Here is a 144179-nt window from a genome sequence, read left to right as displayed (position 1 = left end):
CAAAATTACAGCCATATGATAGGCTCTCCTCCTTTTTTTCAAATGTAATTATGTCAGACTTATTATGTCAAACTTACATCTATCCACTATAATGACCTTAGATTAAATTTGATATTTAATTTCACGTTACTATAATCTTTATATGGTGATTATATAGAAAACCTCTTACAATATGTCTTGTGTAGTTTATCTTTCATATTTTTTATATGTATGTATGTGATATTACATAAGTTTTTCCATCTATTAAAAAATATATTTTAGTTTATTTCTTAATTATTAGTTTATTTACAATAAAATATACAAGTTAATGTAGAATAGAATTTACAATTAAATATTAATATATAATATAATTTATAGAATATTTATTATATTGTAAATATCTCTATCTCTCCCTCCCCCATTCTATCTCATGTCCTCTATCTATCTATCTATCTCTCTTTATTTCTCCCTCTTTCTGCCCCTTCCCTCTCTCTCTTCCTATATATATATATATATATATATATATATATATATATATATATATATATATATATATATATATATATATATATATATATATTTGACTCTTTATCTCTATCTTTTTACATTTCTTTCTCCCTTTGTCTACCTCTTTATGTGTGTCACTTCCTATCTCTCTATCTTTGTATCTATCCAACTCTATCTTTACCTTCATCTCTATATCTCCTAGATCATAATTCCTAACCCCTCTCTTTCTCACTTTTATCCCCTTTGTCTCTCTATCTTTTTATCCCTCTCACTTCTTTAGCTAAATTACCTTCCCAATTTAGTGGTTTTATTTCAATTGTGTTTGGATCTTTCTAATTTGATGCATGTTTGATTTGAAGTTCTTAGCTATCTATTGAAACCTATACTACATAAATATCATTTGGTAAATGGCCTACCGATTGACCTCACTATTGCACAAATGTATGCCAAAATAAATTCAAATTTACACTAATTAAATTTCTACACCTCTTCGGCATACCTATTGCACACCAAGGTGCAATTGCTAGTTTTATATTTACACCGAAGGTGTCTTATTATGCCGAAGGCGTCTTATATGAAATGAACAGCTTGACTTTCATCATCAACGGTCTATAATCTTTCAGAAGGATGCAAGACAATCACGTTGATATGCACCATTCATCATGATATTTTTGTTGTAGTCATTGTTTCCACATGTACGTTCCCCTTTTTAACTCTCCCATTTTATTTTCCGTTGTATGATCACAGTTTCCGGTGTCGTGGCAATGGAAGTCTCTAGCGTCATGTCAACTACTTTCCACATGTTTTATTGGAAGATATCTCTTCCGCTAACGATGTCATGGGACGCGTCCGTACGTCATTCCCTATTTTCTGTGACCTACTACTCTCCAAATTCGTTAATCTAGGGGAAGAGCACAGTAGCTGAGCACCTTAACTTCACGCTTCTCAAAATCTTACGTGGAAATTCCAAATCACTCCCAATTTTTTATGGTAGCTTACTTGGCAAGTCCCCTGCTTATAACTAAGCTTTCAACGCCACATCATCAAGTATGGTGCCACATCAGCATGCTTTTTGCCAAGGTGTCCAAAACAACCCAAAAAAAAAGTGAGACCAATAGGCGTGCAAAAGAGGCCCCAGTAGTTGTGTAGCTGATATGGCATCACCTGATTGGTTACTTTTTATAATATTGGTACATTTCCTAACAAAAAATGATATTTTATGTTGCAAACAATAGGTTTTATTTGTTCAATTTTTGGAACAAAAGGTATCAACAACCCTCACAACAATTGGTACATGCTCAACTATTGGTGCTCTTCCCCTACAAGTTTATTCCAATTGAAGGTCTTGATTTAAAACCTATCTAATTGCACTTTTTTCAAAATAAATAATTACGTGGAAGGCGTATTACACTCACATAATCGATGCACAAGTATGTGTTAAAAAAAATTAGAATCATTAAATTTGATGTGTGCGAATGAGAAGAAAGGGAAAAAAAATTATTTATTTTCTCCTCTCAACTACCACTCACTCAGAGTTTAACTATTAATTAATTCCATCTGTCTCCATCATACTAATAGTTAATTTCGTAATTATGTCAATCTAATATTATAATTATAATATAAAGATATGATAATATAATAATAATAATTAGTCTTAATAGATTTTTTTGCTTGGGTGAAGAATTTAATAGAAATGTAAAAATATAAAAAATATAGTAATATTTTAATAATAATTTAATATTAATTATAATATAATAATTTTTAAGTAGAATAATGAACAAATATGATATCTTTCAGTGTACTTTACTTATATTTCTATAAAAATAGGTATACTAGTTAATAAATATATTAGATCATATTAATAGAGTAGAAGAGAATAGTATGTAACTTGAGGAGAGAATAAAAGTATTTGTAAATTTAATTATATAATAATTATTAATAGTAAAATAGAAAATAGAAATCATTTATACTTAAAAGATTTAATTTTGAAATTTATTAAATTTATTAAAGTATTTTAATGAATTTATAAATAATAATTAAAAAATATTAAAATTAATTTAATTTATTTATTTTATTAAAATTTTATTTATTATGGAATAATTATATTTTGAATGTTATTTGAATTTACATAAAAAAATAAAAATTAATGAATATAAAGGTGTTTTTATAATTAATTGCCTAATAGTTTTTAGTATTAAAATAGAAAACAAAAATTTACTTGTATAATAATTTTAATAATAAATGAAAAATGAAATTTATAAAAATTAAAAAATTATGTTTAAAATTTATTTTATTTAAAAGTTATTATAAAATTTAATTTATAACTATTTATCTCTCTCTATCTATATATTTTCCTCTGTAAGTGTGCAATGGGTACATTGAAGAGGTCTTAAAAGTGAATTATCATATACTCAATCAAATGACTTGTCAAAAGTCAATTTATCTCTCTCCTTTTCTCTTCCCTTGTATCTCTTTTTCTTCCCATATGTTTTTATCTCTCCCTCTTTCTCTCTACTATATCTCCACCTATTTCTCTCTTCCTCTCTGCATCTCTATTTGTCTACTCTCTCTCTCTCTCTCTCTCTCTCTCTCTCTCTCTCTCTCCTTATCTACATATCATTTTCCTTCATCTCCATCACTAACTCCATCTCCTTACCCTCGCCCTCCCTCTCTCTTGCTCTTCTCCCCTCCATTGGATGCATAGTTGATTTGAAGCTATCACTTCTCCATTGAGACTTTTGTTGCACACACAACATCATTTTCTAAATAGCTTACCAATTGACCTCATGTATTGCACCAATGTAGACAAAAAATAGACCAAATTCTTTCCTAATTGACAACCCACACCTTCTCGGCGTACCCATTACACACTAAGGTGTGATTGCTAGTTTAACTTATTTAAAAACCAAGTGCGAAGAGAACTGTCATTTCAAACTTCATTTTGTCTACTGCTACATTTATAGATATAGGTCGTATTTGACTTAATGGTGTTGTATTCATATAGGCAGTATTTTTTAGTTTCAAAGACCACCTGCAAAATGTTTACCTTTCCGTTTTTGTTGCTGCTCCTTTTTTCTAACCACCATAAAACTAATATTTTTTCATGAAACATGTGAAACCCGCTTGCCATTAAATTAATATTTTTCACCTGTAATTGAATTGATATTTTTATTAGCACAACTTTTAAATTTTTTATTTTTAAATATTCAATACCTATATAAACATAAGTTAATGCTACTGTTTTTTTAAGAATAATTTAATTATCAAAATTAAAAATTAAATTTAACATATTATTATATTAATTTAATTTAAATTATTAATTTTTTTGAATTATTTTGAACAAATTTTTCTTATTTTTATGATTTTATTATATGTTTTCCAATAATTGTGATATATTTATTTGGTGTTTCGTATTGTTTGTAAGTTTTTTTTTATTATCTAAATATTATAAAGAAAATATAATTTCACTAAAATATTGTGGGTCATTAAATAATGATAACAATAAACATACAATTAACTTAAATAGTAGAATTGGGTGAATTTGTAACAATGTTAACTTTAAGAAATTAATTGTGAAGAAATAATACATTTAATTCTTGGAACTATTTAAACTTACACTTAGAAATTTTGAATATTATTTTTATTTTAAAGATTTCAATAATTATTGTATTATAAAATATATAATATATGCATTATATACGCATTACACACACACACACACACACACACACACACACATACATCTATATGTATATATATATATATACATATACATATATGTATATGCATATAGATGTACACACACACACACACACACACATATATACATATATGTATATATACATATACATATATGTATATGTATATATACACACACACACACACACACACACATATATCTATATATGTACATATATGTATATATCTATATATATATATATATATATATATATATATATATATATATATATATATGTATATGTATATATATATATATATATATATATGTACATATATATGTACATATATATGTGTGTGTGTGTGTATATATATATATATATATATATATATATACACACATATGTATGTATGTATGTATATATGTACATATGTGTATATATGTATATATGTATGTACATACATACATATATATATACATATATATATATATATATATATATATATATATGTACATATGTGTGTGTATGTATATATGTACATATGTGTGTGTGTGTATATATATATATATGTTTCTCCCTCCCTATCTCTATCTTTATTTCTCACTCTTTCCCCTATCTCTTTCTTCAAAATTCCCCTCTCCCTCTCTATCCATATCTCATTATCTAGATTTCTCTCTTATTTACTCCATCTCTCCCCTATCTCTCTTTCTCTCTCCCTCTCTATGTATATATCTACCCCTCTCTACTTCTCTTTATATATCACCTCCCATATCTTTACCTTTCTATCTCCCCATCCCTCTCTCATTATTTCCCTCTTTCTATCTCTATTTCTCAATATCCCTCTTAATCTCCTCTCCAGGTCATCTTTCCCTTTCTATATATCTATATCTTTCTCTCTCACCTCTTCTATCAATACTATCTCTCACCTCTTCTATCAATACTATTGACATGAACTTGATGCATTGCATCCCTTGTTTGTTTGTTTTTTTGGTTGTTGCAGAGATGCCCATATCGATATGATCCAAACACTTTTATTTTTTTATTTATTGTTAATAGTGAGTTCAAAACCTCCACAAATTAGGGAAGAAAACTTAGTAGTTGAGCACCTTAATGGTGTGCCTCTCAAAATTATATATGATGATTTCAAGTCACCCCAAATATTTTATAACAACTTATTTGAGAAGGTCCTTGTTTAATCTAAAGTTTTAGGTCCACATCATCAAATATGATGTCACATTAGTATGTTTTTTGTTTGAGGTATTTAAATAGACATCCAAAAAAAATTAGATTAGTAGTTGTGCATTAAGTTGCATTTTATTAATGTGTTGTGTAGCATGTCATGATTTGTTGTTTCATAAATCTAAAAAATACTATGAGTATTCATTAAGTCTTACACAGTTTTGAAGTTACAACTACTAGTGCTATACTATTAAAAATATAGAATTGTAAATTAACAAATGCTATCACAACTATTGGAACATGTTCAACTATTGGGTCCTCTCCCTTAATACCATTCAATCTAATTCCTATTAATATTGTTAAATTTTTAATATAATGTTTGTTCCTTTTGTTTAAGTGTCTTTTAACATAGTAATTTTTTTTCTAAATATTTTGCTTGATCAATTCAATATCATTTTTTGTTTTTGATATTTGCTAAAAATGGGTTTCGATAGGGCCTTGGTCCTTGTACAAAAGAGTAAAAGTGGAACAAGTATTATGACATAGGGACAAACCAAACAATCCATTGAAATGAAGTAGAGTGAGATACAACTATAGACAAGTTGTGTGGCATAACCACAAAATAAGAGACAAGGTTCCCAAGAACCAGCTTGAAAAATTTTGGACTTGTTTAAACTCACATCCTCCACTCTATTATGGGATTGAGAAATATATTTTGGAAGACCTTTATTTTGTCTTTGTACAACAATCTAAGAAATATCATCTTTGTCTTTAGAACAAAAAGAAATGGGAGGGGATTTTTAAATAACGTGAGAGGGGATGCTCTTATGATTACATGTGATGGTCTCTTGATGCATGCTATGTTATTTCATGTTGTGTAAGCGTTCCAAGATGATGTCTTATATATATAGACATATAATGTAAACTTTTTGACTCTCATGTTAATGTGTAATGGTCACAACCAAAGATTACTAGTTTTTGAAAGTGAGAATTTAATAAAGTATGGGGAACTATGAATGCAATTATACGCATAGTCCTATTTAAGGATTTGACTTATATATCCAATTTAATTCAAGATAGAAAAAATATTGCTAACTATATCAAATATGTATTAAATAGTGAGATATCATGTGTTAGATTTACATTTAAGTTAGAGAACTTGCAAAATAAATATATTATATACTAGAAGCATGCATTAAGAACGTTTTTAAAAATGATGCACAAAATATAAAAGAGAAAAAATAAAGTACATACTTTCTCTCTTCTACAACACTTTATTCATTTTTATTTAATAATTTAAAAAAAATAAAAAATATCTAATAAGAAAAAAAATATAACATGTATTTTTTTATGGAAACAAGTTGGATTACATCTTAGCATCTCTACCTTTATATAACATATTACAATAATATGATGTAGCATACATATAAACCATAAGTTGTCTTTGTCTAAGTAGCCATGTGCAACGATTCAATCCATCAAATTTATGAGGAAGCTAAGGTAGCAAAACAACTTCTTACAATTTAATCTCGATAGAAGGGTTATGCAAAAAATTTCAATCTTTACAAGAGTTACAAAAATAAGTAGAAATAAACATAAATTACATTCATATCACAACACAATGATTTACGTGAGGAAAACCCTTTCGGGAGAAAAAACTCACTCTGAAAGTCACCAAGTATATCATTTAGAAATCAACAAGAGATTTGGAGGCAACTCACCAACTACTAGATTCTCAAAATACAGTACAAGAAACAATCAAAATACAATGCCCTCATAAAATGGGGTTTCCTTCTAGGGCAAATAAATCCAACATAGTACAATTGTAAAATCTAAGACCTAGTAATGAACATTCTAGATTTATAATAATAAACCATACATAAAATATGGCTTTCAAGGGCATTACCTGCAAACTCTTGTTGGGTACACAACACTTGGACCCCCCACCACGGGAGAGAGGCATCCCCCTCAAACCTTGTAACAACCCCTTGCACTCAACTATCAATATTAACCTTTCATAATTGCAAGACTGAGACTTTTTTCCTTACAAAATTCACCTAAGGTTTGAACCTAGCTTGAACGTGCCTCTAAGGGTTTGAACATTGGTTGATAACTTCATTATCGCATACCATCATCCTCACCAATTATGCTCAACCAATTGAGCTACAATCCTTTGGCTATAATTTGTATGTTAACAAAACTATATTTATCTAATAGGCTATATTTTGTAGTAACTTTCACCTAAAAAGTTGTCTCGTGTATAAATAATAACTTTTAGGCAAATGAAACAATCCTCATCCTTGCCTAAAAATAAATTTTAAGTTGCAACCAATATCTTTTTGAAGGCTACAAAAATCTTGTCTCAACCTTGAGAATCTAATAGCTCTAAAACCCTGATATTATTAGATCTACTTTTTGCTTATTATGAATAGATTGAAGCAATAATTGTAGGGGTAGTAGTTTTGGTTCATCTTTATTTTACAAAAAATATATGCATTGGTAGGGTTTCCTAGTTATTTTCTTGTAAACTTTGCCCATTTTTTGTCATTAGCATCAAGGTCTAGAAAGGAAAAATATGGAAACTTTTAGCTCTTATGTCAATAACTATGGGGATTTGTTTCCCCCCTCAAGTCGAAAGAATTACATAATTCTTTGAGGATATGATGTACTTAATGTAACTACCTAGGATGTTCCCAATATGAAATTTCATGATCTATATGCAATTTTGAGTTTTTGAAATGAATAGAAAGGATGTTGCCCCATGATAGTGCACATGTGCACACACACATATATCCTTGGAAACATTAAAAGAAGAGGTTGATTTTTTTAGACTAATCCCATTATGTTAGAGTAATGCTAAGAGCAATGCAGTACTATCAAGATAATTACGTAGATGCTAAGATGATTACATAGATACTATGACGAATGTTAGAATGGAACTAGTTGAATAAAGTAACATTATAATTAATATTCGTAATGTTATTATTATTTAGAATAATATAATTAGACATTATAATAATGTTATTACTAGTTTAAAAGTAACATTATTTGCCATGAAAAATATAATATTTCTAATGCTATTTTTTGATAAGAACAATATTTAAATTAATAATTAAATTAATTACCTTAAATGTAAATAGTAGTACTTTGTTATTTGTATTGGTAGAATTGTTAATATTATTTTTTTCAAATTCTATTTTTCTTTCGTTTCTTTGTATACTCGATGCAATTATTGGTATGTTGTAATAAAGCCTTGCATATTTGTATCAATTTACTCTATTAATGTGACCAAACCCTTAGTAGAACATGAAAATACAACACCTCGCTTTGTTGTGCCATTTTTCTCTACTGAGCAAGCAATGGTCGAGCTTTTAGGAAATGTTCTACCATTGTCTTATGGTAGAGTCTACTAGGCTGCAAGTGGAACAATCTTCGCCTTCCTACTTGACGAGAGGAGGGACAGATGGAAGCTTGTTTGGTTTAAAAAGATTCTTTGGTTTGCCAATTATTCTTTTAACAAAGACAAATCTTGGCATCTTATTGTTCTTGCATGGGATATGAGGTCCCTATATTATTTCTTTGTCCTGAAACAATTCTGCAATTTTCTTCAAGAGAAGTGGCTTCTTTTGGTGACAATTGAGCTTCCTATTCCTATTCCTTATTCTGGTTGTGACTATTGAGCTTCTTATATTCCCAAACACAATCAATAGTATTCTTTCAATCTTCGGTAGGAACTTTGCTACCTACAAAACTTGCTATACGAAAGCAAGTTCATCACTAGTAATTTGAGACTTACATTGTAAATTTCTTTAAATAAGAGGTTAAGGAGTTTGTGATGTCCATGCATTCTATTACACAAGTTAATATGCTAAAATTTTGATCACTAACCTAATATGATCATTAATCTAATTATTCATTAGTTAAGATGAGTTTAACCTTAGTCACATTTAGATGTTGCTTGGATATTTTGATAAACATTTGGAAGCCCTAACTAAACCATTTTTCCTTATTAGTGAAAAACTTAGTTATTCTAACTAGCTCCTTAGGGTTGTTATCTAAATGGGATACATTTTTATGTCCTTGGGAGCAAAATAAAATCGAGTTAACTATTAAATAATTTTTATTTAATTATAAAGGATAACTAAGTCATTAATAATGAGAGAACCCTAAATTTGTGAATGTTGAGCATAACCCATCCAACTCATTTCAAAGGGAGAATCCTTTAATTTAGAGTTCACTATAATGAAAGCAATGTAATAATGACAAGCACATTCGATGTCCCTTCATGTCAAGCATGATAAATGGTGGAGTTTTAAGCTTTGTCAAAAAAATTGTTGGTTGTGTTTTTGTCCAAGTGAAATTTTGGGCATGACAATTGCTTAGGAAAAGTAATCTTAGCCCCAACTAGTGGTAGGGTACTAAGAGTTTGCAACAACTTCATAAAAGTTAATTAATTTATGTTATTTGTAAAATGCAAGTGTAGTAATTGATATGCACATAAATTTGATATGTGTATTCTCCATTGAACTACAAGGATTAAATCATTTTTTTCAATAGAACTTGATATGTAGGTTGGACGATATATTTTCCTATCTAATTTAATTACTTTATTCTATATTTTTTCAAGTCTTTTGTTTTCTACAGCTGTAAATTAATTAGAGGTTCATGTTATCCCTAAAAGTCAATAATTGTGGGCATGCATAAGAAAAGTAATGTGCTCTTGTATAAAGTTTATTTTTTAGAAAGAAAACAGAGGAACCATAATAGATTACTCTTGAAGTTTGGAAAATGATTGAAGTTGTTAATCTTGATTTGAAGTGGTGGTAAGTTTTACTGATTATTTTAAAGCTATTATTGCTTCCAACCTTACCAAAATTAAAATAATTTGATATGCTTGGAGGAGATTTAGTTATAATACTATTAAAGCACAAATTTGCACCCTACTAAACTATAAGTTTAGCAATCTGGCCTAACATGGGATTCACTTCTGCATGTGGGCAATGCATAACCTGAAATGAAACCTCCAGTTCCTAGGCCGGTTCCTATTGGATAATCAACTGATACTCTCTAGTATTGGACTAACTTTGCAGGGTAAAGGATAAGAAATTACAGAAATGGAACTTAAAACTGAACTAAACTTAACTAGAACCTGGTGATACACCAAAATGTGAGAGATAAATGATAAAAATCGATCTCAGTCTACAATATTCTACTTTAATTGATAAACACTTCTTTCCTGTTATAAGTTTGCATAAGTATTTCATAATAAGGTCTTGAGATGAACCAATGAGGAATAGTAATGTTTCACTCAAAAATTTTGAACTTTTAAACACATACTATGACCTGCAAACATACACACGTTCCTATATTAAGGTACTGATTGAGACAAGTAAGGAAGGAGCAATATAACTCACAAATTTAGCTTCATCAATCATGCTTGTAAACAAAAAATTGGAAGGAAAACAAGGTTTGATTCCATAGAAAATCGCTCCAAAAGATGTTGTCACGTATATAATATCTCTAAATCTGAGTTACAGAATCCGTGCAAAAGAAATGCTAAGGACAAGAAAACTGTCTCTGAAAACACTGTTCTTGCATAAATCTGAACTAACTCCAAATCAAGTGTCTCCAGGCACTAAGTACAAAAATTCTCCAACTGATTGGGTCGGATGCAAGAAAAGGGCCTCAAAAAGAGGAGTCTAGAAGACAACAAAAAGGGCTACAAACATGGAAAAGTCTTCTTCAATCAATAACCAACCCAACAGACCACAAGAAACAACCTTAAAAAGCTCAACCAAGTAATAAAAGCTCCCCAAAATGGTGGAAAAGTCCAACTTCGACCCTTTGCCTAAAAGTGCTCCAACCTCCCTAAATTCACTCCATTTGATTTCAAACAACCTCATGTTCCTATAAAAACGTTCTTGTCTCCAAAATTATCTCAACCCCTTTTGAATATTTCCCAAGTGGTTATGCATGCTCCTATATGCTCTCCTTATGTCTCCAAACCAAAAAGACTTCTTCAATGAGAGCCTTATCTCTCTAAAATTAACTCATCCTTCAAAACTAAGTCAAAAGACTTAGTCTCCTTCTTGCACATGGATACACCTTTTACATTTTAAATAAGAATATTTAATTACAATTTATAATTATATTGTAATTAAATACCTTTAAAAAGAGATACCAGCGTTTGACAAAGAAAGAAAACAAAAATATATAAAAAGAATAAAATAAAACATATTTGATAATATCGATGAAAAATTTAAACATTTATATTATCAAATATGTTTTATTTATTCTTACTTTGTTTTCACAAAGCCCAGCGGACTTGAAGGAAAATATAAAAATTACAAAGGGCTTTTTGTTACCCTAAAAGCTTTACACTCCTATCGCACATTTCCCATTTTGCAAAATGAAAACAATTAAGAAGCTTTTCGAGGGTTTGAGACCCTTTGGTGCCGCCATTGCTGTTCTGATTTTTCCATCGCGTTGTGAAGTCTTTGATGAAGAACATGTGTTTTTACTGGTGTTGCCGCCCAAGATAAATTTGATTGAAGTTTTTTTTGAACAACTCAGGTCGCGACTGTGCATTAGAAGTTAGACTTTTTCTTGAAGGCGTGCTGGGGTTTTCTGAATCTTCTCTTTAAATGCAAATCCCATTTTCTACAGGTATGAAACAGCTCCTTCTTGCTTTATTCTCTGTTAATATGCCGTTGTTGGAAGTATGAAGAGGGTTTTTACTATAATACATCTTCTCTTTTGTTTCTTCGACATCTCAAATCTGTGTAAAGCCTTTAAAAAAAAACCCATTTTGTGTGTAGCCTACAATCATTGCATTTCGTGAGAAGACATCTTTATGAGGAGTATTGTCAAACAATTCACGTGATCTGTCTATTTTTTCCACATTTTTCATACACATCTGCCAGGGAAGTAACGTGCTCTGTCTGTGCTGATCTTAGAAGGAAATAGGCTATCCTCTCTTATCTCTGCACATTTTTCTCACTAAAATCATCTGTTGCAAGCTGCAATTCACGCCATGAAAACCTCTTCAACTGCCCAAAAGAAATCTTTCTGTCATCCTCACCAGAAACATCAACGAAAACCTCTTTCCTGTAGCGCAACCACCAACACTTCCACAAAAGGAAGATAAAGCATGTCAAAACTACAACTGTCCCTCCAATACTTCCAATCAGGATTCCAACTATTGATTTGGAACCACCTGAATTTGAATTGAGAGTAGAAGCACATGGGTGTTGTAAATTTGAACCACAATTAAGTTTATTACCCGAGAAAGTGTATTCAGGTCTTTGAAATAGGGTTTCTGGGATTTGTCCAGTGAGATCATTAAAAGACAAGTCCACTTCTATCAAACTTGAAATCTTTGTTATTGAAGATGGTATCTCTCCTGTGAGATTGTTGTTTTTTAGCACTAAGTACTGAAGATAAGACAGCCGACCCAATGAGCTAGGGATATCTCCAGTGGAATCATTGTTTGACAGATTCAAATTTTGTAGATTTGTCATGTTACCAAGTTTTGGTGGTAGGCTACCAGATATGTGATTATCCTCTAGTCCTAGGATATTGAGGTACGTCAGCTCGCCAATATGAGGGGATAAGGTACCTGAAAATCCCATAGATTCCAAGTGCACAGCTGTAACATGTCCTCCACTGCAGGTGATGTGAGACCAACTAGTGCAGGGTTCCACTAAATTTGGATCCCAAGTTCCAAGTAAGTCTGTAGATTCATTTAGTCCTGCTTTGAGTTCAAGTAATGCTTGACCTTCAACATTTGTTGCAGCTATAAAGCATGGACAGTATAGAAGAATAAGAAATACAAGCCAGTTCGCCATAGAATGCATATTTCAGATAAACCATCAATTTTTCAACAACTATATATAATCTCCAGAATGTTAGATTATTAGCTGATGAAGTATCCACATTCTTTCCTTGAAAGAATTGTACTTTTCCTCATAGCAATTTCCAGAGTTACTTAAGTTCAAAAGGATCATGCTTGCACTGGTTATCAAGCACACATTCTGTGGAACCTTATGATAGTGGGGTGTCCTTGAACTATGAATGCCTTGCTCCTTAGTATACCACTAACATCTAACCTGCAAAAAGCTTTGAAGCTGTGGTTCACCCATCTTTGATATCCTTGATGTTTGGTAATCGTTATAAGCTTTCTCTTTCATTCATTACATCCTCTAAGAACAGTCATTGATATTGCAGCACTTGTATTGTCTAGGCATTTGACTGAACTTTCTTTTCCTTGACTGTCATTGCATTCTTTGATGAGATTGTGTTTTACCCTTGTTAAATTTCCGACTTTGGCACATGCTGGGAGTGTGCTGGCAAATGTGAAATGATTCGTTTGGAGACTTGTTAGTTGCATTTGGTAAAATAATGTGATTGGTTTGTGAAGGTACCCATGTCTTCTGTATGCTGTAATAACTGTATTCATTTTACAAGCTTCTCCCAAACTTCCGCACTTCACATACATGTTGATAAGCTTATTCTGAAAAATTGTGCATGTAGCAAATACAAATATTTTGTGATTGATGAAAACCATTGCTACCTTATGTCTCCTGACTGTGCATTTTGATCTTATGTAGAAATGAAGTTCGAGCACGGGCTCGTGACACTCTTTTCATTACCAGTTGATTCTGATTTCATTGAAGTTTACTGTTTGAACATGCATTAAAATAACTCAGATACTCTGTTTCTATACCAACCTGTTGCATTGAATTGTTTATCTTCATTATGTGGTATTGACCCTTTTAAATACTGTAAGGTTTCACATTGAAATAATATGTCCCTTAAAACAGTTTATCCATTAATGTTTTCTTTTATGTATATCATGAATAGTAAAGTAAAAGGTTTCATATTTAAAACAAACATGTCCCTTTGATACTTCAGTTGGTTTCTTCATCATTCCATTTTGATATTCTGAGATTAGTTACTCTAAAAGGTATGTCGGGCTCATACCCGAAGGGAGCCTCGGTCAGCGGCACATGCCAATTAGAGTAACTAATTATCTGCACATGAAACAAACACATTAGCATAAACATTTCTTTCTCCTGAAGCAGTGATTTGTGTCTTTATCTTTCCCGCCCTTTCAAAACAGAATTAAGATAGGATATGATAAATGATATATTGTAGGATAATCTTTCATTGCTTAGATCTGTTGGATCTAACACCTCTTCTCTTTTGTGCAGGAAAGTAGGGGTTTTTCAAAATTTGAAGATCGAGAAAACAGTCATAAGGGCAACGGGACAGCCAATAACCAGTCAAAGCAACCCAAGGCAATGACTGGTTATCCTTACACTCACTATTTGATTCTATCCTTTTCTGTTTTGGATATGTAGGAAAGATAGAAATGCTAAGCTCACGGCTTGTGTGAGGTTTTAAGAAATTTAGTGCATGTATAAATATGCTTCAAATGCATGAACTCAATTTGTAATCTATCATTGTTCAATACAAATGAAAATACCCTTCTTTTTTTTTTTTTAAAACACTGCAATGTACCTTTTTGTAAATGCAATCATTTGATAAAAATGCATCCTTTGGCTAAAATTACATGGGTAATGAAATTTTAGGTAACATTTTGGCGACTTCTATTGTATGTATGCCTGCTATACAGGAACCTGTAGCCTTAGAAATCCATTGGGCAGTGAGTCTTTTAGGAACAACTCTGGACTAAGGTAAATAGCTAAGATAAAATAGTGTAAGATAGAATTCTGAGTGCAGATTTATGGCTCTGGATAGCTTGGCTCCCCTATCCTGAGGGATAGGTGTATACTCAGAATCTTATAGTGGACTATTTTGTTTGAGCTATCTATCAGATTTGGATATTTACAACAACAACTCGTGTTCAAAACACTTATTGAAAACAGGGAAACTAAAAGTTAGCTAGACATTAGAGATACTAATAATAGGCAAGGTAGTATAAAGTAAGAGGGTTGGGTAATGAGGTTTTTATTATGTATGCATGTTGAGTACACTCCAGCATATATAATGCAGGATTTGATTACACAACCCTCTTAGTTGGTATGAACGTACTATTATTAGTATTCCTACTGCCTAGTCAACTGCTAACTGTGCAACAGCACTTAGGAGCACCAAAACTAAAAGTAAATAGTGCAGCAACACTTTATTCAACCACTAATCTATTACTTATAAAATAGGATAGACCTCAAAACAAGGTTTGAGGTGAATACCGTTTACCGGTAATGGCAAATTTTCCCCTTCCAGCGTGGCCAGTTGAAAAGCATTGTGTTCCTTGCATTCTGTTATGACAAACAGACCTCCCCAAAATGAATCAAACTTGGTGTGCTTGCCTGGTCTGCTCTTGAGCTCATCCCACTTGAGTACAATATCTCCCACATTGAATTCCCTGGCTCTAGCTTTCCTATCAAAACTCTTCTTCACCTGCAACTGTTGAAACTCCATTGTTTGTCCCGCCTTTCTCCTACTTTCCTCCAATTCCATTAACTGTGCATAACGCAATTGCATAGGATCTTCTTCCTCAAATAGCACCATTTGAGCGGCCATATCTAGTGCTGGCAATTCTGTTTCTATTGATAACCTTGCTTCCTTCCCATAAACCAACCGATAAGGTAAGTTTCCAATAATTTGCTTTGGTGTGATTCTGTCCACCCACAAGGCTGCCTTCAGCTTTGAATGCCAATCATGCTGATTCTCTTGCAAAGTTCATTTGATGATTATGATTAAGTTCTTATTCGTGGACTCTGCCAATCCGTTGCCTTGAGGATAATAATTTGAGCTAGTATTGAGATATATGTTGTGTTTGATAGCCCAATCAGTCACCCTTAAGCCTACAAAAGCGAGTGCATTGTCTGACACTATGGAGTCAGGAACTCCAAACCTGTTCACAATATCATCATAAAAATTAAGAACAACCGTCTCATTAGCATCCTTCAGTGCTGCAGCCTCAGTCCATCTAGTAAAATAATCGGTTGCAGTGATTATCCACCGGTGGCCTGTACTTGACGGTGGGTTAATAGGACCAATGAAATCAACACCCCACCTGTCAAAAGGTTGTTCTGCTTTTATAGGATGTAATGGTAATGCTGGCAGCCGTTCTTTCCCTTCAAACATAACACATTTAACACACTTCCTTACATATGCGTGACAGTCCTTGAAAACATCTGGCCAATAGTAACCAACCCTTAGGATTTTATATGCAGTAGTCCTGGGAGAGAAATGACCTCTCGAATGGCCATCATGGAATTCATGCAAGATTTTTGTAATCTGATTTGAATCAATACATCGAAGGAGGACACCATTGTGATCTTTCCTATACAATATATCATTAATCAAGACAAAAGGAACTGATTGTAACCAATAGTACCTTCTTTTTGCCTTATCTAGGTTTGCTGGACACTCACTAGTTTTTAGAAAGTGAACCATATCCTGCAACCAGCTTGATGTACTGTTATCATCAGCTATCAAATCAATCACCAGAGCTGTTTCTACTCCTTCTTCCTTTTTTGAAATTTCATTTGTAATAATCTGTTCACACAAGCCTCTTCCTCTAACCAATTTGGTGACCTGAATGTCTAAGTCGTATTCCATGACCCGTGTTATCCAACCAGCTCTTTTCTCACTGAGATCCTTACTGAGGAGAAACTCTTTTACACTTGGATGAGCAACATTCAGGTGTATCCTGTTATGAGACAACAAGTGCCGAAACTTTTTAAGGCTCTTTACAACAACAAGGACATGCTTTTCAACAAAGCTATACCTCTGCTCATAATCTTCCAACCCTTTGCTAAAAAACGCAATAGGTTGTTCCAATCCTTCTGTGTTTTTCTGGACCAGCATTGCAGAAATAGCCTCATAACCACCATATGCATACAAAATGAAATCTTTGCTAAAGTCTGGATTTACTAGAGCAGGTGCTGCCGCAAGTGACTCCTTGATAGTTTGAAAATTTAGCTTTGCTTCTTTTGTCCAGTGGAAACCATCATTCTTCTTCAGCATGGCTGTAAGTGGTTTCAATAAATCTACAATATTAGGCAAGAAATGCCTAACGAAATTAATCCTCCCAATGAAAGATTGTAATCCCTTCTTATGATGCGGCAGGGGTATCTCCAAGATTGCTGCTATTCTTTCTGGATCCACTGTGACACCTTGCTTAGAAACAACATAACCCAACAAGTTTCCTTCATGAACAACAAACATGCATTTCTTAGGGTTAAGTGAAACACCAAACTCCTTGCAGTGCTAAAAAATCTGCCTTAAGTGCCCAAGATGATCTGTGGCCTTCTTAGAATAAACTATGATATCATCAAGATAAACCAAAACAAATTAGTACATCAGATTACTAAATGCCATATCCATGGCTTTCTGGAATGTTGCCCCTGCATTGGATAAACCAAAGGGCATTCTTTTGTAGGCCATGGTACCCCATTTAGTGGTAAAAGCTGTTTTATACTGATCTTCATTTCTGACCAGAATTTGGTTATATCCCGAATAACCATCTAGAAGTGAGAATCTTTCCGAACCAGCCACGTACTGCAATATTTGTTCCATTGAAGGAAGGGGATGCCTATCCTTCAAGGATGCTCTATTCAGGTCTCTGAAATCGACACATAATCTAAGCTCTCCATTCTTTTCCCTAACAGGTACAAGATTGGACACCCAGCTGGTGTGTTTGATGGGAAAGATAATGCCACTTTCAATCAGCCTAAAAACTTCCTTTTGCATTAATGGCTCTATCTTTGGGTTGATAGGACATTGTCTTTGTCTCACTGGCTTAGCATTTGGTTCTAACTCGATGGTATGCTGTGCTAATTCAGGATTGAAACCTTTCAAATCACCATATTCCCATGCAAAAATGTCTGCAAACTCTTGAAAAAGCCGAACATATGACTCCTTTTCAGTAGGGGAATTCACTTTACCTATCTTTAAGCCTTTCCCGGGTGCAACCTTCAACTCTTCATAATGCTCTTGCGGGACCATCAAACTGGTCTTATTCTTTTTAGCTTGATCATCTGAATTAAAAATTGACTCCAAGGTAACAAGACCCTTGGGCAATTTATTTGACTTCAGTTGAATGACTTGATCCCCATATTGTTGCTAAATTCTGTTTTGATTTGAGGCTGCGAACACATCTTCCTCCAATAGGAATTGTAAAATTTGTTCATCTGATTCAAACACTTGCCAATTAATATTATTATCCGGAATTGAGGGCCGGATAATAATCTTGATATGCTGCTGATCACAGGTCCCTTTTATACTGTTTGGTATATCATATTGGGCTCCAACTGCAGCTAACCGATCAACATGATGATTTCTACTTCTTGGAACAGCTACAATGTTAAATGCATCAAAAACTTCAATGGAATCCCAAACCCTGAGCTTGTATGCTTTTAAAATATCATTTTTTACTGCATTCAAACCTCTAACTTGATTAACAATTAGCTCACTATCACCATGCACCTTCAGGTTTTTAATTCCACGCTTTCTCGCCCACTCTAAACCTTGAATCAGCCCTTCATACTCTGCTGTATTATTGGTACAGGCAAAACCAAACTTGAAAGCTGCATAATATTTCTCACCCTTAGGTGAAACAAGCATAACCCCACCTCCTGAACCATTCCTGCTTCGTGACCCGTCAAAGAACATCTCCCAAACATCATTCCGAGATTCAATATTAGCTTCTTGTCCTTTAACCAGATTAGGCATAATTAAACCAGCTTCTTGAAACATATAGTTTCCCAAACCAGCATCCACAAGGACACTAGTTTCATCCTCCAAAACATTCTTTGCTGCCCATTCATCTAACAGGACATCCGGTATTTCACTGACTTGAGTTACAGGCTCATGAACAACTGTATACTCATCATGCTCAAAAACCATACAATTAGCATTAATGATGTTAGGCGTATAAGGCTCTATATGATTCTTAGACAACAATTCGGATTGGATAGTCACTTTGGTTCCATATCTAGTTCGGAACAGCATGTGTGACCAATCAGATGATAAATATCCTCCTATTTTGGCAGTAAACTCTCTTGACAAACACAGGGCAAAATATGGGGGCAGATCTATGACATAAATATCTTGAGATATAGAGAAATTAGGACAAGCATGTAAGGTTAAACTAGCATCTTTGATAAAGCCTATAGTCCTAACAGCCGAACCATCAAGCTATACTACGCCCTTCTCTAATAAATCATATTTCAGACCAAGTTGGTCAGCTATCTTTTTAGGCATAACAGAGCATGTAGCTCCGCTATCCACCATGCAGTTGTGTACCAAATTATCACCAATAATAAGAGAAACGTAAAACGGGGGAGGTTTCACGCTCTTACCTTGGATTGAAGTTGCTTCTTTATTGTTGTTCCCCTTTTCATCATTCTGGACAATAGTATTAGTCAACACAGCCTCCTTACCAGCATCAGCAAATGTCACCTTAGGAGGAATTTCTTCGTTCAATGCCTTCTTCAAACTATTAACTTGTCCAGGAATAGCCAAAGAATCCCACATGCTCATGGTAACATTCATCTTTTTCATGGTGTCCACAATGCTGTAAGGTACAGCTAAATGTACTTTCTGTTGTATCTTGACAACAGACGTATCTGCATCCTTTTGAAACTACTCTTTAGCTGCTACAACAGGTACTTTCTTCAGAATGCTTGGTATTTGCGTGGATTTGAATGACGATTCTTCGGTTGCAGGTCCTTTACCTCTCTCTGATGTTTGGCCTATATCAAGAGCTCTTTTCTTAGCTCAGGTATTGGCTGCAATCGGTGAATCGCCATTCATGCCATTGAATTCTTCACCTTGCCAGTTAAGAAAACCAGTTTCCATAGTATGCATATCCTGCTGTTGTTCAGGCGCAGCAGGAGGTATATCCGGTTGTGAGCTTGCAGCATTTTGTACCATGAGAGCTTGATTTATCATGCCATTAGAGCATGTAGACTGATTATGAGCTTGGTTGCAGGGATAACACCAGTCTACCTCTGATATTAAATTGTTTTGAGCAGGTACAATGTCTCTTACTGCATTTGCAGCATTCAAAGGTGCTGGATTGTAAGGCTGATAAGACCTTTGATTAATATTTTGCCTCGCACCTTGGTAATTATTCTGATAAGGCTGTCTATTCTGTTGGTACTGCTGATTGTAGCCTTGACTTTGAGTCTGCTGACTATAACCTTGATTTGGTTGCTGAAAAGTTGGACTTGGAGCTTGGTAATGCTTCTTAATACTTGTCAACTCATTTCCCAGAGTCTGCAAAATATTTTCTATCTTTTGCTGGCTGCTCCTTATCTCATGTATTTCATTTGACGTTCTTGCTACCATTGTCTCTTGAGGAGCAGCAATAGGCATTGCTGGTATAAGAGGCAAAGAGGCAAGAGGTGGTATATTAATTGGCATGTCAGCTTGAATGGCCGAAAAATAAGGCATTGGAGGCCTAGGTGCTATCTTACCAGCCTGTATGAGGCTATTCTCTGCTCTAATAGCAATGCCAAAAGCTTGGGGCAGCGAAGTACCACCCATCGATTGAATCATTACTGAGATATCACTATTCAAACTTTTCAGAAAATACAAAAATGCATGTTCTGCACTTGGTCTTACCGCTGCTGGTATTCGTTTCCATGTCTTTTGAAAACGAGAGTTGAAATCTGTCATTTGCTCCTGAGGAGCACGCTTGATAGTTGTGAGCTGTTCCACCAGGGACAAGTGATCAAACTTGTCTTCAAAATACTTGGTTAACAGATCCCCAAGCTCATCCCACGAGTTAAATGACCCCACAACCAAAGTTCTGAACCATTCTAAAGCTTTTCCCTTCAAGGATGCTGCTAACAATTTTACAGCAACATCTTCTTCTGTAATGTGGTGCACATTGCATAAACTTGCCACATCACGGATGTGGTCTACTGCCAGTGTTTGGCCTTCTCCAGTGAAATCTGGTAAGCCTTTTAGTGCCACCAAAGGCACGTCATGATGTTGGGCGAAATTCAATGGGCTTCCTTGATTGAAAGGCACGAAAGCAAAGGCTCTTGGTAAGGCCACAACACCAAGTTGAACTGATGTACTTGCTGCAGCTGAGCTTCCTCCTATAAAAAATGAAAAATTAAAAGGAAGAGGAGCAGCAACTCTACAAGTAGGTGAGGCTGAATGTCTATCTCTTCGATTTCTGTTTACAGCTTTACCTCTTCTTTGATAAACTCTTGTAGGAGGTAATGACTTGCCTCTTTTTGTATATATAGTTCTTTTGGCTGATCTTCTTTGTCTTTTCGGTGAAGAAAGCTGCAAATATTCAAAGTTTGTTGAACTTGTAGTTTCAATTCTTCTCATAAGGCAAAATAATTATGCTCACTTGATCTTTTTACCAGGGAGTCGCCAGATACACCTGAAAATAACCTCTTACAGGTCTTTATTATGCTGACAGCGTATCAAAATCAGCATAAAATATGCAAATGGACTTCCTTTAAGGTCCCACCGAGCGTGCCAAAACTGTTAAAGCACAAATTTGCACCCTACTAAACTATAAGTTTAGCAATCTGGCCTAACATGGGATTCACTTCTGCATGTGGGCAATGCATAACCTGAAATGAAACCTCCGGTTCCTAGGCCGGTTCCTATTGGATAATCACCTGATACTCTCTAGTATTGGACTAACTTTGCAGGGTAAAGGATAAGAAATTACAGAAATGGAACTTAAAACTGAACTAAACTTAACTAGAACCTGGTGATACACCAAAATGTGAGAGATAAATGATAAAAATCGATCTCAGTCTACAATATTCTACTTTAATTGATAAACACTTCTTTCCTGTTATAAGTTTGCATAAGTATTTCATAATAAGGTCTTGAGATGAACCAATGAGGAATAGTAATGTTTCACTCAAAAATTTTGAACTTTTAAACACATACTATGACCTGCAAACATACACACGTTCCTATATTAAGGTACTGACTGAGACAAGTAAACAAGGAGCAATATAACTCACAAATTTAGCTTCATCAATCATGCTTGTACACAAAAAATTGGAAGGAAAACAAGGTTTGATTCCATAGAAAATCGCTCCAAAAGATGTTGTCATGTATATAATATCTCTAAATCTGAGTTACAGAATCCGTGCAAAAGAAATGCTAAGGACAAGAAAACTGTCTCTGAAAACACTGTTCTTGCATAAATCTGAACTAACTCCAAATCAAGTGTCTCCAGGCACTAAGTACAAAAATTCTCCAACTGATTGGGTCGGATGCAAGAAAAGGGCCTCAAAAAGAGGAGTCTAGAAGATAGCAAAAAGGGCTACAAACATGGAAAAGTCTTCTTCAATCAATAACCAACCCAACAGACCACTAGAAACAGCCTTAAAAAGCTCAACCAAGTAATAAAAGCTCCCCAAAATGGTGGAAAAGTCCAACTTCGACCCTTTGCCTAAAAGTGCTCCAACCTCCCTAAATTCACTCCATTTGATTTCAAACAACCTCATGTTCCTATAAAAACGTTCTTGTCTCCAAAATTATCTCAACCCCTTTTGAATATTTCCCAAGTGGTTATGCATGCTCCTATATGCTCTCCTTATGTCTCCAAACCAAAAAGACTTCTTCAATGAGAGCCTTATCTCTCTAAAATTAACTCATCCTTCAAAACTAAGTCAAAAGACTTAGTCTCCTTCTTGCACATGGATACACCTTTTACATTTTAAATAATAATATTTAATTACAATTTATAATTATATTGTAATTAAATACCTTTACAAAGAGATACCAGCTTTTGACAAAGAAAGAAAACAAAAATATATAAAAAGAATAAAATAAAACATATTTGATAATATCGATGAAAAATTTAAACATTTATATTATCAAATATGTTTTATTTATTCTTACTTTGTTTTCACAAAGCCCAGCGGACTTGAAGGAAAACATAAAAATTACAAAGGGCTTTTTGTTACCCTAAAAGCTTTACACTCCTATCGCACATTTCCCATTTTGCAAAATGAAAACAATTAAGAAGCTTTTCGAGGGTTTGAGACCCTTTGGTGCCGCCATTGCTGTTCTGATTTTTCCATCGCGTTGTGAAGTCTTTGATGAAGAACATGTGTTTTTACTGGTGTTGCCGCCCAAGATAAATTTGATTGCAGTTTTTTTTTAACAACTCAGGTCGGGACTGTGCATTAGAAGTTAGACTTTTTCTTGAAGGTGTGCTGGGGTTTTCTGAATCTTCTCTTTAAATGCAAATCCCATTTTCTACAGGTATGAAACGGCTCCTTCTTGCTTTGTTCTCTGTTAATATGCCGTTGTTGGAAGTATGAAGAGGGTTTTTACTATAATACATCTTCTCTTTTGTTTCTTCGACATCTCAAATCTGTGTAAAGCCTTTAAAAAAAAACCCATTTTGTGCGTAGCCTACAATCATTGCATTTCGTGAGAAGACATCTTTATGAGGAGTATTGTCAAACAATTCACGTGATCTGTCTATTTTTTCCACATTTTTCATACACATCTGCCAGGGAAGTAACGTGCTCTGTCTGTGCTGATCTTAGAAGGAAATAGGCTATCCTCTCTTATCTCTGCACATTTTTCTCACTAAAATCATCTGTTGCAAGCTGCAATTCACGCCATGAAAACCTCTTCAACTGCACAAAAGAAATCTTTCTGTCATCCTCACCAGAAACATCAACGAAAACCTCTTTCCTGTAGCGCAACCACCAACACTTCCACAAAAGGAAGATAAAGCATGTCAAAACTACAACTGTCCCTCCAATACTTCCAATCAGGATTCCAACTATTGATTTGGAACCACCTGAATTTGAATTGAGAGTAGAAGCACATGGGTGCTGTAAATTTGAACCACAATTAAGTTTATTACCCGAGAAAGTGTATTCAGGTCCTTGAAATAGGGTTTCTGGGATTTGTCCAGTGAGATCATTAAAAGACAAGTCCACTTCTATCAAAGTTGAAATCTTTGTTATTGAAGATGGTATCTCTCCTGTGAGATTGTTGTTTTTTAGCACTAAGTACTGAAGATAAGACAACCGACCCAATGAGCTAGGGATATCTCCAGTGAAATCATTGTTTGACAGATTCAAATTTTGTAGATTTGTCATGGTACCAAGTTTTGGTGGTAGGCTACTAGATATGTGATTATCCTCTAGTCCTAGGATATTGAGGTACGTCAGCTCGCCAATATGAGGGGATAAGGTACCTGAAAATCCCATAGATTCCAAGTGCACAGCTGTAACATGTCCTCCACTGCAGGTGATGTGAGACCAACTAGTGCAGGGTTCCACTAAATTTGGATCCCAAGTTCCAAGTAAGTCTGTAGATTCATTTAGTCCTGCTTTGAGTTCAAGTAATGCTTGACCTTCAGCATTTGTTGCAGCTATAAAGCATGGACAGTATAGAAGAATAAGAAATACAAGCCAGTTCGCCATAGAATGCATATTTCAGATAAACCATCAATTTTTCAACAGCTATATATAATCTCCATAATGTTAGATTATTAGCTGATGAAGTATCCACATTCTTTCCTTGAAAGAATTGTACTTTTCCTCATAGCAATTTCCAGAGTTACTTAAGTTCAAAAGGATCATGCTTGTACTGGTTATCAAGCACACATTTTGTGGAACCTTATGATAGTGGGGTGTCCTTGAACTATGAATGCCTTGCTCCTTAGTATACCACTAACATCTGACCTGCAAAAAGCTTTGTAAGCTGTGGTTCACCCATCTTTGATATCCTTGATGTTTGGTAATCGTTATAAGCTTTCTCTTTCATTCATTACATCCTCTAAGAACAGTCATTGATATTGCAGCACTTGTATTGTCTAGGCATTTGACTGAACTTTCTTTTCCTTGACTGTCATTGCATTCTTTGATGAGATTGTGTTTTACCCTTGTTAAATTTCTGACTTTGGCACATGCTGGGAGTGCGCTGGCAAATGTGAAATGATTCGTTTGGAGACCTGTTAGTTGCATTTGGTAAAATAATGTGATTGGTTTGTGAAGGTACCCATGTCTTCTGTATGCTGTAATAACTGTATTCATTTTACAAGCTTCTCCCAAACTTCCGCACTTCACATACATGTTGATAAGCTTATTCTGAAAAATTGTGCATGTAGCAAATACAAATATTTTGTGATTGATGAAAACCATTGCTACCTTATGTCTCCTGACTGTGCATTTTGATCTTATGTAGAAATGAAGTTCGAGCACGGGCTCGTGACACTCTTTTCATTACCAGTTGATTCTGATTTCATTGAAGTTTACTGTTTGAACATGCATTAAAATAACTCAGATACTCTGTTTCTATACCAACCTGTTGCATTGAATTGTTTATCTTCATTATGTGGTATTGACCCTTTTAAATACTGTAAGGTTTCACATTGAAATAATATGTCCCTTAAAACAGTTTATCCATTAATGTTTTCTTTTATGTATATCATGAATAGTAAAGTAAAAGGTTTCATATTTAAAACAAACATGTCCCTTTGATACTTCAGTTGGTTTCTTCATCATTCCATTTTGATATTCTGAGATTAGTTACTCTAAAAGGTATGTCGGGCTCATACCCGAAGGGAGCCTCGGTCAGGGGCACATGCCAATTAGAGTAACTAATTATTTGCACATGAAACAAACACATTAGCATAAACATTTCTTTCTCCTGAAGCAGTGATTTGTGTCTTTATCTTTCCCGCCCTTTCAAAACAGAAATAAGATAGGATATGATAAATGATATATTGTAGGATAATCTTTCATTGCTTAGATCTGTTGGATCTAACACCTCTTCTCTTTTGTGCAGGAAAGTAGGGGTTTTTCAGAATTTGAAGATCGAGAAAACAGTCATAAGGGCAACGGGACAGCCAATAACCAGTCAAAGCAACCCAAGGCAATGACTGGTTATCCTTACACTCACTATTTGATTCTATCCTTTTCTGTTTTGGATATGTAGGAAAGATAGAAATGCTAAGCTCACGACTTGTGTGAGGTTTTAAGAAATTCAGTGCATGTATAAATATGCTTCAAATGCATGAACTCAATTTGTAATCTATCATTGTTCAATACAAATGAAAATACCCTTTTTTTTTTTTTTTAAAAACACTGCAATGTACCTTTTTGTAAATGCAATCATTTGATAAAAATGCATCCTTTGGCTAAAATTACATGGGTAATGAAATTTTAGGTAACAAATACACTAGGGAGCTCTACGTTGTTGAGATGGTTATGTTTCTTCTTGTGACAATTCAAGAACTTCTAGTATGGATTTTAGTTGAACAAAGATTTAGGATGTACATACAACTTTATGATACTATATTCATATCTAAAACAGAGGAACTTCCTAGAAACCAGGTGAGAGGATTATATTCTAAGGGATATTTTAATTAGAAACAATGATTACTTAAGTGCAAATTAGTTTGGGTTCTAAGGTTTCTCAAATAGAAAAGGAACATTGAGATGATGCATATTGAATCATTGATAGAACTATTATTTACATAGAGATGATATAGTTTGGTTATGCTTCTTCTTGTGATAGTCAAGGACTTATAGTATGAATTTTAGTTCAACAAAGATTTAAGATGTACATTCAACTTTATTATAGTGTATTCATATTTAAAATAGAGGAACTTCCTAGAAACCAAGTGAGAGAATTCAATTCTAAGGGATCTTTTAATTGGAAATTACGGTTCCCAAAGTGCAAATTAGTTTGGGTTTTTAGGTTTCTCAAATGGAAAAGGAACATGAGATGATGCATATTGAATCATCAATAGTATTATTATTTACATTTTATCTTGTAGAATTATATTAGTTTTGAAATAGTCATGAATTATCTACAATTCAAGAACCAATTTCCCTCTCTTTCTATAGCAGCATTTCACTATTTGTAAAAATATGGGGCATTCACTTTGATTTTGTCAACTTTCCTAGCTTTCTATGGCAACATCTCCAACCACAATAAGTTTCACCATTCTTAAAAATATGGGACATTTGTTTTGCAATGTTCAGTTTAGGCCCCATTGATTTATAGGAGTTGAGAAAATACAACACCACATGAGCCCAAATGATCTCTGCAAGCTGAAAAACCTGTTACAAGGAGAAGCAAAGAAGCAAATCACAGAAGGAACAAAAACACAGGAAAAATATGCTCCAAAAAAGAGAGCTCAATAATCTCCAAAATGTATTGTCAATAATAATCCTTCTTCATACAATGAAAAGAAAGAACTCAACCTTTAATAGGTCAAGAAACCCTAAAAGGGAAAACCCTAGGCTTGCACATAATAATTAATAAAAGAATTAATTATTATGCACCTAAAGTTAGCTTAAGTGTAAAAGAAATAAAGGGAACTTAAATAATTAAACAAATATTGTTTAATTAATCAAGTAAATACCCGAATACTCTAACATGATTCACTCTTTCTCATTAGAGATTTTTTATTAGGGACAAATTTTTTTTTTGTCTCACTTTGCTATATGCTTGTGTAAAATTTTACATTTGAAGACTATGTCAATTTACAATAGAAACCTATATGCTCTTTTGAAAATTTCCATCAATTGATAATTAGTTGAGATTCTATTTAGCTTCAAGAACCTCTAAGTTCTATTGAAAAACAATCTATTAACTTTCAATGATGCATAAATTTTGAAGTATAAATACTATATAGTTTCTAGTGGTTAATCCATCTAAATACACCATTAAAAATTATTTTGATATTTTTAAAATAATATTTATTTCTAAATAATTGTTCAATAATAGCAAACAATATATATTTAAGATTTAACAATATATATATAACTAGTTTTGTGTTTATTTTAAGAGAATATTTTTTTATGTGTATATTTCAATACATAAGTAATGTCCACTCTTTAAATGTTGTATATATATCTTCTTTTAAGTGTTGTCCACTCTTTTTTTCTATATACAAATCAAATTATGCTCTCTAACATATTAATTTATGTATAATTTTTTATATCTTACCTAAATCCCAAATGTAAAATTAAGCTCTCCATAAACCCCTCATCTTAACAATTGAAATTCCCCGCATTTTTGAGAAATTATAATTTTAATAAAAAACAAAACCAAAATAAAACCCATAACATGTCATGAAAACAACGAGAGAAAAAGTTCTCCCATCTCCTCTGTATTTTCGAGGTCAGCCGCAAAATCCTTAAAATGGAAGAAGAATATTAAACATCTTCCACAACTAAAAGGCACTGCAACTTCTCGTGCGGGAGGACCTACAATTGTGAGCTCCAAACAAAGGTAGGCTTCTTCAGCGCGCTCAATCATTTTGCAATATTCTTTCATCACCTTGTAAGATTAAGCAGAAACGGGTTCGATAATTTTGTTCTATTTTGTATTATTGATATATTAGAAATATTCATCAGTGCATTGTAAAGATATGGAGAAAATCTTTGCGTTCTTTATATCAATCAAATTTTCTAATCTCATTATCACTGTAACCATTTGTGCCCCACAGCTAGGAATCATGATTATGAAATTACCTATATAAGGAGCTCCAGTCCGCAATCTATACATATCTTTTCATTTTAGCAAAACCTCTTATATTTAATATATAAAATGCCTAGTTTCTTATATTTATTGAGTTTGTAGCACAATCATCAGGTAGGGCAGAGCACTTATGCCTGGTACGCACAGGCGAGAGTATAGGGCATTTACTATTTGTAGGGCCGAGGCGAGTCCTGCAAATTGGTGTTATCCCCTAGTTGGTGTTATCAGTAGCGAGTTACCCACCTGTATTAAGCTGCTGATCATCTGGGTAAGTAGCAATCGAATGTGTGCCTGTCTGTTGGAGATCTTCTAGGATTGTTGCAATAGAATTTGTGTCAGTTGCAATCAAACAACATACTAATAATGTTAACATAGCTTTGTAAAACTTATATTAAATTTTATCATATATAAACTTTAATGCCTTTTTATAAAAAAAATAATAATGTCAACATAGCTAATGGACAGAAGTTAAAACACATGGAAAAATCCTCTGGTCACTGGTATAGTTAGCGAGTGCACTGTGGTATCCATTTGTTGATTGTCTGGGGTTGAGTCAATCAAGTGCATATCCACTTGCTGGAGATTATCTGGTACCAGAACAATACGTTATATGTCAGTTGCAATTGAATGGCATAATAATAGTACCGGTGCAGATAAAGGATGAAAGTTAAGCAACATTCAGAAAACTATCGTACAAATCTTTAAAAAGAACAAAATATATAACGGCCATAGCCTTGAGTAATTTGAAAATTTAATAATAGAATGCTGACTTTGCATCCTAGATTACAAGAGGACCCTTGTGCTTGAGATTTATGTAGGGAAAAGCGAAGACAATTTACACACTAATCAGACAGATTCAAAATCCATTAAGAGGAACCAAGAATGTATGAACATTAGATTATAAAGGACATAATTCTAGAAATAAAGCACATAATTCTAGAAATATAAGATAAAATAAAGTGTGTCCAACTACTAGAGATAACTTGGGATTTTGTTAACCGATTGCTTGTTTCCAGTAACCAGGCAATGAACTTAGATGGGTTAATGTATATGCCATTGAGCTCTGAGTCTCACTAGGACAAAATCAAAAGTCGTAGCACATGTAGGCATCTTGTGTTTTAGGGCTCATTATGCTCATGGTGTATTATCTTAACATGGTTTGGCTGTGGGTAACTGACATTGCTTAAAATCCATGATAGGAACAATGGCTATGTTTTTTGTATTGGGGGTGATCCAATAGAAGAATTCAAAATGTATCTTTTTAACGAAATGCATCTAATATCACTCAATAGATTAAATGATTTGTATCAACAAAACTTTATGATTACAAGGCATATGTCTTCCTCACATGCAAGGAAAAAGAGCACCTAGGTATGCACTCTAGTGGGCAACAAATTCAGATCTTTGTAGAACCATTCAAGCTTTTCTGGCACAATGAAAGCTAATTCTTATATTGAAACTAGCAATTTTTTCAATCTCAATAGGGAGACATCTTCTTAAATTTAGCTTTTGCATCTTGTCCTTCAAAGGAAACTGACATATCCAACCAATTTGTATGCTGTAGTCTTTAACCAACCAATAATTTTTTCGAAGAGGCCCTTACAAAGGGAGAAGGCCGTAAAGAAGAAGGGGCTATTAATAACAGGTTAATAGGTTTTTGCTTATAATTGCACAAAAATGAAAAATAAGATCCGGTTTCATTCTAGTGGATTTTTATGATTTATCAACAGTAGTAGTGCACGTGTGTGTGTGGATTTTGCTTAATTTTATTTTGGTTTCCTTCTAGACTAGGTTCATTTCATTGTGCATTTGAATCAATAACACTTGAAGACTCATGGGTGATACAGAGATGTGGACCTAAGTTGAAATCGGGGTACTTGACTAAATGGATAAGGTTCTATATAAACACATTTACCAAAAACTGTGGGCATGGGGTTAGGGTTCTTGCTCCTTTGCTAGAGGTTCATGATGGCTCATTTGAGGATGTATGGCAAGTTACAATGCCAAAACTTATAGCATTTGTTGCTATGTCTAATTCATAAGTGTCTACACTTACAGTATAGGGATTGGGGTTTGTAAACATAGTTTCTGCTTTGCTTTCTGATTTTATTCTTATTTATTTGGTTTCTTTAAATGAATATCAGTGTCACATGGGTGCGCAGTTGCAATGTTAAAACATACCCAGTGAAAACAACTTATCATTTGTTCTTCTCATCATGAGCTGTCATATGACTTAAACAAGCAACATTATTCTTTATTTTTGAATTTGGCCAAAGAAGGGAAAAAATGGAATTATATTATCTCCATAGATAGCTAAAACTAGGTCAACACTTCTTGAAATGTGCATTTAGTTATGCTGCAAAATTTTAGGGTCAGAAGAAATTAGGTGGCTGGCCATGGGAAAGGATGGCCAGGACATAACAAATCCCATTGAAGTTGTGGCAAGTTGACTATATGCAAGCCTCAGATACTTTTGCAGAACTCATGAAAGCAACAATATATTAGCAAGAGCTCAAGGAAGTTACTATAAACTAAGGGCTTTTTTTAAATGTTGATCAAGGAAAATATAACTCATAACACAGCTCCCCTCCACAAGCCTTATGTAAGCTCGAAGCGTAATGGAAATCTAAAAAGGTATGCATATAAGTCTTTCAAGCCTTTGTTTGTGTTGTAACATTGTAGAAGAAGAGATCATTTATCTCAATTTTATTGGAAATTTGGAACATTCATCTATGTATGTTTTTGTGATGTCCCCTACCTGATCTATTTCAATATATTAAAATTAATTGATATTCTTCAATTAGTTATTAACAAGTTCTTATTTATTTTCTTCACTAGATGATTAATTTCATTATTCATAGTTTTTAATATAGATATCAAACCCTGCCACTACTTCAGTTTTAAGGGAGAAGGTCTATGCATGTTACCAAAGCGCTTAGAGACCAAATACAATAGGTTCCCTCAAAGTTTACAGATCCAAGCCCTTACCTATCTTGGGTCTATACCCTCAAGGCTTATGGGTCGTTGATCCCCACCCTATCTTGGGACTTAACCTATTGCTTGGATTGAGACTGCCCCACTTTGGATCATCTCATTCCCATCTTCTTAAATACTGACAATAATAACATGATTTAGATTATAGCTATACTAATTTCTTATGTATCATGAATATATATGAAATTAAGTATGACTGTCATACATATTGCAGTCCATATTAATATTACAATTAATTCTACATAAGAACATTATCAGGTTTCATATATTAAACATACATACTCAGCTCATCCCCATGCATACCACGAAGGACGAAGATGTTACTGCCTATAACTTAACAACAGTTCTGATCTTATCAATCCATGGTGATGTTATTGGATGCTTTAGTTCCTTTCCTTTATATCTCTCAATGTGAGGGAGAGGTCACACCTCTTCATCATGCGTGCCCTTTGGCAAGAGGCACACCCTTTCACCATTAGCACCTTTTGAAAGAGTGCAACTCTTCATTATTTCTGCCCTTTGAAAGGGACACAACCTTTCATAATCAGATTTGCACTTCTTATTTAAATCAGATCTGCACTTCTCATTTTTCAAATTCCCCCCCCTGAAATGAGTTTCTCTTCTCCCTTTTATATCTCACGTTTGATAGAGTCACGACTTATCATTTCATGCCTTTTGACTTTTCATTAACTTTAATCAAATTTTAATTATATATATATTTTTTGATAGGTAATAGGCTGTAGCCGCAATATTTTGAATTATTATTATTATTATTATGTTTGATTAGATTGACCCAAGACCTTCCCCATCCTATGGAAGGCCAAGAGTCACAACTTAGAATTCCACTTTAGATGTCCTTATTGGGAATTGAACTTGGGTCTCCATAGTGAGAACCCAGTGTTTTAACTAGTTAAGCTCAACCCCTTGGACAAATTTTAATTATATTTAATTATATTCTTTTATATTTTAATTTTTTTATTATTTATTATTAAATAATATTTCAAAGTAGGGACATTACAGTTTTGTGGGAGGATCAACCATTATATGAAGAGCTGTTGCTAGAGGCATACTAATAGAAAGGAGTCAAAGAAGAGAGCAAGTTGCAAGTTCCATTTATCAAGCTGAGCAATGAAGGAAGTTGTGCAACACAAGAACTATGCTATTTTTTTATTATGAAGAAAGAGAGATGCTTTATAGGAATGACTCCACTGTATGTAGCTATTGCATTATTAATGGTTGTTGGGATGCTAAATGTTGGAATTTTCAGCACAATCATCACACAAAGAAGTTAAGAACTGAAAGGTAGAATAAAGATGATAGGGAAGTTTAGAGAAAAAGGAAAAGAAGTAGAGAAGCATTTTCAATACAAAAGCCTGCAGTTGAGCAAAAATTTTAAACATCCAATGAGAGAGTGAGTAAAGGGAGAAAACACCCCAAGTTTAGCCAGTCCACCATGCAAAATAACAACTTTGAAATATCCCTAGCCAATTTGTAATAGATTTTGTTTGCAAAATTTACAAATTTTGCAGTCAAATTTGAACAATTCCTCAAATCACAAAACTGAACTTATTATAAGTCAAATATCACATTGACCAGTTAAAGTTTCACAGAAACAAATATCATATATCACTGTTCTCAAACCTAATATCAAAGGATTCAAGATTGCAAATTGGCTAACTCAGAATAGGACTTATTACATCTCCTGAGATCTTCGTTCCTTCTAATCCATCTGCCTGCAATATCTCCACTTCTATCAGTCCATCTCTGCCTGTATCAAATTTACTCCCATTCCTTATCACTGCTCTGATCTAGACAGTTTCTTCTTCCTCTCTGCAATTCGGCCCAGTAGTAATGTGATTAGGAACAGTAAAAAGGTTTGCGTTGGAAGGCGCAAATTTTACAGTTGCCAATATCCGTCTGTAACAATGAATACTGTAGCGGCTGCAAATATGAAGAATCCTTTCCCCCTAAATTGTGAGACACACTAATCTGGCCTCTCTTACAAATTCCTCACAACATTCCTCTAGACACAATCGATGCTCAGGTGCTCAGAATAAATACTCATTCTGCCCGTAACAACGAATCACCATCTACCTTTGATGATATATTCATTATTCACGGCTCAGGATGGAGACTGCGTCCAGGCAGGAGACTCCCATGTCCAAATATTTCTTTCGTCCGCCCATAGACTTATCTACTGTAATGTCCCGCTTCAATAATAATAAACTTCCGGCAACTGCAACCTTTTATTGGGTTTAAATGATTACCTTGATTTTTTCCTTTGCCAAGCTATAAATGAAAGCTGCAATGCTTATCAAACCCATGATAAAAAATATTAAGATATCAACTTCTAACGCCAAACATTTGAAATATTAGAAAGCTACTGCTGATAATCAAACCCACAACTTCGCACAATAATCCCAATATTCATTAAGCCACCACCAAGACTTTAAAATTCCTTATGGAGAAAATAAACTCTTTAACCATTCGATCATAAATTGGGACCCATAAACATTATGCTGGTATAATATAGAATTAAATAATTTTTATATGAATCGGCTCATTATAATCATATCCACCCAAATAGAATTCACAACAACCTTATTTCCAATATTCAGAATAACACATCTTTATTTTCAAACATATACAAAATACCTTAGCTCTGCAAATCTATCTCTAACAGAGACTTCACAATTTTGGCTCAGCTGTTAACTCCGTTGTGAATCCCCTTTGGAAGAACTAGATTTTCGTCCAGCCCGTTTGTCAAACTCCTGAAGGTTTTTGTCTCCAAAAATCTTAAATCATTTATCAAATCCAAAAGCATACCCTTGCTACAACCCCAGGACCTCCTTATAAAGCCCTCCAGGAAACATCTAGAAGATTAGGCCGATTGGAGAACTCAATTAAATAAAGTGGCTTTATGATAATATTTTATTATTTTATTGTTATTTAATTAAATTAATTAATATTAAGTCATCGTATGAATATTTTATTTATATTTTGATTAATAAAAATCAATTTATTTAAATGTCTCCTAAAAAATTGGGGACATTACAAACTTCCAGATTTTTACAAGATCCAAATAGAGGAGCATGAAGGTCCACTTGGTTTATACATACTATGAAAGGGGCAGGAAGGGAAAGCATTGAAATGGTTTTAGATGGTGAGCAAATCCAAGTACAGGAACATACTTGAAAAGAACTAGTAAGGTCTAAAAAAGTTTACTTAAACAAAGAGTATGTTGAACATTCTTCTAAACTTCAGGGGGATTGGCGTTCTCCAAGCCAAAGTTAAGAGGAGAGAACTATAGACTGACGCGCATCAAAATAAAGGAAAAAGCCAACTTGAATCATACGACACCACAATTGTAGCATTTGTATCCAAAAATGAATGAGGTTTAAAATTGTACTTGCACATATGAAGCTAGCTCTATCATCAGAATACTTGTACTGTGCATCCATATAACTGATTTGCATATGTCAGCAGCAGTAGCATACATATATATAGTTAATTTGGGCATTACAGAAGTTGTTCCAAGCATATATGAAGACGATTGTTGTACAAAAGCAATACATCAAACATAGTAGGAAGTTTGGAACAATCCATTGTGGGATACCAAGGATAGTTTGACTTTGAGATCTACATCAACACTTCCACCATCCAAATGGATAAGGATGAGATGTCTAAATAGTCCTCAAGGAAAAGTTTCCACGAGCTGGACAAGACTCATTTCATGTGGGAGTCAATAATTGGAGCAAACATTGAGAAGCCTATAACTATAGGCAATTGAAGAGTTGGAATTGGAGTGTTGTATTTACAATCTATCCATATGATAGAGCTGTTTGTGCATTTTTAAGTTGTTGATATATGTTTTGGGCTATATTATATCATTCCCACTTGTAAGAAAGCAAGTTTGGGATCAACCAAGGCTGCCAAACCATTGGAAGGATTAGATGTGCACACCAAAGGTAATGATAGAAAAATCCTGGAAACATAATCCAAGTGCAAGGACATTGTCACACAATGTGACAAAGAGCCAAAACATTAAAAGAGTGCTAGAGTGATCTATTTTGGAGAAAGGATGTGGGCTTCACTTGAGCAAGTGGATAACTTTAAGGTGTTGCAAACCATTAAGGAAGGATCTGTCGAAGTTGCAAAAGCATGTTGGAATCAAAACACATAGGGATCAACTTCCAAAAGAGAGGGAGGTGTGATATCATATAGAGAAGGTATGATAACAATTCTTCATTTTCTCAGTACACAAGATTCTGTGGGACAAAAAACCTTAAGTTGTGGGAGGTGCATGATTACAAATTAATTAGATGATTTGAAGAATTGTTGATGCATCAAAGATGAGATGTTCTACACTAAACAATTAACATTTTAACATTAAAGTTAACAATACCACAATGGTGTTTATGTATTCAATAAGAATGGGAATGAAGAGATGTATTGGAAATAGTACCTAGACATCTAAAGAGTGCTCACTATATACCACACAATGTGATAAAGAGCCAAGATACCAAGAGAGTGCTAGAGGGAATCATGTTGGAGAAAGGATGCAAGCTTTGCTTGAGCAAGTGGATAACTTCAAGAGCTGCAAACCAATATAGAAGGTAGGAAAACAGTTCATTTTCTCAATGTGCAAGATTCTATGTGCAAAAAACCTTCAAATTGTGGGAGATGCATGATTGAAAATTGATTAGATGATTTGAAGGATTGTTTGTACATCAAATATGTGACTTCCCAAACTAAACAATTAACATTAAAACATTAAAATTACCAAAACTATAATTGTGTTTATGTAGTCAATCAGGATGGGAATTAAAAGATCTATTGGAACCTATGTTACCTCGAGTTTCCGGGATGGGGGGACGGGGAAATGGGTTTCCGGGACGTTTTTGTCCCTAGAGCAGGGGATGACTATATATATATAGGAAAATCTGAAATTTATATAACATTGTAACACGATATACATTCATTATAGCAACATAATAACATTTATAAATCAGAATCTAGACTCTAAATCTAAAATCATTGAATCAATGATTTCATCAAAACATCATAGAACTAAGAACATAGCATCGAATGAATCAAATTGAATCATCATAGAATATGATTAAGAACATAGGATAACATCATGATCAAATGAATCAAATGAGAGTTCAAATTTCAATTTCATACATTCATAGATATAATTTATTGAAACAATGAAAAGTATCACTATCAAGTATCATATCATATATCAAAATATTTAATAAGCAAAGGCTGCAAGTTTCAACAAAATGAAAAGTTAAAGACTTAAAATATCATATCATATATCAAGATTCAATTATCATTGTATCAATGTATCATATAATGTTAGAAGACTCAAAGTCTCAAACTTCAAAGTCAAAATGAAAACAAAAATAGTATGTTGCTGCCCCTAATCTTGATCCACATCAAAGTCACTGTCATTGTCAGTTTGAGCCTCAAAGGTTGCATCATCCAATGGAACACCAAGCAATTCTTGCGGTGTGTTGTCCTCGTCAACCTGGGTGGCGTCTTTGAAATTAATATCCCATCGTAAAGCTGGAGTCTGTCAATATTCTAGAGTCTTCAGTCATAGAGCATTATGCACAACCACTAACTTCTTTCGTTTAGAGGTAAGCCTATTCCTCTTTACGGAGTGGATAAATCTATATGTGGACAAAGCTATATGCACACCAAAGGTGAAGATGGATAGAACAATAAAGGCACAGAAAATCCCCGTTGGATGGTGGCAATGGCATGGGTCAGATGCACCAGAGTTGAGTCACCTGCCATTTGTCTCCTCTCACAGGTTGCTAGTTCCTTTGCTGTAGAGAGGAATTGGTCTACATATAGCTTTATCCACTCCGTAAAGAGGACTAGGCTTACCTCTAAACGAGTGGAGAAGTTAGTGGTTGTGCATAGTGCTCTACGACTTGCGGATCGAGAGACTCGGAGCTTTATGGTGGGATATTAATCCCAAAGACACCACTCGGGTTGATGAGGACGATACACTGCAGGGATTGCTTGGCATTCCGTTGGATGATGCAACCTTTGAGGCTTAGGGTGACAGTGATAGTGATTTTGATGTGGATCAAGATTAGGGGCAGCAACATACTATTTTTGTTTTCATTTTGACTTTGAAGTTTGAGACTTTGTGTCTTCTGATATTATATGATACATCGATACATTGATAATTGAATCATGATATATGATATGATACTTTAAGTCTTTAACTTTTCATTTTGTTGAAACTTGCAGCCTTTGCTTATTTAAATATTTTGATATATGATATGATACTTGATAGTGATACTTTTTATTGTTTCAATGAATTATATCTATGAATGTATGAAATTGAAATTTGAATTCTCATTTGATTCATTTGCTCATGATGCTATCCTATGTGCTTAATCTTATTCTATGATGATTCGATTTGATTCGTTTGATGCTATGTTCTTAGTTCAATAATGATTCGATGAATGATCATTGATTCAATGATTTTAGATTTAGAATCTAGGTTCTGATTTACAAATGCTATTATGTTGCTATGATGAATGTTTATTGTGTTACAGTGTTCTATAAATTTCAGATTTCCCTATATATATATATATATCAAAGAAACATTAATCGTTTGGGGAATTAATCCGCAAAACAAAAGTATAAGATTTTTTGAAAAAATCGTGAAAAAATCGGGAAAAAATCGTATGTACAAAAAAACGTAAAAAACTGCAGAAAAACAATCAAAAACTACTTTTTTTTAATATTTAAGGGCATTTCCATAGCATAGAGATATTGTAGGCAAATAAAATAGACACTTCAACACATGAATTGTAGAAAATAGATTAAATTCCACACGGGTAACAATTCGGAAAAAAAAAATCAAATTAAATTCGCAATCAAATTACATTCGCCTTATATAATTTTATCTGTTTTTAAATAAGAGTAATATATCCAGTAAATTATCAAAATAGTTTAACACTACTAAATAGATTTTAAATTTAACATAGATGTTTATAAAATATAATTTAATTTTTTTAGTTTATGAAATGATAATAAAAAGTTATTACAATAAAATAGTAAAATAAAATTGCAATTTAATAATGGCCATTTTAAATCTGTTATTAAATAATAAAAATGCATCATATAATGTTTTATAATTATCTGATTTAACATATTTGTTTATAAAATTTAATTTAATTTAATATAACCGTTTTTCCGGATAATAATATAAAGCTAACTAAGTATAACATTGTAAAATTTATATAATTATATTATTATAAATTTAATATATTAATATTTTAATATATTTGATTTATAATTTATAAATTTTATAAAAAAAGTAGTAATAAATATTGATTATAAACTATATGAAATTCTTAAAAACTTAAGACGTAAAACAACCAAATAAATATATGGTGGAGAAGGAAAGAATCGTGTGTCTGGACATGGCGGGGCAGGGCAGGAGTTGAGAGTGATATGTTAATTGCAGAATCGCCTCTTTAGGACATGGTGACGACGGCAACAGAGAATGATATGAAAGCTGCAGTCTGTAGAGTCGCTTCTCCATGAAATGAACTCGCCTCACCAGGAAAACAAATGACGTTTTTTTCCGTACAATTAAACTTCGTCCCCTGTTCCCTTCCCTTCGACTTCAACTTCGCCTCTATCGCGGGAATTCGAGTTGAGTGAGTAAGCTGAAAATTAGATGGCTATTTATCGTTTTTTCTGGACATTTTAGGGTTTTTGCGGCAGTTTTTTTTTCACGGGCTTTTGAACAGCGCGATTAATTGCGTTTTTTGTCCGATTAAAACCGAAAAAAATCGTTGAAAGTCGGCAAAAAATAGTCAATGATTTTCTCGATTTTTGGGCGAATTAATCGGGAGCACTGCCGATTGCCGAATAATCGGGATTAATCGGGATTTTTTCCTGACTATTGTTTCACTGATATATATAAATAGCCGTCCCCTGCTCCAAGAAAAAAAAAGTCCTAAAAACCTGTTTTCCCATCCCCTCATCCCGGAAACTTGGGGTAACATAGGCCAGAAGTAATCTACATCTTCCTCATCCCCCTCTTAGTGTAACTTAATTTTTTGGGCCTCAAACTAGAAAGTTGGTATCAAAATGTTGATTGATTGTTTCCTCAAAAGCGTTTTCATTTTCCTCCATTGCCTCCAATTCAATTGCTTGCATTGTGGCTCTCTCCAATTCAACAAGATCCTCATTAGTAAGTAGGACATCACTATGTTCTTGGGTGGTCCAATCATCAAAAGGATTGATGCCATTGAAGTTAGTAGCAACATGAGAAGGACCCTCCATCTTTTTGGTTTGCATGCGAAGGTTGTAGCAAATGAAGACAAGGTCATGAGGTGCTCTTGTGTAATGTCCCCTACCTGATCTATTTAAATATACTAAAATTGATAGATTTTCTTCAATAAGTTATTAACAAGTGCTTGTCTATTTTTCTCATTAGCTGATTAATTTCATTATTCACAGTTCTTAATATAGATATCAAACCCTGCTACTACTTCAGTTTTAAGGGAGAAGGGTTTACATATGTTACCGAAGCGCTTAGAGACCAACTACAATAGGTTCCCTCAAAGTTTACAGATCCAAGCCCTTACCTATCTTGGGTCTATACCCTCAAGGCTTATTGGTCGCTGATCCCCACCCTATCTTGGGACTTAACCTATTGCTTGGATTTAGACTACCCCTCTTTGGAACATCTCAATCCCATCTTCTTAAATACGGAAAGTAATAACATGATTTAGACTATAAGTATATATATTTCTTATGTATTATGAATACGTATATGAAATTAAGTATGACTATCATACATATTGCAGTCCATATTAGTATTACTATTAATTCTGCATAAGAACATTATTGGGCTTCATATATTAAGGATACTCATTAAACACATCCCCATGCATACCACCAAGAACAAGGATGTTACTGCCTGTAACTTAATAATAGTTCTGATCTGATCTGATCCATGGTGCTCTTACTAGATGCTTTTGATTCCTTTCCTTTATATCTCTCAATGTGAGGGAGAGGTCACACCTCTTCATCATGTATGCCCTTTGGCAAGAGACACATCCTTTCACCATTCCCTTTGATAGAGTGCAACTCTTCATCATTTCTGCCCTTTGAAAGGGACACAACCTCTCATAATCAGATCTGCACTTTTTATTTAAATTAGATCTGCACTTCTCATTTCCAAATTATCCCCCCTCTCATATGAGGTTCTCTTCTCCCTTTTATATCTCATTGTTGAGGGAGTCACAACTTTTCCTTTCATGTCTTTTGACTTTTCATTAACTTAATTAATTTTTAATTAATCATATTTAATTATATTATTTTATATTTTAATTTAATTTTAAATATTTTAATTTTATTATTATCATTTATTATTAAATTTTATTTCAAAGTGGGGACATTACATCTTGGGTCAACTTGTTTCTTTTTGGTATGAATGCTCTCAAATAGGCTCCAATTGTGTTCACACCTTGAAGCACTACAAGGATAGGAAAAAACACAAATAGCTAGCCTCTGAATATTTGGTGTGCCAACACTATAATTCTCCCACTAGAAATAATTATCCCACTAGAAATCTACCAAGAAAACATTTAAAAAAATATAAGAACCAAATAAAAAATTTAGACCTTGTTTGAACATTCAAATTTATAGTTTCTACTTGTAGTATTAAGCTAAAAATTAAAGAATTGCTTTTTTAATTGCCTGTTATTTTTCCCTCCTATAAATTGTTTCAGCTGAAAAAAAAGCCCCCCTCCACACCATTGTAGATCTCCAACTCATCAAGTGCTTTGTCTCTCATCTCAATTTCGAGCACCATCTAATCAATGCATGAGACAACACCTACCATGATCTCCTCATCGGTCTTAAATGTATTAGAGAATTATAAGTTTTGGTTTGTGTAGTAGGCCAAGGCATGTATTGACTAGTGGAGTTTGCACCAAATGATTTCATATTTTCTTTTGTTTCCATTATAGTAATGCAAATGGCCTCTTTGGCTTTATCCATGTCGTCATAGAGGTAAACCGTCAACATGCTATGCCCATCCACCAAATGAACAGCCTTGACCAAATGTTCTATTACCAAAAACATTGAAAACAAATTTGAAATTATTGCAAAATTAAGCCCTTCCTCCCGCCCTCCCTCCCAAAAACACAGAAAGTAGATAATTATATATGAAGTTTGTGTTTGCATTTGTACCTTCCCTTGATTAACTCTGCATTTTTTATGGATGAGTCATAAAAAAACTATTTGTGTGGCTTTCTCCCTCTTTTTTTTTGTGGAATATGGAGACTCCATCAAGGCATTGGACACAAACATTTTCTTGAGAGAAGGAATTGTGGCAAAAATGCTTTGCAAATTGAGGAAGTGGCTAGAAAAGTGTGTCACTCCCAATTGCACAAGCTTCTTTCCGTTCATGTGCTTTTTCATCAAAGAAAGGACTTGAGTATGATTGTAGATAAATTTGGTAACTTGTCTGGTGTCTTCAACACAGTTTTGATCCATCTAATCTTTCCAATGTCCTCAAGCATCAAATTTAGGCAATGTGCAACATAAGTAGTCCAAGAAATAGTAGGATGCCTCTCCATAACAAGTCTTTCCACATATACATATGTTGTGTTCATGATAATTTGGACAGCATTCTCAACCCCAACCTCCTAGAGCGCTCCATCCAATAGATTGCTCAAAATCACAGCATTTTTGACTTTGTGTGAGGCATCTATGGACTTTAGAAACACTAATATGCTATGAGAAGCCACTAAAAATTTAAGAGAGTCCTATTTTGCCCGTTTGCCCATCCATTTTGATAGGATGCTGCACCTCTTTATCCATCATATTTTCTTTTGATCATCAAACAAAAGTTGTGTATTTTTTACAGCTTCCTTTAGCAATTGCCCACACAAATCCTTGGCTATTGGATTTGTAAAGCCCTTACTGGAAACTATTAATGCATTCACCAACCCTTCCCAATATGGGTTTTTTGCCACCTTGAAGGTTAAAATATGGTAGTACCAAAATTTTGTCGTTGCCATCCTAGTCTGATGTATTTTTCCTGATTCCAAGTGATACCTTTAAGTGAAGGTTGTGCTCCTAGAATAATGTGTGGAATAAAGGAATTGGGTATTGATGAAGAAGGAAGATGGGTAGAAGTAGAACCCTTAGGAGTCTCACAAGTAGAAAAAATTGGATGATGAATATTTGGGGCAGTGTTGACGTGTATTTTGTACACTATCAAACACAGAATAAAATACCCAAGGGTACCTTATCCTCTCTTGAATAAAGCCTCTGATTGCTGAAGATATCGCGAAAAAGGATCAATCAGGATGACTCCAAGGTTCTTCGTTGTAGGATCTCTACGTGTGGATAAGCTCTCTGTGGTATGATGTGATTTGCTGGAATCACAAGGGGACTTACACTTGATGCCTGAACTTCTGATTTGCTTTGAATATTGCTGGAACACAGGCTCTTACTAGCTTTGATTTAAAAAAAGGAAAAAGACGAGGGTGAGGAAAGGATTTAATCCTAACACTAAGAATGTAAGAGCAATGAATGATCTTTGATGAAATTCTAACTAAGTCTTGTTTTGACATCACAGGAACATCTCCACGAGGTTAGTGCGATCTTTGAAGGAAAGCTTTATGATGTTCAAATCATCACTGCAGGCATAGACACCATCAGGTTGATGCATATCAATGAAGAAGCGACAATTGAAGTTAAGCTTAAGCTGAATGATTCCAGTTGACTACACAAGGCAAATCTGCAATCAACAAACTGCTAGTAGTATGGATTACGAATTCCACCATCAATCAAACACATTTCTTCCACTCATCTAATAACATGAAATCAAATACGAGAAGTATAGAGACCATGCAAATTGTCGAATCGACCCATAAATTTCACCATTTCTTCAATGAAGTTACAAGTCTTTTACAACAACATCTTGGCAACAATCTTTGCCTTCTCTCTCTACTCTACTCTAATTGCTATTCTATCAACTAGCTAATCACCTTCTAACTACTCTCTATCTGTCTTCTAACTGCTTCCAACTATTTCTATTCTATATTCTTTTACAAATGAAATGCCGGGGCTTATATAGTGCCCTCAATACAATTCGATGGCTTAGATCAATTCGAGATCAATGGCCAAGATTCAACAATGAAAACCCTAATTAGGGTTTGTTACAACCATTACATAACATTTAATGCTTGACCAATGATAAAATTGTATTGCTTGGACACATGTCCTCTCTAGAAAATTCCACCAATGGATAGCTGGGGTAGATACATAGAAGTTTGTGCCACCTTCCATGAGTTAGGTACATTGAATCTGGACATGCTGAGGTGGACCACACTGACTGGAGAAGTGATGACTAGGATGCCACCTCGTCTGACACTTGTAACTTGGTAAATATTCAACTTGATGTTGTTGAGAAGCTAGCTTTAATTAATTCATCTGGAACTATTTGCTTCTTCAACAAACCCTTTGCTCTGACTTCTTGTGTCCTTCATTTGCAGGATGATTGATGTACCTCGCCTTGGAATACTGGATTGGAGAAGTCGCCCTTGATGATGTTAGTCCAAAGAAGGCCATCCTTGTCGATGCTAGGCTGGAGGAGGTCGCCCTTGTCCTTGCTTGATCGTCCTTGATGAGAACCTGCCGACTTGTAGATCCTCCGGGTTTTGGAGTCGCCATCTTGATACCTACACAACATTTCAAAATTAGTAATATATCTTGAAATCTAAAAATTAAACTTTAAAAGGAAGATTCAAGATTTTAATTAGGAAACTTCATGATAAATCTTGAGTTATCATTTCCTAATTAACCATGCAATACTTAGACTTTTCTAAAAAATGTCTAAAAAAATCAAACCTTGAATAAGGGTGTCAAGATGATTTTGCCATACCTCCTCTTGAGAATTAATTCTAAAAAATGATGCAAAAATAAGGTGAATTTACTAGGCAAAATGTAGATCAAGACTCCCTTTAGCAAAATGCGCCTCCTTTAGTCTTCACAAGCATCAACTCCACCACCTTAAGTCTTCAACACTTGAGGAAAATTTGCTCCAAATAGGCCAGCTTTCGCACTTCTTCTTTGCCCTCCAAATCGCACTTGAAATAATGAGTGAATGATTTGAATAATGAACAAACACACCCAAATATATAGAGCGCTCACCATTTTACCTCCCCATAGGCCGACTTGATAAAATAGGCTCCGAAATAAATAAAATTGAAAAAAAGAAGAGGCCGACTTGATAAAATATAAAAAAAATGATACCTCAAGCGCTCCATCCTTTTTAATTTTAATTTCATAAAAATTAATTTTAAATGCTTTCACAATAATAAAAAAAAATCGATCTTCCAAGGCTTAAAATTAATTATTAAATGCTATGCGCTTTTATTAAATGCCGATTTAATTAATTCTTTTTTCAAATATTTCGAAGTTGATGATTTTGGCATTTCATGCGATTTGAAGGATATTAACGCCCAAGTAGAAAATAGTGAATGCCAATAACTTCGCTCTGGTCCCTTGGAGAGGGACAGGAGCGCCTTTTCACTTTTGTCCTCAATCCTTCATTTTTTAATTGCCAATTCACGTTGTGGGGCTAGCAATGATCCCTTTCGTCCCTTCAGTGCATGTTCAACTCATTTTTTGCAAGGCAAAATTGATGTTCTAGAGATTTTCGCCCTGGTCCTTTAGTGAGGGACAGGAGCGCTTTGCCTTGGTCCCTTGGAGAGGGACAGGAGCGATTTTGCAAATCCAAGCTTATTTGTCCTTTGTTAGGCTTCCAAACTATCTTCAACGGGCTAAAAATGCCTTCTTTCATTCGTTTCAATCACAAAACATGCTTCGTCCTTGCAAGAAAATTGCACTTTTTAGAAAATCGCTTTGGACCTTCAGCAAGGGACAGGAGCGCCTTTTGTCATCTTGGTATATTTCCTTGCTTGCGGACCACTCAAATTATATTCAATGGACAAAACATGCCCTCCTTGATCTCTTCCAATCATAAAATTGTCTTGATCCAGCAAGAACAGTGCAAATTTGAAATTCAAGCTCCGGTCCTTTAGTGAGGGACAGGAGCGAATTTTGTCTTCTAGGCCAAAATGCTTCACTTTTCATCTCGAAATTCCTTTGCTAGGGAAGATTTCACCTTACTTCATGCTATGAATAAAAGTTAATGTCCAAAAAAGGTCTAAAAATTGTGCATATAAAGAAAAGCGCTCTGGTCCTTCAGTGAGGGACAGGAGCAAATTTGACCTTCTAGGCAAAAACTTCATCATTTCATTGTCAAGTCTGGATGCTCTATCATGCTCATTTCGTCCTTCACCATGCCTTTGATGTTCCAATTTGACCAAACAAGGTCAGGAATGACTCAAATAAGCCTTTTCTCCCTGGACCCTTGGTGAGGGACAGGAGCGTTTTGCCTTGGTCCCTTGGAGAGGGACAGGAGCGAATTTCGCTCTAGATCCTCAGTGAAGGACAGGAGCGAAATTTGACTTTTTGAACTCTCTATCAGGATAATTTTTATGGAATATAACATTTAAGTATAAGTTTATACTTTAAGTTATATTCCATATATACTTTCAGGATGTTTGAGAGTGGTTTCAGACCTCCAGGAGTTATATTGCAAAATCTAGTTTTTTGAGGTTTTTCAGTTTCCAGACTTAGTCAAATTTCAGGATCAGGACATTCCAGACTTAGCCAAATTTCAGGATCAGGACTTTCAGACTTAGCCAAATTTTCAAGATCAGGACTTCACTCCAGCAGGACCTGCTATCCTATTGATTTCCCCGACAGCACTCAAAAATGCAAAAGCCAACTGACAAAACCCTAAAAGACCTAAAAAAAACAAACCCTAAAAAGCAAAAAACAGGGGTCCCCATTTGCAATGGGGCGATGTGTGAAAACGTCACAACATCTAGCGCCACCTTGAATAAATGTTCCTGAAACATTTCAGAGATAAAGACTCAATCGACACCTAGAACCTCCGGAAAATTCAACCTAGCTCATCAGGAGATTAGAAAATGTACTCAAAGTGGAAGGAAAATCCTTAACCAAATCCAGACACTTAGTCTTTGATTACCCAGGTGTGTGCAAGTGTATTCATTCTTCTCGACAAGACAATTATAACCTTCAGGTTCCTCTGTGATTAGCTACGTAGTTTATCTGAACTTCAAAAGCATCCTGGATAGAGCCCCGTTGCCAGTCAGATGTCCATAGTCCCGACGAGGTTATCGCCGCAAGCTCACGAACATTGCTCCATTGCCAGCTAGGCGTCTATAGCCCCGATGGAGTTACTCGTATATTCCCCTTAGCCAATTTTGATATTTCATTTCATATCATTTTTTTTTTTTTTTTTCTCATTTTTTCCTTTTGATATTGCTTTTTCACTCTGTCAATTCCTTTGGCTCATAAGCAGTGAAGCTTACTAGGGTTTGAGGATTGCGGTGGCACTGAAGTCAGATTTTGGATTTTTCACCAATCACAGTTTTGCCTGAAAACCATAATGACTCGGAGTCTATTAATGTGTGAAGATATAGTAATCAACAGATGTCGGCATCAAGACACAGAAAATGATTCCCTTCCAAGTCAAATACAGGTCCTGATCAGATGATAAAGCTGAAGAGGAACAACCTCGGATTCCAAGCACTTCATGAATAGATATCTAAGAAATGAGTCTAACATAAGATCCAGGATGTTGCCAGTGTGTGAGCAACAACACAAACATCTTTCTCACAAAATGGAGGCTCCCACTCAAGACACCTAAACTAAAGCAAACCGACTGACAAACCGACTCAAAGCAAACTAAACTAAAAGGCACACCAAAAGCAAACTATCTATAGAAGGCAAACAACTAAACTACCTGAGCCAACACTAGATCATGAGTCAAATGACTCAAGGCAAATTAAGAACAAGGCTCAAAAGACCTCTAACTAAAGACACGAAAAGAAAACGTACTCTAGACCTATATACAAGAGTCCTAGACTCGACATGACTCAAAGAAGCAAAATATATACATGACTTTACATGATTTCTCAGGTTGTGCAACAGGAGCATGGCAAACGTGATGGTTCTCAATTGGGCAAATTCATCCTTAAACACAGAAAGGCAAACTCTCACCATGCATTTCTCATACTCAAGCAAGTTTTCACTCAAAATGATCAACTGAGGTAATTCGTTGGGACCATGATCAATCCAGATGCAAGTTGTTTTCCCAAAATCCCCATAATCAAAATCATAATAACTTTCAAAGCTAGGATTAAGGAAAGAGACAACTTGGTGTATTTCAGGCTCAGACGACACTGCATTGTCGGAAGCGAGGTCACCAATTGCTTCAGGAGGTCGCCATTGGTGATGAACTATTCCACGAGCATTTGCAATATGTTGATCTTGATTAGGAAAGTCCTCTTGAAACAAGCTCAGCGCCCCTTTGAATAACTCAAGATTCTCTGTTTTCACTAAGATATCTTGCATAAACCAGGCATCTTCATGAAATTTTGTTAGCATATCTTCAAAAATGAGAGTCTCCTTGATGGATTGAGCTTTAAACATCTCCTCTAGTGGATCAAAGATAATCTCAGGTGATGTCTCGTCTTCAAGCATAGTCTCGGGAGGTCGGAGGTGATGACGGATCATATCACTCATAGTAACTTGCTTATCTTGAAAAAAATTTGGCAGTGATTCCATTTGTGTTTCTTCTACAAGATCCTTCAATGTTTCCTCAAATAGCATAATGGTGATGAAATCTTCAAGCGCCCCTTTGAATTGTTCTTCATACCTGGGCTCACTTATGATGATTTGTATCTCTTTGTTTAACATCTCAACTTGATTGTCTTCTTCAATGAGGCCATTTGAAAACTCCTGCAATTCAACCTCAAGGATTTCCTTTTGTAGCATAAGTGAGAATTCTTCAAGGAATGAGTCGTCTTCTTTAATTGCTTGTTCAACTCCTAGATCTTCCTTTGTTATTGTTTGAGTATTTTCAACTGATTCTTCAACTTTTGTTTCATGGTATTCTTTTTCAGGTGCAAGGCATGGCGAGCTATCCATTGTAATACATTGTTCCTCAGGTGCATTTGTATCGTCAACGTACAATTGATCCTTCTCACATTCAGATGCTGGAACGATGTCTTGTTCATAGGTTCTCCTGAATTCAGCTGCGAGATGTGCACCCCAAGATCTGTTCATAATTGAGTTTCTATCAATAATTGAATCATTTAAAATACCAATGGTAGAATTATGTTGATGTAGTCCACAAGGATAGAAACAAACAGATGTATTGGAACGAGTACCTAGACATCGAGAGAGTGCGTATTGTATATGGATGGAATCCAGAAGATGTCAACATGATGCTGGAATTGACAGAACTTGAAAATATAACCATTGTTAGTTCATTGCCAAAAGGAGGAAAATATCAAGACATGGGAGTCGGCGCATGAAATTAAGATTGGAAGTCTAGAAAGCATCAAGATTGTGTTCTACGTGGAAAATTTTAGCAATCTGTCATTTGTGACATTTACAATCAAAATAGGGGATCTTGTCAAGGACTAAGTGTATCAAGATGAAGTTGTGCAAGCATGTCTCTTTTGGGTTTCCATGGGTGGTTGATTATTGATTTCAGGGGAAGAGTCATTTCTTTGGTTGGTGAGAAGCTTATTGATGTCATTGAAATGGTCACTAAAAAGCTATAAGCCTACATGAGGATTGTTTTTCACTTCTTTGAGGAAATGAACAAGACAAGATGTGCAGGAGAATATGGGAGTTTAGGAGAGCTTGTAACAGGCTATTTGCAGAGGTTAGAAAGTGTCCCATACTCCATTTGAGCCAAATTTTAATTTCCACTTGGAAATCACCATGATTAATTGAATGAAACAAGTGTGCTATTCTTCCATGATATACATACATGTTGAATTTCAGTAGTATGATATTGAATCACCAACGTAAGATATTTTAAGATCTGAAGGAGTTTTTGGAACAGCTATAGGCTATGCAATTGTGGATCATGTCACATTTGAGGAATTGTGCCTTCTATGCACTGGGCAACCATAAAAGGTTCCTTGTTGAAAAGTCCTTAACACATTATATGCAAGGACTGATGGTTTGACAGAAACAGAGAATGTGCATATGTTGACTGTAGTAGTTGTTTAGTCGTAGCCTTTTGGTTATACCTATTCAAATCCCATCTGCAAAAATAATTAGTGGAATACTCTAAAATGAAAAATTTACTGCTGATATGTATAAACTAAACAGCAATTTGACAAACCAATTGCAATCTCTACACTGTAATGTTAAGCTTGTTGTTGCTGCTTATGTTGGGTAAAGGGCAAATGTGCAGGTAATTTATCAAGTATATAAGTCTCTAAGACTTAGGTTCCTTGAGGCCCTAGGAACAAAAAAATGGTATGTGATGTCCCCATCTAAACAGTCAGAAAAGGGATGCCCGCTTTAAAATAGAGTTTAATAATGCATAATAATACAAATTAAAATATAAAATATATAGATATAATCAAATAAAATGTACTAAATAAAATCTTAATAATAATAATAAACATGATTTAATATATGATTTATATTTATATTAATATTAATATCATATTTATCAAATAATAATATATAAATAAAATCAATAAATAGCTAATAATAGATATAATTTTCGAGACAACTACAATTCCTAAAATAAAGATTATCAAAATAAATCGGATCGTATATATCAGTATATTATAATTAGGGAAATATGAATATCTCCATATTCACATAGGCACATTAATCTTCTGCCACTATGAAGGTCAACCTGAGTACGGGTGCACAAATAGAAGTTTGGAGGCTCCTGGATAGGAATCGATTGAAGAGAGAAGACCATTTAGCGGGATACACGATAATGTCCAAACAGTAAGTTTATGTCATATTCCCGTGTAGACAGCAAGCAATGATTAGAAACAATATAAACAATACATGTACATAAATATATATATTTTCAATACATAAATTATTTTTACTGCTTAAAATACGTTTTATCTTAACTAGTGGGATTGATGAAAGGATGTGTCCATTCCCAAGCCACCTCCGGAATAGACGCCATGTTTCAAGGGGAATTGTGTGGTTTCAAAGAGGTATAAACCCGAACCCCAAGGAAACACGGGAGAGGAGGTGGTGACAAGGAGAGAAGGGCAAGGAGAAGCGTCCAATAGGTAACTTCGTTAGTTAGTAATAATATTTATTTCAGTTTTCATAATTTATGATGCCTAGACAACCATGAGGACTGCCCAAGGAACGCATCAGTCAGCAGACGATGTGTAAGGGCTAGTCGCTGGTTCTTCCCAGCGATGAAGAACCAATGCCTAGTAAGCATCCCTCCCCATCGCCAGCAGGCTGGTACGTCCCCAAGCCAATCCGCTTAAATTTTGAAATGATGAAGTATGTCTCTGTGCAAATTGTATTAAATCTGCTTTCATTCCTCATATAACAGTAATGAATATAATTTAACTAGTGGCCCAGATTAATTGCTAAATCGGTTCCATGCCTAAAAATGTCTTGCCAAATGAACTAAGCACATTTGTAATGTACAAAAGGGTAAAATGAACTTAAGCTTCACGCCAGATAGGTAACCTGCAATATCAGGTTTAGTATGCTGCATTAAAATACACTTTAGTGACAGACAGAATAATAAAAATAATTCATTCATTCTCAGACACAACTAATAAGTAAAGAAAAGGAATACTAATTAATGATAGTCATGTTTTTACAACTAGGCACAAATATAATGAATTAATCCCTACAAATTTATATATAATGGATAAATGTTAACCAAGTAATATAGTCATGAATCTATGTTTTCTGTAGGCTTTATTTATCTTCCTGATATTCTCTGTTTGTTAGTACATTCAAGATAATGAGCGCAAGCCAGGGGTATGCTGGGGGGTGTGCTGGGCCCATCCTCAGGTGGCCCTATTAGCCCTAAGAGATGGGATGGGTCTGGATGGGTAGCCCAGCCAACTTGGAAAGTCCTCAAAATCTAGAATGGGTCGTGTATGTATTTTGTGCTGCAATAATTATGCCACTGATATTTTATTACTGCTGACATATAAAATGAAATATCTAAATGTTGCAGGAAACCATAAATCCTTTTGTGGCCCTTAATCCAACCTTTGGTGGATAGATCAGGCCCTAATTATCAGGAAGGCAAGGCAGGTACAGCAAAGGTTCATTACATTTTATTAATCAATAAGTGGAGATTAATCATAAAAGCTGCCAAAGCATAGAAGGAATCTAATCATATGTTGGGAGAAGGACAAATTAATGGAAATGCAAATACTTACGGAGATATGATAATCGGTAAAGGTATGATCATTCATTGAGCAGCAATTAAGAAGTCTAATTGATAAATCATAATCAGCTTCAAAGGGGTGCGATTAGTATGAGGAATGAACATGACAGTGAAGGGTCACGACCTGTCATTCCAATTGCAAACATATAAGAAGACTTTAGAAATCACTTCAGTAGGGATGAATAAATTTATCCTCTAATTCATCTCCAGTTTGGATCACTCAGACTGAGTATTGCATTTGGCACACATAGCGGTTGCATAAGGAACGATTCCAAATCAGGGAGAGCACCAAATCGTTGCATGTTTCTACAGCTATATCAGGAACAGCATCTTTATACATTGTTGCAAGCATATAAATACTAGACACAACAGCGTACGACAGCAAGTTAATACCAGTAACTACATCTGCACATTTCCATAGATACATCAGACACATTAATCTGCATAGCTTTATAAGGAACTAAACCAAATATAGCATCTTAAAGATACAGTAGATTTATATACTATGGAAATTTTATACCAGTAAACCCAGTGAGACATTAAGATTCTTTGCATGTTTACACCTGTTCAAATCTGTAACAGCGAGTAATCTTATTCTAAAAAACTAAATAGTTGTGCCTATATTTTATAGTTAAATTAGAGATGTCATCTGTATCAGTTATATTTTATATTTAACACCATTTGCAAAGTAATACCAGCATATAGTCAAGATCATTAAGGAAATAAACCTCTTGCAATTTATTATTACAAGTTATATGTCCCTATTTCATGAGTTATCATATCAGGGAACATTACATGGTATTTGTTTGGTATTGCAAACTTTGGGTTTTACAATGTTATTTTATACTTCTTTTTTTATAATCATGTGCAGAAAAATAGCATTGATCTTATACAGGTGCTCTAGTCAGCTAATGAAGCTTTTAGCTGCTTTATTGTGCATCATATGCATTTGTACACCACATTGAATTCAGTAAGAAACTTGAATAAGAATTTTTATTGTAGTCTACATCTGATAAATGTTCAGGTTAAAGCAAGTTGTGCAGCTATGGCACTTAATGGATTATGGCAGCTGAAGAAACTGGTAGTAAGATATTGTGATTGGGGAGGAAGCAGTCGTGGAATGAGGTGTGCATAATCTTGACATAATGTTTCAAAATTTACTGCTGAATTCTCTGCAAAATTCTGTAGTTAGTTTTTCTTGCAATACATGCAACAAAAAGCAATATTACCTATGCTTGGCTTCATAATGAAAGTGGTTATTATACTCAACAGTTTGCAAATTTGTACCCACGCACGATGAACTTACAGGCACGTCCCCAACTATTGTTTGCATTTGGAATGCATTAAAATACCACTTAAGAGTTAAGTATGCTTAGGTCAAGGACAGGCAAGTTAATGATGGCCTCTTGTCCTTGATATGCATAGAATAGTAAGAATGGTGTGCATTACTCTGCTGAGTTTAAATGTGTCAGGAGCTTGGAATATTGCTCTTTAAACAACATTTTGAAAATTGCTATTCAATGCTCTTCCAATTTTCTTTCTTGCATTCAATATTCACTAAGTGGCATGCATTACTCTGCCAGGTTTAAACATGTCAGAAGGTTGAATATTGCTCTTTAAACAAAATTTTCAAATTTGCTATCCAATGCCCTTCCAATTTTCTTTCTTGCATTCCATATGCAGTAAGTCTATGAAATGACATTTATTTTACAATGCTTGCAATTGCGAGAAATACAATGTCATCTCTACAAACATAATAAGACTCTAAATGAGTCATATGTGCACATTTATGCATGTTGAAGCTAAAATCCATGTTCTCAACATTTGTATTGGAACACATTGGAATTACTTTATTACAGGAAGGTATGCGTAGATGATTTACTGCTGTATTATGGAACACATTGGAATTACTTTATTACAGGAAGGTATGCGTAGATGATTGACTTCTGTATTATGGAATGAATAGTGGCTAGCAAAAATCCCCTAAGAGAACTGTCTTTCCAAGGTCAGTAACTGACATATTTCTTTTTCCATATGCCAAAGCCCTAGGAGCGCAATAGGTTTTCCCATAGCGCCTTCAAGCTCTCAGACCACCATGCTTCTAGGACAATAAAAGTATCTACCTGGTGAGTTCAATCCCTCAAAGATTGTGCAATTACAGATCATGGTCCAATGTTGGAGAGACTTTGTTGTGGCCCAGTCATAGAGAGAGCATGTTGCAGTCCAGAAGTAGAGAGACCACACAACTATGCTCGTCTTACTTTCAAGTATTCTTGACTAATAGACCCTTGTCTTGACTGCTGATGGAGAAACCATGTTGTGGTTCAGTGACAGGGAGATGGTGTTGTTGTCTAGTGGCTGTGATACCATATTGAATATCCAATGCTTGGAGAAGACATAACCTTGCTGTAGAAGCTCGGATTTGAGTTTTTTTTTAATTGCATGTAATAGTTTGAGAAGAATGCAATTAGCAATTATATCCATAAGGTGTTTGGTCTAGTGGTCACCAGTGCCATGTTGAAGATCCATCTTGCTGTCTACTCTTGTGATACCATGTTGAAGGCCATGGAGAGGTGCTAACATTTCCATATGTACTTTGATGTAGGTCTCTTTTCAGAATTTGCTTGATTTTTCAAGAGGGACACAATTGCCGTTGGATAGTCATTTGGTTGTGGTCTTGTAGTCACAATTCCATGTTTTGTCCCAATTTTGTGGTTTTGCTGGCCCAATACCATGCAGAACAAATCAGTATCCTCCTATAGTAGACACCATTCCATGGGAGCAACACATCACCTCCTATAGTGGAGATAACACTGCAGAAAGACAAACAAGGAGAAGCAACATTATTGCAATATAAATATCAAGCATTAATTCTGAAAATGTATAAAGAGGTTGTGTTGATGTGTTTTTTATGCACCATGCAACACAAAATAAAATACTAAGTATTCTATCCTCTCTTGAACAAAATCCTCCCAAGTGCTAAACTTCGTGATCATATGGGATGACTCAAGGTTCTGAATGTCAGGTCTTGACATGCTCTTGGATAGACTCAATGTTATGATGTGATTTTGTTAGAATCACAAGGGGACTTACATTGAATCTTGAATGCTGTGGGAACATGGAGATCAACTTGATTTGGAAAAAAGGGAAAAAGGATAAAGGGTTTAGAAAGCTAATCAAATCCTAGGAATGCAAGAGCGATGGACAATATTTGGTGTAACTCAACTAAGCTAAGCTTTGACATGCAAGCAACATCTCCACAAAGCTAGTGCGATCTTCTAAGGTAAGCATAAGATGTTCAAATCACTACCGACTACATAGACACCATCAAGACGACGCACATCAATGAAGAAATAGTAATTGAAGTTAAGCTCGCATAAGAGGTCCAGTTGACTACACATGACACTTTACAATCAGCAAAATGCTAGTAGTATGAATATACAAATTTCACCATTGATCATGCACAAAGTTCTTTCATCCATCTAATTATCACCATCTAAAATGAAAATCCAACAAGAAACCATGCAATTATGTAGAAGAAACAACACATTCCACCATATCTTCAATGAAGAGGATGTTCATTTACATAGCTTGGCAACAATTTTTGCCTTCTCCTACTCTAGTCCTAACTACTGCTTGCTACTTGCTAACTATTTTACTATTCTTGAACTATTGCTGAATGATTAACCTTTACAAAATGAAGAAGTGGAGCCTTATATAGTGCTCTCATTACAATTGAGTGTCTCAAATCGATTCACAATCATTGGCCAAGATTACAAGATGGAAACCCAAATTAGGGTTTGTTACACCCATTACAAAGCATTTAATGCTTGACCGATGATAAAATTACATTTCATAGGACATGTCCTTTGAATTTCGACCAATACATGATGAGGGTAGGTACATTGAAGTTTGTGCCCTCAAGTGGTAGTTATCCTCCTTGATGGATGAGTCAGATGTATTGAATCTGGACGACTCAACTTAGAATGATATGATTGGATAAGTGATGATAGGGTGTCACCTCAGCTAGCTCATTGTAACTCATTGCAAATGTATGTGAATGAGGCATGTCTCTTGATACTCAACATTATCAAGCACCGGCAATGAAGAATGGGATGATGGTGGGAGATATTCCCAAATCGCATCATTTTTGGGACTTGATCACCTTCGTCCTGGAGCTATCTCCCTGATATGCTAGCAATGATTCTTTGATTTCCTGAGGAAATTCAAGATTGTGAAAATTTTCTTCATTTAGCACGTGCACTCTTATGCTTGCTCTTGTGAATCTTGTGCTTTCTTGAACTTGTAACACTTCTATGTGATGAAATCTCTCTCTTCATGAAGCAAGCTGACATCCTCATGTTGCATATACCTCCTTAGCTTGAAGTTTAATGTTGAAAAAGCAAAGTATATGTGTTGAATTCCTTTGATGCTATGCCCTATACTTGCTTTATAGTGTCTTTCTTTGTGATGGAAGTCATCATATCTGCTGCATTGCACGAGCTTTGAGGCTTGGAGTGTTGCAATATCTTGGACCCTCCTTCATCTGCTGAAGTCTCAAACGGTGTGATCTTGATGTTTTATGTGAGCTGATGAGCCTTCATCTTGGAGCTGATTCCTTGCATGTCCTTGTCCTCTTCAAGTGATGAAGCTTATTCTTCCTTGCATTCATAACCTGAAAAGCAAAAAAACCTTGATCAAAATGAAAAAGAGAATTGTATCAATCTTAAAATCTGAAATGAATTCCCTTTACCTGACCCCTGATTTCACATTGCAAAGTCTGATTTTGTGTCTCAGGCCTGAATTTTGTCTGAGACCTCACTTTTATATGTCTGATTCCTAACTGTTTCTGATTTGATGCAGGGTTGGGCTTTTGAGCGGGCAAAGGAAGTGACTTAAAACAGATCGGGGATTTAGGTAGGCAAAGGAAGTTTGTGGTTTTGGGAGGCCAAAGGAAGTGATGTCAAGCTGGTCGGGGTTTTGGGAGAGCAAAGGAATGCCTCAAAGTAGGTTGGGAATTTGAAGGGGCAATGACAATGCCTCAAAAATATCAACTTTGCTCGCCTAAGTTCAAGGCCTTTCAGATCGCTGCAAAAACATCAAACATTCCACCCAACCAAAATTCACAGAGCATCCTACCTTGATCGGGCTTTTAGGGGCTCAAAGGAAATGACTAAGAGCTGGTTGAACTTTCAAGGGGTCTGTTGACGTGTTTTTTTGACAACATCGAACACAGAATAAAGTTACCAACGGTCACCTTATACTCTCTTGATCAAAATTAGTTCGTATGCTAAGATTGCATAAAGTTCAAACAGTTAATTCCAAGGTTCTATTAGAATAATATCTTTCTCTTTGTGTTATTAATGGTCATTTAAGTTGTTTCTAATTTCACCTCTAGTTAACGATTGTTTCTTTTAGAAACATTGTCTTTGTAACTCTATTTAAAGGAGCTTTGTCTCCTTGATTAATTGAACAACATCGATTCTTTGAAATCCATATGCTTTTGCATCTGTATTATGGTATCAGAGCCTTGGTTATTTTCGAAATAATTTTTCAATTAAAAATTCGTCATGAATTTTTAACAGTTTTTTTGAAAAATTTCTTTGTTTATTCAAAATTGCTACTTTGGCAGTTCGTTTTGGTTGCAGCTACTAGGGTTTTCTGGCTATTTTCTGCCCTCTCCCGCAACCCGTCTCTCCTGCATTTCGCGCAACCACGCAATGCAATTTTTTTCTGCCATTTTTGGATGGAAATCTGCATTTTCGATTAGGGTTTTTACCCTTCAGATCAAATCAATTTTTTTTTCCGATTGCAGATTCTTGGTGGGTTTTTCGAGATTTCAATTGGGTCGTTGTCAAAATTTTCTATGTGCCTCGATTTTCGTGCCAGCAGATCATGATTCTGACAGCAGATTCTTTCTGGGTTTTTCGCAAGGATTTTTGGATTGTCTTCGGATTTTTCTGGGTCAGCCAGAAATTTTTTTTCTTGAAATTCGTGCCCAACGTAGCTCATTTTTTGAAGTCTGTACCTGCATCTGTTTTTGCATTGGGATTCGAATTTTTTGAATTCCGTGCCAATGCCTCTTCTCAGTTTTTTCGTTTTCTGTGCATTGGGAAACGTGCAAGATGGCGTCATTGACCAACTTGATGTTGGAAGGCAGTCAGGTTTTCTGCACTTAGCATCTTCTCAGTACCTCGTTTTTCGTGCCTCGAAAAGCGTGAAGATGGCTTATGGCATCGATGTTTGTTTTGGTTTTTAATTTTTTTTTACCTAAAAAAAATTCTGATGGGTTTTAATATTTTTTCCTTTGAAAAAATCTGTGGGTTTTAATAATTTTGTCCTAAAAAATTATCTGTGGGTTTTTAAATATTTTGTCCCTGTAAAAAAAAATAAAAATCATGAGGGTTTATGATTTTTTCCTCAAAAATTGTACTTTGCTGCAGTCTGTTTTTCGTCGCACCTGGAATTGTTGTGCGAACATCTGCACTAGTCTCTTATTTGCAGTCTATTTTCAGGCATCTTGCTCATCTGCAATAGTTTGGAGGGTTTGCCGATTTTTTCCTCAAAATCGTGACAGCTGTTCTTGGTGTCTCTGGTTACAAGGAGGGACAATTCTCCAACATCAGGTTGGACGGTTGGTGTTGTTTTGGGTATCTCCAGAAGTTCTGCAGTTTCTGGGAGGGTTGGTGGCAGACTCATCTCAAGTGGCAGAGTTAGTGGCAGGCTCTTGTCTTCTGTTGCAGCGTGTTCTGAGAAGAAGGGGGCAACCTTCTCTGTTATTTCTCTTGGTAATTAGAACGATGACCATTAAGGGAGGGTATTAGAATAATATCTTTCTCTTTGTGTTATTAATGGTCATTTAAGTTGTTTCTAATTTCACCTCTAGTTAACAATTGTTTCTTTTAGAAACATCGTCTTTGTAACTCTATTTAAAGGAGCTTTGTCTCCTTGATTAATTGAACAACATCGATTCTTTGAAATCCATATGCTTTTGCATGTGTATTAGGTTGCTTCAGTGTGTGGATGTGACTCAGTTGTTTGATGGGTTTGCTATTAACTCAAGGGGCCTTACGTGTGTTCAATTGAAGAAAACTCATGCAAGCTCAAAGATTTCTATACGGATAATTTGCAATGAAAGCCCTAGCTTTAGATTATCGATTTTCGAATTATGCAGAAAGTAAATGAGTGTAAAGTATAGAGAACTATGCTAAAGCTAATCTAATCCTAAGAACATGAGACGAGATCACTCATGCAAAATCAAACCACTCTTCGCTTCGCCAGCAGAGCACAACTGCACGAAGGCGGTGCAATCTTCTAAGGGTGTGTAGAGGTTTTTTAGATCACCAATATGGACCATCGGATCGAACAATCTTCACTTATGATCGAAGTTAAGCGCACACACATAACAAAAGGCTCAGGGTAACTTTGCACGGTATACAACAATCAGCTGCACACCAAAAGTATGAGCTCGGACTCTGCAACAAGTACTCCTATCAAATCCGGTCCTCGTAACAACATGTAAGCAAATCTAATCTAATTGAAGAGAGCAAGACCATGCAGATTGCTAAAATAGAACAAGAATACACCATCAAAATCGAACAATGTATTAAGTTGGCTACTTCAACAATCCCGATGCAACAATCTCAGATAATAATCTCTCCTCTCTTTTACAAATGAGGGGGGTCACCCCATCATATAGGCCTCAGGCCATGCAAACCCTAATTTGGGTTTCACCCCAAAAGATTCTCCACTCAGGATGCAACAAGGTGGGAATCAGCAATAAATACCCCATAAAGCCCATATACAATTATTCAACGAGCCTAAAATAGCGCCCACTAGTGCATTAAATGCACCCCACTATACCAATCATGCCCAAAATATAATAAACATCTCCATGCAAGGAATAAATGCCCATCATTCTTCATGCGACGACGACAAGCATGAAGAATCTGTCATAGAATCATAAATAAGGCGGCTGCATGCAAGAAGATTCCTCATGCAACGACGACATGCATTCATCGGACCCACACAGTCAAAATACCCCCAACAGTAAATACACCAACACTATTCAACTAAAAGATTCTCGTCCAAGAATGGACGACCAATATACTGTTCATTTATGGCCTATGCAATGAATTTGTTGACGACGGCCTCCAGCTCTCCGATGGAGACACCTGGCGCATTTTCAATGTTGAATTCCATCAAGGCAATTTCTTCCTCGCTCTTGGAAAAGAAGCTCTCCCACTCCATCATGATTTCCTATGTCTTCTTCATTATACTGGAAAATGAAGAAACATTTGCAAAATGTTCCTTAGGGAATGAACCTACGAAGAAGAACTTGTGCAACTGAGATTTTAGGGAGTTCACTGTTATTCCATCGTCATTGAGTTTCCTTACGAACAATGCCTCAATTGCACTGATGATTTCCTCTTGCACCCCGTTGATGGAATCTTTCAAAGTAAAGGACTTTACACTGAATTTATCGAAGGTGTTCTTTCCTGAGCAAATGGTGTAGAACCATCGGGGAAAGTCATCAGCGTCATTCTCCTGAATTACTTTCCCATCAATCAAAATTTGCCTTGGAGTCTTTGTTAGAGCTCTGAGCCGCGGAATGTTTAAGACCTGGTATACGTGCACATCCTCCCACAATCCTTCTGTTGTCTCCAATTTGCTCAGGAGGGCCACGAACTTTGAATGAAGCTGAGCCAGGTCCTCGATGAATTTTCCCGCTTCAGTGTAAACATCTTCTATCCATTCCCTGGAATTTTGTGCCATCGCTCTAATAACTTCCGCATCATCAACTACTTCCTTAGGAAGGGAGGAAGGAGGGGTGAATGAAGGACCTGGCTCCCTGAGGGGTCTTTTGAAACTCCTGATGTACTCACATAGGGCTGTATTTTCTTCCCTCAGTCGCTTACATTTCACCTTTGATTTCAACATCTTTTCCCTCATGGCTAAGGAAGATTCTTCAAAGTCTCCCATTACTTGACTTGTGGAAGCATGGCCAAGATTAATCCGTTTGATAACATAATCCTCCTGCCTGATTTCGTTCTTGTCTTTATCTACTGCAAGCTCAGCAATGTGCAGGGTCCTGGATCCAGACTCTTCCCTTACAACGTTGGAGAATTTCCGAGGAGCCTTCCTTTCTGCTAGCTGATCCATCTTTTTCAACAATTCTTCCAACTCCTGGGCTGGATCAATTTCTTTTTATGGTTCCTTTCTCAGCCTTCCTACTAACCAATCTGGAGCGGGGAGCGGGGATGGAGTGACTATGAACCTCTACGTGTTCCTGCTCCTGTGACTCTTCTTCCATTTCGCCAAGGATAACTTCCATGAAGCTATCCTGACGAGCCTCTTCCTGGTGTGAGGGACTTTCTGGTCTTTGACTTCCTAGCTGATGGTGTCCTTTTGAAGCGTTAATGTTGAGTATATTAGGTGCTGGAATGTTCTCTGGAGGTGGACCTGCTGGATGTGAAAACATCTCTACCTCCTGCACACTCGAGGAACTTGCCGGTGAATGATCCCTCTTTGTCCTTGCTCTCTTTTGTGGAGGTTCTTCCTGAAGGACTTCTTGTTGAACCTCTTGTGGAACTTCTTGCTGGATATCCTTCTTCCTTGCTGTCCTTGGTCTCTTTGGGGCATTTTTTCCTTTATCAATCCGGACTTCCCCTCCTGCCTGGGCTTGTGAAGAGCCTTCGGTCGCCTCACTGTGGGAATCTAGACTTCCCATTAGTTGATATGTCAAATGAACATTTCCTTCCGTCAACTTCCTTATCTGCTGGTCAATCCAGTGCTTAGTGAATTTCAGCACTGGTCTAGCCAGGACATTCAAATCATCCATTTTGGGCTCTAATCAATCTGCAAGTGAATGGGCTGATCTTTTACTTTCTCATATTCAGGTTGCACCAAATTTGAATCCTCCTTCACCTGATCCGATGCCTGATAAATTTCACTTAACTTGATGGTGTCAAGGGGCAATCTGGAATGCATTTTCTTCCGGACCTAAAGGTCATCCTCGACACTTGCCCAATAATCTTCTAAGTGAAACTTGTGTATGAATTTGATGCCAACAACCTTCCTGATTTGGCGATAAGGATCATACTGGGCCCTGGATGTATAAAATGGCAGGCGATAGAATGCCAATTCCTCTGCTGCACTCTTAGCGGCCTCCAAGCCTGGGCATATTTCCATGAATTCACCCAAGACAACTGGGAATTCAATTGATTGCTTCTTCTTCTTCTGCAATTGATCATAGGCAGTTAACTGTCTCATGAGCTCCAACAATATGAGCTTGTCTGTTGGATATCTTGGCAATTCGTATGACTGGAATGAGAATCCTTGCGTCCTGATGTAGGTGAATTTAGGAAATTGCAAGAATTTAGCTCCATACTTCTGAACTAGGGCACTTGCTTACGGCGACACCCTTACGTGCAACTTCTTCTGCGTAAGCCGTGTCATGTACATAGTGAAGGTGTCATTCGCCAACCTGTAAGAACTAACATTGTGAAGATGCAACTGGGGATAACACTCATGTACTTTCAGCTGCGTTGGCTCGCAACCCATGATTCCTCTTGTTGGCAGACCATTGAATCCTCCCCTTCGCGCAAGCATATAGAACAGGTAGGAGCTCGTGAAGAAGGACTGGGACCTTTTTTCTCTTAAGTTTTTCAATTGTTCGTGCAGGTAATGATTGATCAATCTAGCCTAGTCAACTAGCCCATTTGCATTCATGATCTCGCCTAGGTAGAAGAACATCCAGGTTTCAAAGTTCACAGAATGTGAACACCCCATTACTTTGCTCAGCATCTTTACCATGTCCACATACTCCTGCTTGAACTCAAATATAGTGAGAGTCTTTGGCATCTTGGAGGCATGCATCCTAGGCTTCAGCAACCACTGTTTATTAATCAAATCAGCATACCTGGCAGGACCTGCTTAATATATTGCCTTAGCTTTGCTGCTGGTCCTGTATGTCATGGAATAGTGCGAAGGAATTCCAAAAGCCTCACCAATTGACTCCGAAGTCAATGTTGCCAGCAACTTGCCATCTGATGTTGAGATTGTCTTCCGCTCCAAATTATAATGTTTTGCACACTCCAGGGTCAAGTCTGGACACTGAATAGCAGGAGGAAAACCAACTACTGCAACAATTCCGCTCTTGACAATTTTGACAGCTGTTGGTGATGGACTATGCCCTACTGTCCCGAACATTTTGATCTTGAATGCAGCCAGATTGAATGTGCCCAAATTAGTATCGCTGATTTCTTCCTATCTGGAATTCATCCGGGAATGAGGAAGGAAACCTTTCATTTCTGCCTTGATCAATGCCTGCCTGGAGAGGGTAGCTGCTTTGCTTGATTCCGCCATCCTGAAAAGCACCTTGGAAATGATGAGAACAAAGACTAAGTATGACCACTCTTCACTTCTCCAATTGTTCTTTCCTGAATCTTGCACATGAGAAATGAAATGCCTCTCCATGCTTATATAGAAACCTTCAAATCACCCTGCTAAGTTAGGAGGCATCAAATTAGCAATTGAATTTATGATGCGTCATACTTTGCCAATCACTGCGCCATGCAAAAGAAACTTACCTTGTGAGTGAGTTCGAAATTAGAAGTTTCATTAAATGCACTAAGCCATGCGTCATACTTGGAAGATTCTCTTCGCCAACTCATTGTTCCACTCTTTCAAATTTTGGAGGGAAATTGAAGGATTTTTTTCAAGATTTGCTTGATGTCATTCTAACTTGTTGCCTTCTACTTCTGAAGGGATTTTCACGCACTTTTCAACAACCCCTATTTTTTAGGGATCCCCCTAAAATTTAGGAGCCAGGTTCATTGGATAGAGAAATTCACCATGATTCCGAATCTATAAAATTTTCCGCATTCTGATAAGATTCAGTGTCTAAAAATAGAAAACTCAAAAATTTGCCTCCACCTGGCTGTTCCTCAAGATCATCTTCAATAAGAATCTCTGTGGAGTTAGGCATCTCTTCCCTCTGCTCAATCTCTGTTGAGCCATGCAGCATCAAAACTTCCTCAACCTTGGGCCTATGGGTACCCAAATCAGTCTCCAAAAACAGGATCTCATGGTCTTCTCCATATTCAATGATTGTCAGGCGCAATTTGGGTGTTCTATCAATTCTGATCTGGTTGGGAACACCCTTCCATGGAAGCCACATGTGGGAAAAGTCAGTATAGATATATCCATTCAACTTCCTTGACCAATCTCTACTTAGCAACATGCCATACCCGTCTGGGATGTCCACGACCGAAATATCAATACAGCTCTGCAACCTTGGGTCGGCAGCCAATTGCATGTGAATGTTATTGAGTTCTCCGACAATGGGTACTTCAGTCTTGTCAAGATGGGTGACCTTCTTGTTTGTATGTAGAGGCATTAATCCCAGTTTCTGACACATCGCCAAAGGCATTACGTTGCTTGAAGTGCCAGAGTCTATCAGGCAATTGTGTAAGAGTTTGCCAAAAATCTTGACAGAGACCAAGAAAGGAGCAGGTTCATCCCTTCCCGAATAACAAATTGTGGGTTTCCGTCTCTGTTCACCATTATTGTTAAATTCCTGACTCCTCGCTTCCTGCTGTGAATCTTGACCCGTAGCCAGTGCTTGAATGATTTTAGTAAAAGTTGGCTTCACAGGTTCACTAACCTCCTGAATTGTTTCTTCTTTCTTTACTACAGGGGTACTTTGCAGAGCTGGTTGAATTGTTGCAGGATTCTGCTCTTGTGGAGCATAGGGAGAATTCTGCACCACTCCGATAAAGCTCGAGGGCTGCTGCGGAGCGTCGAATGCATCGGAAAAGACTTGTGGCACATCCTGAACAACATTTGTGTTTGATGCCAAGTTTAGATTGTTGGGAGCGTTCCTTTGAACATTTGCCACGACTTGCGGGGCACTTCTTGTTACAGGGGCATCGCTCAGGCTTCCCAACAAAGACTCTTTTACTTCAGGAATTTTCATTAGTTCAAACAGAGGCAAGCTTATCTTAATTTTCTTGAATTCTTCTAGAACGTAAGAGCTCAATCTTTTCAATTCCTCCCTGGGAGGATTATCCTGCTGTCTCCTTTCTGCAGGTTGCGCGGATGGTTGGACTCGTTCACTCTGAGGAGCAGTTGCTTGCCTGTACTCTGGTGAATCCCTCAGAGGATCAGGAACATTGCTAGCGTTAGGATTTGGAGGAGTTGAGAAATTATTTGGAGGGATAGATGACGTTAGTGGTTCATGGTTCCAATAATTTCTCTGATACACTCTTGGAGCGGCATTTCCATTTGATTGTTGAAATGCTTGAACCTCGCCAACCACTTCCACTAGAACACTATTATTTAGTGGAGGGAAAATGTATCCATCTTTGCCCAAAGGTTTGTCGGGCGAAACTTTTGATGATTCTTGATATTTTGGCACCTCCACAGGGCCATTCGCTGATGCTGGTGGGAATTTGTAAGATCCCTTTGGTGGCATATAATCTTCCAATTCAGCAGGGAATTTAAAATCCTCCAGAATCAAGGCTTGGTCATATCTTTGTGTCGGGACTATCTCGTATCCCGTCGGAGGAGGATTTTTGGGACCCTAAAAATTCTTCATTTCCTGCTTGAAAATGTCAGCCGCTACTTGGAATTCATGACATTGTAGCTCAGAATGCTGACTTGTATTGTGAAGCCTGCACCAAGTTGACAGGGCGGCCTCTGCAAGGAACACTTTATCTACCAGCCTATTGTCGGAGGGTGGCGGATTGTCTAGCGATGAAGGCACACCCCCATTATTTGGTGCTGTGTTCCATGCTTTCTTATGGAACCCTTGATTATTATTGTTATTTTGAAAACCATGATTGTTATTTTGATGCCCGATACTGTGTCCTTGATGGTTTTCATGATGATTTGGAGGGTTATTCTAATACCCTCTATTGCCTCCTTGGTATGACTGATAATTTCTTTGCATGCTTTGCATTTGGTTATTCTGATTTCTAAGGTAAGTCACCTCAGTGGACAACCTTTTCACTTGTTCTATTAGTTCCTTCATCTCGTCCCTTTCTTCTTGAGTTCTGGATGGAGTGGTTGTGTTTTGTAGGTAGATTGGCTGCGATGGCGGGGCTTGTGACAACGGGGCCCCTGGATGAGGCACTAATTGATTCGCTGGAGCAGGGACTGGATTGATAGCAGGGAGATAATTCGTTACGCCAACTTGTGGATTATAAGGCATTGTTCCTGCAACAGTCAGAGGTGATCGTAGGCCAATCTTGAAAGCTTCATCATAGGCTGCCTTCAGATCATTTGGGTTGGTTTGCTGGACAAACATAGAGGTGAAACAGTCCAAGGCTGCATAGTATATATTTCTAGCTGCTTGATCATTCACATTGTATGGCGAGCGTAGCCTAGAATAAGCTCTCTAGAATTTGTTGTTAAAGGTGCCAATCGGCTCCCGCTCTTGTCTTCTTACTTCAATGAATTGCCGATACACTTCTGCTGGGGAAACAGGCAACCTGAATTTCGACAAGAATGTGTCTTTCATCTGTTGCCAAGTTCCAATGGAGTCCACAGGCAGATTAATGTACCAATAGAACGCCTCTTCGCCCAATGAATACGAAAATAGCCGACAGGCAACATCCTCGTGCTGGATATCTCTATTTTGGAGAGTATCCTCAAATACTTTAATATGCTCCTCAGCAGTACGATTGACATCATTAACATAGAACTTGGTGCAGAAATGCTCCAAACTCTTTGGCATGTCATGATATGCGGCAAAAGACGTGAGCAGTGAAGCATTTATAGGATGCCAAGCCACTCCTGGGGCTTGTTGCTGTTGCTAGTGTGCCATTGCAAGTGCTGGCTGTTGCTGAACAACTGGTGGTGTTGGTGCTTGAACGAGTCCTTGTTGAATACTCACACCGACTACTCTCGATATTAGTCGTTGCGGTGATGGAGTCTGAAACAAACGAGTAAGATCTTTGACACTTGGTGAACCTTGACTTGTGGAGGCGGTTTCCTTCTTCCCACATTTTGGCTTGAATATAAGCTCTTCGAATTCCTTTGCTCCTGGAGTACATCGCAGAATCCTTTGATGTCTTTCTGGTAAGAATGAATTAATACGCTCCAGTTTCTTGGATCACCGGAGGCACGAAGCACGTGGAGCAAGTGGAAACCTTTGGTTGAGCAAATCTCTTTCAATCTCAACATCAATCTCAATAGCCTTCTCTCGTTCTCCTCGTAACACCAATCGAATTTCGTTGTACTGTTCTTCGCTTGTGCTTATTTTCTGAGCAAAATCAGCTATGTCAGCAATGATATCTTCCTGATGATCGCGAAATCCCAAACCAGGCTGCAAAACAGGAGGTGAACTTCTAGTGCCAGGCAACACCATCTTGAGTCATAACTTTTTTGTTCAGTAATAAAGTTTCTCCTTCAATGAAATTCTGCCCTCTTAGCGCCAATTCTGTTGATGTGTTTTTTTGACAGCGTCGAACACAGAATAAAGTTACCAACGGTCACCTTATCCTCTCTTGATCAAAAATTAATCTGTATGCTAAGATTGCATAAAGTTCAAACGACTAATTCCAAGGTTCCTTCAGTGTGTGGATTTGACTCAGTTGTTTGATGGGTTTGCTGTTAACTCAAGGGGCCTTATGTGTGTTCAATTGAAGAAAACTCATGCAAGCTCAAGGATTTCTATACAGATAATTTGCAATGAAAGCCCTAGCTTTAGATTATTGATTTTTGAATTATGCAGAAAGTAAATGAGAGTAAGGTATAGAGAACTATGCTAAAGCTAATCTAATCCTAAGAACAGGAGACCGGATCACTCATGCAAAATCAAACCACGCTTCGCTTCGCCAGCAGAGCACAACTATGCGAAGGGGGTGCAATCTTCAAAGGGTGTGTAGAGGTTTTTCAGATCACCAATATGGACCATCGGATCAAACAATCTTCACTTATGATCGAAGTTAAGCACACACATATAACAAAAGTCTCAGGCTTACTTTGCACAGTATACAACAATCAGCTGCACACCAAAAGTATGAGCTCAGACTCTGCAACAAGTACTCCTATCAAATCCGGTCCTCGTAACAACATGTAAGCAAATCTAATCTAATTGAAGAGAGCAAGACCATGCAGATTGCTAAAATAGAACAAGAATACACCATCAAAATCGAACAATGTATTAAGTTGGCTACTTCAACAAGCCTGATGCAACAATCTCAGATAATAATCTTTCCTCTCTTTTAGAAATGAGGGGGGTCACCCCATCATATAGGCCTCAAGCCATGCAAACCCTAATTTGGGTTTCACCCCAGAAGATTCTCCACTCAAGATGCAACAAGGTGGGGATCAGCAATAAATACCTCATAAAGCCCATATACAATTATTCAACGAGCCTAAAATAGCGCCCACTAGTGCATTAAATGCACCCCACTATACCAATCATGCCCAAAATATAATAAACATCCCCATGCAAGGAATAAATGCCCATCATTCTTCATGTGACGGCGACAAGCACGGAGAATCTGTCATAGAATCATAAATAAGGCGGCTGCATGCAAGAAGATTCCTCATGCGATGACGACATGCATTGACCGGACCCACACATAGTCAAAATACCCCCAATAGTAAATACGCCACCACTATTCAACTAAAAGATCATTATATTGTTCATTTATGGCGTATGCAATGAATTTGTTGACGACGGCTTCCAGCTCTCCGATGGAGACACTTGGCACATTTTCAATGTCGAATTCCATCAAGGCAATTTCTTCCTCGCTCTTGGAAAAGAAGCTCTCCCACTCCATCATGGTTTCCTTGACTTCTTCATTATATTGGAAAATGAAGAAACATTTGCAAAATGTTCCTTAGGGAAAGAACCTACGAAGAAGAATTTGTGCAACTGAGATTTCAGGGAGTTCACTATTATTCCACTGTCATTGAGTTTCGTTACGAACAATGCCTCAATTGCACTGATGATTTCCTCGTGCACCCCTCTGATGGAATCTTTCAAAGTAAAGGACTCTACACTGAATTTATTGAAGGTGTTCTTTCCTGAGCAAATGGCGTAGAACCATCGGGGAAAGTCATCAGCTTCATTCTCTTGAATTACTTTCCCATCAATCAGAATTTGCCTTGGAGTCTTTGTCAGAGCCCTGAGCTGCGGAATGGTTAAGTCCTGGTATACGTGCACATCCTCCCACAATCCTTCTGTTGTCTCCAATTTGCTCAGGAGGGCCACGAACTTTGAATGAAGTTGAGCCAGGTCCTCAACGAATTTTCCCTCTTCAGTGTAAACATCTTCTATCCATTCCTTGGAATTTTGTGCCATGGCTCTAATAACTTCCGCATCATCAACAACTTCCTTAGGAAGGGAGGAAGGCGGGGTGATTGAAGGACCTGGCTCCCTGAGGGGTCTTTTGAAACTCCTGATGTACTCACATAGGGCTGTATTTTCTTACCTCAGTCGCTTACATTTCGCCTTTGATTTCAACATCTTTTCCCTCATGGCTAAGGAAGATTCTTCAAAGTCTCCCATTACTTGACTTGTGGAAGCATGGCCAAGATCAATCTGTATGATAACATAATCCTCCTGCCTGATTTCGTTCCTGTCTTTATCTACTGCAGGCTCAACAATGTGCAGGGTCCTGGATCCAGACTCTTCCCTTACAACCTTGGAGAATTTCCGAGGAGCCTTCCTTTCTACTAGCTGATCCATCTTTTTCAACAATTCTTCCAACTCCCGGGCTGGATCAGTTTCTTTTTATGGTTCCTTTCTCAGCCTTCCTACTAACCAATTTGGAGCAGGGATCGAGTGACTTTGAACCTCTACGTGCTCCTGCTCCTGTGACTCTTCTTCCATTTCGCCAAGGATAACTTCCACGAAGCTATCCTAACGAGCCTCTCCCTGGTGTGAGGGACTTTATGGTCTTTGACTTCTTGGTTGATGGTGCCCTTGTGAAGCGTTAATGCTGAGTATATCTGGTGTTGGAATGTTCTTTGGAGGTGGACCTGCTGGATGTGAATATTTCTGGACTAGGGCACTTGCTCGCGGTGACACCCTTACGTGCTACTTCTTTTGCATAAGCCGTATCATGTACATAGTGAAGGTGTCATACGCCAACCTGTAAGAACTAACATTGTTAAGATGCAGCTGGGGATAACACTTATGTACTTTCAGCTACGCTGGTGCGCAACGCATGATTCCTCTTGCTGGTAGACCATCGAATCCTCTCCTTCGCGCAAGCATATAGAACAGGTAGGAGCTCTTGAAGAAGGACTGGGACCTTTTTTCTTTTAAGTTTTTTAACTGTTCGTGTAGGTAATGACTAATAAATCTGGCCTAGTCAACTAGCCCATTTGCATTCATGATCTTGCCTATGTAGAAGAACATGTAGGTTTCAATGTTCACAGAAATGTGAAGACCCCATTACTCTGCTCAGTATCTTTATCAGGTCCACATACTCCTGCTTGAACGCAAAGATAGTAAGAGTCTTTGGCATCTTGGAGGCATGCATCCTAGGCTTCAGCAACCACTGTTTATTAATCAAATCGGCACACCTGGTAGGACCTGCTTAATATATTGCCTTAGCTTTGCTGCTGGTCTTGTATGTCATGGAATAGTGCAAAGGAATTCCAAAAGCCTCACCAATTGACTCCGGAGTCAATGTTGCCAACAACTTGCCATCTGATGTTGAGATTGTCTTCCGCTCCAAATTATAATGTTCTGCACACTCCAGGATCAAGGTTGGACACTGAATAGCAGGAGGAAAACTAGCTGCTGCAACAATTCTGCTCTTGACAATTTTGACAGCTGTTGGTGATGGACTATGCCCTGTTGTCTGTTGTGACGTTTTCACACATCGCCCCATTTAAATGGGGACCCTCTCTTTTCGCTTTTGTTTTGCTTGTTCTTCTCTCTACTTTTAGGGTTTTGAATGAGTGAGTTGTTTGTCTGGGCTAAGGCTAAACCTTAGGGGTTTCTTTTAGATATTTTTCAAGCTGAGTCCAGTCAAATTTTGAAAGTTATTAAGCGTCCTCCTGAGGGTTGATTATTGAAGTAAGGTAAGTCTGTCAGGAAGTCAGATATGTCTCAGGTTAGGTCTAGTCAGGGTTTTTTGGGGTAAAATTCAAATTTTGTTTAAGTGTTAGCATTTTGAAGATGAAATTGTATATTCTTGCCTAGGTAAATTTTGAACAAATTTTGGAGGCAAGATGATGCTTGAAATAGCAAAAGTGCTCCTGTCCCTTTCCAAGGGACTAGGGCAAATTTCATTCTAAGTGCAATTTCTTATTTTGCGAGGGCTTGCTAACTGATTCCTGACCTTGATGATGACCTAACTCTGCCTTGTGAAATGATTGGAGACCTAAATTTTGAATATTTTAGCCAGAAAGGACAAAAGTGCTCCCGTCCCTCTCCAAGGGACCAGAGCACAAATGTTATTTTATGCATATTTGTCACTGACTTTTCTATTTTGTTTTGTGCAAGGTCTTCCGGAATGATAATTGGACATGACTTGATACTTTTGAAGATTTTGAAGGCACAAAAATGGTGAATTTTGAAGGTTGAAGGAAAAAGTGGTCCTGTCCCTCTCCAAGGGACCAAGGCAAAGTGCTCCCGTCCCTCACTGAAGGACAAAGGCGAAAAGACTTATTGGAGCCATTCCTGACCTTGTTTGGTTAAATTGAGACATCAAAGGCATGGTGGAGGACGAAATGAACATGATAAAGCATCCAGACTTGATTGAAAACAATGAAATGATAAAGTTTTTGCCTGAAGGTAAAAAGTGCTCCCGTCCCTCATTGAAGGACCAGAGCACTTTTCTTTATATGCACAATTTTAGACCTCTTTTGGACATTAACTTTAATTCATAGCGTGAAGTAAGATGAAATCTTCCCTAGCAAAGGAATTTCGAGATGAAAAGTGAGACAATTTGGCTTAGAGGGCAAAAAGTGCTCCCGTCCCTCATTGAAGGACCGGAGCACTGAATTTCAAATTCGCACTATCTTTGCAAGATTAAAGTGATTTTATGGTTTGAAGAAGTTAAGGGAAGCATGTTTTGTCCATTGAATATAATTTAAGCGGTTCACAAAGGAGTAAATCAACCCAAATGACAAAAAGTGCTCCCGTCCCTCACTGAAGGACCATGCCACTTTTTCAAGTTTCTCTTCTTTGTTTGATATTTTATGGCAAAACTTGACTTGGATGGGAAGGACTAATGATGTTTTATGCCTTAGACGCAATTGAGAGGTTTAAAGAACAAAGAAGTATGCCAAGATGTAAAAAGTGCTCCCGTCCCTCTCCAAGGGACCAGAGCGATTTTCCAAAAAGTGCTCCCGTCCCTCTCCAAGGGACCAGAGCGATTTTCCAAAAAGTGTGAATTTCCTACAAGGCCAAGGCAAGTTTGTGATTGAAGTAAATGGAAGAGGACATGATTAGCCCATTGAAGATAATTTGGGAAGCTAGCAATGGACGGATAAGCTTGAAGTTGAAAAAGTGCTCCTGTCCCTCACTGAAGGACTAGAGCACTTAACATGTTATCTAGCCTTTCTCACCAATTTTGGACAAATTGAGGCCAAGGCGCAAAAAGTTTGAAAAAGTGTTTAAAATGCCTTGAAGTGGAATTGAGATGCGAGAGTTGCAAATTTTGACGACAACTGGCAAAAGTGCTCCCGTCCCTCACCAAGGGACCAGGGCGCAATTTCCAAATATGACCATTTACCTTGCATTTTGAAAGGATATTTTTATTACCAAGGCTCAAGATGGAGTGAAATGTGATATTCTACGCCTTGAGGGTAAATTGAAGATTAATGTGATCAAGAATTCATGCAATGGACTCAAAAGTGCTCCTGTCCCTCACCGAAGGACCAGAGTGCTTTTTATGAAAACAATAAATTCCCTCCGAGATTATGCTAAGGCAAAGTTGTGTGAGATAGGAAAGAACTTCTAAAGCATGGTGAACGAAGGTTTGACTTCAAAAAATTGAGAATCCTAGCGTAAAAATGAAAAAGTGCTCCTGTCCCTCTCCAAGGGACCAGAGCGAAGTCATTAGCATTCTTTATTTTTGCCATATCCCAACGTTAATATCCTCCAAATCGCATTAGATGCCAAATTGCCAACTTCGAAATATTTGAAAAAATTAAATTAAATTGGCATTTAATAAATTGATTTTAGGCCTTAAAAAATCGAACTTTTATTGTGAAGGCATTTAAAATTAATTTTTTTTAAAATTAAAAAATTAAATGTGGAGCGCACAAGCCATTATTTGCCTTTATTTGACAAGTCGGCCTACTCCTTTTGGGTTTTTATTTATTATTTCACTTATTTGCTAGGTCGGCCTCATGGGTAAGTGGAAGGTGAGCGCTCTATATATTGGAGGTGTTTTTTCACAATTCAAATCATTCAATCATCCTTTCAAGTGCGAGTTTGGAGAGCTAATTGAAGGTGCGAAATCTAGCTGGAGTGGAGCGAATTTCTACCAAGTGTGGAGACTAAGGAGGGCGAAATTCATCTTGAAGGCCATTGGACAGGCGAATTTCTTGCTAAATTGGAGGATAATTTCTAGATGTTTTGAAGGTATTTGAAGGCAAATTTCCAGATTTTTGAAGAGGCTAGTGGAGTTTATTCTTTTTCAAGCTAGAGGAGGCGTAATTCATCCAAGGGAGGACTATAATCTAAGCTTGTCCATCAAAATCCGGTCTTCTCTCATCATTTTTTTCAAAGTTTTGTACTTAAATACTCAAGGGAAGGTACGAAGAATTACTTTTTTGAAGATCTCATTCAAGACTTATTATGATCCCATTGCAATTTTGTAAAGTCTAAGTCTTGAAAATCCAATTTCATTCATTATTAATTTGAAAATGTATAGTTCTTGATTTATCATGATTTTTTTCAAATTAATATCTTAAGTTTTACCTTTGAAAGGTCTTAAATTTCATGCTTTGAGGTTTGATGCTCAAAAGACTAACTTTAATATTTTGTGTAGGCATCAAATGGAGATCCTGGAGAAGGAAGATCAAGCAAGGACAAGGGCGACCTCCTCCAGCCTAGCATCGACAAGGACGACCTCTTCCAATCCAGCATTCCAAGGCGAGGTACATCAATCATCCTGCACATCAAGGACAAAAGGAGTTAGAACAAGGGTTCATTGAAGAAGCAGATAATTTCAGAAGAGTTAATTAAAGATAGCTTCTCAACAACATCAAATTGAATATCTACCAAGCTACAAGTGTCAGACGAGGTGGCATCCTAGTCATCACTCCTCCAGTCGGATTGGTCCACCTCAACAATGTCCAGATTCAATGTACCTAACTCATGGAAGGTAGCACAAACTTCAATGTACCTACCCCAGCTATCCATTGGTCGAATTTTCCAGAGAGGACATGTGTCCAAGCAATACAATTATTTCATTGGTCAAGCATTAAATGTTATGTAATGGTTGTAACAAACCCTAATTAGGGTTTTCATTATTGAATCTTGGCCATTGATCTCAAATTGATCTTAGCCATCGAATTGTATTGTGGGCACTATATAAGCCCCGACTCTTCATTTTGTAAAAGGGAATAGTTGGAAGCAGTTAGAAGACAGATAGAGAGTAGTTAGAAGGTGATTAGCTAGTTGATAGAATAGCAATTAGAGTAGAGTAGAGAGAGAAGGCAAAGATTGTTGCCAAGATGTTGTTGTAAAAGACTTGTAACTTCATTGAAGAAATGGTGAAATTTATGGGTCGATTCGACAATTTGCATGGTCTCTATACTTCTCATATTTGATTTCGTGTTATTAGATGAGTGGAAGAAATGTGCTTGATTGATGGTGGAATTCGTATATCCATACTACTAGCAGTTTGTTGATTGCAGATTTGCCTTGTGTAGTCAACTGGAATCATTTAGCTTAAGCTTAACTTCAATTGTCGCTTCTTCATTGATATGCATCAACCTGATGGTGTCTATGCCTGCAGTGATGATTTGAACATCATAAAGCTTTCCTTCGAAGATCGCACTAACCTTGTGGAGATGGTCCTGGGATGTCAAAACAAGACTTAGTTAGAATTCCATCAAAGATCATTCATTGCTCTTACATTCTTAGTGTTAGGATTAGATCCTTTCCTCGCCCTCATCTTTTTTCCTTTTTTCAAGTCAAAGCTAGTAAAATCCTGTGTTCCAGCAATATTCAAAGCAAATCAGAAGTTCAGTCATCAAGTGTAAGTCCCCTTGTGATTCCAGCAAATCACATCATACCACAGAGAGCTTTTCCACACGTAGAGACCCTACATACAAGAACCTTGAAGTCATCCCGATTGAACCTTTTCGCGACATCTTCAACATTCAGAGGCTTTATTCAAGAGAGGATAAGGTACCCTTAGGTATTTTATTCTGTGTTTGATAGTGTACAAAATACACGTCAACACTGTCCCGAACATTCTGATCTTGAATGCAGCCAGATTAAATGTGCCCAAATTAGTATTGCTGATTTCTTCCCATTTGGAATTCATCCGGGAATGAGGAAGGAAACCTTTCATTTCTGCCTTGATCAATGCTTGCCTGGAGAGGGTAGCTGCCTTGCTTGATTCCGCCATCTTGAAAAAGCACCTTGGAAATGGTAAGAACAAAGACTAAGTATGACCACTCTTCACTTCTCCAATTCTTCTATCCTGAATCTTGCACGTGAGAAATGAAATGCCTCTCCATGCTTATATAGAAACCTTCAAATTGCCCTGCTAATTTAGGAGGCATCTAATTAGCAATTGAATTTATGATGCGTCATACTTTCCCAATCACTGTGACATGCAAAAGAAACTTCCCTTGTGAGTGAGTTCGAAATTAGAAGTTTCATTAAATGCACTAAGCCATGCGTCATAGTTGGAAGATTCTCTTCGCCAACTCATTAACTTCCACTCTTTCAAATTTCGTAGGGAAATTGAAAGATTTTTTTTCAAGATTTGCTTGATTTCATTCTAACTTGTTGCCTTCTGCTTTTGAAGGGATTTTCACGCCCTTTTCAACAACCCCTATTTTTCAGGGATCCCCCTAAAATTTAGGAGCCAGGTTCATTGGATAGAGAAATTCACCATGATTCTGAATTTATAAAATTTTCCGCATTCTGATAAGATTCAGTGTCTAAAAATAGAAAATTCAAAAATTTGCTCGAGGGGATTTTTAGTTTCAATTCCTCCTTGACCCTTTGACTTTCATGCCTTAGACAAATTTTCAATCATCAGGCTTAAGTATGGAATTCAGCATGTCTTGGAATTTGATCATTTTCCATGCCTCCAAGTCTCCTTTGATTTGGCACTTTCCATTAGCCTACTATTTCCATGAGCAGAGGAATTCATCAATCTTTTGATATCTCCATGACCCCTCTCTTTTGGAGCTTGTCCTTGGCCTAGGGCAGAATTTTGCCGTGGAGGAGGAATTTGGCTAAGTTGTGAATCCTCCATGCCCTGCTCATTTTGGTGCCCAACTGAGGATTTGGGTGAAATTTCTCACTGGTGGAGGATTCATGCATTTTTCATGAATTCCATGCCTTGTGTGTTTGGGCGCCCAGCTGAGGAGTAGGGCGGAATTTCTCACTGGTGGAGGATTCAATGAATTTGTGAATCCTCCACGAGGCCTCCAGTTTGGCGCCTGTCCTTGGCCTGGGGTGGAATTTTGCCATGTTGTGAATCCTCCATGCCCTGCTCATTTTGGCGCCCATCTAAGGATTTGGGTGGAATTTCTTATTGGTGGAGGATTCATGCATTTTTCATGAATTCCATGCCTTGGATGGATTTTGAGCCCCTTCCGGATCAAGCCACCATATAAGAATTTGGGATGATTTTTCCAGACAGAGACAAATTTCCTAAGCTTTGCATTTCAGGAGGGGGCCTCCAACACTCAACCATCTCCTGGCTTTCTTCGTCTGCTTTCTGACTTTCCGGAATTAGAAATAGTTGCAAATGCTTGATCTTCGTCACCTTGGTCGAATGCTCCTGTCAGAACAAACTTTCCAAAAATAGAAATCTTTAAAGTGTCAGCGTTAGACCCTTGGACATGATACAGGAATGACTTACTAAAAATAGAAACTTACTAAAAATAGTAAGTTGGATTTTTAGCAAAATGACAACATTCCGAGACTCAATTAAATCCCTAAAAAATAGGAACTTTCTAAAAATAGAAAGTGGCTCTGTTTTGACTCAAATTTTACTGGGAGGTTCCTTGAAGGGTCCTGATTCTAGTCGTATGTTTAGTTCCTTCAAAACCCTAGCAGAAACCCCTAAAATCTAGGACACAAGGCAAAAACCCTAAAAAAGGACAAAACAGGCCCTAGACTTCACCAAACTCGCTCAAACAAAAAGCAGACCAAATCCAAATGACCCTCGAACACCTGCAAAGTGGAGAGATTGACGAGACTGCCACCAAAAACCACAGAAAAACCAAGACCAAAAGACCACGAGGGCCTACAAGTTAGGGGGGTCCCTATTTGGGATGGGGTGATGTGTGATTAGGTCACAGCAGAGTCAAAGGAAATTTCTATGAGCAGGTTGGGGTTTTAGGGGGTCAATGACAGTGATCCAAAATGTTAACTTTACTCACTCAATCAACTTTGTTTAAGACATCCCATTAGCTATAAAGGAATTTTACTCATCTCAACCACACGGTCTCTCACTACTTGATCATCTTTCCAAGCTTGGCCTCAAGGTGATTGCACTTTTGCTAGGTCAATGACATTGAACACATGCTGATCGGGTTTTGGAGGTAGCACTAACAGTGGCCGGTCAGGCTTTTGAGATCCCATTGACCAAAAATGGTCAGACTTTTACATGGTCATTGACAATAAGTGGTTCAGCCCTTGGTAAAGCTTCTAGCCTCCATCATGTTCATGTCCTCAAATTTCTTTAGTAACCCATCTTGATCTCTCTTTTTCATTGAATTCATCTCACTTAACACATTAAACTCATTTTTTCCTCATCTTTGATATAATCATTGCCTTAGATATTTTCATCTAACCTTGGGCGGAGTTCTTAGCATGCATTGACAGTGCCTTAAGGAGGTCGTGGATTTGAGAGGGCATTGACTGAGCAAGGTTGGGGTTTTGACCCCTCATTGACGGTGAGCAAAGATGTTTAGCTATGCTTGTTTAATCACTTCAATTTCATCAAACATCACCCATTGACCCTTGGAAATGTTTATCTTGCTAAGCAAAAGGCTTCCTATCATGTATCATAAGTTGGAGAGGGCATTGACCTCACTCCAACCCAAAGAGAGAGATTTGACTTGATTACCTCCTAGCCACCTAAGATACTACACCTCTTCCAAGTGAAAGATTAATAGCTAAAGACGCTACAACTATCCTAGAAAGCAAAAAAAGTGGGGGTCCCCATTTGCCATGGGGCGATGGATGAAGATCCCACAACAGGTTGTGCATTTGGAAAAAAGGAATCATCACGAAAAAAAATATTCTTAACCATGTTTTATGGATGGAAACATACATGGGCAAGTTTAAATATCTAGGCGACCATCTTTAAATGACTAGTTGAGGTGGAGGATAAATGTTTAATTCATTAAGCACAAGAAAAATTGGTAAAAAATCTGAAAGTGGACGTTGGCTTAGCTCCGAGTAGATTGTGAAGAATTTTAACGGGATAAGAAGCCATCTACTGAAACGAAGAAAGCCTGCAAATAATGAACAGAATGAGCATGGCAAATGCCTCAAATTCTGTTCGCTCTCAAAGAAACAATTATTCTTCTACTCTGAGGAAGAAAGACTAAAACGAAAATGTCTAAAGAATGACTAAAGGGAGTATGTCAAGTGCCTTGAAACTTTTGATACTTTAATTTAACATGCATGTGATTCATCTAGTCACATTCAAAAGGAATGTTCCTAGATCTTTTAAAGAGAATGGAATGTCAAAGGACTTGGCTAGGAAGTCCAAGGAACTAAGAAGCTTGTTGAGGTCAAAGCAAGACCCAAAGTTATAAGTCTTACATAATTTGGTGCTATCATTATACCATAGATCTTGATGATTGCTCAATAGTCCAAAGTTGTTGCTTCAAACATTCTATTGAGGGGTGTAAATTACCATCACATTGTGAAATGTAAAGAGGAGGTAGCCATACCATACAACTTGCTAAGGAAGAATGACAAACAATTCTATTGGGGAGCCTCTCTATCAATAGAAAGGAAGGTGGATTGTAAATCATCTCAGCCTTATAGGTTATTTGTGAGTTAAACAAAAGATATTGGCAACCATAAGAGAGCCAAAAGGAATGCACACAATCCTTTCAAATTTTCTGCTTTATGCAATTTGTTGAGTTTTTTAGCTCAGCTTGGAACTTCTGCACAAGTTTAGTGTGAATGTGCAGCGAGTTCAATTTATTTCTATTTTGTAATTCACTGAAGTTATAAAGTGAAAATCTTTTATTATGTTAAGTCTGATGGAGTGTGGATAAGCACTAATGATTTAGGCTTATCTTCTAAGTCAGCTCCTATGTGAGATAAGATTGCTGTTTTTTGGAAGATTAGATTTTTATCTGAATGGTATAAAGATAGATGCAAGATAGAAGTTTAATAACTTAGTACAGTGTTATAATTCCATGCAATTATAAGGAACAGTTGTGGATGTTTCATTGTAAGCTTTTAAAGCAATGCAAAGCTGATTTGAAGGTGTAAATTGTTTGTGTGCTTGTATTTGTTTCTACAGTTTGAATTTCAGTTATTGTGTGATTGATTCTATGTTTTCTAACATTATTAAATTATCATCTAGATTGGAGTTTTTACACAACTAATATAGAAAAAGGGGCCATTAATCCTAATAGTGTTTTGGTCTATATCACTTACAACTTGGTGGAAGAAGTAACCAATTTTTATCTATGTTGGAAGAAACGGATCATTAGTTTGTTAGTAAATAGATTTGTCACTGTGATGTTTCACTGAAAAACATTTTGACCCACCCAATGGGCAGCGACAAAGTTTACCACGATTGGAGAAACCACTATTAGATTAATGATTTTTCTCTTGTGTTTGAGAGGGGTAACTTTCATGTATGATAACTTTTTTTTCTGGGGTATTCTTATAATAAAAAAGTAGGAAAGACTCGAAGAACTAAAATTGAAATAAAAGAAGGAAAACCCTAGATAGGCTAATATGAGACCAAAGATCTAGTCTTTCTAGGAATGAAAAAGAATTTTAGAACGAGAGGAACGGCACAATGATTTATTTCTTGTAAAGAGTACTTTTGACAAGAAGTTTGTAACTAGGGGTTGAAAGAGGGAGTATCATCTAACATTAGAAAGATACATCCGCCCAGGGTTTCCGAGATTTGAAAACAACCTGTTATCGCATCTCTGATTGCATGGGGTAAGCATAAATATTGGATGAAACTAATTACAATATCCACATGACAAAATATTTAAAGGAATGGCTGCAAATTTAAAATGAGAAAAATCTACAGCATAAAGAAGTAATACAAAGGCTTATAGACCAGCAATATCATTTTTTATTCCTGTTCCAAAAAATAAAAATTGTTCGTTATTCCATTAAAAAATGAAGAGCTCAAAGGCCTTTTTTGCTCCAATACAAAGTGAGAGAATCAAAAGCCTCCAGGAGAGAACCTTTTACAATCCGTTGCTTTATCAATATATTGGGAAAATAAAGCAGTTCCCTCCCTGTAATGGTCTAATCTGCCCTATGCAAAATTGATAAGACATTTAAAATAATATTATGAAGTCCTTTCAATGAGCGTACATCATTTAACTCATTAAAATGAAGTGAGTTTATATTGTATCAAAAATAAACTTCATAATTAAATACTGAGTCCTTGCTGAAATTGGTAGGTGCATGGTTGTTGTGGCCCTTATCAAACAATTCACATGCATATTGGCTGTAGATGAACATTCCTAAAAGCAACCCATAGTACACCTTATGAACAAGTGTCATAAATAATAATTTTTGAAGATATCTTGTCTCCTCTACAGTTCCAGCTATTCTTATGGTCCTCATCATCATCATTGTCTTACTCTTCACCATTTGCCAAGTTATGCTTCTGATTGTATCGTTCAAGATCTGCTAATGAAAATCCATCATGGGCACATACCAAGTTCACACTATGCTATGGTTTCCTAGCTCTTTCCCAATACAAATCTGGAATCCCACAAGGGTGTCAGGAAAAAGCTTTTGCAGATCCTTTTGTGTCCTCGATAAACTAGCATGTTACGTCCTTATACTGTCCATTCCTTTCTGACCAAATGGCCCAATGCAGAATGCTTCCAACTTGTATGACCACTTGTGCCACATTCTCCAGCTTTAAGCTTGACACCATGAAGGATTGGATCATTGCAAAGCATGTTCCACTACAAAACAACAAACTATGGGATGATTGCATGTTGCCAAAACTAGAATAACTATAGAACTCGCCCCTAGGTTCAAGTATGTAATAGAAACTATTATTTGAGCCTCTAAAAGATAATATTGGATCCATATTATTTCTTTGTATAGTATGGATGAATACCACATCCATGAACACCTCAATCCCATGCTTGTGTGATTCTCTAACTAACGTTTTGAACTTTTTGATTGCATCACATCCACAATTCTTAATGTAGGAGTTGATAGTGAACTCCAAGGAATTGATAGTGAGCTCCTATAGCCCAAGATCACTTGCAAAGCAATAAAATGCCTTCACAAGAGAGTATGGCAAGAATAGAGCTTGCTTGATTATGGATAAAAACTATACAATGATCAATAATGGATAAATATAATATAACCCCTATGAGCTTATGCTGATATGAAGTGTACATGAGAATTTACTATGAGCTTAAGCTGATATGAACTGTACATGAGAATTTACTTATATAGGCAAGGTTTGAGATAGGATTAGACATGATCATGACAAGTGTATTAATCTGATGACACGAGATAACAAACATTAAACGACCTAGGACACAAGAAGTAAATGACATAATATAAGATAAGCTCTAATGACAACTAAGACCTCTAAAAAGATTCCTAGCACCTAAGTAAACTTAATATGTGAATAGGACCTACTAGGTAAACTAATCAGGTAAAATACCTCATTCACACCAACACTCCCCCTTAAGTGCAAGTTAAGAAGTAGTAGACAAATGCAAATGATGCAAGGATTTTGATTATGGGTCTTAACCACTAGTCCATGATAGGTATTCATTTACAAATAATCTTTCACAAACAAAGTAAAGGAGAAAAACTACATGGGAAAAAGCCCTTCTCCACGAGAGAGAATGCAAAAAAAATCATGTACAAGTGATGAATGAAGGACTCCAACATGACCCCCCACCCCCATAAGAGGGAAAGAGAGAGATTATGTACCCCCTCACAATGTGTAATCTCTTGCAAAAATGTTAGATGCTTGGAGACAAAACACAATCCAATGCGTACAAACAATATTCCTCCCCTTGGGAAGAAACAAAACCAAGCATAAATGTAGGAATGGTTCGCATTCTGGATAGGAGTTGATAGGAAGTAGATGTCTCTGAAATCTACTCATGTGTCACCATGTCCATGGAAGATGATGCTACAATCAAATCAGGTACATGTCCAATCAATAAAGGAGGTGACAAACGAGGATCAAGTGGGAACTATTGTGGAACAAAATTTAAAGACAATGATGATTTGCAACAGTTATGTAATGATTGTCATAATAGAGGATGGACAACCCCTCACATGTGTCCTCCAAACAAATTTATCATTTACCTATCAAAGGCTCATCCCACAAAGCTGAATTTGAAAGACAAAGATGGTCCTATTGAACAAGAATGATAGGACCCTCAACCAATGATTATGCACAAGGAATCAATGAAGGTGAAGAATAAAAAACTATCTCTATAGGAGGAGAATTTGGAAGAAACCTCATCATCATCATTATATAAAGACTCAAATCTCGCCAATGTATCAATCTCTTGAATAGTATCATAGTCATATGGTATATTATCTAAAGCATCAAGAGGTACAAGACAATCTAAAACAAGATCATCTAGGAATGGCTATGTATCGCGATCTCCATGTATCTCCCAAATTTTAGTCCAAAGTGCACGAGGACACTAGAACAATAGCATTCAAGGTGTCATCATCAACATATATAGCAATCACTCCTAAGACATGATCCTTTTTGCAACTTCAAGCAAATTTCTTACTATCATTACCTAGAGGGGGAACTATACCATACAAATGTGGCTTCAAATGAAGCCAACGAAGATGTTTTATAATGCCATCTCTCCATTGTTTATAGTTTTTCCGTTTTACGATGATCAGAGAGGGATGAAATATAAAACCCATAATGACCAAGATAAACTCTAAATTTACAAAGATAGCAAGCTTCAACAACAATTACAAACTTCAAAATATGATCAATACCAAAAATGAAGCCCTTCCAAAAAGATAGAACTTCTCCAAGTGTCAGGATGTCCAAGTAATAAGTCAAAATGCAATATTTGCAAAAAATGAATAAAATGTACTTGGAGGTCAGTTTGGAAAAAGCGCATGGATAGAATACAAGAGCTCTTCAATACCTTTCCAACACCGCAAGAATCACAAAGAATAGATAAACAAACAAAAAGTTATGAACTCGAAAGTCCAAATGGGAGATCTGACTTCAAACAGCTATAACTTTTACCGGTAGTAAAATTTGATGATGAGACCTGTTGCATATTTTGTCATTGATGTCAATCGTTGAGCTTCAGGAAAATGTTTTGGATTGTAGTCACAGTTAAGCTACCTGGTTGAGTGCTTGAGCTCCCTACTTGCTTGCTCGAGCTGGCTGTCTACTTGCTTGCTGGAGCTGGCCGTCTACTTGCTTGAGCTGCCTGCTTGGATGGTTGAGGTGCTTGCTTGGTTGGTTCACCTGCTTGCTTGGTTGCTTGAGCTGTGTGGATGTCTACTTAAGTTGCTTATGTGTTTGCTTCATCTGACTGCCTATCTACCTCAGCTGGTTGCTTGTCTACTTGTTTGCTAAGTCAGATTATTTGCCATGTCATCATTCAAAGGGGTCGAATATTATTTAATAGTGGTGGCTTTAGTTTTACGAAGGCGAATATAATTATGGCTCTATTGCATATATATTCCTCTTACTAACAAGTGCCTAGCATTTTCTATTTGGAAACAATTTCATTAATTCGCCCATTCTCTTTTAGTGCGGTGGCTCAAATTCTTGGTAACGTCTTTGTTAATGGGGCGGCTTTGTATCAGAATAATTTTATTTTCATATCCTATTCTTGGTGCGACTGTTATAGAAGCACCTGTGCGTGTGATTGAGGCATGGCAAGTGTCGATTCATGATTATTTTATGTTGAGCTGCGTTAATACTGAGAACATGGTGGCGTAAATTGGTTATGGAAGAAAATCGTGTGTATGTTGCTGTCGCTGTTGAAGAGTAATGGTGTGCTGGTGATTTCAAAAGTTGACTGGGCATTGTTGATTAAGACGGGATTTCTTTTTTGGTCAGTGGGAGAAGAAGATTAGGCAGGTCGTGAAAATGAAGGAGGTGTGGCTGAAGATTTGTATGGAAACAGCATGATAAAGAGTATCGATTGATGTTTCTCTGGAGTTGAACAAATGTTTTGGGTGTGAGTCAAGCATGTATTGAGTGTTCTTGTAAATTGCTAAATGTTTATCTTTGGAAGTAATAGTAAAGTCGAAGTAATATTTAAGTCGAGCATAATATAGAAAACGATATAGCTTTGTTTGACGATGATGGGGTCGGTTTCTGAAGATTATTGTTGAAATGTGCATGAAATTTGTGATGATCGTTGCTAGGCGTTTTGTTTTGGAAGTCGTTTTTTTTTGTGTGGAGTAGTTTGGCAGTCCTTTCTATTGAGCGAGATATTATATATATACTGGTGCAGATTCCTTAATACTTACACACTTCTTTAAGAACACAAGAGTTTCTTAAATGTATGGCTCTGTTGGTGCTACAACAATTATTTGAATTTTGCATTCAGAAAGTGAAGAGCGGTTACTGAGTCGAATAGATTATTGAATGAGTGTGTTGTGTTTTATAAAGAAATCAAGAACAGATCTGCAGAAATAAGATCATTACAGACTGGGAAGGAAGTTTAAAAAGGGGGATTTCTATGGGTTGTGATTTTTGAGTTCTGAGACGAAGTGAGTTAGCATTTTATACCTATTGGGTTGGAACGACTAAGGACTAGTGCTTTGGGGTTTTATCTGCGTGTGATTTCATGGTTTGTGTGGGATTGAAGAAGCTTCTGAATATAAAAAGAATAGACTGGTGTGGTGGTGCTATCTTAGTTTCAATTTTTTTAGTGGATGCTCTAACTGGCATTGGTGCCTCAGCAGTGCAAAGTTGGTGCTCACTTTTGTAATCTAGGTTGGTGCCCATTTTATTTAATGAAAACTATTGTATGCCGTGGTAAAATCAGGTGTTATGTCTTGATGGTTGCTCTTTAAATTTTTATATGGTTTCATGTTGTTAAAAATTTGAAAATTTGAAATACTGATTCACCCCACGCCCCCCTGCCCCAACACACACTCTCGATTTTCCTGTGTGCTCTCAAGACCCACATCACTAGAAAGTGTTGAGAACCAGCTTTCCAACAATATCTCGTTTGTGAAAATCTGATACTCGAGTCAAAAGATATGGCTCTTAGGAAAAACTTGAAGAGCACACAAAAATTATTGAGACAGGTGGGGGGGGGAGCGGGAATTAATTTAAAAAAAAACAAAACATGAAACCTCATAAAAAATAGAGAGAAAACATAAAGACGCAAACACCAATTTTCTCATGGAAAACCCTTTTGTGAAAAAACCACGACACACAATAGCTTTCATTAACAAATGGGCACCAACCCAAATTACAAAAGTGAGCATCAACTCCGATCAGCTAAGGCACCGACCTCAATTTGAGTACCAACTCAAAAACACTGAAACTTGGTAAAATTTTAGAACACACACATCTCCTTCAAAAACTCTTTAACTCAAAACCACATCCTCATTTTCCATCCCCTACTCGATCTCAGACTGAGAAAAACACACCCAGTAGTTGTTGTACCTCTGTATGATATTGTTTTTTTTACAATCTCATGCATCTATCCATTCAATAACATGCTCGACTTAATAGGGATAACATGACACAGTCACAGCAAAAAGAAGATATATTTCTTAGCCACAACCATCACGTTTTCTTCTATCCAAAATTTTCTCACCGCGCATACTCACCTTTTTTGAATTTATGGCAAACACACACCATTTCTGCAATCCTTACATTTTTCTCACACATACTCAACTATACAATAGTGACATTTAGGAAGAATTCCAAAACTGAACTATTCAAAAATGACACCGCCCAACAATTAAAATTATCAATGCACAATAAATTCTTGACAAAAATGGCTTCACACGATCCATTCGATAATATCCTTGCTTCCAACAATATACAGGACTTCAAAAATATGCTCGACACCCATAATGATGAACATTGCACACCTCAATGCATCGACATGTTTCTAAAAGCTCCACCCAGAATATAGTTGCACACATACAAGTCTGAAACCATTAATGAGCCGCACCAACTCATACGTTACAAACGAATCCATCGCACATAAGAAATTTGTTAGAAACGATTATTAATATATGTGATTAACATTTAACTTCGCCACCATATGTAAAATCATAGAAGTCGACTTTTAATAAAAACACCCGATGACATGTCAATTAGTCTGACTTGGCACATGTCAAGAGGTGAAGTAGACAACTAGACAGCTTAAGCAGACACCCAACCAGCTCAAACAAACAACTAAGCAGCTTAACCACGCAACCAAGTAGCTCAATTAGACAACCAAGTAGCTCAACCAAGCAACCAAGTAGCTCAACTAGACAATCAAGTAGCCAAGTAGCTCAACCAAACAAGCAAGTTGCTCAACTAGACAACCAAGTAGTTCAAGCAGGTAGCCAAAATTATTCAACCAAAATCTGATGAATAATGAACAGCTTAACTAATATTTCATTTCAATTCTCTTTTCAGAAACCTTGACAATCATCCTTCGACATCAATGACAAAATATGCAACAAAACTGCCCTATTGGGGCTTGAAGGACAAAAATGAAACTCCTAGGGGCAAGCAGATGGTCGTTGACGTGAGTAAGGGTGTTGGATGGCGGCAACGCTGTCGAGGGAGTTCAAGTAGTGATAATGCCACACATCACTTGACAGTCAGTTGCTTGTCAATTTTAAGACAATTGGATGAAAATTAAGATACAAAAATCTTATTGCTTACTCAAGGTGACATAAACATGCAAGGAATATTTCTTGCAAAATATTTCATTTCTGCATACAATTTTGCGATCTGATTTAACAAGGCTTTTGTACAATTTGTATAGACACCTAACAACAACATTTTGCCAAAACCCTACAAATGCTTCAAAATTTTCTGATGTCCAAAATCAAAGTGTTATATATGAAAATAGGGGTTATTGGGCCTTTTGGACCCAATAATTAGGTCCATTTTGCTCCAATCACCCTCAATTTTGAGGAGTTTGCAGATCTAGAGCTCTAATACCATGTAGGAGTTGATAGTGAGCTTCTATAGCCCAAGATCACTTGCAAAACAAAAGAAATATTTCACAAGAAAGTATGGCAAGATTAGAGCTTGCTTGATTATGGATGCAAACTGTACAATGATCAATAATTAACCAATTTAATACAACCCCAATGATCTTACGATGATACAAAGTGTACATGAGGCCTTGCTTATATAGGCAAGGTCTGAGATAGGATTAGACAAGATCATGATAAGTGTCTTAATCCTATGACATGACATAACAAACATTAAATGACCTAGGACACAAGAAGTAAATGAGATAAGATAAGATAAGATTTAATGACAGCTAAGACTTCTAGAAAGATTCCTAGGACCTAAGTAAACTTAACATGTGAATAGAACCTACTAGGTGAACTAGTTAGGTAAAATACCTTATTCACACCATCACCTCACACCTCCAAGAATTCATCTTCTAATCACCCATAGTAGAGTTATATTGTAGCTCATTAAATTCTAAGGAAGGCATAAGTTCAATGGTGCCTTTAACTACCAATTTGTTCAAGTGGACCAATTTTTTAACTAGATCAAGATATGACCTTGAATGATTAACCTTGCATGATCCATGTTTGTAAAATCACAATCACACATTTCATAAATATAAATGTCTTTTTGAACATGCCAATCAAACTTATTGTCAAGGACATTACCATTTACAAATTTTCGATTTGTGTGTAGGTATGGATGGCATTGGTAAAACTTAAAAGGTCATGGAAGTTCAATATTATACCTACCCAATGCATTTGCTTGCAAGTTCGAAAGCCTTTTTACTTTTTAGTGATTTTGATCCACACAAATTCTGCAATTATTTTAGTCCATGGGAAAACAATTCTAAATAGTTCACATGGCTTGTCTATGCTTCCACGATTTACATACATGTGTACCATGACCCTTGTAACTACAATGTTTGACAAAATCTCTTCTACTGTGTCCACTTTGACGGATATTCCCATTTTGTGCATAGATCGGGAAGAGATTTTGGTAAAGGTAGTCGTGACTATATAGTTTTTATAGCTTTTTTAATGAATCCTTTAACACATGCATCAGAGTTTTGGGAAATACAATAACTATTGAAACCAACATTTCTATATGGGAACTTTTAAAATCTTCTCAATGAATTCATGCACGTGTTGGTGAGTTACAATGTATTCTAATAGTTTCAATCATTGATAGTTTTTAAAAATCTCTTAAGCCTTTCAATTAAAAACAATGTCAAGGATTGAGTGTTTACAAGAACTCGCTACTTTTCAACCGAATTAAATTGGTTTTGGGAATTTCTAAGGTTTGTGAACTTCCCAACCGGTTGATAATATGGTTCGTAGGACCTCTAAGCCTTTGACATGATGTGAGAATGCATTCATTTAATTTTTTTTTTAAGGCTCCTCCAACAAATCTATTTTGTGTAAATCTTGTGTTTGTTGTAGTTTGCACGATGACATTTCTTTAAGGCATTCTATTGAATGTTCACGGCTTGGTCTATGCTTTCACAATTTGCATGTATGTACATATTTGATAACAATCTTCTATCCTTTGTGCCTTGTTAGATACCTGCCTTGTTTATTATTTTGCCTCAATTCATCCAGCCTTGCATAGATTTCCTTTTGTTTGTGGGTGGGATTTGTCTCTTGCAAAAATTGTATCACCTTGTCCTTGACCTCAATTAAGCCATGCCTGTATTCCTTTTTAAGTATGCAAACCTTCATCGAACCTATGTTAGATCTACCAACTCACTTGTTGCAGCATAAATGTTAGAGAGCAACATATATGTTACATCATTTTTTGGTTCAAACTCAGGTGTGCACTTTTGCCGCTCATCTAGTTAGCTCAATATTATTATGGATTCTGCATGCACCAAGAGAAGTTCACCACACAACAATAGTATGATAAATTGCTCTTATTTATTCAAGTACCCATTTCAGCCTAGAGTTCAACCATGCAAGCACAATGCTCAATTGTTAGCATAATGCCATGGTCTTGAATCATGGCCTTAAATAGTTCATGACAGACCTTCACCAAACCAACACGGCTACATGTGACAAGAACACTAACAAAGGTGATTGGATTAGGCTTGATGCCTGTCTTTTTTTTGCATCTTTTCAAACAGTTCAAGGGCTTCTTTTTACAAAAGCATGTTGTGAATATCTTGTAACCATTGTGCTCCACAACATGATATCCAATTCATTTACACTATCAAACACTTTGCTGGCATCCTCCAAAAGATTACATTTTGAATACATGGTAATAAGCCTGCTTCCCACATAAACATCTGCATTCATTTCAATCTTAACAACATAGGAATGAAGTCTATGCCCCATTAACATCTTGTGGCCCTCATCTGCCCCCCTACATTGGTTTACATATTCACTTGCTCCTTGAACATCTTTCCGAACTGAAAAACAATCTCAACTCCAAACACCTTTCTATTTATCAATTGCAGATTCTCTAACATTGGTAGTGCCAAGGAATTTTGTCTACTCAATGTATTTAGCTAAAGTGAAGATTTGTGAAATGGTTTTCTGGAAAGCACGAAAATTATGTAGCATGGCCAATACAAAAATCCGATCCCTTATTAAGAACAAAAGAACCTCCAACATATTATGGTGAATTTTGTAGTTGTGTTTGGACACTATCAGATTGTGAAAGTAGGAAAGACAATCATAAGATAACAGCAAGGTTCTTCAATAAAACCATGTTGCATGCAAGAATATCCAAAAATGGCGTTGACATTGATTTGACAAGTGATTTTGTAAGAACTAATAGCTAGCTTTGATGCCATGTTGGAGTTGATAGTTAATCCCACAACTCCTATCACATCTTTAAAGAAGAAGCTATGATTACTGCTATGCAAACTTGAGAGAGATTGATGCAAGAAAGCATGAGAAATATACCTGTATTGACTTAATAAACCTAAATAAACTTGGATAGATTACAATGAATACAATTAATGCTTATAAAAGCATTAAGATAAAACCTTAGATTTAAACCTAGGTGAGGATTAAATTAGAACATAACAAGTGTCCTCATCTTAGAACTTGAGATAACATGACCTATAATTTGCTCAACCTAAATATAGAAAAGCTCTCCTAAGTTTAGCTTAAATGTAATAAAGTAATAGGGTACCTAAGTGATTAATGATTGATTAATCAATTACTAAGGTAATTACCTAATGACTCTAACAGTCCCTTAAGATCAACTTAAGGAGAAGCTAAAAACCTAATGATGAATGCAAATATTGATGCATGGATGGGTCTCGGCTACAAGGCTTGATGAGGCACCCATGTACAAACAAATGCAATCTCTCATAAACGGAGAAAAAGAGAAAACCGCATAGGAAAAAAATCCTCTCCAAAAGAGAAACGAAATAAATGCACTGGTGAAAGAAGGATAGGAGGACTCTATGTGATCCTCTAAGGACTAATTTTTGTCACACAAGTACAATAGATGCCCCCCTCATAGGAGAGAAAATAAGGATATGAATCCCCCATAAAGAAGTAGCTCCTATGCCAATGATGAACACTTGAAGATAGAACACGGTCCATTGCCTACAAACAACATTTCTCTCCTTAGGAAGAAACAGATCCACTAGTGATTGGAGAAGTCATTCCCATAAAATGGATGAGTTAGGAATCCAATTCCAAATGATGTGTACCTCTAAAAACTGCTCAAATGTTCTTATGTCGATCTAAAAACTTGTGAAGATTGATGTAGAACAAGTTGCAAGGGCGATGAAGATGGTGTGCTAACAATGATGATGTGGCTATTAGCAAAGAGGAGATGAATCTCCTCAAGATAATCCTCCAAATATGTAATTTGTGACACAACACAAACAAGGATGATATGTCTGCAAGGTAGAAATCTCAAGTAGCTATGTTTGGAAGATTATGGATGTCCTATTGCACTGAATCAATGGAGGCCGGGGATGTGGCGATACCAAGATGATAAAAAACAACAGATGATTAATAATGGGTCTCAATGTGAGGAGTAGGAATCGGGAGACAAGCCTCTGATTTATTAGGATGTGCAAAACCTATGATATACTTAAGCTCCTTTAAAGTATCATCATCAAAGGGCATGAAATCTGCATGTTCAAGGGGACCGAGACAATCTGCTGTAAGATCCTTCAGGAATGGAGAGAAATGAGGGTCTCCATACATCTCGCAAAGTCTAGTTCAAAGTGTGTGGGGACAATAAATGTGCCTTACAACAATCATAGTGTCAGGATCAACACTAGAACAAATAATGTCTACAACATGGTCAATGACAATACCCCAAGCTGGTCTACCCCCTTATGTGGTTGGTTTAGGTATCAGTCCATATAGATAAGGCAAACGATCAAGCCACTTGAAATACGTCAAGATGTCATTTCACCAAGACTCATAATTATCCTCTTCTAGGATGATAACAAAAGGATGAACAAAAAAACTCATGATACCTCCTCAAATGAAAATATTAGAGACCAATGACCTCAATGCATGTAAAGAAAATCAAATGAAGTCATCTCATGCAAACAGATCCTTTCCAAATGCCAAAATGTCCAAGTAATTGACCAGAATGTGAAAACACAGAAAGCTGAATAAAATATACTTGGGGCAGATTCTGGAAATAGTGCCATCCTATGGATCTCTTCTCCTTGTGGCATATGGGGAAAAATTGTTTCTTCAACAAGTCTCTGAAATCTTCCCATTTGGAGATTGGTGGAACCCTTTTTGATTTCAAAGAAGTAGTAGGAGCTTTGTACCAATTGACTGAATGACTGGAGAGTTTCAAAAGTTTAAAGGAGATTTGCTATTGTAACTTCATCTTGTGCAAACTAAAATGGACCTCCATTTGTGCAATCCATTGTTCCAATTTCTTCATGGTAACTTCACCATCAACTTTGAAAAGTACATTGTTTCCACCTGAAGATGTCTCCTCTTGTTCAAAATCAGTCTTCTTAAGTGGCTTTTCCTGTTCTTGTTTCTTAGCCATACCAAACTTTTAAGTTATAGCTTGAAGAATGCTTTCTAACATTTCTATTTTTCCCGTAGACCAGGAGAATCTTGAAACACCCTCTTCTAACTTTCTAAACCCTTACCATCAGGTTCAAAGTGTACACCCTTCTTCTCTCCTTTGGACATATTTTTTTTGGTTCTTCCATAATGATATTATTGGCCCTTCTTTTGTTCTGGACTTTGACACAGACTAGAGGCAGCTTTAATCTCTAAAATTGGTCTCCATCAGCTCCCTTTTTGTCTACATTGACATACCTTGCTTTCAAATGGTTATTTATGCTTGTATCATATGGTTTTATGTTTTCCAACTTGTATAGGATTTACCCATTTTAGTTTGAATCCCCAAATCACACATTTTCATTATTTTAGTGTTTGTTGCTTTTTTAGCTCCCATTGTTTCTTTCAGTTCTCTTACTTTTTAACAATAACTCTTACTTTGAGGCTCTTCAACTTACTTTGGTCATTCATGGATGTTAACATGATATCTTTGTTCCTTACACATTGTCACTTGACTCTGGTTCAGTTTGTGCTGGTCAAGGATCAGGCTACTTTAGAATGTTTGAGCCTCAACACCAGCAACAACCTAGGTCAAAGTATTAATTTTCCACCATGTTCAACATTTATAAATCTCCACCTTTCTCCTCTAACTGGCACTTGTCCACCGAACAAATTTTAGAAACATATTTAGCTCTTTCACCTAGTTATAAGCTTTTCTTCTTGACTGGAGATAATATTATACTGGGTCAAGCTGCAATATGGCAATCTGTCAACCTTTCAAGATTGCAATTTATATGTCTTCCAGACATTCTGAGCCTTCTGTTGTAGTTATCTTCTTGTGTCTCCTAGGATGCTTTCTAATTCTTTTGTGCTGGATGGAGTCCTTTTTTATCCTTGAACCTCAATTCGTTATGATGAGTGATGATCACTTCTGATTGTTAGTCTTGTGGTTCCATAAATATCTTTTGCTTGTTTCCAGCAGCATGATAGTTACTGACAGATCACTCCATATTGTTGGGATTCAACGAGATTTTCAAAGTATTCAAACACTTTCCAAGTACAGATGAAGTGAGACCAGAAACTCAACTTGCAAGTTTGGCCAAGTTTAGCAAGTCTTTGTCTGTGAATATAAGTGAGATTAACAAGATTTGTAAAAAAATGTTTAATACTTTCTGATTTTCTGATCTCATGTTAAAGCCAAATATAGGTCTGCAGAGTCCAAGTCTCATTATTTGCTCTGTTCTAAACTTACACATTGGTATGTTCTCTGTAAACCGGTTGCCAAAGCATTGACAGGCCTTTTGATTGTGAGAACTATTCCTGGGAATTCATTAAGATCCATCCTTGGACATTTCTAAAGTCTTGCAACTCAAAAATGCAGTTTGGTGACTGACACTCATCTTCTGCTATTATTCTTCAGTTATTTATTGTCATTTGACAGCAGAGCCATTATTGCAAGGAATCTGCATGGAATTCTTGGCACCCAATGGATCAATTGGAGTCGTTTGACAATTGAAGTTTCAGCAATTGATATTGTGCAGAAACAATTGTTTTCCTGAATATTTTTCAGACAAGATTAGGCTCTAGAGACCATTTGTATTTGTAATAGATGTAGACAAGGTTTCACAGCCAAGGCAGAGTTAGTTGCATCTAACTAATGGATCTAATATCTCTTCATATTCGTGTTGCAGTATCCTCCAGTTAATGCAAGGGTGTGTTTTGAAACCTACATTATTATGAAATTTTAGAAGTAGCTCATTTCAATGAGGACTATGATATTGATTTATTTAGCTTTATAGGACCTTCTGAAGTAAGCCAGTGGTGAGCCCACCACCATATTTCAGCTTTGATCTTTCTACTGAGCGTATTTCATTGAGTTTCTGTCTTTTCTTTAAATGAAGAGATTATGTAGTATTAATGGTAAGAATTATTGTGATCATTTATAGCACTTTCTGAACATGTCTTGTCCTTTTAGTAGATGTTTCGGCATGTTAATATTTCTGGTCCTTACTAACTCCTATTCAGATGCCTCTTCTTGTATTGTTACAAGATAAGATTTAGATTTTCAACCTAATAAATTATAGATGCCATGAGAAGGGTATCACTGATAAATTGCAGATCACTGATGGTGGGCATAGTCTTCATTTTATCCTATCGAGGCAGTGGTTGATGTTAGAAATATGCAAGGTCCTGTTAAGAGATTCAATCATGATAATAAATAACTTAATAAGTAGGGAGCTGGAGGGTCTCCATGCCTGAGCTTGCATGGAAATAGTTGGGTGGCCACACTGGATGCAAAAACCTACTAGTCGGGAATTGCATTGTAGCTATAGCTACAAATCCATAGTGATGGAAATTCAAAATTTAATTACAAGATTTGTAAATGAAACTTAAGTTGCATTTGTCAAAAGGCCTTAGTAATGTCTAGCTTAATGATCAGACAAAGATTTTTCACAGGATTAAAAGCACGGACAGATTCTTCAACTCTCACAAGTTTGTCAAGTATCTCCACCTCTTTCATGAAATTAGATTGTGGTTCTTTAATGATTTTCTAGAATAATGGCTATGGAATTAAATTTTTTACTTTTATTCTCTTGCTTTGCACTTTCTATCAACTAAGGATGAGTCTGGTTCATTTCTTGATTTGTAAACTGCTGTATTTCTGTTGAGTAGGCAAGCAATGTTTGAGAGGAAGCACCATATTGATTACTGTATGCCATGGTGAATTAACCATTGTGATATGATAAACTTCAAATCTCAATTTACTTGTGGAGTTGCTCGTTAGCATTTTGTAATGGAACACCATGAAAATGTTTTCAGGCGCTTATTGTGTAAGACTAATGTTAATATAATAGTGTCTGAGTTTGTTGTCGCATCAATAGTCAAGAAAAATATTTGGAGCTGTTTTTATTTGATGTCTTGCAATTGTTAATGTGCAGAGAGTTCATTGAATCTCAGCTACCCACATTCAAGCAGCAAAATCCTCAATTGGAAGTTGTCCCATTATTGAAGCGGGGAAAGCATCCGCATTTGAGAGGATATTATAGTGAGCTTTGCTATATTTAACCTGCATTTTAGTACTGCATGTAGACTGCAATATCTTAAGAGATCACTGAAGCCAGAAGCTTCTTGTCGTCTGATGTAAACTGTTGATCTAATGTGTAGGGGACAAAACCGTACGAATAGACTGTGTCAAAAATATGGACCCTGAAGATATTTTATTACGAGCGATGAGATTTCGAAATGCCCTAGGAGCAGAAGTGAGGAAACTGAAAAATCGGCACATGACTAAAAATAGGAGTGTTCAAGGAACTTGGACTACAGCTACCAAGATCTAAATCTTGTGATTACAAGTACATGCTCAGTTTGAAATGCTCAAACCTAACTCTTATGTTAAAGGTAGAGTTTATAACTCAGAAATCTTTGACATTTTATGCAAAACTAGCCCTGGAAATCTGTGGCTTAAACATTATTTTCTCTCTTTTGAATGCTAGTCATGAGCATGTAGTTTGATCTGGGAAATCTAACTGTGACTAAATGGTGTTCATTGGCTTCACATGGTATTAAAATCTCATTCTTTTGTTCTTTCTAAGAATATCTATAGTTTCTTAGTGGTGAATCAGGTTAGGATTTTGATATCTTGGATAGAAAATGAATTTGTTCTGTCCAATATGTGCAAAATTGAGCAATTATTTGGGGATGGAAACATTTTACCACATAATTTGGATGGTCTCAGACATATCGTTGGCAAACTATTTATGAATTGGTTTGTCATTATGATATCTAGGCCCGAATATTTGATTTATGAAACATTCATTTTCACACATTGTATTTGAGGATAAGAGGAAAACAATAATAAACATTATGAAAAGATTTTATGATGAGTACTACATGTTTTAGTTTTCAATCTTCCATCGACATTGTGTGATGAACCAAAATTTTGATAGGAAAACATGCCTATAGAGCTTTGTGAGACTATGAAAATCAGCAATGGATTGACTTTTAGTCTTATTTATAAATGCAAAAAAAACAGAAAAAAAAATTGTTGGAGAAAATGTGAGTTGTTTGTGTGAGGGAGAGGTAGAGCAGAGAGAGAATTCAGATTTGGTATTAATTACCCTAATAGTCCATTTTAAAATGGATCTGATGTGTTTGAGAGTTACTTGAAAGACTTTGTCACATCCCTTAGGAACCCTTGTATTTCTTGCTAAATCCCTAATTTGGATTAGGGAATGGAACTTTTATTTGCAAAATGTTATTGGTTCGCATTTGTGTGTGGGGGGGTGTGGGAGAGATGGTTATGAACCCTTAATGCTTAATATTATCTTTGCTATTATAGTTATTTTATTTGTCAAAATTTAATTTACTAATTACATTTTTTATTAACGTGAACTAATATTGGTTTGGTGAAATTGTGCAAGGAATATGGTTTGATTGTAGGTACCTTAGGTCCAAGGTGAGACGGAGCTTGTGGTTCTATAGATAGAGATAGATGGATCGTAATGCCAACTCTAGCCTCAAGACCTTGTCAGTAACTTATGCTCAACTTTAGGTAGGTAGCAAGTATGTAGAGTGTTATTATTCTTACCTATAGTTTTAGTTTGAGCTTGCAAGGATTGTCCAAAACTTGTGTATAACCTTGAGATTACATTGATCTCTCTACTTATTTTATGAAGGCTTGATGCTAATCTCAATTTGAGCCCAAAAACCTAATGTAAGATTAATGCTTAGTCATTATAATACATACATAATATTAAACATGGAAGCAAATATAGAACACAAAGCTAAAGAGAAAATAAAAACAAGGTAAAAGAATTTGGTTAAATAAAAAAAAGAAAAAAAAAAAATGAAAGATAACTATAAAAAGTAAATAATTAAGTAGGGATAGAATGACACCAGTAGAGAATGTAGAGATGAATAGACAAGATCAGTAGAGAATGTAGAGATGAATAGACAAGTAGGAGACTTGTTGAAGAAGGATTGATCAGAGAAAGCTTAAGCCCATGCGTGGTACCTATTGTACTTGCATTGAAGAAAGATAGGATTAATTATAACTCCATCTCTAAGCTTCATCAACTCTTCTTGCATCTTGGGTGCTAGTGTTAGAATTATTAGTCTTTTCTTTTGCTTGAAAGGCTTAGCATCTTGTTTTAAAGGAATCACACGTTGGAAGAGATCTTCTCTATATGCCTTTAAAGTATCATATGATCAAGCAAAGATAGGTTTGAGCTTGCAAGGATTGTCCAAAACTTGTGCATGACATTGAGTACTCTACTTATTTTGTGAAGGCATGATGCTAATGTCAATTTGAACCCAAAAATCTAAGGTAATGACTAATGAAATACATACATAATATTAAACATGGAAGCAAAAAAAGAACACATAAAGGTAAAGAGAAAATAAAAACAAGAGAATTTGGTTAAATAAAAGAAAGAAATAAAAATAAAATGAAAGATAAATATTTAAAATAAATAATTAAGTAGGGATAGACCAAAGAGTTGGGTATTGGCATTTACACCAGTGGTCCAGCAAGGGATTCAGGGGAATTTATTAGGCATCACTTTGTGTAATGTCCCTAAGTAAGTTTAACCATTTAAGACATCACAATTCCAACATTCTCAAAACAAATAGAAATAGAAATAGAAATTAACATCACGATGGAGTTCAACTTAAAACCTTACTACCAATGTAAGTTTGGAAAGGATTATGATCTTGAATAGGTCGCTTTGATACCTCAGCGTGATGACTCCCTCAGGGTTTTTGGATCCAAGCCCAGGCCTAATTTTGGGACGACACCCTCAATGTCTTACATGGGTCGTTGATCTCTACCCATCTTGGGATAGACGCCCGATGGTTTTACACAGGCCTTTCCCTATTCATTCATACAACCTTCTTATTGATAACTGATGCTGCTCTAGCATGCAGCTAGATTAATTTAGTTAATAGTTTTTTTGTTTATTCATGCAAATAAAGAATGTACTCCAACATGCATTAATCCTTAGGACTATTTTTAGTTTTGTTTTTTGCATGAATTTGTTTTTAGTAAATAAAGCATGCTGTGCATGCACTTATTGTATTCTTAATTTAGGGAGTAGTTTGTTTTTTTTAGTTTGAGAGCCTTAATAGCTTTCCATGCAATGCTAGGAATATATTTAGAACTGTAGTTATTAATTCTTTTAGGCTGCAAATTCTTTATATATACAGCCTCTATGTAATTTTTTAATTAAAGCTTCAATAAAGAAATTGGTGTGTGCAATTCCGAAAAACATGGCACTTTGTTTTTTATTCTGAATTGTGATTTCTTTTTGCATTTTATTGTTTTTGTTGTTATTGTTTGTTAATCAGTTGGTTCAGAGAGAATAGGCCAGGTTCAAAATTCTACAAGTGGTATCAGAGCAGGTAAAATTGTTTTGGGTTAAAGTTTTATTGTTGAAATTTCGCCAAAGTTAATCATGTCGAATTCTAAACATATGCCCATTCTAGAATTTGATGGGAACGATTATGATTATTGGTGCATTAAGATGCTGACCTTTTTGATTGGAAAAGATTTGTGGGAGATTATTGAATCAGGTTATGAAGAGCCCGCTGATTGGAATGCCCTTACAGCCAATGACAAAATAGCAAGAAAGGAAGCAAGGAAAAAGAATGCTCAAGCTTTGTTTCACATTCAGATAGCTCTTGATAAGAGCTTATTTCCAAGAATATCAGGAGTAACAACTGCCAAAGATGCTTGGAAGACTCGACAAGAAGCTTACCAGGGTAGTGATCAAATTAAAGTGGTCAAGCTTCAGACATTGAAGCGAGAGTTCGAGAATTTGAAGATGCAAGAAGCCGAAAGTATAAGTGATTATTGTGTAAGAGTCAAAGATGTGGTCAATAAAATGGCTACACTTGGAGAAATTGTAAGCAATGAAGTTTTGATAAAAAAGGTGTTGAGATCTTTGACACCCAGATGGAATCATGTTGCAATAATCATAGAAGAAAGCAAGGATTTGACAAAACTACAATTTGATCAACTGGTTGGATCCCTGATGTTTCATGAAGAAAGATTGAAAGATTCTTTTGAAGGTGTAGAGAAAGCGTTTTCCTCTAAATTGCTAATCACAAAAAATGAAGATGCAAGCAACAGTAGTGCCAAAATCAATCAAGGCCAAGGTAAAGGGCAAAGCCAAAATTCTTCAAGAGGTAGAGGAAGAGGTGGCTCAAGAGGAAGTGGTGGTTTCAAAGGAAGAGGTAGAGGCAGATTTGATAAGAGAAATGTTCAATGTTACCATTGCAATAGGTATGGCCACTTTGAAAGAGAATGCAGATTGAAAGAAGGTAAAAGTGCTAACTATGCTCAAGAAAGTAGTGAGAATCCTCCTGATCACTTATTTTTATCTTATGCAAAGGGTGAAAATACTAGTAAAGATGTTTGGTACCTGGATTCTGGATGCTCTAACCATATGACAAGAAATGAAGTTGTTCTCAACCAAGGATGGAAGTTTCAAATTCAAGATCTAGCTTGGTGATGATAAATCATTGGAGGTTGCTGCCAAAGGAGTTATGGAGGTCCAAACAAAAGAAGGTATAAAGAGTATTCATGATATTTATTATACTCCACAATTGAAGCACAATTTATTAAGTGTTGGGTAGCTATGTGAGAAAAATTATAAAGTAGTCTTTGAGAATAAGACATGTACTATCTATGATAAGAATAAGGGTAATAGGGTGATCACTGTTGTTCCTATGACAAGAAATAGGATGTTCCCCTTGAGGTTTGGTGAACATAACAACAATTTGGCAAATATGGCTTATGAGGATTCAAGTTGGTTATGGCATCTCAGGTATGGGCATTTAAATTTTCATAGTTTGAAGTTTCTTAACCTCACATGCATTAGTTTCTGGTTTGCCCAAGGTTGAGGAACACAAGGAGGTTTGTGAAGGTTGTGCTAAAGGAAAGCATGCAAGGGAAAAGTTTCCAAAGGGCAATGCATGGAGGGCTCATCACCCACTTCAGCATGTTCACTCAGATATATGTGGTCCTATGCAGACTAAGAGTTTGGGTAAGTCATCATATTTCATCACTTTTATTGATGATTACTCACAAAATTGTTGGGTATATTTCTTGAAAGCCAAAGATGAAGCCCTAGATACATTCCAGAAGTTTAAAGCCTTTGTGGAAAATGAGAAAGGGTGCAAGATCAAATGTTTAAGGACTGATCGTGGAGGAGAATTTTGCTCAAAGGCTTTCCAAAGTTATTGTGATTTTAATGACATCAAGAGGCAACTTACTACTGCATACACACCTCAACAAAATGGAGTAGCTGAAAGGAAGAATCGTACTGTGGTTGAAATGGCAAGGTGCATGTTACAAACCAAGGGATTGAGCAATTCTTATTGGGGAGATGTAGTTGCTACAACTGTGTACATCCTCAACCGTAGCCCCACCAGTGCACTAGAAAAGATGACTCCTTATGAAGCTTGGTATGGTAAAAGGCCTAATGTTAATCATTTCAAAGTTTTTGGTTGTTTGGCTTATGTGCATGTACCTGATCAAAATAGACAGAAGTTAGATGCAAAGAGTGAGTCATGTATTTTTATTGGATATAGTGAGAAAAGCAAGGCTTATAGATTGTATAATCCCCTCACTAACAAGCTTATTGTCTCAAGAGATGTGATTTTTGATGAAGGGGGAGTTTATGATCATAAAAAAGGCCATGTTGAGAAGCCAAAATCTATTTTGAATGATGATATAATTGCTGATATTGATCATGATCAGCCAACTAATGTTTCTGTATCTAGTGGTTTAACTCCACCAAACAATCCTTCATCAAGTTCTTTAGTACCAAGTTCAAGTCCAACTTCTTCTCCAAGTTCTACAAGGAAGGTAAGGAGATTGAGTGATATCTACCAGAAGAGTGGAAATCAAGTACATGAAGAAAACCCAATAGGTGAGACAGTGAATTTTGCTTTATTAGCCAAGGCTGATTTTGAAGCATCATGTTTTGAAGATGCATGTACTAATGAGGTTTGGGTGAAAGCCATGGAAGAAGAGATGGATTCCATTCACAGGAATGACACTTGGGAGTTAATAGAATTTCCACATGAGAAAAAAAAGATTGGCACCAAATGGGTCTACAAGACCAAGTTTAACAGTGATGGGAGTGTTGAAAGACACAAAGCAAGATTAGTTGCTAAAGGCTTCACACAAAAATATGGAATTGATTATGAAGAGACATTTGCACCAGTAGCAAGACAAGAGACCATAAGAATGCTGATTTCATTAGTAGCTCAGAAGAAGTGGAGCATACATCATATGGACGTGAAAAGTGCCTTCTTGAAAGGGTACTTAGAAGAGGAAGTATATGTGGAGCAGCCACAAGGTTTTGAAGTGGAAGGAAAAGAGCATCAAGTGTACAGGTTGAAGAAGGCTTGTGTGGCCTCAAGCGAGCACCAAGAGCGTGGTATGCCAGGATTGATGGATACTTTCAGGAGAATGGCTTCCAGAGAAGTAAGAGTGATCCTACCCTATACTACAAACAAGAAGGTACTTATATCCTCATCATAAGTTTGTATGTTGATGATATTTTATATATGGGTAGTAGTTCTAAGATGAAAGATGAATTCAAAGCTTCTATGATGAAAGAATTTGAGATGAAAGATCTTGGTCTGATGAAATATTTTCTAGGAATGGAGGTTTATCAAAGTAAGGATGAGATTTTCATTTGTCAAACAAAGTATGTACAAGATATGCTAAAGAAATTTAATATGACTGATTGTAACCCTGCCTCCACTCCAAGTGCTCATGGAGTTTTGTTATGTAGAGATGATGGTGCTGAATTAGTTGATGAGACAGCTTACAGAAGTATTGTGGGGAGCTTGATGTTTCTAATCCACACGAGGCCTGATATTGCCTATTCAGTTTCACTTGTTTCAAGGTATATGACAAATCCATTTGAAATACATATGAAGGCATCCAAGAGGATTTTGAGGTATGTGAAAGGGAATTTAAGTTTTGGTATTCATTACTACTCTTCTGAAAAGTTCAATCTAGTAGGCTTTAGTGATTCAAATTGGGGAGGTAGTATGGATGACCATAAATCTACATCTGGAAATTGTTTTTCTTTTGGTTATGGTTTGATTACCTAGAGCTTGAAAAAGCAAAGTATTGTTGCTCTCTCATTTACAGAAGCGGATTATGTTGCAATTACCTCAGCAGGTACACAAGCTCTTTGGCTCATAAAAGTTTTAGAAGAAATTGGAGAAAAACAAATTCATCCTACAATTATATATTGTGACAATGTGAGTGCTATCAAGTTAGCTAAGAATCCGGTTCATCACAATAGAACAAAGCATTTTGATTTGAAATATCACTTCATACGAGATTTGGTGCAGAAGAAGGATGTTGAATTGAAGCACATCAACACCCAGGATCAACTAGCAGATATATTCACCAAAGCGGTTGCGAAAGCTCAGTTTATAACACTACGAGATAAGATTGTGAGCCCTCTCAGCATCAAGGGGGAGTATGTTGATAACTGATGCTGCTCTAGCATGCAGCTAGATTAATTTAGTTAATAATTTTTTTGTTTATTCATGCAAATAAAGAATGTACTCCAACATGCATTAATCCTTAGGACTGTTTTTAGTTTTGTTTTTAGTAAATAAAGCATGCTGTGCATGCACTTATTGTATTCTTAATTTAGGGAGTAGTTTTCTTTTTTTAGTTTGAGAGCCTTAGTAGCTTTCCATGCAATGCTAGGAATATATTTAGAACTACAGTTATTATTAATTCTTTTAGGCTGCAAATTCTTTATATATACAACCTCTATGTAATTTTTTAATTAAAGCTTCAATAAAGAAATTGGTGTGTGCAATTCCGAAAAAACAGTGCACTTTGTTTTTTATTCTGAATTGTGATTTCTTTTTGCAATTTATTCTTTTTGTTGTTATTGTTTGCTAATCAGTTGGTTCAGAGAGAATAGGTCAGGTTCAAAATTCTACACGTCTGACTACATTCATATTAAGGATTAACAATTTGTTTATGTCTTGTTTAATTGTTCTAACTTGTTCATATGCTAGTTACGGATAAGAGTTTGTATGATAAAGAATATGCAATGTTCCCTACTGGGTTTAGACTTGTTATAACCATAATTAATCTATTTCTATGTACTTATGACTTGAACTAACTTGATTAAGAGACAAGTCTATTTTAATATGAATCAAATCTGTGATTTTCTTTCTTTCCTTTGTCTATCAAGTACTTGCTCTAATTTAACATACTACATAATTGATCTTATTCTGATTCATTATAAAACATTTACATATTTATTAATAACTATTTATATGAATTATTTTGTATTACTGCATAACAGTTTCTAAAAGATATTATAATAATTATTATATTAATATGTATATTTATAACTATTATATTAATATCTATATTTATATTATTATTGAATTCTGCATATGATCATTATCGAGCTTCCAATCTTACTCATCATATTGAACACATCACCGTGCATGCCACCAATATTGCCAATAACTTAATGACAATTCTGATATGATCTGGAGAATCTTACTGACAATTATTATATAGATAAATCTATTATCCTTTTCAGACCTGAATATAAATAAAGGAATTGGATTATATTATCCAATATTTATGTATCTTCTAATTACCAAATATATTTAAATTATTATATCTAGTGGGGGGTAAGGATAGACAGATCTGACCATGCGTCAGATCTGGCCTGCCACTATTTAAGAAATTAAGAATGATTGTCATACGTGTTGCAGTCTATATTACCAATATTCTGCATTCAATCATTATTAGACCTTCCTATATATTAAGCATACGTATTAAACACATCCCTGTGCATTGCTATTATAAATCTAGTATAACACGTTAATATATACCATGTATTTTATGAAGTTATTGGTGAGGTATATATATATATTCTTGATATAATGTGACTGATTATTATTATTTCTTATGTTTGATTCAATATCATCCTTTTGTGCCATTAATATTTCATTTGGTTAGAGTTTAGCATAACTTACTTGGGCGTTCTATTTCAGAATCTGAATTACTTTTCACTCTTATCTGTGATGACTAGAGTACTCTTGTGCATACAGGTGGACTGAGCCGATATATCATTAGAAATGCTGTGGATACTTATGAAATCGATTGAATTCCTATATTAATGTATTTTCACATAGTGATCGCTTTTCTGGAATACTGTGCTTACGACCATGCATTTGAGCAGTCATGTATTTGATTATAATGTCTGATCGTTCTTCCAGTCTTATCTCCATATAACCATACGATGATTGAAGGAGAGGACATGCCTCAATATGCTTATGTGTCTAATCTTGATCTTTGTGCCCATGCGATATGGGTGGATGTTATTCATGCTTGCTTAATCGTTCTTAAAAGGCCTCGGAGAATGGTGTATAAACCACCCTCGTTCCCCGTCTTAGCACCCCGCTGTGTATCAAATATATTAATCCCCATTCCCTTACATACCCATCGATGGGGCTGTGGTACGAAGAGTTATGCCTTTATCATCACATCTTTTGCAAAAATTAACCAAGCAATCTTAGCCTTAACTAATTAATAATGATTGGATTGCCTCCATAATCTTTAATCGCACCTTTTTTCCTCATTCCTTAGTCCAAGAATCGTATTCAACATGATATTGTGATAACATATCTTGCTTTAAGTATATATTTATATATTTATATTTAGTTTCTATGATTTATTATTAATTTATTTTTATTTGAATATTTCAGGAATATTATTAGTAATAAATATTAATAGATATTAATTAAATAATAACATTTAATAAATAAATAAATTTCAAATAGTAGTTCGCTATTATTATTATATTAATTAATAATAATAATAATTATTTCATTTAGGATATATATAACGATCAAGGAGGGCACATGACACTTTGGTATGCAAGAGAGAGCATGGGTAAGGGAGAAGGGTGTTTGTGTCATTATGGGAGCATGACATCCCTTCTTTTTAAAGAAAAATAATAGGTCATGAGGAAAATGACATGTATAATAGTCTTAAATATCCCCACAACCTCCATGAATCTACACATTGGGCTTAGCCTTGCAAAATAAAACTTGAAAGGAGGGGTGAGATTATAGTGATTGGGAGTAGTGAATTTTGGGAGTAAAAGAGATGTGTGACTATGTAAGGATGGGATTGCTCGTAATTCAAGTGTTGGGATCATTTTTGATGCCCTAGTTCAAGATGGTTACTTCTTGGAGCTGGTTTTCGTTACCATTATTGCATATTTAGGAGTTAAACACTATGCTAGACTTGTTAACACCCCCTCCAACTACTACAACCTAGGATAGGCATTTGAATTGCAATTTGAGCAACAAAATCATACTCTTGTAGGGTTATTTCACCCTCAATTTCACTCAAAAACTTTAAGCTAAAGGTTTACTTATAAATGCCTTGGCCTTGGAGCAAGTGATACTTTGTTAAGAACTACCTTCTTTCCATCAATTTAAAGCATCAAATAGGAAATATGTGATTGTCTCTAACTCCTTTGTTGAACCATGGTGGTCCATGAAATAGATGATGGACATCCAAGACCAAAGTCTCCAAAGCATATAATAAATTCATCCATCATCCTCTAACTAGCGTAAAAGTATTATTGAATAATTTCCACTCAAGTCATTGACCTTGCTTCCTCTCCAAGACTATTATAAATTTCTTGCTAGTAAACAATATTCAATAATAACCTCACAAAACTATGCGATTGGGCTGCAAACTCACTTTACCCACCTTTCATTAGATGCATTGGATGCTTTTTACCAAATTAAATGCTAGCTTGAAAGGACTTGTGGGATGAATAGATTATCATACCCTTTGCATCATACCGATGCTAATGTGTACGATAGTTATAGATGATGTTGAACTTGGGAAATTACTTATTTCAAATTTGGGAATCTTTTTCCCAACTTTAGAGTAAGGCAACACAAGACAACGAGAGTAAGGAGTCTATGAGGGCATAGGTGGAGGGTTGTATACCCCCTAAGACAGACTATTCCTCTCTTTCTGAGGTGATCACCAGTCGATAAATCCAAAGACTTTCTTAGATATCATAACATGATCTAGATGTTTAAGCACTTCGTTCTCTCAATATTTTTTAATAGAGCTTAAACCTCAATCTCTCACTCACTAACACATTGTTAAAATCATCCTCACGCAACTCCACAATAGTAAATTCAATGCAAAAATGCCAGCTAGAGAAAGGTGTGTTGTTAACTCTATAGATCTTTGTGATGCCTATCAAGCCCAACAATCAATGTTGAGTGTAAACCAAATAACACAATAGTTGGGCTCTTCTTTAAATGTAATAATGCTAGAGTTTAATCAAGAGAAGTTAACATGCATGTACTACCACCTCTACCCTCAGGCAAGGTGACGAGTTAAAAGAACTAAGTCCAAATTGGTCTCAAGGTGAATTGAAACAAAAAATGTAACTTTAACATATTATAAGCATATGATAACATCAAGCAATTAACAATCCCATCAAAACAACTCAACCAAAATAACCCACAACATAATAACCCAGTCACATTAACCCAACAAAAAACATCTCAAGGTAATATTATCCCATCTTCACAATAACCTTACGTGAAATTACCTCGGATCCAAAACAACCATGGTGGAAAGGAGAGCCCACATATGACAATCGTTCGCATTTAGTAAGTGTGTGCTATTAATCAGTGTTAATGAAGTCTTTAATTAGTGAGAGTTCTATTTTTTATCGAAATATCAATGGTGATGCCTCTTCAGTTTTTAATAAGCCCAAAAGACAAAAAAATACTTGTTTTAAATGGTACACATTTTTTGCTTCACGAATGAAGCGAAAATAAAATGATTTGGTGTTGTACATATTATTTTACAAACAAATGTTAAAGTCGGTGTCATACTTAGGCAAAAATAGAATCTGATGCTGCGATAAGCAGTTCAAAACATAATCATGCTTCAAAACCTGAGATCGTTGTCAAATGCAAATTGAACGAAATGAAAGACATAGCATGCTCGACTCAAGATTCTACAAGAAATATCATTGTTGCTTCATGTTCTAATATTTCATTACTCGTAGCAGGAGCATTACCATCAATTGGTGCATTGTTTAGAATGATTCAAAGAAAAAGATTAAGGTTTGAAGTACCACCACCAAATCCTCAAACATCAACAGATCTTACCTTAACAGTTGAATATACAATTACTAATAGAGAGAAAAATTTTCTTTTTCATGACAATAATGACGAGAATCGTTTTTTAATATTCACTACCACACAAATTTTGTAATTATTGAAAGAATCTAAAAACTGGATTAGTGACGATACATTCAAAATAGTGCCAAGTATTTTTCAGCATTTGTACACGATCCATGGCTAGACAAATGATGCAATATTTCCACTTGTTTATATTCTTATGACTAACAAAACAAGAACTGCTTATACACAAATACTTGCAGAATTAAAATAATTTCAACCTGATCTAAACCCAAAAAGTATACGGATTGATTTTGAATTAGGTTTTGTGGTACCTATGTCTGAAAATTTTCCAAATGTCGATATCCAGGGATTCTTTTTCCATTTCTCTCAATACTTATGGAGGAAATTTCAAGGAGACCTAGAAACACATTATGATGTTGATGAAGTCTTTGCATTTGAGATCAAGAAACTTGCTCCATTAGCTTTTGTGCCTCATATAGACGTAATTGATGCATTTGAAACACTTCTACAATCTCCCTATTAAACAAAACATGAGAAGAATTTGTAAGGTATGATTGATTTTTTTGAAGACACCTAGATTGGCAAACTAACCAAAAGAGGCAACAAATGATCACCCAAGTTGCCAATCACAATGTGGAATTGCTATTCGTCTATTTAGGATGATCTTCCCAAAACCAATAATACTATTAAGGGATGGCACAGAGGATTTAGTGAATTTCTTCAAGCATCACACAACATGGTTTGGAAATTCATCAAAGCAGTGACAAAAGAATAGGGTCTCCAAGAGAATAAAATAGAGAAATATATGGTTGGATGCACTGAGCAACCAGGCAAGGAAAAATACCATGATCTCAAAGCAAGACTAAAAGGATTGGTTGATGGTTATGACAACCGTAACTTTTTTTTTTTTTTTAAAGGTATCAATCATAATTTGGCATTGTAATTGAAAAATTGAATAATAATTTTTTTTCGGTAACGTACATGTAATTTGTAAATTTTGCTTTCCTTCTATAATCTTACGGGATAATCCTGTCAATGGGTTATTTTTACTTGGGGTTATTTTCGCCTTGGGTCATAATGACGTGGGGTTGTTTCTATATGGGTTATTTCGAATGGGTTATTGTGTGATGGGATATTTTGACTGGGATATTTTGTCATGCAATCATCCAAATGGATTATTTGTAGGAAGTTTATATAAGGCAACATTTCATAAAATAACATTCATGTGGAAATTAGAGAATGGCTCTCCCGCTTCTCTAAAGTTTAGAATGGCTCTCCCGCTTCTCCCCAATGGCTCTCCCGCCTCTCTCCATTTGAACACTGTTGTCGGTGCCTCTAGTTCGATGGTGGTTTGTGCTTCTACGGTGTTATCTGGTGCGGATGTCTTTGGCGTTCCATCGTCTTCGGACTTCCCCCCACTTCTTCCTCGCATGGGGGCTTCTGCTCCTGTGATTCATGGTTTGTTTTATGTTGTTGTTGTTGTTTGGTCAGATGCTCCTTAGGTTGTTGTTAAGGCCCCCCATGTTCCCCATGGGGTTTTGCCTGGTGCAACACCCATGCTCCCTGATTCTTCGGCTATGGGTATTGTTGTTGTCGGCTCTCTGCCTTCTGGGGATGCGGCTTTGTTGACTTCTACTAATGTTGTTGGTTCTTTTCCCAAACCCGTTGGCAAGCGTATCTTTTCTCGTGTGGCTAGATCTCCCACCCAACCCTTGAAGGGGGTCTGTCCTCTTCCCTGTGCCAAATCCTCCCCTGTGGTGGTTTGTGGAGAGGATGTTGTGGACATTGGGTTCTACCAACGCTGTTCTCTTGTGTGTAGATTCTCTGGGCTATGGCTTTCTCTACCGGACCTTCATCGTTGGGTAAGTGACTCTTGGTGGCCTTTGGTTGCTCACAATATTGAGCTTTTCCCTTGTGCTAAAGGATTTTTTATCGCTTCCTTCACATCTTTCGTTGATTGGGATTTGGTTTTGGGCATGTTGTAGGCTTAGGGAGTGCACTCCCTCTCTGTTAAGCCTTGGACAACTTCTTTTAACCCTCTCACTAAACCACTTAATGTGCGTCCAGTTTGGGTCCGACTCATCAATCTCCCTCTTCATTTTTGGGAGCACTCTTGTTATGAGGCTATCGGTAACTCTATTGGCCATTTCTTGAAGGTCGATGAAGCTACGTCCTCAATGGACCACACTACCTTTGCCCACATTCTCGTGGACATTGACATCTCCTCTCCTCTCTCGGGAGATGTGGTTCTTATGGTGGGGGATAGGCCTTGGTCACAACTTCTAGATTTTGAGATCCTCCCCTTCTGCTGTAGGAGATGCTTCTCTACAGGTCATCTTGCTTCAGACTGCTCTATTTCATGCCACAAAGGTGTTTCTTCCTAGTGGAAGAATGCTATTGTTGATCACTTAACTGTCACTGCTCTTGACTTTGCATCTGCTGGCTCCTCTCATGAGGATGATGTCGATGTTGTACCCCTCACGTCTATTGATGCTCCTTCTGCCCCCTTTGTGGCCTCATCTCCTGAGGTCCCCTCTTTTGCTTCTCCTGTTCTACAGCCACAATCCCCTGCTGCTGGATCTGCTTCCGCTGTTGTTGTTTTGTCACAGCCTACTGCTGCTCTACAACAACCTCCTGATGTTCTGTTGCAGCACTCTGTTGACACCTCGGTTTGTAACCTTGCGAGGTCCCTTCCGGTTGATCTCTCTTTTGATGGACCTAATGACAACATCACCTGGACTGTGGTTTCTCACATGTGGAAGGGGAAGTCTTCTCCCCTACCCCAAACACCCCCTCGTTGGGGTTTGGGTGGCTCTCCCCTCCCTTGAGTGGGGTCTTTTTTGTTCTTCAGTTGGATAGGATTCCTTGCCTGTCTGACTGTGTTTGTTTCTAACTACCTTTGGGCTATTGTTCTTTTTGCCAACATCATCTCTCTTGATGTTGCTTGTTGTCTGTTGATGGTTCGACTTTGTTGAGGGTTAGCGCCTTAGTTAACACTGTTTTACTAATAAATAAAAATTCATGTGGAGGGTTCAATTGATCATCATCATCATCTACTAATATAACCAACAAGAAAATACCAATATTGTGTTTCTCATAAACCGATAACTAAAGTAATTGAACATGTTGCAAAAATAACTAAAGATAAATAAGAAACAAAAAATATTGGACAAGTTCCTCAATCGAAACAATATAATTTCATTGGCACTTTGAGGAACTCTTAAGCCAAGAAAACAAAAATTTCCCAAAGAAATAAGACCCACATAATAAAATTATAGCAATCATACCAATTACAAGTAAAACAACATCAGAGTGTGATGAACTACCTTGTCATAAAACTTTGGGATGAATTTTCAATGCTTGCTTAGGAGTCATATTTCTTAAATGTATGAACCAATAGCTACACAAGATATAGGTTTGACTATTTATAGAACCAAAGCTGCCCAAAGAGTGAAATAAATGTGCATACACTCTAACTGCAAAAGTTGCATGACATGGGTGAAGCCAAAACAAAACCTTAATTGTACGCTAAAATAGACCATAAGATGATGAATCAAACCAAGGCACTCTTTGTAATCACCTTGTGGTTCTTTAGATAATCGAAAAGGGTATTTAGATTAAAAAAGTCAAAATTTCTATTCTTTTTAAATTATGTTTGCAGTATAATCTACTTTCTTTTTACTTGTCTACTTAATATGGAAATATTAAGATTACATTTTTTTATTAACAAGTTATTAGTGGGTGTGTGCACCAAGATGGTGTGCAAAAAAGTGGACACACACCAAAAAAAAGTTGAAAAAATAGCAACCGTGTTCGTGGTTTTAAAATTTCAAAATGCCACGTACACGGTTATGTTCGTTGTGTCCGAGCCTAAAGAGACAAAACCGCGTATGTGGTCCTTTAGGAAATAAAACCGTGTACATGGTCCTCTAGGAATTAGGACCCAGACGCAATCTTAGTTCCTAAAGGACCACATACGCGGTCCCTGTTAATAAATTGCTTTTTTTTCACTGTCGACTGTATCATTTTACCTCGCGACTGAGAGCAAGTTTGGATGTGTTTTTTCTTCCAAACCGTGCACAGGCTCCATTTTTTCAAACCTAGACGCCATGGAAAGAGGTTGGTTATACATTTTTTTTTTGTTTTTCTTGCACATTTGATAAATTTTATTTACGTTTTTAATTTAAATTCGTTGATTTCGATTAGTTTTTGTTACCAATATCAGATTTTGAAAATCCAGAACCACAACAAGATGTACCTCAAAATCCACATCAAAACCCACAACAAAACCCTAAGGATACACTTCGAGCTCCTCCTTTAGACCGTACAACAACTACACCGGAGGATTTGCTTAATCAGTTAGGGCAAAACACTGCTAAAATAACTAGACTGATTAATAGATTGAAAACATCTAAGCTTGAGCATCATTTATCCCTTGCCACTAGCCTAGAAACATTAGCTAGTGGTGCCACTGCAGTTTTGAGTTAGATTACAAAATGGGGAAACTATAGGGATAGGTGTCGCACTTATTATGCTGATGGGTTATCATATGATGCAGTGAAAAATAAAAACATAAGTAAAGCAAAAATATGTGCTCTTTTTGTTGATCCTAGAAATAGTGAGTCCTTACCTCTCAATGCAAAGATGTTTCCCATACGTTGGTGTACGAATGTGCAGATGTAGAATCTTTTTTGGAATAGGTGGTGGATGGTCTTTGACGAACCACCTTGTAATATTTTTGAGGTTCCATTATATTTTTTGAGGAAAGTATATTGTGAGTTTTTCCTCAATGAGCGGCCTAATTATTTTGATATAAGAGTTCCATGGTAGAGGTGGTGGCTTTGACCAAGATAGACCTGAAGCCCATAGGGTAATAGACCTGCAGAGTCGTCGCCCTCTAGCACCCAAACCCAAGGTGCATGCGACGATCCTAGTAGCCCTGAAAGAGTCGATGAAGCTACAAACTCTTCAAGCGGCCCCAATATTGACTGATGCGATCATCCAGCATGGGACATAGTTAGCACAACCTCTTGGCCTGGACGATGATCCATTAGATGAGGCAGCTGGCGCTGGTCAGCCCATTGCTCAGGCATATGCACAGGGATGGATGTCGAGGCTAGTGCGGATGGTTCCACGTCCCATCTATGCATGATTTGCGGGAGCAAATGTTAGACCCGCACGACTGAGCATATGACACTGACAGATGAATTGATGGACATGTTGTTTGCTAGTCGGTCGCAGACACAGGTGTGTTGATTTGAATTCATAACATTTTATTTATCAGTCATTTAAAATTTGTAATTGTAAATGAATTTTCATTTATAGATCGATTTAAATTGATAAAAACAATATGCATTTCAAGATGCAACAATGAATGTTAATACACCATCTGATATTCCTCCCGCAGTTATTGCAGCTGCAACTTCAATGCTTGGAGTATAAATTTGGTAACATGTTATAATAGAATAGTACTTTGAATTAAATTTTTTTTTATAAGATATACTAACTCTCTTTAATGCTTGACAATTTTTTGTTTTGTAGGTGTTGATAGGGGACCAAATGTCCCACATTGATGATGTCACTCTCTAAGTGATCGATTTTGGTCTACAAATCTATGCGGTATCATATTTTGTACACCTTATTTTATGTATTCTTTTGATAGAATATGCAAGTCATTTAATTTTAGATTTGTTAAATTATGTTTAATATTACCTACTAATATCTCGTGTTAATTTTGTTTGTTTTAGGGTAGCCCCTCCGTGTCTAGGCCTCGTCCTCAGCGAAAGAAATCCTTGACGATGCCTAAACATGGGAAGAAGGTAATTGAACACATTTTTAATTGTACAATTGTTTGAAAAGGTTGAAATTGTCTTAGTTGGAATTTGTAGATTGATTAGTGTTTTTTGTATGTTTTATATACATCGGTTATTGGGCTTTGTAGATTTGTTGAATGCACCTGATACGCCTGAGGATCGAGAGACGACAGAGGTATGCATCTCTACTTTATTTTCTTGATTTGATGATTATATGCACGTGTACATGAGAGCTTGTGATAAATTATAATCTTATCATTTTTCATACAAGAAATATCCATAGCCGCTTCATCAATGGTGAGCCCTCCTCCGTGTATTGGAGATGCATCTTAGGCTCTGATACACTTTTGTTTTATATATTGCATTAATTGTATTTAACCTACAATACTTATCATTATATTAATTGTATTTAATCTTTAATCATTTTTCGTATAGGTAATAGCCACAACTACTCCATCAATGGTCAGCACTCCTCAGACTACTGGAGAAGCATCTGAGGCTCCGTTACACTTTTCTTCTCTATATTGTAGATTTTTAGTGTTTTGATCTATATATGTTAGTACATAGTATTAATTGTATTTAATCTACAATAGGCCCCTTCGCGGTTCAGCCATAACTTGGATCCTTTCAAGTTTGTGTTCCAAAAAACTCCTAAGACTGACAAGGAGAAGAGAAAGAAGACAATATATCCTAGATCAACAGATGAGGTAATCTACATTTCAATTGCAAAGAAATTATGGTTAAATGCATAGTTATGTTGATAATTGTGAACTATTTTCTACAAAAGGATTCTAACTTGACTTTTGAATTGTGGTTGTGCAACCATCTACAGAGCTGCGTACTGCATCAAAGAGGCTTGATTTTGATGATCCACCACAAGTATAGGATCATATAGTGTTAGTTGTGGTCATTGAATGACCAATACATGTAGACATATTCTACATTTTTATTGTATATCGATTTGGACATGGCATATACCACATTTTTGTAAAACTTGTATTGACTTGACATATATGTCTTTTTTGATATATATAAATGTTGATATTCGATCAAATAAATGTGTATTGTGTTCATTATTGTGCATTTCGTTGATATTGATAGGCATATTTGATACATACAAAATTTGTTCATTGTGTTGATTATTATGCATTTTGATATATACAAATGATTATTTATAAAGAATTGGTTTGGTGTATTTGGTGGCTACCCTTTTATAAAGTTAAATGAATATTTGCCTATGTAATCAACAATATGAATATAAACAACAAAAATCTATGATATAAAGAATTTCAATTGTGGAATATGATCTGATAAGCTTTGTAAAATACTGAATTAACCCTACAAAACTCCTCCTCTCAATCAAAATGAAATTTAATGGTAATGGTCATATTTGATCCGTGGTAATGATCACTGGATGCTTTTGATTTCTTTCATCAAATTTCGGTTTTTGTCTTGTTTTCCATTTGTTTTATCTAAATAAGGTGATTTGGGATCATTAATGATCATTTGAAGTCATTTGTGAAAGTTTGGGGTCATTTGGATAAAAGATGTAAAAGTTGCTCAGTTGTTGTCAAAGTTTTGTCGTGGGCACAAACCATCATGAGCGCATCCGGGTGGGAAGGTTTACGCTAGGAATGCTCCTATTGTGCCTCTCAATGCGTCGGAGTGTCAAGAGCCATACCCTACCGGTGCAATCTCTTAAGTGCACTGAGTCCAAAAAAGTGTCAAATTTTGACGGACTATTTCTTACAATCCTGGACACATATGATCGATCTATTTGAACTTTTAGGGTCACGTGAGACTTTTCTACAATGACCTATCACGGTTTTTGACAATTTGGATCCATTTTCAATTGGTAGCATTTTTTCACTTGCTACAAAAACCGTCAGTGACATGCAATGCAAAATTGCAAGATAGGCTAGATTTGATTCTGTTCATCGTGGGAACAAACCAACATCACGAGCGCGTCCGGGTGGAAATTTTTAAGTTAGGCATGCTCCTTGTATGCCTCCCAACATGTCGAAATGCCGAGAGCCATACCCTACCAACGTGATCTCTCAAGTGCCCTGAGTCCAAAAAATTATCAAAATTTGACAGACAGTTTCTCACAATCCAGGATGCATATGATCAATCTGTTTGAACCTATAGGATCACGTGAGGCTCATCTACAAGACCTATCTTGGTTTTTAACGACATAGAGCCATTTTCAAATGGTAGCATTTTTTTGCCTGCTGCAAAAACTGTCATTGGCATGCGATTCAAAGTTGCAAGATATGCTAGAATTGATTCCGTTCATCGTGGGCACAAACCAAAATTACGAGCATGTCCAGGTGGGCAGGTTTATGCTAGGCATGCTCTTGTTATGCCTCCCAACGCACCAGAACTTCGAGAGCCATACCCTACTGACGCGATCTCTCAAGTGCCCTGAGTCCAAAAAAATGTTAAACTTTGACGAATTGTTTTTCACAATCCAGGATGTATATGATCGATTTGTTTGAGCCTATAGGCTAACATGAGGCTCGTCTACAATGACCTATCTCAATTTTTGATGACTCAGAGCCATTTTCAAATGGTACCATTTTTTCATCTGCTACAAAAACCGTCAGTGGCATGCAATGCAAAGTTGCAAGATAGGCTAGATTTGATTTCATTCATCATGGACACAAACCAACATCACGAGCACGTCTGGGTGGGCAAGGTTACGGTAGGCATGCTCCTGTTATGCCTCCCAATGCGTTGGAACGTCGAGAGCCATACCCTACCGACGCGATCTCTCAAGTGCCCTAAGTCCAATAAATTATCAAACTTTGACGGATAGTTTCTCGCAATCCAGGATGCATATGATCAATCCATTTAAACCTATAGGGTCACACGAGGCTCACCTACAATGACCTATCTCGATTTCTAACGACTTAAAGCCATTTTCAAATGGTATCATTTTTTCACATACTGCAAAAACTGTAAGTGGCATGCAATGCAAAGTTGCAAGATAGGCTAGATTTGATTTCGTTCATCATAGGCCAAAACCAACCCGGCTTATCACATCACATAAACTCAAAACCCTTAAGATATTCAAAACATAGTCACATATATTCAAAAAATGTTTTACAAATCATCTCATGGGCTTTTATAAAAAAATTGGCATTTAAATATGTGTGAATCAGCTCATCGCCATTTACATATACAAAATTTAGCATCTAATTATGTACAAATCAGCTCATGGCCATTAAAATATACAAAATTATGCCCCTAAATATGTACTAATCAGGTCATGGGCATTTATATATACAAAAAACGAGTACAGAACAATTCATTGACTATATATACAAAATTCTCAAAATCATTCTACCCTGAACCATAGAATCAATCAAGTGAGCCTTCTAGATTGACTCTAACCAATATTGTGTCAAGTATTGCCTCGTGGTCAGATTCACGAACTTTCCATAAAATCTTGTTATGAGGTCTACCACGATACTTAATCAAATGAATATTGTTGCAACAACAAGGTTGGAGAAATGAAGAATATGTCTGTGTGTTTCAAAGTCCTCAAACCACCAAACATCAAAATTCTTGATAGGGTATCTCCTAAGCCATGTGCCTATCAAGACAACAGACCCTATTGGATACTCAATACCCTCTCCATCAATGATTGTGGTTGTCAAGTTTCTCTTAGGCTCAATACAATAACACAAAAAGTAATATGTTCCTTCTTCATTGTTCTCTTCTGCAACTATTGCGTACACATGACTTGCATATTGTAGAATGATAATTAATACCAAAAATAATGTTTGATGTAACAAAATTAGCCAAAAAAAATTGCTGCAATAAAATTTACCCCAAAAATCACTTGGTTCCACTAGGTCAGATACATGATCGAAATCAACTGATGCTTCCATTTAGTTCAACTGCAATGCTCTGGGAATTTGATAGTTACCAATGGAAAGCAACGATCTACAAGACCATTTGTCAACCCACTCTTCTGATTCACATTCTTCCCACAAAAAATAAATACATGAAGAGCAAAAACATACAATCTGTCTAGTATAAATTTCCATTGAACTTGTATTTGAACTTAAAAATGAGTGCATGCCACTGGATCTTGCAACCATACAACAATCTTGATAGTTTTCAATGTCAGATTCAGTGATCAACCAAAAATATCTATGAACCATTGACGTACCTATATTACCTGGTCCCATTGTAGAGTTACACCATCGCACAATTGTTGCTGCATCTATCAACTCAACACCATCTCCATACTTCAATTCTTCTCTAGATAGGGCTCTTTTTATGCATGCTCTTGCACCATCGTGCTCTCCCTTTCCATGTCCAACCTTAGTGAAATTCCAAATGTTGTACACCGCTTGTCACATGCATCCTACTCAACCAATAGAACATCCTTGCGTTTTTGAATTGTGAGGTGCAATTATTTGACCATATTGAGTTACTTGTATCGTATGTTCCTTTCCCTTAAAATATCATAGAAAAATTTAAAGCATCCTTGCACAAACTCTGATGAATGTGTACGATCGTCACTTATGTAGAAGTGATACTTTCTTCCAACCTTTCTATCCTCCTTTGTGCTATGTAGAATGTGTACATAGATTGCACTTCATTTTGAGGTTGTAGTGTATAATTTTCAGCAAAATCAATTATAGAGACAATGGTACCAAGAGGAATTGTGTCCTTGAATAACTTGAATTTCCCATCTAACCACCAAGCTCTATGTGTATGCATTATGTACTCATAAACTAGTTTCTCTTTAAACATTCTCATAAAATCAGCTACACATGTATCATTTTTCAATAACTCACATCTCTTCAATTCTTTTCCATCTTTAACTCCATATGTCACTGTCTTGCACTTTCCAAAAGATACTAGTTTTTTACCAATTTTATGTGTGCTATCCAAATGTAGACATCTTGGCAAATGTTCCAAACCATCACATGTAACACAAGAACCTTTCAAACAAATCATCTTATAATAAATGCAACCATCATCTCTTTTACAAAACACACTTGAAATAAATTCTCTTGGTGACTTAGGAGGTGGTTGTATATTGCATTCCTGCAAAACATCATTATTGTGCAAAGTACAACATATAAGACGATAAATATCATAGTGCATGGAAAATTCAATATGCATCCTACAACAACACGTGGTGCGTACATGATTAATCTTAACATAAAAATGTTTTTCCATTTCAAAAAATCTTTGACTAATTCTTATTTGAGGAAACTTTTAAAGGAATCTTTCATAAAATTTTGTTTGAGTCATATTCAAATAGTGTTTGGCATGTGGCTCATGATTTCTAGATCCAATTCACCTTCTAACAACATCTATTTGGTTAGGTGAAACCCTTGTGTTGTCGTGCCAAAAAAATTCAATTAATGTTCTTAGTGTATCAACAACAACCTTGTCTTTGCATGGTGGTCTACTCGAGAACACCCAAAGATAATTATTGTTAGGATCCTCTATTTTCTCCCGCATACCTAATGCTTTACGTAATGTTGTTCTACTTATGTTTAATGACTTGTTTTTCCCATCAAACGATTTTTTAAAAAATTTCTTACTCATTATGGTTGATGTAATAACACGTCGAGTAACATTAGAATCTTTAGTACGTGATTCTGAACCAATAGCTTGATATGCATCAAATAGATTTCTCACAATAATTCTTTCGCTATTAGTTTCGGATGATCTTAGGCCTAGAATTTTCATTGTCTCTCTAAAATTCAAATTTTTAATTATTTCAACAATTAATTGGCATCTTGTAGTTTGATTTAAGTTTTCAAAATACTTTTGCCATATTCTTGTAACCATTCGCCTACAAGTTCGTTCATTCATTTTATCGGGCATTGGCTTCAAAATATTCTCATCGATGTCAATTAGATGCTTTGGTTTCCTACAAATGATTCTAGGAGGTGTTAACATCGGTGCATTGCATGCATTAGGTACATTCATCGCATCAAATAGAGCCGGCATATGCTCATCATTGTGTGCATTAGGTACATTCATTGCATTAGGTTCATACGGTAAATCAAATGTTATTGGTGCATCTTCATTGTTTGTTTGATTATTCATTGTGATCTCTTCTTCAATTGCATTATGTTCGTTTGGTAAATCAAACTGAGATGTTGATCTTGTCCCATTGTTCTTATGTCACGTAATTTCTTCATACGTTGCCTTTGTCTTTCCTTTTTATCCTCTCGTTATTCCACTGTTCCTCGCTTGTTCTTTCCCATCGTTAATACCGGTTGTCCTAAATAGAATCATTTTACATACATATGTAAACAAAAGTTCTTAAACAATCAAATAACCATAAAATTGAGAATTATCAATATTTTCTTAAATCAAAACTATTAAACAATCACAATAACATTGACCAAACTAATAAGAACAATAATTCAATCATTTGAAATCATGCAAAACAAAAGTTTCACTTACTTCTACGTATAAAATTATCATAGAAACGCAATAAAAATTGTAGTGGGGCCTTCAACGACCTCAAAAACTTCTTTTGAGGCGATTGAGGCTGTTGGGCAACTAAAAGTATGTCCAAGAACCGCGTACGCGGTATGTTCAGTAATCCCGTGCACACTTTTAGTCCCTAAAAATGCTCAGCAGGCCAACGTCCATATTCCCAGTACCCCGTACATGCTTTTAACTTATCAAAACCCTGTATGCATTACTTGCAGGGGGATGGAGAGAGAGAGAGAGGGAGAGAAAAAGAGGGGGATATAGAGAGAGGGAGATAGAGAGAGGGGTGGGAGAGAGGATGGAGAGGGAGAGGGAGAGAGAGAGAGAGAGAGAGAGAGAGAGAGAGAGAGAGAGAGAGAGAGAGAGAGAGAGAGAGAGAGAGAGAGAGAGAGAGACGGGAGAGAGGATGGAGATGGAGAGGGAGGGAGGGAGAGGGAGAGAAAGAGAGAGATGGAGAGAGGGAGAGGGAGAGGGATGAAGAGATAGAGAAAGGAGAGAGAGAGAGAGAGAGAGAGAGAGAGAGAGAGAGAGAGAGAGAGAGAGAGAGAGAGAGAGAGAGAGAGAGAGAGAGCTCAGATTAAGGACATTCCATTGTCTTATTTTATAGTATATTGACAGGTGAACAAGTCAGTTGTTTTTTGTGCCATGTTTGAAGGGGATTTGATGGTTCAAAAGAAATGAGTGATTGTGATAAAGAAGGTGGGAGATAAGATTATTATGTTCCAAGTGGTATATAACGAGATGGGTAAACAAAATATAGTGACGAAAGAGGTAGGAGGAGGAAGAATTGTGTTTTAGGTTGCAGGTTTCATGGAGAACGGAAGAGTAGAAGTGATAGTGGAGGAGGTAGGAGGAGAAAGCTTCAAAGTGGTTTTGAATTTTCTCTACACAAGAAAAGTGGGCGATAATGAAATTTTTGCCAATTATAAACAACTTGTGAGGCTTGTAGCCAATTTTTAGATAAGAAGTTGTTTACCAAGTTGAATTTGTGTATGGATGGGGTATGGAGGAAGGGAGAGAGGGGGAGCATGTTGGTTTGTTATTCTTGTAAGCTGTATTGGTACTCCTTTTTATATTGTAATAATGGTCCATCTTACAACCTTACGATACCATAATGCCATCTTTCCATCTTGATGCCTTAGGACATCATATGCTCCTAAAGGGTCATGTGGTGCTATGTGGGGTCCTAAGGGGGAGAGAGGGAGAGAGAGAGAGAGAGAGAGAGAGAGAGAGAGGGAGAGATGGGGGAGGAAGGGAGTGAGGGAGAGAGAGGAATAAAAAAAGGGAGGGAGGGAGATGGGGAGAGAGGAAGAGATGTCACATGATGTCATTAAGGGTCATGTGGGTCCTAATTGAGCCACGCATGTGTTACAACACCATATGACCCCTTAAGATATCATACATGGTATAAAGGGGTCATATGGCATCATTGGGGGTGATATAGGGTCATAATGGGGCCGCACATGTGTTAGAACATCATATGACCCTTTAGGACATCATATGGTCTTAAGGGATCATATGTGTGCTAAGGGACCTTACATGATGACATTAGGTGTTATGTGGGGTCGAGAGAGAGAGAGAGAGAGAGAGAGAGAGAGAGAGAGAGAGAGAGAGAGAGAGAGAGAGAGAGAGAGAGAGAGAGAGAGAGAGAGAGAGGAATACAATGTACAATAAGATATCAAAAGACAATATATATCAATATACATGTGCATGCATATACACATATACATATAATACACATAAACCATCAAAAGATAATACACATATATACATTATATATTTATATATTATAAACATACATATATGTATACATACATCATACACATATTATATACATATACATACATATGTGTGTATATATATACACATATTATATATACATATATACATATATACATATATACATACAATGTATACATATATACATATATACATACAATGTATACATATATACATAAGTGTATGCACACACACAAATTTTAAAAATACACATTAATTTCTTTATGTTATAGTATCACAGGAAGAACCGTGTACACAGTATTTTCTCCTTAGAACTGCGTACACACTGCTTAATAAAAAAACCCATACACGATTCTTATTTAAAAGAAACCCCGTACGCGCTCTTGTCTGTTTAGGCTTGTGAATAGGCTTGGATAACAAAGCTGTGGTTTGGAAGTTTGATTTCCCTCCATTTCCCTCATTTTTGATGTTTTTTGTTTTATGAACTTGGTTTCTCAACTTTGTCATCATCAGGTTTACACATCATCAAGTGGACATTTATAAAATTGCCACCATATTTTCACCCATCTTCTGAGCTTTCTAACCATATAATTGTTTTTAAATTTGAACAATAATATCATATTATTATTGAATTTCTTTTACCAGTGTCTCCATAGTTCTCAGAGACATACGTATACCATGTTTTTAATAAATTTTGATGTACATCCAAATTTAAAAAACTTTATATATTATTACAGTGCACTTGATTATTTAAAATTTAAAATAAAATAAAATTGCATTTTAGATTGTTTTGGTGCAAGTTATGCTTCACGCATGAATAGGTACCTAAATTTCAGGATGTGCTTGATTGGAAAGATCTAAAAAAAAAAGACTCAACACAACTTCTAGTGCTCACTCTTACCTATCTTTCTGCCAAAGGATTTTTCAAAATATTATATCTAACTATGACGTTTTTGATGCGCACGTCAGACACTGTTATATTTAAAAAAAAAAATCAGGGTCTATTTTTCATGTGCAAAGGATTGGACCCCCTTAATCTTATCAAATTTTGAAAAAAATTAGTAGTTTGGAAACTAGATTTAGAGTACTACAATCTTTGTTTTTTGAGTATCTTCATATCTTGAGTGGATGGCTCTCAAGTTTCTTCTCGAAGTTCAAGTTTACCTGATTTCAGCAAAAAAAAGTGTCCATTTATACCCCCCTTTTTGCACACCATCTTGGTACACTTACCCTAGCACTTATCGTTAGGAAATACTATTGCATTAAATATTTATGAATAAATTGTTTGATAGAAAATGAGAAATCATTATTTTTTTCCTCTTCAAAAAATGTTTATATTTTCTAATGTAGAGATGCAAGATTTATAACTTCTAAATTTTTTGAAATTATTTATCATAAATGTCATTGGTCTAAAATTTTAAGTGTTATGGGTGGATTTCTAAGATTGATAGAGTTTTTAGACTTTTTTGAGGGTTTTTTTTAATCTTTAATAAATAGGTGTCTATTTTAATTAGCTTTTATCATTTTTTATTTATAATTTTATAAGTAAAGTGATTGGTTTTTAATCAAGAAAGCAACAAAACCAAGGGTGTTGACCCTTAATACAACAAACTGCAAGCAGTACGAGAACAACAAAACATGGGAGCAAGCTTCAAAAAAGTAAGGTCGGACAAGCGAAGAAGAAAACCTATCTAACCAGCAACAGCCCAGACCCAACTCAAGGAGGGGTAGGGACACCCAATCCTTGAGGGGTTTGGGAGAGGGGGGAGGACTTCTCCTTTTGCCTGCGACAAACCACAGTCTAGGTGATATTATCATTAGGAACATCAAGAGAGAGATCAATTGGTAAGATTCCCACAGGGTTACAATCACTAGTGTCGACATAGTACTATTGCATAGCAGTTGTATGTTGTTGCAGAGGAACAACATTAAGAGAAAAATTAGTAGGAGTGGAGCAGAGCTACAAAACAGGGGTGACAGGAGTTGAATTCTCAAGGATGAGAGAAGCCACTACAGTGGTCTCAACAACAACATCTGCAACAGAAAGAGACACTTCATCCCAGGAGGAGAGCTTATCCTCCTGAGAAGAGAAAATTGAATCAAAAGAAGAAGCATAGATAGTCAAGTGATCAGTTGTAGCATCCTTCCACCAAGTAGTAGGACCTTTTTGATGTGAAATAAAGTAGTCTGAAGCTAAATGACCTATAGAGAAGCATTTCTGACAACAAAATGGGAGGCTCTCAAAATCCAACGGTTGTGTCCAAGGCCTATCCCCAACCATGAGAATCACATCTCCCAAGAGAGGCGAAGAGATGTCAATATTGACTAAGATGCGGAGAAAGGTAGAGTGTGTTGGCAATCGACACTCAATTGGTTGGTTTCACTATATTGTCATTGATAGCAACATGGTATTTTGTTCCGGCTTCATGTTTTGGTTTAGTTGTGTATCGATAGGCACTTCATAGACACTACACCGACACTGGCATGACAAAAGGATTTCTTTGGTTACCAGTAATGCATGCCGACATGGTTTAGAAAAAGGTTATCGGTATTGGAGGCCGACATCTCTTGGATCCGACATCGACAATTGTTTTTAATATTTATGTATTCATGTTATCTATCCAACATGTAATTTGATATTGTAATTATCTTTGTAAGCCGACATAAAGCATGATAAATTGTATAGGGTATATAGGTTAGTTTGATAGATCATTTTGATATCATCATCATGCGAATATGTAATTGGAAGGAGACAATGAAGGAGATGTGAAATATATCAGAGAGATTATGTATGTGAGGATATTTATGTAAGGGTTATTGTGGTAAAGGGTTTAGGGTTTAAGACCGGAACAAACAGAGCTTAAACTGAAACCGTATCTTGGCATAGAAGATGCTATCTTAGCAGTTCAACACTTCTTTGGATTGTAGTCTGGATTTATATGTAGTCAATGAGGCTCCATTTGTGATTGAGCAGTGTGCTCTAGGCTATAAGCCTTCCTGCAAGTGCATGCCCCTTATATTTTGTAATATCTTTCATATGGCCAGTGGATTGATATTGTGGGTCACAAATCCCATTGTGATTTTTTCTCTTTGAATTTTTCCACGTATAATTCCGTGTGTTATGATTCTCATTTATGTGATTGGATTATTGGTTGCTTTAATTCTTTCAATTTTGTATGTATCGGTATATCGGTTGGTGTATGCATGTTTTAATAAGGCTAAAATTGATCATTCCGATATAACACTGATTCACCCCCCCTTTCAGTGTTATTGGATTCCAACAATTGGTATCCGAGCCTTGTGCCTCAGAGGAAGTTTAACAACTTGAGGAATATCTTGAATCTGGAATCCATGGATATACAAGAGAGGTTATCATCTGTTTAGGCTAAGAGGAAGGAACTTTTGCAAAGTTAGGATGATGAAGAGAAAGATGCACTTAAGGAACAATGTTAGAAATTGAGTCAGGAGAACATGGTTATGAAAAATGAAATGCAAGTTATAACTATGATGATGTCTAAGGAGATTGAGGACCAAAATAAAAAGGAAGAAAATCTCGCTGTATCCCCGAAGAACAAATTTGAAGAATGTGGTAGGTTGGTTCATGAGAATGATATGTTGAGAACTGATTTAGTAAAATCCTAGAGTAATGAACAAGAGCTTGAGAGACAAATGACAATTCTGAGAGAAGATTTAACTACTACAAGTGAGTATAAAGAAAAATTCAAGATTAACTCAGCACAACTAGATGAGTTATTGAAGAGACCGAGGCAGATTAGAGATTCCAGTGGACTTGGTTTTGAGCAAGGACAAAGTTCCAGTATTGCTAATGAAGATCAAAACCACAAGGCAGTTTAATGCTTATAAATTTAATGGTAGATGTTTTGTTTGCAGTAGATTTGGTCACATGGCTAGGCAATGTAGAAACAGAGCAAATCAGAACCCTGATTCTGCTCTCGGTAAATGTTCTAAATGCAATAAGTATAGTCATAAGACAAAAGATTGCAGAATGAATGTTAAATGCTATGCATGTGGAAATTTTGGACATATGGCTAATCAGTGAAGGTCAAGCAATTTCATCGGTTTTAGCAAAGCAATTCAAAGGAACAATGTTACATGTTATGCATGTAATGAGGTTGGACATATTGGTAAATTCTCTAGAAGCAAAAATCCACCGGTTGGTAATGGAGGATCAAATGAAAAAGGGAAAGAGAAGGTTAGTGAAATCCGACAAGATCATACTCAGAGATGGGTGAGGAAGACTAAAGAACAATCATCAGATGGAAATGCACTGGTTACTTATCCAGCAGAGGAGGTTGCTCCTGCACTATCATATAGCTCATCCAGTAACTAAGGTAGATGCCTTAGGGGTAGGCAAAATTCATGAAGATGCTGCATATGCCCCAGGAAGAGGTTCTGAAAGATGTTCCAGATATTGGAGATGTTTATCCAGCATGGATATGTTATGTTCGAGATTTGGTATCTTTCACCGATAGTCATTTATGTCAATGGAAGATTAGCATTTTTCGTGGAGGTTAAAAGATCGAATTCACTTCATTATTGATCACCTTGCATTTAGAGCGATTTTAGAGCAATTAAGAGCGACTAAGAGAGATCAAAGGCATTTTCAGAGAAATCAGATTTCTTCTTGGGCGATTTCACCGACGACTGGAAGAATTTGTTAAAGGTTTTCATCGGAAGCAATCAACATGTATTTTTCTTTAAACATGGAAGCAGGATCATCATCTATTCCTGTCTTTGTTGCAAACTCGACTGTAGTAGAGGCCAAGGACTGCCACAAGCCAATTTTCAAGCGGTATCTGCATGTGGCTACCTTGGAAGATTTAGTTGGAGCATTTTACAATTTTCCAGAGGGAGTTGTCTATGTTGAAGATTATAGGGCATACATACACTATCACATTGAGGACTTGGGAACATAAGAAATAAAGGGCATGTACATGAGCGAGATGATGGGAGAATCTGGAAAGGTCAAACCGACATACAAGCACATTGAAGACTTAGGGTTTACCGACATTCTAGACATCCTAGAATTCAAAGATGAGATAATTAGGTATATTTTGAGCAGAGTACATGGGGTGTTTATCTGGTTAGATAGACCTTACAAGATCACCAAGGAAATCATTAGGGAAATCACTGGTTTACCATTGATTGGGCAACATCCAGATAAGAAGGTTTTGAATGATTTTGTAAACAAAATCACCAGTGTGACATCTAACAAGAGATCTATGAGAATAAGAATTATTAACGACACAAACATTAGATTTGGTAGCATGATCATTGGGTATAAGGTAACTCAGTCAAACTGATTGAATTCTGTTTCCAATTCCTGCATTTTAGCTGCATACAAAATGATGAGAGAGAATGTGAAATTGGATCTATGTGGTTGGATGTTAGATGAGTTCTTAATAAACCTAGGAACGATTAAGGGAGAAAAGAAGGGAACCTTCCGGTATGGCAATTTAATAGTCTGCTTAATGTTATTTTTCATGAATGATACACCCTATTTTGGTAAAAGGCAATGGGCATTTGACATCCCGGTAGGGAGACAATTGAAATAGTCAATTGCTACTTTAGGAAGTTAGAGAGATGATAAAGTATGGGGATATTTCAAGGGGTTTCAGAAATCTATGAAGTCTAGGGAAAGGGTTCCTAAGCATATTGTAGAAAAATATTCAACTGACATATGCTTCATGGTGAAGAAGGATGAAACACTTATGGAAGTGGTTAAGCCCCAAAAGATTTGGATTGAGGAAATGGGCTATGAAGTGGATGTACAGATTCTTGAGGCTTATGCAAAAATGTTCATGGATGCACCTATTGATGAGGCAGAGAAGCCCTGTGGTACTGCAAAACAAAAATCACAAAAGGTTGAAACAGAGTTCAACCAAAAGAAGAGAGATAAGATGGAAGGAAAGGATAGCAAATTTATTGAGAAGGTCTCACAGGACATCAAAGCATTAATTGATGATGTCTTGGAGAAAGGCAGGAAGAGGAAGAATCCAAAAGTACACATTGAGCCTGTTACAATAGAGTCTGAATCTGAGGATGACACAACCTTGGCATTCAAGAGGGTTGTAAGGAAGAAAACATAGGAAACAAAGGTAGAAGATAAAAAGCAACCGGTTAGGAAGGTTACATTCAAAATACCGACATAGAAGAAAGCACCAAAGGTTAGTAGATGAAATCATGAAGGATGGCATGTTAAAGAATGTACAGTTTTACTATGATCATATAGAGGATAATGAACAAAGAGAGGTAGAGGAAACCGTCTTGTTATACTTGGATATTTATAAGAAAGCCTTAACAGAAATTGAAAATCAAATATCGACAAGATTATATAATATGTTAGATGCTAGAAGACTGTCAGCTATGCAAGAAGATAAGCAAATTAAAATTCAAGAGTTATTATCTGTTTGTGTTAGTATTGCTCCAGAGGAAATGGAAAGGACATTTGACGTGGAAAATAGAAAATTCTTTAATAGAAAACATAGATTAACTAATATGATGCTAGGAAACATAGATAGTGGAAATCAAGCCCTCGGTAGATACAAATGTACAGACAAATATTGAGATAAATGTTAATACAGAGAGCGAAAAAGTTGATGACGTGCAGGATACTAATATTGAGGATAACAATCTCTAGATATAAATGTACATGTTGAGGTTAGAGTTCCTACAGAGGAAACGACAGTTACAGAGACTGCACCAAGTGGCAAAGCCACCAGTTCAATTGAGGAAGCTATAAAGGATAAATCATCAGAGGAAAAGAAAGGGGAATCTGACAGGGAACCGGTAGTTGGTCCATCATTGTTGTCAATTGACACCTCACAGGTTGAAAAGAAAAACATAACATAGATGAGTCCTACTGAACTCATGATGATGGCAACACAAAAATTAATGAGGGAGGGATCTACAGATAAAGGGATTATTGATCAGTCAATCACTGTCTTACGCATACTAGTCCCAGAGTGCAAGATTGACAATGAAGCAAGCCCATCCGACAAGCTTAAGACAATTACTGAGCATATTTAAAAGGATTTTTAATCCTTACAATAAATTTCAAACTAGCAAGCACTGGAGAGGTTCACTCAGGCTAAGAGAGTTGCATTTGATCAGGTGATTGAATCTAAGAAGAAAAAGATTGATGAGAAGCTAAAACTGATGGATAATTCTTTGAAGTAGTGTACAAATATTTATAGGGTATGTTTTAACATTGATATACTTATAGTTAATGTGGATAAGAAGATAAAAGAACTTCAGGAGAAAATTGCAAATATAGCTAATTCTTTTGATGGATTGACTTCATTGAATACATCCATTGATGGTCAAATTTTGATTTTGGAAGCCCAAATTTCTGTTCTTGAGAAGGAAAGAGACAAAATTATAAGAAGAGCCAGAAGTTTAAGAGGCTTGGTGAGTCCCTGGTTGGATTCACTCAGTATACATAAGAAATAATGTATGGATATGGTGGGAAAGCCCACACCAGAAGAGGTAAATGAGAAAGAGTCATTTGAACATATATTAAGTGGACTTGTATCTATTTCTGACAAACTGGTTGGGATACCTATCTTGAGCTATTGAAAATCACTAAGGATGACATGTTAAAGAATATATAGTTTTACTATGATTGTTTAGAGGATGATGAACAAAGAGAGATAGAGGAAGCAACCTTATTATGTAATTGGATATTTATAAGAAAGAATTAATAGAAATTGAAAATCAAATACCAGTAGAATTATATAATATGTTAAATGCTAGAAGACCGTCAGCTATGCAAGAAGATAATCATAGTAAAATAAAAGTCTTTAATAGAAAACATAGAATAATGAGTCTGATGCTAGGAAGGGTAAATGAAATAATAAAGGAGACTCAAAAAGAATGGGTTAAGTTCTTTGGAGAGAATAGAGGTTTCTTTACTTCACCAGAATCAAAGGCAGACACCATAGACACCCTGATTGAAGGAAAAGGAAAGTGGATTATGGGTACTTCACCCTCAGTTTTGAAAAACATTAAGATAGTGGAAATCAAGGCCCCGATAGATACACGTGTATAGACAAATATTGAGATCCCTGTTAATACAAAGAGTGAAAAAGTTGATGATGTATAGGATACTAATATTGAGGATAACAGTCCTCCGGATACAAATGTACAAGTTGAGGTTACAATTCCTACAGAGGAATCGACAGTTATAGAGACCGCACCAAGTGGTGAAGCCATTGGTGCAAGTAAGAAAGCTATAAAGGATAAATCATCAGAGGAGAAGAAAGGGGAATCCGGTAGGGAACCAGTAGTTGGTCCATCATTGTTGTCAATTGACACCTCCAAGGTTGAAAAGAAAAACATAACAAAGATGAGTCCTACTGAACTCATGATGATGGCATCACAAAAACTAATGAAGGAGGGATCTACAGATAAAAGGATTATTGTAGTCAATCACTATCTTACACAGACTAGTTCCTGAGTGCCAGATTGACAATGAAGCGAGCCCATCCGACAAGCTTAAGACAATTATTGAGCATATTTCAAAGGATTTTCAATCCTTACAACATATTTCAAATCGACAAGCACTGGAGAGGTTCACTTAGGCTAAGAGAGTTGCATTTGATCAGGTGATTGAATCTGAAAAGAAAAAGATTGATGAGAAGCTGAAACTTATAGATAATTCTTTGAAGTAGTGTACAAATATTTATAGGGTATTTTGTAACACTGATATACTTATAGTTAATGTGGATAAGAAGATAAAAGAACTTCAGGAGAAAATTGCAAATATAGCTAATTCTTTTGACGGATTGACTTCATTGACTACATCCATTGATGACAAATTTTGATTTTGGAAGGCCAAATTTCTGTTCTTGAGAAGGAAAGAGACAAAATTATAAGAAGAGCTAGAAGTGTGAGAGGCTTGGTGAGTCCCCGGTTTGATTCACTCAGTATACATAAGAAAGAATGTATGGATATGGTGGGAAAGCCCACACCGACATGGGTAAATGAGAAAGAGTCATTTGCACATATATTAAGTGGACTTGTATCTATTTTTGGCACTTTCAAAACTGGTTGGGATACCTATCTTGAGCTATTGGAGAAGGCTTATCTAAAAATTTTAAAATTTGTTAAGCTTGGGTAAGATATTTTTGGGATATTCATTGTACAATTTTTTTTTATCTTTGACATTCTTTTTAGAATTTTTGATGGCATTGATGTCAAAGGGGGAGTGATATGGATGCAAAAAAGAATAGAAGGAGTTGTATACATTAGGGGGAGTTATAGATGTGGAGATATGGAGATATGGGAGTATGGAGTATTTTGCATTAATGAATATTCAGCTCAGGGGGAGCAGGTAGGATGAAACTGACAGATGAACCCTTGGCCATTTTTCACATGAGTGTTGCCATCAATGCCAAAGGTGCAGATTGTTGGTAATTGACACTCAGTTTGTTGGTTTCACTATGTTTTCATTGATGGAAATATGGTATTTTGTTCTAGCTTCATGTTTTGGTTCAGTTGTGTACCAACAGACACTTCACAAACACTACACCAACATCGACAGGACATAAGGATTTCTTTGATTACAGACAATGCAAATCGACATGGTTTAGAAAAAGGTTATCGGTATTGGAGGCTGACATCTTTTGGATCCAACATCGACAATTTTTTTTAATATTTATGCATTCATGTTATCTAGTCAACATGTAATTTGATATTTTAATTATCTTTGTAAGCCGACATAAGTCATGATAAATTGTGTAGGGTATATAGGTCAGTTTGGTAGATCATTTTGATATCATCATCATGCGAATATGTAATTGGAAGGAGATAATGAAGGAGATATGAAATATATCAGAGAGATTATGTATGTGAGGATATTTATGTAAGGGTTATTCCGGTAAAGGGTTTAGGGTTTCAGACCGAAACAGATAGAGCTTAAACCAAAACTGTATCCTGGCATAGAAGATGCTATCTTAGTGGTTCAAAACTTCTCTAGATTGTAGTCTGAATTTATATGTAGTTAGTGAGGCTCCATTTGTGATTGAGCAGTGTGCTCTAGGCTGTAATCCTTCCTACAAGTGCAGGCCCCTTATATTTTGTAATATCTCTTCATTTGGCCAGTGGATTGATATTGTGGATCACAAATCCCACCGTGGTTTTTCCTCTTTGAGGTTTTCCACATATAATTATATGTGTTATGATTCTCATTTATGTGATTGGCTTATTGGTTGCTTTACTTCTTTCAATTCGTTATGTACTGGTATATCGATTGGTGTATGCATGTTTTAATAAGGCTAAAATTGATCATTCTGGTAAAACATTGATTCACCCCCCCTCTCAGTGTTATTGGATCCCAACATAATGGCCCATAGAGGACATGACATCATCAACCTTCAAGAAACTTCCAATAGAGTTACCAATGGTCTTGTAGAAAGAATCCTCCCAAAAATGAAGAGGGAGATTCAAAAGGCAAACCCAAACTGAATGCACATTAAGTGATTCACTGGGAGGGTCAAAAAAATTTTCCAAGGCTTAACAGAGAGGGAGTGACATCCCCAGGCCCACAACTTGTCCAAAATCAAATCCCGATTAGCCAAAGATGTAAAGGAGCGATGAAAAAGCCTTTAGTACAAGGAAAGAGCTCAATATTATGAGCTACCAAAGGCTTCTAGGAGTCACTCACCAAATGATGGAGGTCCAATAGTGAAGGCCAGAACCCAGAGAATATGTATACCACAACATCCTGCTTGCAAATTACCACAGGGGAGGACTTGGCACAAAGAAGAGGACGAATCCCCTTGGAGGGTTAGGCAACAGATCTGGACACACGAGAAAAGTTATGCTTACCAACAAAAGAAGGTCTGGGCGGGATCTTAGTACCCACAATAGGATCAGCATCAATAGCAACATTACCCGATTGAGAAGCAACACCAAAAGCTAGAGATTCTATAATAGTAGCACCCCCTTGAAAGGCATCCAAGGGGGGGGGAGGTGGGGAGGGCACAAACCGTCCACCGATGGGGCAAAAGAACCACTGACAGAGGCATCCATGTGAGGGAGAGGAGGAACCAAGTCACCCACCGCCTAGGGCAAGTCTCCAACAAGAACAATGACGTTGCAGTGAGTAGCATTTGGGCGAGCAAAACCAATGCAGGGAGCATTCAAACTAGAATGAGTGAGAGCCATCTTTTAATGTAAGTGATTTATTATATAGATACATAAATTTTAGTGATTTTTAAATATCTCAAAATATAGGTAATAAAATTATTAGTTAGTAACTTTATAGGGTTTTTGGATTCACACTAGATTAAAAAAATAAAATTAAACTTAAATTGAAGCACATCTCCAAATTGTTGCAAGGTGTGCGCCCTTGGTCTCCTTGTGATGTGCAGCGCAATGCTTGGGTTTGTGACATGGCTTAACTGCCTCCTGCGGATTCTATAAGTCTAGTGGTTGTATCAAGCATTAACAGGTCGATCTTTTGGTGCAACAACAACTGTACTTTTAACAAGTGGTATCAGAGTTTGGTCACAAGTTCAAACCTCCTTACTTGCATTGGGGGGAATTATTGCAAGGTGTGCACCCTTGATCTCCTTGTGATGTGCAACACAACACTCAAGTTTGTGACATGGCTTAACCGCTTCTTGTGGATTCTACAAGTCTAGTGGTTGTATGGGGTATTAATAGGTCACTCTTTTGATGCAACGACAACCGTACTTCTAACACAAATTAGTATTGAAGAGATGGTCTTCTCTATTTTATAGGGATTTGATTTTATAGAATCAAAATAAAATTTTAAATTAGACCTTAAACTATTTCATTGCAAGCGTTACCATTATTCTATTTTTTTGAAATTTACTAACTTCAAAACATAAGTAAACAAGTGCCACGTAGTGGTGAGTACTTGCCTTTAGAGTATTGTAATAAAAATATTTGTTGTAATTCTTAATTATTATAATTTTGAATTATTGTTATTTTAAAATTATATTTTTTTAATTATATTTTTGTAATATTATACTATAGCTCTCACCTCAACATAATAATATTAATAATTATAATATAATTTAAACTTTGGCCTGTTAATGGGCCTCTCGAGGTTGATTTGGATTCCAATGGGAAGGAAGTTGTTGATTGGATGAAACCAAATTTAGGATGGACGAAAGTCAAGTTTGACGGGGCATCAAGAAGGAATCTAGGCTGTTTAGGTGTAGAATTTATGACAAGAGATTGGAACATAAATATTTTGGCAATTGGAGCTAAGAGATTGAAGGAAGGTACAAACAATGAAGTCAAAATACAAGCGACTTTATTAGCAGTCAAGATGGCCAAGAAATTATCAGTATTGCAATTGCATTTGAACGGAGATTCTCTAATTGTCATCAATGCCACTATCTAGGGTGAAACTCCAACATGAAAATTAAGTAAATATGTCAAAATTATAAGAGAGCTTTTAAGGATTTAAAAATTACTCATGTGTTGAGAAATGGAAATATGGTGGTAGATAGGTTGTCGAAGTGGGCATTGTCATTAATGGAGGAGCAAAAGAAATTTTTGGGAGATCTCCAAGAGATCCAAATTGATTAATAGTGATGGGTTGTACGTCACCAACTGTAGTAACCATAATAAAAAGGTGTAGTTTAAGTGTGATGGGACAAACATTCTATTTTAAAGGCATTTTGGCCATTTTTATCACACTATTTGAAATTGGTGTAAGGTGGCATGCAGAGGGTTGGTGGCGAAGAGTTGGAGGATGGAGAATTTTTTCATCATGGTAACTACTAAGAAACAATTGTCATTTTTTGGTCAAATCTCGAAGAAGAAACTACAAATCATTTCCAAACATGACGATCCTCTATTTGTGTAGATTTTGGACATCTTGTTTGGAGAAGAATTTATGAGAATAGAGCATCGATATCAAACTAATATCAATATTGTTTCACTTCTTGTGGCATGGGGGTTGGAACTAGGAAGCAAAGAGGATGTTGGAATTTTGGTTCGAGGCTAATTTTGGAGTGGGTGCATCTAGGTGAAAGTATCATGGCACCAGAGGGTGTCTGGTTGAAAATTGGAGATCAAAATCCACCACTTAACCTTTCATTCAGTGGAGTGATTCAAGTGATATGAATGAAAGGAAAAGTAAAGCCCATATTGGTTGGAGGATTTGAAAGATTATCTCTGTGAATAGAGATTGGAATGAGATGGTGGTCACATGATGAAGGAGTAGAAAGGTAAAGCTTGTGCAAAGTTCAAATGTGAAGATTATTGGGTCAATGGACCCCTCAATGTTGGTGTAAATTATGTCTCATAATTACACTTTACTTAAGTTGACTTAGGATAATGTATTTCATCGTAGTTTGCATATGAGACACTTAGGGAAGTGTGCACATAGGGATGTTGCTTGTAGGAGAATTTCCACCTTTCGTTGACTTATCTTGTTACATTCCACCTTCAATGTGATCTGTCTCTGTAACGTCATAAATTGTACGCACTTGCTAAAGCAGTACAATTTCACACCTAGTTTAGCACCCGCCTTGGCGCAGTTGCATTTTGCATTGCATTTCCCCTTTAGCACTTAATTAATCAAATTAATTAGGTCTAAAGGTTCTATTTCATCATCTTCCACATCATAAAGTCAGGCCCTTTCATTAAAGCGTGCCCCTTTTGTTTTATTCCTCCAATACATCACTTAATCAAAAACCCTAATTAGGCCCTATTCTGAGCTTGGGGGCTTGATTTCGGGGGTCAAAACATCTCGAAATCACCTGTAACTTTGGGATTCGCTCTAAAATAATCATATCCGACGGCCCTGAAAATTTGGTGAAAAGTTGTCGGGATCGTGGTGCCCGGAGTGCACACGGTCCTAGACATTTTTCTGAAAATTTGAGGAGTGCGATCCAATCATAAAATAAAGCTTAACCCCAAGAAATTGGCGGGATATTCAATCTCTAGGTCAGCCAAAAGTTGGAATTAAGACCTAGGGTTTCATACATAAGAGCTCTCTTTCTTCATTTGAAAGGGATCCGAATTTTGTTTTCAGGAACCTCATATGCAGCGAAAGAGTAGATCTTTGAAGACTTCAGCAACACTCAACATTCATCTTCTAAGAATTCATCAAATCCATTCATCCACTTAGGGCTTTGAAGGCATTGAAGAGCAATAAGGGATCACCGACTGAAGATTGGCTTGTATCCCTCCCTTGGGGTTGGGTATGATTTCATGTTGTTTTCATGTCTTTGCATAAGCCTCATTATGTCACTTGCATTCATGCTTTAGATCACTTTGCATCTTGATTTGGAGCATTTACATTGTCATTTACAAGCAATTAGGGTTTACTTTCTAGGTTGCTCTAGTTTGCTTACTTGCATTTTAGGATCTTGCACACACACAAGGTCTGCACACACATTACTTTTACAATACAACTTGGCTATTCGTGGAGGTGGAAATCACCAAAGCGGGGGTTTGACTAAGGCAAAACCCTATATAGCTGCCCAAAACACCTTTTCAGATATAAGTGTAGATTTCGGGATCCAGATGACGCTGTAAGTTGCAGATCCGAAAGAAGCAGACGGAGACCGAACAACACACCAAGTTTCAGAGCAGAAGACCAGGACAGGGGCGTGGGGTGCCCTAGTCCTGCCAGGACAAGGGCGCTAGGCACCCTGGTCCCTGGGACAGGGGCGCTGGGCGCCCTGGTCCCCCTGACAGACAACAAGTTTTGGCAGTTCAGACAGTTTTCCAGGTTGCAAAACAGCAGTTTCAGGTGCAGTTTCAGGAACAGAATCAGGACAGTGGTGCCTGCGCCCCCATCCCGAACATTTCCACTCAGATTTTGACTTCGGGTACGCATTTGCATTCTTGTCTTATCTTTGTATTTACAGCTTTCCATAGTTTAAGTTCAATTCTACAATCTTGTTATTAGTTCATACTTGCACTTTGGGGTTAGGGATTGAACTTACATCATTTTATCTTTCAATTACAGCAAAGGAATAGAAACCCTAATAGGTAGCCCGTGGATCTCTCTTTCACAAAAAGAAGTAGCCAATTGTGTGATACCTCTAGGCTCTTTCGTATTCCGCAATGTGTGTCAAAAGGTAGGATTAGGACATGTTAACCTAGTCTCGCTTTTTCCCTTACACATTTTGGTGAACCCGACGTGAATCTTATTATTGCTTTCTCTTGCATTGCATTTGTTAGATCTAGATCTAGATTTAGTGTGTTTCATTTAAGTTTCATTTTCATAAAAAGAAAAAAAAAAAGAGAGTGTGTTTCTTTGTTTCTTTGCATTGTGTGTCTAAGTTTTATGCAACTTTTATTTCAAAATGTCAGATTTCTATTTGCAAGATGTTCATGTTTATGATGATGTATGCAATTATGTTGATTATGAGTATAGCCAAGACGAATTAGATGAAGCTTTAGATGAGTTTTTGAATCCTAAAAATGCCAAACCTTCATTTTACCAAAAACTCATAAACCTTGTTACTATGCCATTTCGTTGTGATGAGAAAGATAAGTCGAATGATTCCTCTGAAGGGTACATTCCTATCAACTCTTCCACTGAATCTAGTAACATGGTTGTTTTCAATAATCCCCTCTATGAGGAAATGTCTCCTTTTGAGTCAAAAGTTAAACCTTTTAATAGATATGATCATGCTTTGTTGGATGATGCTCTTGATGACTTTGTGGCTTTATCGAAATCTCTAAACAAGAACAAAACTTCTAAATTAGTTAACATGATAAACCTGAATGAGCATAATAAGCCTCTCTTTGAAGTCCAAGGTGCTTGTCCTTCTCCCACCTTTCAAGTTCCTAAATCACCTCTCCTTACTATCCAAGGGGGGTATGATTCCTTTCTCACTCCAAATAAACCTATCATCACTGTGCAAGGAAGAAAACCTATAAGTCCTTATAGTTATGCCAAGCGATTAACTAGAGAGAGTTATCATGCGGTTGCCCATACTTATCATACTAGAAATAATAGGCAGCCTAATCCTCCTCCTGTGACTCCGGTTTCTCTTCCTAATCCTCAACCAACTCTTCCGCAAGCTTCGCGTATTTCACAAGTTCTCGGCAAGGAATATGATCTCATAGAACAACTTAAAGCCACTCCTGCTAAGATATCCCTTTGGGATTTGATTCAAACTTCTTCTGCTCATCACAGAATGTTACAAGATGCTTTGAAAGATTTGAATGTTCCTCCATCGAATACATCTAGTAATATAGTGTCTTTGGTTAACTCTGTGATGAATCCTAAAGCTCATATTGTGTTTACTCAAGATGAGTTGCCTACTAGTGAAATTCAACATCAATATGATCCCTTGATGATTGTGGTTATCATAAATGACACTGCTATAAGACGAACACTAGTAGATAATGGCTCTGGTCTTAATGTGTGTAGTATTAATCTCTTGCATAAGATGAATGTGGATACATCCCTTATTGAGCCTGACTCTCGTCCTATTCGAGGCTTTGACAATGTGGCTAAGACTTCATTAGGTATTATCACCTTACCCCTCACAGTGGGGCCTGTTACTTTGCCTACTCCTATCCATGTTATGTCGGGAAATCTAACATACAACTTGCTATTAGGGAGACCTTGGATTCATAGTATGCAAGCTATCCCCTCTACATTGCATAGACAAGTTAAATTTATTTATAACAATAAGACATATACTTTGATAGGTGATACTAATTTCCAAGCTTGTTTACAAACATCTACTTCCAAAGGGGGTTCTTCTAAGCCTTCCTCGTCTAGTGATGACTCTTTAAACAAGATACCTATCGATGAATCCTCGCCCTCTGATGATCAAAATTCTTTGGATGAGTCTGGAGCTCCTGAAGAGGATTCTTCTCGACTTGAATCTACACATAAGAAGGATTTTGATCCTGAGAAGGTTCTCATAGAAGACGATTGGGGATCTCTTGATTTCAATCCCACCTTTGTAGGTGAATATAAGGTTCCTTCTAGAGAGCTTAAAGTTGAAAAGAAGGAAGAAGCTAAAAATCAATCAATCTTACCTGAACCTATGAGCAATAATTTCGTGGCCACTTCTCAAACTTCTTCTCCTCACACTTCTAATTCTGAAGGGTTTTTTTCTTTGTCTCATGAAATACCACCTTCTCTTTCTGAAATGGCTGATCGTTATGGTCGTGGTTTTCGTATTTTAGCTAAACATGGGTATAATGGAAATAGCTTTGGCGCTCATGAACAAGGAATAAAGGTTCCCCTAGAGAATAATCTTTATGATTATGCCTTTGGACTTGGTTATAACCCTTGCAAGCGCACTAAAGCTTCTAAAAGACCATGCATTAGTGTTAATGTTATTTCTACATCTCTACCAATGAGACACCCTGAGTATATTGATGCTATTGTCAACATGCCACCTCCTAGAAATGTGACTCAACTCAAAAGCTTACAAGGAAAGATTCAGGCTATTCGTAGGTTTGTATCTCAACTCACGGATCGTACTTTTCCTTTTACTCAACTTCTCAAAAAGAATATCACTTTTCAATGGAATGAAGATTGTCAGCAAGCATTTGAGGATTTAAAGGTGTATTTGGCTAATCCCCCTATCCTTCAACCTGCCGAATCTTCTAAGCCCTTTCTTCTTTATATAGCTGCTTCCTCTCATGCTCTTGTAGCATTGCTGGTACAACATGATAAAGATGGTAAGGAGTGTCCGGTTTATTATATAAGTCATACCTTACTCGATTATGAGACCCGATATTCTACCATAGAAAGACAATGCTTGGCCTTGGTGTTTGCAACTCAGAAATTGAGACATTATCTTTTAAATTCAGAAGTCCACGTCATGGTAAAGTTTGATCCTTTGAAGCATCTTTTCTCTAAAACTGATTTATCAGGGCGCCTAGCTAAGTGGGTTATGATGTTAACTGAATTTGACCTTAAATTTGTTTCACAAAGAGCAATTAAAGGGCAAGCGTTGACCGATCACTTAGTTGAGGCCCCTTCACCTTTCTCCTTCCCTAACCCTGAGTCTTTTCCTGACGACTTCATTCTTTGTACAGAGAAAGATGAAACTTGGGAGTTATACTTTGATGGCTCTAAGTGTCGTACGGGATCGGGGGCAGGTGTTGTTCTGATTTCTCCTACAAAGAAGTCCATTCCCTTATCTTATCGTCTCAATTTCCTATGTACCAATAACATTGCTGAGTATGAGGTTCTTATAGCAGGAATAAAGGCAGCCTTGGCTCTAAATATAAAACACATACATATTTTTGGAGATTCTCAACTGATTATAAGACAAGTATCATGACTGTATCAAGTGAAACAAGACAAATTATCGCAATATAAAGACCTTGCTATCTCTTTGTTACAAAAATTTGATTCTTACACCATGGAACCTGTTCCTCGAAAAGATAATCGACATGCGGACGCAATGGCATGTGTGACTTCTCTTGTATCTTTAGAGGACCCCGTGGTTGATCTTAAATTCGTTATTCACAACCTCATTTCACCAGCTATTGTAGATGATTCTAGCTTGGTGACATGTTGCGACTTTATAGACTCAGATGAATGGTACTCGCATATCGTAAGATACTTGACCGATGGTACTTTTCCTAATTCCGCCAATAGGAACACCAGGGCTAGAGTTTGCAAGTTGTCTGCTAGATATATTATTCTTTCTAATGTTCTTTACCGAAGGGGTTATAACGGTCTTTTCCTTCGCTGTCTTAACAAATCGGAAATCCCTATTGCTCTTGAAGAGGCGCATTCAGGTGCCTGTGGGGGGCATTTTGGAGGCAAATCCTTGATTCAAAGATTGCTTCGTATGGGATATTATTGGCAAACTATGCGGCAGGATTCTTTTTCATTTGTTAAGAAATGTCATCAATGTCAACAACACAATAATTTGATTCATGCTCCCGCCCAAGAACTCCGTTCTCAGGTAGCCTCTTGGCCTTTCTCTGCATGGGGGTTGGATCTCATCGGTAAAATCTCTCCTCCTTCATCTCAAGGACATACTTTCATTATAACCGCAACAGATTACTTTACAAAGTGGGTAGAAGCTGTTCCTCTTCGCTCTACTACTGCTGAAGTGATTTGTCGATTTCTTCTAGAAAACATTATTTCTCGATTCGGGATACCTTCCACTATAATCTCAGATAATGGGACATCATTTAAAAACAAAGACGTGAAGAAATTCCTCGAGAAATATCATATCAAACATCGATTTTCTACACCATACTATCCTCAATTAAATGGTCAAGCCGAATCATCCAATAAAATAATTGAACAAATCCTTCGCAAAACCGTGAATAAGCATGGTAAGGATTGGAGTACTCAACTAATCTATGCTCTTTGGGCCTACCGGACGAGTGTACGAATTGCTACAGGAACTACCCCTTATAATCTTGTTTATGGTGCTGATGCTATTATGCCTTTAGAATAAGAGATTCCATCACTTAGAGTTTCTCTCAAAGGTATAGTAGATGATGACTCTTATAGAGAGCAAAGACTTCAACAGCTTGAGATGCTTGATGAACAACATATAAATGCTCTTGAGCATATTCAAGCATATCACAAAACTCTACAATGAAGCTATAATGATAAGGTTATTCAACGTTCCTTCTCAGTAGGTGACTTAGTTCTCTATGAGAATCAGCGCAATGTGAATGCCTTACCTGAAGAAAAGGGAAAATTTAGTCCTAATTGGCTTGGACCATATATTGTTATTGAAGATTATGGACCAGGTGCTTACAAAATAGCGGATGTAGACGGTACGCCTCTTAAAGACCCTATAAACGCTATGCACTTGCGTAGGTACTATGCTTAATTCCTCATTCCTTATCATTCATCTATTTCCTTTCTCACTTCTTCAAAATTGGATAATATGTTAGCATATCTTTGTTAGAGCAAATAGAATTAAATGATGTTTTGTTTAATCTATATTGCTTCGTTCCTGACAAGCATGTTTCTTTACTTTATGGTTTGTCTTGAATTCATTTATGTAAATTGCAAAAGATTTACATTTTTCATTATGTTGGCATATTATACAATGTCTTTATGTGTTAAGTTGAATCGTGTCATGTTGTGTTTAAATTCAAATTAAATCACATTAGTTATATGATTCTTAGGCTTAACACATATTTCTTTTCTATCATCAATGTAGTACTTGATCAAATATTTTAATTAAGTCACACATGTATCAATTTAATCATGGAGCATTGAGAAATCAATCACATGGAAATTAAATTCAGAACATACATGTAAATCTACCAAATGTGTTAGCTTTAATCAAAGCAAAATATACATTGTTTTAGGCATTTAAGATAACATGTTTGAAGACAAAGAAGCATGTATATATATATATGTGTGTGTGTGTGTGTGTGTGTGTGGATCAATATACAAAGGTAGGTCACTATACATCCAAAATGTGACCTACCCTACATCATAAGATCATCTCCTATCCCTAGGGTTGGTGGCTGGAGAGTGACGACTAGATGCTCCCTCCTGATCCGGCCGTGCAGGTGGACCCATAGGTGTATAGCGTGATATAGATCGTGAGTGACTCCGAGAGGAACTCCTGCGATCCCTATCCATAAGGATTGTGCGATACGAGGTAGCCTCGACCTGAGCTGCTGCTCGATCACGCTATGCCCGCTGAAGGTCCTCTGATAATGCTCGCTCTCTCTCCCTCCATATTTCTACCTGTACTCGAAATGGGGAAAACAAATCATCATGCCGACCCGCATTCCCTTGAGGTCTATAAGCAACCTGTGAGGAACTAGGGATCTGCGCCGTCGTGGAGATATCTGTCACTGCTTGCTGGATCAAGGAACGCCACTCCTGCACATTAGCTGTAGCAGTAGAATAGATTTTATGTTAGTACCATTTTATATCATCAAAACATTATTCAATCAATATACACCTACTATACCTGGATCTCCCTCACGCTAGTAGGGATCATGATATGGTAGCATCTGTGATTGGGAACTACTAGGCTCCCCACGCTTGAATGATCTATGCGCGATAGGTACAGGTCTCTGTATCGCCTCATGTTCCCCCTTTTGGGGAATAACGGGAGGATCTAAGGCTATGGTATCATCTCCTGAATGGTGAGGAGCGGCATCTGACTCCTCCTCATCATCTCTATCCTCCTCCTCCTCGTCATCCTCGTCCTCATCCGCATCCTCATCCTCCTCATCATCATCTCTATCTGTGTCATCCTCCTCTACTTCCTCCTCCTCCTCCTCGACACTAGGCTGATCTCCTATAGGCGGATCAGGACCTCCTGCCTCCTCATGACCCTCTCCCTCGTCTGGCTCCTCCGATCTGGATCCCTGATCCTCATCTCGGTCTCCATGCCTCCATGGACCTGGATGGCCTATCGGGTGATTTGGTGGAAAGATAGGCCCCGGGTATGTCCTCACAAACCAGGAATGATACCTGCGCTGTGCCCCGGGGTCTGCAGCATAATCAGTGACCACATCCTGATCGGACCCCTCTATATTTGTGATCTCGATATCGTCTATCATCGGTCTCGCTACTACTCTGGGTCTGGGAAGGACTCGTGAGTGTCGAGTATAGATGGGCACATCGGCTGGGACACACTGCTCTAGCCCGAACTGCCTCCGTACTCGGTCAAAGTAGAATGGGACTATGATGTGTGGATATCATCCTCTCAGTAGGCGGTTCCTCTGTAGGCATGCTAACTGTCTCTCCATCCTGTCCCATCTGTGCATCCGCAGATATGGTCTCCACACGGTCACCTCGGCTATCAATCTGTCAACTATCACTCTCCAATACAATAGATCTCCAAATCTCCACTCGCTGGTAAGTGGATAAGCAAATACCCTAGGTTGCTCGCTAGCCGTACTCATCGGATAGCCGACAGGCCTGGTGCATGTAAAGTGCTCAAATATCCACACCTGCAGAAGTGTGCATGTCATCAAGCTGCAACCCTGTCCAAAAACATACTCCTCGAGGTCGTGATAGAGATGTGCAAGCATACTCCGACCCTAGGCATATACTCTCCTATGTCTCTCCATAGCTCTGATGCACCATGTGAGACCCCCATGCATGTGCGTACCTCGCTCATTAGGGCAGACAACTAGTGCAATGATGGCAATCATAAGACGTCTCATGAGGGGCACCTCTCCTGTAGGATGTAAGAGCCAGCTGACCA

At 36.5% G+C, this 144179-nt stretch overlaps 2 protein-coding genes and 1 long non-coding RNA gene across 3 annotated transcripts; 2 read left to right on the top strand and 1 right to left on the bottom strand.

Annotated features, from left to right (window-relative positions):
- Positions 1 to 23890: 23890 nt before the first annotated feature.
- On the bottom strand, positions 23891 to 24760 carry LOC131043423 (LRR receptor kinase SERK2-like). Its single transcript, XM_057976618.1, has one exon. It carries the CDS (start codon positions 24758 to 24760, stop codon positions 23891 to 23893), a length of 870 nt encoding a protein of 289 aa, XP_057832601.1.
- Positions 24761 to 28424: 3664 nt separating this feature from the next.
- On the top strand, positions 28425 to 96316 carry LOC131043447 (large ribosomal subunit protein mL43). The gene is made up of 4 exons (XM_057976644.2): positions 28425 to 28583; positions 53216 to 53316; positions 95671 to 95777; positions 95897 to 96316. Exons 2-4 carry the CDS (start codon positions 53237 to 53239, stop codon positions 96067 to 96069), a joined length of 360 nt encoding a protein of 119 aa, XP_057832627.1. The 5' UTR covers positions 28425 to 28583; positions 53216 to 53236; the 3' UTR covers positions 96070 to 96316.
- Positions 96317 to 113535: 17219 nt separating this feature from the next.
- Positions 113536 to 114774, top strand: LOC131043417 (uncharacterized). The gene is made up of 6 exons (XR_009105525.1): positions 113536 to 113614; positions 113743 to 113814; positions 113937 to 113983; positions 114244 to 114270; positions 114402 to 114515; positions 114641 to 114774. It is a non-coding gene; the product is annotated as an uncharacterized LOC131043417 (long non-coding RNA).
- The last annotated feature ends 29405 nt before the right edge of the window (positions 114775 to 144179 follow it).

Source organism: Cryptomeria japonica, chromosome 5 (assembly GCF_030272615.1).
Source record: "Cryptomeria japonica chromosome 5, Sugi_1.0, whole genome shotgun sequence".
NCBI classification, from domain to species: Eukaryota; Viridiplantae; Streptophyta; class Pinopsida; order Cupressales; family Cupressaceae; genus Cryptomeria; species Cryptomeria japonica.
This window is presented reverse-complemented; position numbering and strand designations above follow the sequence as displayed.

Coding starts and splice junctions, on each gene's coding strand:
- LOC131043423 (XM_057976618.1), bottom strand. CDS start 24,760: ATGGCGAACTGGCTTGTATTTCTTATTCTTCTATACTGTCCATGCTTT.
- LOC131043447 (XM_057976644.2), top strand. CDS start 53,237: ATGGCACTTAATGGATTATGGCAGCTGAAGAAACTGGTAGTAAGATAT. Junction 53,317..95,670: donor GGAAGCAGTCGTGGAATGAG/GTGTGCATAATC, acceptor GTTAATGTGCAG/AGAGTTCATTGAATCTCAGC. Junction 95,778..95,896: donor GCATTTGAGAGGATATTATA/GTGAGCTTTGCT, acceptor TCTAATGTGTAG/GGGACAAAACCGTACGAATA.